We start from the raw sequence: 144,179 nt of genomic DNA on the forward strand, positions 1-144,179 counted from the left end.
GTGAATTAACATCTGGCTGGACTGTTGCAGTCCGTAATACATATTGGACTAATTGCCTATGTATTTTAATTAATGTGTTTAGCTGTGCTAACAGCTCTTCCTTAGACATTCTTGCAATGTCAGGATGTGGTGTGTAGCTGGCTAGAACCGGCCACGTGGCTCCTGGTCTACCTAGTGGACCGAGCCTAGTTATGTGATCATTGTGTTTTAGGGCGCCATTAAACCAGAGCAGGTGCTCTTGAAATTTAAGTGGGATTTCAATCTCCTCGAAAGGAGCGTACTCTCCCGGAGGTTCCTCTATTTTGTAATAGTGAAACTCTTGTGTTATAGCGTTTACCGCTGGAAAGTTTATCCATGAATAGAATACCTCTGTCTGCCGATACTCGTGAGCCTCTATCACGAAAATTACTGTACCACCCTGAGGTGTCAGTCCGTGTTCTATAAGTTTTAAAGTTATAGATCTTCTTAACTGGACCGGGATGATAATAGCATCCGGGTCTGCCTGTAGGAGACTCGTGTCTTCCTCTATTAGTATGGAAGCCAGCCTAGCTGCTTCTTCATTGTCTGACATTTTATAAATGCAGTTTTTGCAGAGTAGGTCTCCAAGGAGACAAAGATTAGGTGCACAATATTTTGGAACACTGTATCCTTCAACGTTGAATAAACCAGAGCTTTACATAGGAATCTCTTCCTACTAAGGTTGGGCGGATTTTAACCTTTCAACCACTCCAGACGTCTATTGGAGTATTTACGGGAGAAAGGGGTGTGAAATATGCACGACTGAGTTACTCTACAAGTCTTGTGTTAGTTTATCACCTTACCAAACGTTAGGGCGCCATGTAGTGTAGTTCCTAGTTTCCCACTAGGCCCTGCGCATTGGAATAACATAAACAGTAGTATCGACGTGGAACTGCTTATATTCCAGGTCTCCACTGACTATGCTAAACTTAATTAGGTTGTGTTACCAACTAGCTCAGAGGTCACTGGAAACTTTCCTCTCTGCATAGGAAGTGATCAGCTTCCTTGGCACAGACAAGAAGGGATTCAGTTTTCCAACAACCGTGCAACATGACAACTTTGCTCCTCAGATCAAGAGTCGATCTCTAGGGTCGTGTGAAACAATAGACATAGATTTCACTCAGTCAGTCTAGTGCAGTTTACTTTCACGAAATGTAGAGAATAGAGAGACGGGCGTGTATCAATAAAGGTTAACATTTATTGAACAGTCTTTCTTCTCGTACAAGAGAAATGTATTGCCACAATTGCAATAACTGTTATTATAAAAAGTACGTACAGTAAGATAAGGATTGCGAAATAGAACTGTAAAAGCATTGATATGGTTTCTTAGCCATACAATGGTTTAAAAGTAATAAAACATATATACAGTCATATATACATTAGGCTAACATACTCAACTGGTGCTTCTAACTAAGCCTACCCCAGTGTGCCTGACCTAAGCCTAACACGTGAGAAGGGGGAGTAAGTAAGTAGCTTAAGTTAAGTTGGTTTTGCCAAGGTTTGTTTCAAGAATTCTCGTCTAAGGGTTTAGTCAACACCATACCTCTGAATAGAATGATGGAGGATTGGTATCTCCTTCAGGGGTCTCTCTCGATATCCCAGTCACCTGCGAGGGTAAACTGGAAGCGCCGGGACTGGATTTCTCTGCACGAGAAAGGCAGCGGCTTCTCTCAGCGCGTCGAGGAAGGAGGGGTGACAGCGTCCGCGGGCAGCTGGGCTGGATGTCTTCGCAGAGGACGGCTGCACGGCTCCTCAAGCGTACTGCACCATAGTTCGCGCTGTAGCGGCGATAATGGTAATCAGTAGCTTCACCACCACAGGATAGCAGGCTGCAGCGACAGAGTGCTAGTTTTTACCAACACGGGGTCATGCAGGCAGCTGGCATCAGCAACAGGTTCGCTCGCTCATTGCTTAAGGCAACGTTGGTAATATTTATACCTGACAGGTGCCGGGTTTGACGCAAGTTTGCTGGACATAAGACGTCAATTAAAGATGTCACTAGGAAGTGGCAGTTATCAGTTGCTCATTAGAGTTCCATTACTAATCAAAACATAGCAAGCGGGGATTTCCAGGTTTGCTAAGTTTTTATCTTGTTGAAGAACTCGGAGTGTTATCTAGGAATATCAGATAGTGACTACTACTCTGTCATTGCACTAATTGGTCGCAAAGGAAGTAGCAGAGAGTCATGCTGGAATGTGGCTCTGTTCGTGTGAGGCCAGAGATGACTTTTCAGAAAATCGCACTTGAACGGTTATGCCAATATAGGGAACAAAGGGCTTTATAGCCGAATAGGGGCATAAGGTCACAGTATCGATCAGGAACCTAGATAAGCACGCAACATGTTCTGTAAACTGTTGCATGTGTTGATAAGTAGCTATATGAGTAACTATATGGGTTATTGATTGGTTGCCCAAGTATTTGTATGGGATACTGAGTGTGTGTGTGGGTGGCTGGGAGGTGTGTGACTCTGTGCATAGATGTGTGAGCAGTTGATTCACTAGATGTATGGTTTCAAAAGTGCATGTGGAAACAGCTGTATGGGCGGTTGACTGTGTGCATGAGTGTATTGGTGAGTGAACGGATATCTCAGTGCTACATGTCAAAGTAAGTACATATGTAAAACACAGTACATGTGAGAGTTGACATATATAAATAACTGTGCATAAGAGCCAGTGAATGTGTGAGTGGCTGTATGGATCATTGTGAACTTGTATCAGGGATTGTATAATAGAGTAAATATGTGTTAGTATATGTTTGAATAAGTAAAGTTTGTATAACTGTATAGTTGAGGAAATGGAGGTGTGATTGATTCTTTGCATGACTGACTAGGTGTGTGAGTAACTCCATGGATGAGTGACAGTCTGTGAGTGTCTGTTTACACTGATTGTATCTAAGGTTATATTAGAGTCTGAAGAGGTTCATCGTATTATCACATGAATGATATCATCAGTGATGTTATCAGTCATGTCAAATGAGATGTTTTCAGTGATGTCATCAGTGATGTCATTTGAGATGTCATCAGTGATGTCATCAGTGATGTCACTAACCATGTCATGAATGATGTAATATGTGACATCATCAGCAGTGGATTGCGGGTGCGCGATATATAGTTAGCGCTTATAACTATATATGGAATTTCAATGGTTTTATGCGAGTAAAATAAGGTTTTGTAAATGCAAATCCCTAACTATATATGGCCTAAAACCAATGGTTTTTTCATTGAATATATATATATATATATGTAGCAACCCCCGCTACCTCTCGCCCGGAGCCCAGTCCTGGATACCGCAGCGCAGGAAGAAGAGAGGAGACCTCAGGTGCAGGTGAGCATTGTATTTTTATTTTCTCGAGGAGATGGCACACCTCAGCATGACGTTTCGGCCTTCACAGAGGCCTTGATCACATGACGCATGCTAGGGAGGAGGCAATTTTTAAAGTACTAGTGCTCAGTTACGTGCAATATCATTGGTGGGTCAAGGTCACATGTAGCATGGTCAGTATCATGGACATGGACAACAATTAAAGGCACAACGCATCGCGGGATAATCCCTGAAGTCAGCCTATGTTGCAAAGTGCAAATTATGGTTTTTAAAGTGCTAATGCTGTCTAACCATTGTGAACAATGCATAACAAGAATCACTGGAAAATCCAGTAGATTAGCAGTGCAAAACTGGGCAACAGTGCAATATATTAGCTAAAGTGCAAAATAGTGTCATGTAAACAGTTCGTCATTGATATGAACATACTCAATATACTTAATTTACAGAATCATGTTTAAAATCAGGTGTAAAAAAATATATATATATCATGAGTTATAAATATATAAATATGTATATAAAGACATGAATGTACAAGCATATTGTCAATAAATATATATACACCCAACAAACACTATTTACACAGGATGAGACCTCAAGTGGACAGTTGAGATATAACTGCATAAATGCCTATGACGCCTTACCACCGAGGTCGCAGCACCCTATTTGTGTTGCACGCACAAATTGCTCATATGTCCATGTAAGGCTGGAGGGTTGTGAGGAGAGGAGATGTTAACCCACCGCTAGGTTAGGAGAACATCGCAGCCTCTCCTCCCCTAACTCCGTGCCGACACAAGTGACCCTAGGTTGGTCCTCACCATACCAATGATATACCTAAGTGATTAGTGAAAAGAACATTACCATGTGCATATTTTTTGTGAAAGTTTTTCTATATATATAAAGTTTTTTTATTATTTTTTTCTCATCAGTTCTCTCATTTTTTATTTGTTCATGGTGTTAAGCTCTTGATACATCCTTGTGCAGCCTAAGCCTAGGCTGCACTGCACACTGAGACCATCCGCAGAACTAGACATGTGCTAATTAGTGAGGGAATAAGGTTTACTCATATACAGACAGGATTGTTCTCAAAACAACTGGGAGGGCAATGATCTATAGGGTTGGGAAGGCCCACAGGTTTACACTTATGTTGGTGTTTCAGAGACACGTGTAAAAATCTTCTGTGGAATTCAATCCCCCCGGGGCTCGACTATCCATTTCAGTGCCCAGCAGTGGAGATTTGGTCTGTGCTAATTACTGGAAGACTTATCAAGGTCCGTTGGTGTCTTAACATAAAATAAGGACTCTTCTCCATGCAGTGACTTGCACAACCATATTAAGACATACTTCTTTGTCTCATCATATATCCAACACATGGAAACTAGTAAGGTGGAACCCACACCCTGAACAGCTCGCCGGGATCATTTTCATTATTATTAATAGGATTCCTAGTATTGATACATTTCATATCCTTTGACCCTTATGAACTTCCCGACCGCCAGACCTCTTTTCTGACTAAGATAGCCTTGAAAAAGCCCCTGAGTGGGCGAAACACGTGTCGGCAGTGCAAAGCTGGAAAACTTTTAATGTGTCTAAAATAAAGATATTGAAGTATAACAACTGTCTTGGATCCATATTTTGAAATTTCTCAATTCCAGATGAATTCATGTCTGATATTGGTGCTCAAAAAAACTTTTTGAAATAATTAATGTTCTACAGCTAATTTTCCTGATATTTGACTTGTTAGAGGGTGCTTGTGTAACTTGGTATTTCCTTGTTTCTTGATCCATTTCCAGTATATACCTGGTCTCCAATTTTCTTAGAGCTCCATCTCTATCACCTCCTCTTTTAAGAGGGCCCACACAGTCTACAGCATAGTATCGCATCAGGGAACTATCATTATTGTGGTGCTCTTTAAAGTGGCGGGCCACCGGATATGCTGGATCACTTGTGTTGATGGCCCTTATGTGCTGGAGTATCCTTTTGTGCACCTGCAGCTTGGTACTACCAACGTACCGCAGGGCACACGGACACTCCAGCACATAAACCACATATTCACTCTTGCACGTCAGCTGTTTTTTGATCTTGCGCGCATTGGGGGTGAAAGGGATTACATACTCTGTTTTGTTCAGCCCATGCTGACATGCCTTACAGGAAGAACATTTCCTGAAGCCCTTACTCTTCTCTAACCAATTCTTTTGTGTAGGGACTTCTGGGCTAGATTTAACTAAGGCATTTTGCATAGAATATGCTCTCCTGTATGTGATAAAAGGGGTAGTTGGTATTTTGTCACCTATGACTGGATCACATTTCACCAAACTCCAGTGCTTAGAGATAATTTTACCAAGTGCCCCATGCTGTCTGTTGTAGGCCCAGATCAATCTTGCTTTTTGGTCCTGGGAGGTGGTAGGCGTATTAGTGACTTTGAGCTGCAAGGCTTGATTACGAGACAGGGCATTAGCTTTAGTTATGGCCCTGTCAACCACTGCAGCCTTGTACCCCCTTGCTAAAAATCGAGACCTACTGGCTTGCTGAGCTAGGTTGCATTGAGCTTCAGTACTACTCAGACGTCTGATGCGCAGCATCTCGCCATATGGGATGCTGCGTATAAGGTGAGCAGGGTGGTGGCTACTGGCACGGAGTATTGTATTTCCAGCCGTTGCCTTGCGGTACAGCCTGGTTTCGAGTTTGTCTCCTCCTGGTGTAACTGTCATATCTAGAAAGTGCACCTGATCTCTGCTAATGGTCGAGGTAAACTTCAAGTTGAAATCATTACAGTTTATCATGTCAACAAATTGCTCAGCTTCTAGGCGAGTGCCCTTCCAGACCAGGAACACGTCGTCTATATAACGATACCATCTTATTATAGACCGCCTGGCAATGTCGGAATGTTCGCCAAAGAGGACCTGTCTCTCCCAGTAGCCCATATGGAGACAGGCATAACTGGGAGAGAAACAGGCCCCCATGGCTACACCCCTGACTTGCTGATAATATCTGTTGTTGAACATGAAGAAATTATGGTGTAAACAGAATGAAATCATAGAAAGTAACATGCGGTTATGGTCAGCATGATGATTGGTCTTAAACCTAAGTAGAATTCAATGGCTCGCAGTCCGTCTTGATGGTTGATGCTTGTATATGAAGACGTGACGTCTAATGTAATAAGCCATGAATACGAATCCCATTTAATGTCCTCAATTTTCCTCACGAGATCATTAGAGTCTTGGACAAAAGATGGTAAACTCTGAACAAACTCCTGCAAAAAAGAATCCACATAAACAGTTGTCTTTTCTAGTAACCCCCCACATGCTGCTATTATTGGTCTTCCCGGGGGTTTATGTGGGTTCTTGTGGATCTTCGGAATTAGGTATAGGACTGGCATGAACGGATTGTTGTTCTTAAGATATTTGAGTTCATCCATGCTCAGCAAGCCAAAAGATCTCCACCCCAATAGTAGCGAGTAGAAGTCTTCTTGAGCTTTCTTGATCAATGAAATGTCGCTATGTCTGTAGCAGTCTGGATCATTTAATTGAGAGAGGGCCTCCTCCAGATATAGTTTTCGCGGCCATAAAACTATATTCCCTCCCTTATCAGACTGTCTAACAATGACATTTTCATTGGCCTGAATCTTTTGGATGAGTCGCATGTACTGGTCATTCTGTGTGAATTTCTTTCGTTTGGAATTGAGCACTTTGGAATGCAACAACTTGATGTCTTTGACTACAGCATCATGAAAGATGTCAAGGTTGTCGTAGAGCATTACAGGAGTATAAGTGGAGCGTGGTTTAAAAGACGTTAAACCCCCCACCCTGTTGGGCTCACATCTTGAAACTTCTTGGGATGATGACTGCTCCATTCTGAGGGATTCTAAAGCCTCCAAACCTGGCGCATCACGAGCCTGGAGCCCTTCATTCACTGTTTCAGTCCTCATCGGGGTACTGCGTGTTTTTCCACCTGCAAAGTGCTTCTGCAACTTAATCTTGCGGACGAATTTGTATAGATCAATTCTAGTGTCCGCGTAGTTGAAGTCGCATGGAGGACAGAATGTAAGTCCTTTTGACAAAATGTGATTTTCAGCCTCTGACAAGATCTATCAGTCAGATTGATGATGGAGGGGGCAATGTCTGTCGTTCCTGAATGTAAGCTTACTTCCTGTTCCATCTCTTTGTACTTTTTTTCTTCTTTTTCTGCTGATTTTTTCTTCCTCTTGATTTGGCCTTGCGGCGTTGGTAGCGCTTGGCATTGAGTCTTTTGTTCCTGAGTGCAACTGTGTTCTCGGGCGTAGGGTCTCCCGTCGATCCTTTCTTATGCAGTTGTGTTCCTCTGCTGGCGTGAGCTTGGTAAACCCCAATTGCCCGCCTGATTGCGTCAAGCTGGAATCCGAGTTGCTGTTTACACTTGAGCTGAGGTTAGACTCTGAGGAGTCGTCCTGCTGAGCTGCAAGACACACGATACTCCAAACGCTGGCAAACTCTGTAGAAGCTTCCCACAAGGCAAGGGAAACACTGGCCCTTTAAATCCGCTTGTCAGGGGCGGCGCCGGCAGGGAGAGCAGCCACAGGTGATGCACACAGGGACTCCTGGTCACTGGAGTCCCTGCTAGGCAGCTCGCAGCCCCGCCCGGGTCCAAGACTTGATGATGGTGATGAAACCAGGCTCCCCCTCTCCTCCCACACAGAGAGAGTCACGCGACGCAGCGGGACCCGCGCAGCGGGTCCGGCAAGGTGTTGAAGGGCAGCAGCAAGACACACGATACTCCAAACGCCGGCAAACTCTGTAGAAGCTTCCCCAATTCACTATTCACTATTTAAACCTAGGAACCTTGTTTACCTGAATTCCCCCTTGTAAATCTTAAGCTGTCTTTCTTTTCCTTTGACAGGCAATATTGAAATCCAAGAAGTAGATGATGCAGGAATCTTCACTAGAGATGGATATATATATATATTCACTGAAAAAACCATAGGTTATAGTCGATATATAGTTAGGAATTTGCATTTACAAAACCTTGAAAATTCAATGAAAAAACCATTGGTTTTAGGCCATATATAGTTAGGGATTTGCATTTACAAAACCTTATTTTACTCGCATAAAACCATTGAAATTCCATATATAGTTAGATGCGCTAACTATATATCGCGCACCCGCAATCCACTGCTGATGATGTCACATATTACATCATTCATGACATGGTCAGTGACATCACTGATGACATCACTGATGACAACTCAAATGTTAATGTTAATGTTAATGTTAATGTTAAATTGGGACTTGTATAGCGCAACGGCTACTCCAAAGGAGTGTCCCGGCGCTTTGAGCTCCAAACCAAAAGTGGGACAGGAAACATAACAATAACAGGGAAAAGGGCCACAGAGGGGAGAGTTATCCGGCAAACAGCCAAGTTTTCAAGTTTTTCCTGAAGACAAGCAGATTAGAAGTGCTCCGCAGGGACAACGGCAACGAGTTCCAAAGCTTAGGAGCAAGAAAGCTAAAGGACCGGCCGCCTAGCCGAGCCTTTTTAATACGTGGGACCCGAGCCAAGGCCAAGGTTTCTGACCTAAGGGAGCGTGCCGGTCGATAAAAATCAAGCCTCCTCTGAAGATACTTGGCCCCAGTGCCATATAAGGCCTTTACCTAATGACATCACTGATGACAACATCCAGTGACTGTATGTTTCTGTAAAGTTAAAATATGTCTTACATATTGAAGAATGAGTGGATGTATAAATGTCTGGATGAAGGATTTAGTAGGTGCATGACTGATTGTATGAGGGAGTGATTAAATGTGTCTCACTGAGTGCATGGGTTAGTGTATAAACTGTATTAATTTGTGCATCATTATATCTGTTGTTCTGTAAACTGCTGCATGTGTTGATCAGTAGCTATATGAATAACTATATGGGTTATTGATTGGTTGCTCAAGTATTTGTATGGGAGACTGAGTATGTGTGTGGGTGGCTGGGAGGTGTGTGACTCTGTGCATAGATGTGTAAGCAGTTGATTCACTAGGTGTATGAGTTCAAGAGTGCATGTGGAAACAGCTATATGGGCGGTTGACTGTGTGCATGAGTGTATTGGTGAGTGAATGGATATCTCAGTGCTACATGTCAAAGTAAGTACATATGTAAAACACAGTACATGTGAGAGTTAACATATATAAATAACTGTGCATAAGAGCCAGTGAATGTGTGAGTGGCTGTATGGATCATTGTGAACATGTATCAAGGATTGTATAAGAGAGTAAATATGTGTTAGAATATGTTTCAATAAGTAAGGTGTGTATAACTGTATAGTTGAGGAATTGGAGGTGTGTTTGATTCTTTGCATGGCTGTCTAGGTGTATGAGTAACTCCATGGATGAGTGACAGTCTGTGAGTGTCTGTTTTCACTGAGTGTATCTAAGGATATATCAGAGTCTGTAGAGGTTCATCGTATTAACACATGAATGATGTCATCAGTGATGTCATTTGAGATGTCATCAGTGATGTCATTTGAGTTATCATCAGTGATGTCATCAGTGATGTCACTGACCATGTCATGAATGATGTAATATGTGACATCATCAGCAGTGGATTGCGGGTGCGCGATATATAGTTAGCGCATCTAACTATATATGGAATTTCAATGGTTTTATGCGAGTAAAATAAGGTTTTGTAAATGCAAATCCCTAACTATATATGGCCTAAAACCAATGTTTTTTTCATTGAATTTTCAAGGTTTTGTAAATGCAAATTCCTAACTATATATCGACTATAACCTATGGTTTTTTCAGTGAATTTCAATGGTTTTTTAATAGCAAATATGAAAAGCTTTAAAATGTCAAGTACGTGATAGATAAAAACATTTTCGTATTTATGCACGCTGATGTGCTTTGAACGCTGCACCCCCCCCTCTTTACTCTCTCTTTGCAGATAGTGAACGGTAGTTAACGCAGGCCTTTGCCCCCGTTGTAATCCGTCGTGCCTGCTTGTCTCTCCATTTGATTGATTGTTATCCAAGCATTTACTGTTTTACAATTGGTTCTCTTTGGATCATTCTCTATTTACAAACAAGCACAAAGTCGCAATACTCTGTTTAGTCTTTGCAGATAGTGAAAAATCGTATAAAAAAATGAAAGTAATCGAGCAAAATCAGTAGACCACTAATGCGATCTCTTTTTGACCTCGCTAAAATAGAAATATTAGGAACAACCCTTCATGAGAAATACGAAAATAGTGAGATGAACTGAGCTCCACACCATGAGGGCTGCAAGACAGCTCGACTCCGTCACCCACCCCGCCCAAAATAACGACAAACCCTATGCAAATATTAAAAATATAGACAACACACCAGCAAAGAAACAGGGTAAAACATTTTATTAAATAACTATTTACATAACTATTTTATACTTTTTATTGCCCGATCCGGCTAGCTCAATCGATCGAGCATGAAACTCATGCACTCTGATAGCAAGCATTGCTACTGATGCTATGCAGACCAAAACTGGTTTTCAGTTTGTACATTTTTCTAGATTTTTCAATCCAAGGTTGGTTGACTTTGTAGAACGATGGCTTCAGATTTTCAACATACGGTGTTTTGGCGCGGACTGGGAGGGGGCGCTTCGCTCCTGCCCCCTCCCCAAGTAAGATTTTCATACGTGAAAGTACGTTAATGGTTTTGGTCCCTGAGTTGCTTCAATGTCACTGCCATTCTCAAATGGCATAAGTTCTGGATGTTGGGTGCCATAGTTAAGAGTTCTGAGCAGTGCTTGTAACACTGTCTGAAGCTTATTTCCACCTACTGCAGCTTCACTATTCTCAAAGTAAGTGAGTGATGTTTGTGGACCTGACTGCATTTGAAAACAATGTGATATGTTACCTTCCTAAACAACTTGACGGAGGCCCCCGAGGGGCGGTGTGATGGCCATGGACTCGGAGAAGACACTTGGCTCCGACCCCCTCCCCAAGTCTTATAGCACTGGTGTAGCCTGAGATCGCCCCCGACATAGGCGGCCGGCTCCCGGGGTCCGGCGGAACTTTTTGCCTTTTGATGACTCTTCTATTCTGGACCTTGTCCCACAATCCGTTTGACCTGAAGACACGCTGTAGTGGGGCGCCCCTTTACCGTTTCAGTTGCCATTCCGCCCGCTTTTGCTACACTGTGCCTCTTCCGCCATTCAGCTGTTTACCGCCCGCTCTTGCGACTGCAGCGTCTCGCTCACCATGTAGTTGAGTTGCTCCCGCTCTTGCGGTGCAGCGATAGGCGGCTGCCACAGGACTCTCAAAATGGCGGCCGGCTCTTCGGTTTTGGGCCTGGTCCACTAAAATGGCCCTGGGACACCTTTGAACTCGGACGCTTCCCTGATAGGGCTTGGGTCCCATTCTCGAAAGCGTTCCCTCAGCCGTGAAGATTCTACAAAAGTCTTGGGGGCCCCCGACTCCCACAGGCTTCTGGTGGGGAGCGGCTGCCATGTCTGCTCATGGAATGGCCACGACGGAGCTATGAGATGGTAGTGCTCTCATGCTGACGCCAGCTTTAGTCTGAAACATCCAGAAACACTGTAGACTACCAATTCGATCAGTTCCGGTAGCGCCCCAACATGACCCGGAAGAGAAGAACTTGCCCTCCCCTCTTTGACTGATGGTTCTTGTTGCCTGTCCCCTCTGTTGTCATTTAACAGAACTTTTTGGACTGCTGAAAGGGGTTGTGTTCCGAACGCTGGTTGGTGGAGACATTTTGACTATATTCTTGACCTACGTTGTCGCGTAATGCGTTATATGACACGCCGCGTTAGCGCACCCGGAAGTGATCCGAGGCGCGGCACGCAGCGCGTAACGTAAGCATAACAGGTCATGTGACTTGTTAATAAAACTTTTCATTGGTTCATTTTACTTTTGTTATTTTAATAATGAAAAGCTTGGTCATATGACCTAAAAATTACGCTTTTTATTGTTTTCGAACATTATTTTTTTTTAAACATATGTTATAATATTCCAGGCTAATGTACTTTCCCGGAAAATTTACAACTGTCCTGCAAGTAAAATATATTCCTTTTTCGAGAAAAAGGGCGTTTCTTCCTTCCATGACGGAGCCGTTGAGTAAAAGAGACTCGGCCTGCTGTCTTAGTCGCCGATACGCCTGATTATCAGATTCTTATCGATCACTTTATGTTGCAGAAATGAAAAACACAACTGCCCTTGACCATTTATCTTTACTGCGTTCCTACATAATATACCTTTTATCCGTCATGTAATTGGACTACTTTATTTCACTTGCCTTTTACTGATTCGAAAACAGTGACTAAAAGTAAAAACTTTACCAATGTAAATACTACTACCATGTTTTGTTTTAAAAACCTTTATTGTGAAAATGTCAGTATACAAATACGGGCCTATAACCACGTGGGCCGGCCACGGAGCAAACTGGAATCGTATATGATGAGGAGACATTTACATTATGGAGGAACGTAACGAACGAGCCATTAGGTTGCAAGAACTAAGGTGTCTAACAGTTGCGGAATCGGTGGACGTACATTTTGTAATTAAAATACGACAGGGCCACTTACAAAAAAGTTATCTAGATATACATTTGCGTGCAAGTACCATGGGTGACGTTAATTCGAACTTTCAATAGTACAGTAATCAATAACACATCAGAACTTAATATCAATAGGGATGTCGAAATATTCAATCAATTCTCGTCCCCGCCCGCCATGAGCATCAAAACTGCATTCATATCTCGTGATATCAAGATTGTTCAACTAGTACACAACAATGAGTTACGAGTCCCATTTATACCGGCGCCATTTTGGGCGAGGCCGGGCAGGTCCAAGATATAGTCAAAATGTCTCCACCAACCATCGGCCAGACCAGAACCCCTTTCGGCCCTTTATGCTACAAGATGGTGTCTTCCATTCAGAAAATATTATTGGCAGCATTTTGAAAGGAAACATAAACAGCCGTTCTCCTAGTGAGTTTCACATTGTTACATTTAGGAAGAATGTTGAAGAGTAGTATGTGAAAAATCTGAAGCCATCTTTCTACAAACTCTCAATCAGCCTTGGATGGAAAAAAATCCTGAAGAATGTACAAACTGAAAACCAATTTTTGTCTGTATAGCATCAACAGCAACGCTTGAGTCAGCTTTGTGTCAAGCCGCCATTTTCATTCACTCAATAGCGTCCCCCTGCACACATTCAGGGACCTGGTCGTGTTTTCAGATGAAACGGATTGTAGGACAAGAAGCAGAAAAGAAAAGGAAAAAAGTTCCGCCGGACCTCGGGAGCCGGCCGCCTATGTCATGTGCGACCTTTGGCCACACCAGGGCAATAGTGAAGCTGCAGCAGGTGCAAATAAGCTTCAGACAGTCTTACAAGCACTGCTCAGAACTCTCAACTATGGCACTCAACATCCAGGACTTGCCATTCGGATCTTGGCGCCTTGTGCTGGTTCCGACCTATTCACACATCGGTCCACTACTGACATCACCTCATAAGCCAACGGGGCACCCCACGCCGACTTTCGGCGCAGCATTGTAGGATGGCCACACCAGTGCGGCAACTTGCTGGACACCACCTTGGTGCCATCCGGATCTCGGCGCGTTCGAGTCACTGTACCGCAAGAGTGACCGCAACTCAGCTGGACACGCCGTCTTTCGGCGCAGCATTGTAGGATGGCCACACCAGTGCGGCAATTTGCTGGACACCACCTCGGTGCCATCCGGATCTCGGTGCGTTGTGCTGCCTTCGGCCTACTGTAGCCGCAAGTGCGGACGCAACTCAGTTGGACGGCGAGTGAAACGCTAAGGGGCGCCGCACTGCAGCCGAGGAGCCTCCATCTTGGGGGAGACGCACAGCCCCCACTGACTGACGCGACCTCACAGGCCAACGGGGCGCCCCACGCCGACTTTCGGCGCAGCATTGTAGGATGGCCACACCAGTGCGGCAATTTGCTGGACACCACCTCGTTGCCATCCGGATCTCAGCGCGTTGTGCTGCCTTCGGCCTATTCGCACATCGGTCCGCTACTGACGCCGCCTCACGTGCCAACGGATTTTCTACGCTTTTTGTAGCCCTATGCCGCATAACAGGTCATGTGACTTGTTTATAAAACTTTTCATTGGTTCATTTTACTTTTGGTTTCCTAAAGATGGAAGGCTTGGTCATATGACCTAAAAATAACACTTTTCATTGGTTTAGAACATTTTTTTTTCCCAAACGATGAAAGCCCCACCTTGTTTCTGGATGTTTCAATCAATCAATCAATGACACTTATAGAGCGCGCTACATACCCGTAGGGTCTCAAGGCGCTGGGGGGGGGGGGGGGGGTGCCGCTACTGCTCGAACAGCCAGGTCTTCAGCTTCTTCCTGAAGGAGAGGTGGTCTTGGGTCAGGCGCAGGTCGGTCGGGAGGGAGTTCCAGGTCTTGGCGGCCAGGTTTCAGACTAAAGCTGGCGTCAGCATGAGAGCATTACCGTCTCGTAGGTCCGTCGTGGTCATTCCGTGAGCAATCATGGCAGCCGCTCCCCACCGGAAGCCTGCGGGAGTCGAGGGCCCCCAAGACTTTTGTAGAATCTTCACGGCTGAGGGGACGCTTTTCGAGAATGGAGCCCAAGCCCTAGCAGGCAAGCGTCCGAGTTCCAAGGTGTCCCAGGGCCATTTTAGTGGACCAGGCCCAAAACCGAAGAGCCGTCCGCCATTTTAAGAGTCATGTGGCAGCCGCCTATCGCTGCACTGCAAGAGTGGGAGCAACTCAACAACATGGTGAGCGAGACGCTGTAGCAGCAAGAGAGGGCGCAACTCAGCTGGATGGCCGCCACCTGGGGAGGCCCGTTCACGCCGCCTCCCCCATGCCCCCCCCCCCCCCGGGCCACCCCACGCCAATTTTTGGAGCAGCATTGTAGGATACCAAAACCAGTGCGACAGTTTACTGGACATCACCTGGGTGCCATCAACATCTCAGCGCGTTCTGCTGCCTTGGGACTATTCGCACAACAGACTGCTACTGACGAGGCCTCCCCCCGCACCACCCGGGACGCCCCACGCCAATTTTCGGAGCAGCATTGTAGGATACCAAAACCAGTGCGGCACCCAGGCGACATCACCTGGGTGCCGTCCAGAACTCAGCACGTTGTGCTGCCTTGGGACTATTCGCACAAAAGACAGCTTCTGACAATTGTTGCTTTTTTTGGTGAAAAATGTTTAAATGTTTTTACAGTTTTTGTTCCGTTCATTATATTTAAAAGTTAATAAAGTTTTATAATCTTACTTTGTTGGAGTGTTATATATTTTTTTTAAAACGGGTGAATGGGGCCTTGAATCGGGTTATTGTCATGTGTGGGCTTTGCAAGTGTACTGCTACAGGATCGGACATTTCAAACTCAAATGCACGTTCTTTTTCTTACCTTTCCGAAGCATGGAGCGCAATAGCAGGCAGAGAAAGGGTGATGCAAGTGTTGAACACTGCCTAGCCTGGAAGTTGCTGGCATTCCCCCCCCCCCCCCCCCCCCCCCCCGCCCGCTCCTGAAAGAGGACACACACACACCGCCGCCCCGAGTACTTCACAGATCTTTAAAAGACCATGCGCTTGTTTATGAGGCTTAAATGGTTTATCACCCCTTCTAGAACCCCTGCATCGACCCTCTGACGTTTCCTGAAAGAATTACCACGTAACACAATACCAAGCCCTGTCAGCTGAAACCCCCGAGGAATCATGGGGCATATTATCAAGGGGGTTTATCGCTAGTTGTTGGTAATATGCCCCCGGGTTTTTGCTTGCAGAAATCGGAAGGCGGGAGACTAGCACTGAAATCAGTAGTCTCACGCCTGAATCGGGAGGGTTGGCATGTCTGGATTCTCTACAGCTGGGGCCATAAACTACATCCGCAGGGGTAGGTGATAGCCTGGGACCAACCTGGCATCTAAAATGGCTGCCGTGCACGACAAAATTGTGGCATTGGAAAAAAGGCAAGATGGCGCAGACAATGTTTATCAATAAGGATTCATTTATAACAACATATTTTATCGCAGTGACAAATTGGCGGTCAACACTTCCTGATTTCCATCGAATCGAACGTTAACAGTCGTCATGCAGCAAAAAAAATAAAAGGCTCACGCACAGCCGCTGGAAGAGATGTATCAACATATATGAGCCTCCTCAGCCACCCTCATGAAACATAGGGGATTAGGATACGTCTCCCGCACCCCCTTATACCTAGTAATTTAATTAAAACGAAGCACAAAATGGCGAATTCCCGTTTCGCTACCAGTTTGCGGCCCAGTTCGCGGCCCGTGAAGCGCTTCTACCGTGAAAAATCATTTTTTTTTTATTTTCCCCACGGGACCCTTTAATAACCCCAATAACATTCCTAGGGGGTCAAGAGGGGTATACCTTGCCCCCTTTCATTAAATTCCCCCTTCGTTTTTCACCTCTTCTTCTCTCTCGATACTACCGAGAGATAAGATGGCGGCCGCTCCGGACTGTTTAGAATGTTGACAGACACCGGAGAGCCAATCAGCTTTCTGCGCTCAAAGTTCCGTTTCGCGAAAAGTAAGCGAACCGGAGCGCAGCCTGGAGCGCTGTTACAGATATATATCTTGTTTTAAACGTTAAGGCACATCGGGCTAACAGTCCCTACAATTTTGCCAAGTTTCGTGCAAATCCATTCAGCCGTTTGAGCTTAAAGTGAGTCCAACCGCCCTATGGAAATTAACATGGGAAAAACGCGTTTTGGGACCCCCCTTTTTTCTCGGCCCCCCCTCGACAAAACCCCCCCAAATTTTTAAGGGCTGCTCAGAAACAAAATGTGCCATTTTCCTGAAAATTTCAGCCGATTCCGTCCACAAACACCAAAGTTATTAGACATAGAATTTTCAAAAATCCCATAGGGAATACATCCTAACTATATATACCTACTGGCGATAGCCAGTAGGTAATATATATATATATATATATATATATATATATATATATATATATATATATATATATATATATATATATATATATATATATATATTACCTACTGGCGGTCGCCAGTAGGTATATATAGTTAGGATTTTTTCTCTATGGGATTTTTGAAAATTCTATGTCTAATAACTTTGGCGTTTGTGGACGGAATTGGCTGAAATTTTCAGGAAAATGGAACATTTTGTTTCTGAGCAGCCCCTGACAATTTGGGGGGGGTTTCATCAAGGGGGGCCGAGAAAAAAGGGGGGTCCCAAAACGCGTTTTTCCCATGTTAATTTCCATAGGGCGGTTGGCCTCACTTTTAGCTCGAACGGCTGAATGGATTTGCACGAAACTTGGCAAAATTGTAGGGACTGTTAGCCCGATGTGCCTTTGCTAGGTCTCAATATATGTCCCTGCTAGGCAGCTCGCAGCCCCGCCCGGGTCCAAGACTTGATGATGGTGATGAAACCAGGCTCCCCCTCTCCTCCCACACAGAGAGAGTCACGCGACGCAGCGGGACCCGCGCAGCGGGTCCGGCAAGGTGTTGAAGGGCAGCAGCAAGACACACGATACTCCAAACGCCGGCAAACTCTGTAGAAGCTTCCCCAATTCACTATTCACTATTTAAACCTAGGAACCTTGTTTACCTGAATTCCCCCTTGTAAATCTTAAGCTGTCTTTCTTTTCCTTTGACAGGCAATATTGAAATCCAAGAAGTAGATGATGCAGGAATCTTCACTAGAGATCGTAAGCATTCTTATATATATATATACATATATACATATATATATATATATATATATATATATATATATATATATATATATATATATATATATATATATATATATATATATATATATATATATATATATATATATATATATATATATATATATATATATATATATATATATTACCTACTGGCGGTCGCCAGTAGGTATATGTAGTTAGGAATTTTTTCTCTATGGGATTTTTGAAAATTCTATGTCTAATAACTTTGGCGTTTGTGGACGGAATTGGCTGAAATTTTCAGGAAAATTGAACATTTTGTTTCTGAGCAGCCCCTGACAATTTGGGGGGGGGGGTTTCATCAAGGGGGGCCGAGAAAAAAGGGGGGTCCCAAAACGCGTTTTTCCCATGTTAATTTCCATAGGGCGGTTGGCCTCACTTTTAGCTCGAACGGCTGAATGGATTTGCACGAAACTTGGCAAAATTGTAGGGACTGTTAGCCCGATGTGCCTTTGCTAGGTCTCAATATATGTGCTACAGTGGATTTTGAGTAATTTAGGTTCAAAAAAGATATATATCTGGGCGGAGCCTAACCACACATCTGATCTGATTGGCTGTCAGCACTTCATCCATGAAGTGTTGGCAGCCATCTTGGGACCAATATACATGATAGCACCTCATTAAAAAGCATTGTAGTTAATAGAGGGTTTTAGGACTTTAGTTACATTATAAATCATTTGTTGATGGTACCATACTCGTTTTAGGAATTGTGGTGGGTTCTAAGGTGATTTTACCATGTGAAAAAACCTTCTGCTGTGATATCATAAATATTGTTTGAAAGAAAACTAATATCTCATGATTTTCCCACAGTGGTTTGGAAGGGGATCTATAAGCTAAACTGAAAGCATATTTTCTGTAAATTCACATTATCTTTCTCAGTCATGTGAAAATGAAGTCTGACATTCTCAGTAAAACATAAACATCCAACAAGGACAGAGACTGTCAGTTGATTCCTTTGTGTTCTACTGCAGCCTCCTAGAGTGTTCTAAAGAACAACTAGAGCGCTAACAGTCCTACTTATTACAAAGGTATGGCACACCTGAAGCCATCTTGATTGGAATAAAGTGGTAACTCTTAAAACATTTAATTTAAAAAGAAACAACATGAGGGGGTATATTTTGCCATAGAAAATATGATTAGTGCTGCAGAATGAAAAATGAGGGCACATTTAGAGTGACTTCTCAAATCCTTTTCTATTTCATTAAAACATTCTGACATGCAGTCTCCCAAAATGGCCACCAGAGACAAAAGAGCCCAAATGTAGCCCAAATATCACCCAGATGTAGCCCAAGTATAGCCCAATGACAGAATGTCCCAGAGTGTTCTAAAGAACAACTAGAGCGCTAACAGTCCTACTTATTACAAAGGTATGGCACACCTGAAGCCATCTTGATTGGAATAAAGTGGTAAGTCTGAAAACACTCATTTTAAAAAGGAACAAAATGAGGGGGTATATTTTGCCATATGAATTATGATTAGTGCTGCAGAAAGAAAAATTAGGGATCATTTTGAGTGACTTCTCAAATCCTCTTCTATTTCATTAAAAAAATTCTGACATGCAGACTGAAACATGCACTTTGAATACCAGCAGCAGACGTCCCTGGTGAGCAGTAGCTTTACTACAGTGATCTAATGTGCAACTAGAGTGCTAACATTCAGAATTTATGGCAAATGTGTGACACATCTGAATGCCTTCTTGATGGAACCAAAGTAAACAAGCATTGAAAATGCAATAGATCTAGCCCTCGTTTAAGCTAAAGCCATTCTGTTTGTAATGAGGTGGCTTTTTAGCTTTGCTTTTATTAGTGTTTTTTCAACTTTCATGTAAATAACATGCATCTGTATGCATATAAGTATATGTATGCATGCATTTATGTTTGTATTTATATAGATATACAGATGATATATGTTTATATATGTATGTATATATATATATTCACTGAAAAAACCATAGGCTATAGACCATATATAGTTAGGAATTAGCATTTACAAAACCTTGAAAATTCACTGAAAAAACCATAGGTTATAGACCATATATAGTTAGGAATTAGCATTTACAAAACCTTGAAAATTCACTGAAAAAACCATAGGTTATAGACCATATATAGTTAGGAATTCGCGTTTACAAAACCTTATTTTACTCACACAAAACCATTGAAATTCCATATATAGTTAGTTGCACTAACTATATATCGCGCACACGCAATCCACTGCTGATGATGTCACATATTACATCATTCATGACATGGTCAGTGACATCACTGATGACATCACTGATGACATCTCAAATGACATCACTGATGACATCTCAAATGACATCACTGATGACATCACTGATGACATCTCATTTGACATTATCACATCACTGATGATATCATTCATGTGATAATACGATGAACCTCTTCAGACTCTAATATAACCTGAGATACAATCAGTGTAAACAGACACTCACAGACTGTCACTCATCCATGGAGTTACTCACACACCTAGTCAGTCATGCAAAGAATCAATCACACCTCCATTTCCTCAACTATACAGTTATACAAACTTTACTTATTCAAACATATACTAACACATATTTACTCTCTTATACAATCCCTGATACAAGTTCACAATGATCCATACAGCCACTCACACATTCACTGGCTCTTATTCACAGTTATTTATATATGTCAACTGTCACATGTTCTGTGTTTTACATATGTACTTACTTTGACATGTAGCACTGAGATATCCATTCACTCACCAATACACTCATGCACACAGTCAACCGCCCATACAGCTGTTTCCACATGCACTTTTGAAACCATACATCTAGTGAATCAACTGCTCACACATCTATGCACAGAGTCATACACCGCCCAGCCACCCACACACACACTCAGTCTCCCATACAAATACTTGGGCAACCAATCAATAACCCATATAGTTACTCATATAGCTACTGATCAACACATGCAACAGTTTACAGAACAACAGACATAATGATGCACAAATTAAGACAGTTTAGTCACTAACCCATGCACTCAGTGAGACACATTTAATCACTCACTCATACAGTCAGTCATGCACCTACTAAATCCTTCATCCAGACACTTATACATTCACTCATTCTTCAATTTGTAAGACATATTTTAACTTTACAGAAACATACAGTCACTGGATGTTGTCATCAGTGATGTCATCAGTGATGTCATTTGAGATGTCATCAGTGATGTCACTGACCATGTCATGAATGATGTAATATGTGACATCATCAGCAGTGGATTACGGGTGCGCGATATATAGTTAGTGCAACTAACTATATATGGAATTTCAATGGTTTTGTGTGAGTAAAATAGGGTTTTGTAAATGCGAATTCCTAACTATATATGGTCTATAATCTATGGTTTTTTCAGTGAATATATATATAGATCTCATCAGTGATGTCATCGGTGATGTCATTTGAGATGTCATCAGTGATGTCATCAGTAATGTCAAATGAGATGTCATCAGTGATGTCATCAGTGATGTCATTTGAGATGTCATCAGTGATGTCATCAGTGATGTCACTGACCATGTCATGAATGATGTAATATATGACATCATCAGCAGTGGATTGCGGGTGCGCGATATATAGTTAGTGCAACTAACTATATATGGAATTTCAATGGTTTTGTGCGAGTAAAATAAGGTTTTGTAAATGCTAATCCCTAACTATATATGGTCTATAACCTATGGTTTTTTCAGTGAATTTCATTGGTTTTTTAAAAGCTAATATCTGTAGCTGTAAAATGTATTCTTCTTTAAATCCAAAAATATATTTTACATGTTTTTTATCCATTTAAAAAAAAAAAAATTTATGTTTCGCTCCCAGTCCGCGAACCGGTCAGCTTTCCGTTAGCTCAATTTGATGCCGCGACCCGGTCCGCTAACCGGTAAACGTTCCTTTAGCGCAACTGCCGCGTTAGAAATCAACATCGTGACGCGTTGCGGAAGCGCGACGTATCACGTTGTCGCGTAATGCGTCTTATTACGCGCCGCGTTAGCGCTCCCTGAAGTGCTCCGGGCCGCGAACCGGAAGCGAGCCGCGGCGCGGCGCGCTCCGCGTAACGTGAGCGGAACAGGTCATGTGACTTGTTTATAAAACTTTTCATTGGTTCATTTCACTTTTGGTTTCCTAATGATGTAACACTAGGTCATATGACCTAAAAATAACACTTTTCATTGGTTTAGAACTATTTCTTTTCCCAAATGATGAAAGCCCCCACCTTTTTTCTCACTCTGACTTTCAACTTTGAGAAAGGAAGACCTGAAAATTTTCTGTGATGGCTTCAATAGTAGCTTCAGCTTCTGCACCCCCACCACCACCGCCCCCATCTCCTAATAGGAAGAGAGGACCCCCTCCACAATTTATTGGAAACATAGAGGAGGAAGAGGAAGAAGAAGACGGAGAGGAAGAAGAGGGACCACAATTTGTCCAAGAGTCACCCCGGGTATTTCATCGGAAAGAAAGCTTTATATGGCAATTTTTTAGCATTCCTTCTGGAGAAAAAAAAGTCAATGCACGATATGCTAAGTGCCTTATCTGCAAACAAAAATTATCCCGAGGAACAAATAAAAAATACAGCTTTGGAAATCACAAAATGCACCGACATATGCAGAGGTGGCATCCAATGAACTACAGTCGTGGAGAGATGCGTGAACTGCAACAAAACCCCCCAACTTCGGTGCCTTCAACATCTTCTGATCTGTCTCTGTCAGTGGCAGAGGCGAACGAAACAGTGCCCAACATACAAAAAAATTTTGTGCATCTGAAACTGACATGCTTGTATTGTGGAACACTAATTTCATGCGCTAACATGAGTGTGAAATTGATTAATCTGGCTTTCGAGAAACACCAATGTTCCAAACGCAAGAAGTTTAAAAAATTTTTTTGCTCCTGTTGAGCCATTTTCAATGCCTCTCTCTGTTCTTTCCCTTTAAAAAAACAACAAAAAAAACAAAAAAGTGTTCAAAAAATACAAAAAAATGAAATAATGTTCAAAAAAGTAAAAAAGAAAAAAAAAAAGTTCTTTTCAGAACTACCTCCCCTTTTTACAAAAATTGCTAGAAAGTGTAACACTCTGCACGTTGTGCTGCCTTGGGACTATTCGCACAAAAGACAGCTTCTAACCATTGTTGCTTTTTGAGTTGAAAAATGTTTAAATGTTTTTAGTTTTTGTTCCGTTCATTATAGTTAAAAGTTAATAAAGTTTTATAATCTTACTTTGTTGGAGTGTTATCTATTTTTTTAAAAACGGGTGAATAGGGCCTTGAATCGGGTTATTGTCATGTGTGGGCTTTGGAAGTGTGCTGCTGCAGGATCGGACATTTCAAACTCAAATGCACGTTCTTTTTCTTACCTTTCCGAAGCATGGAGCGCAATAGCAGGCAGAGAAAGGGTGATGCACGTGTTGAACACTACCTGACCTGGCAAGTTGCTGGCAGTGCCCCCCCGCCCGCTCCTGAAAGAGGGCACACACACACCGCCGCCCCGAGTACTTCACAAATCTTTAAAAGACCATGCGCTTGTTCATGAGGCTTAAATGGTTTATCACCTCTTCTAGAACCCCTGCATCGACCCTCTGACGTTTCCTGGAAAAATTACCATGTAACACAATACCAAGCCCTGTCAGCTGAAACCCCCAAGGAATCGTGGGGCATATTATCAAGGGGGTTTATCTCCGCTTTTTTGGCTTTAAAAGCCATGAAAGCGGAGATAAAATTATCTCCCTATTACCAAGCTGTCGCTAACACCAGTTAGTGACAGCTAAAAGGAGATAGCGACCATCTTGGGCCCCGCTTTGCATGTCAGTGATACTTATCACTAATGACATGCAAAGTGGCGTGCCAAGATGTTAGCGACTGGAAACAGTCCCTAACATCGCTATCACCTATTACCAACTTTTGGAGATATTCGCGCTAAGCGCGAATATCTCCAAAATCTAACACCTGCCCTGAGCAGTTCTTAGCCATGTTATCCAATGGGAGGTGGATAACATGGCTAAGAGCATTTGCTCGATAATACATGAATATCGCTGACTTTTCTGCGATAATAGCAAGGTTTATCTGCGATAAAAATCGCCGATGTGCGGCGATAATTTTTGTCTCTAAACAAGTTAGAGACAAAAATTATCGCTAGTTGTTCGTAATATGCCCCCGGGTTTTTGCTTGCAGAAATCGGGAGGCGGGAGACTAGCACTGAAATCAGTAGTCACACGCCTGAATCGGGAGGGTTGGCATGTCTGAATTCTCTACAGCTGGGGCCATAAACTACATCCGCAGGGGTAGGTGATAGCCTGGGACCAGCCTGGCATCTAAAATGGCTGCTGTGCACGACAAAATTGTGGCATTGGAAAAAAGGCAAGATGGCGCAGCCGCTGGAAGAGATGTATCAACATATATCAGCCTCCTCAGCCACCCTCAGGAAACATAGGGGATTAGGATACGTCTCCCGCACCCCCTTATACCTAGTAATTTAATTAACGAAGCATAAAATGGCGAATTCCCGTTTCGCTACCAGTTTGCGGCCCAGTTCGCGGCCCGTGAAGCGCTTCTACCGTGAAAAATCATTTTTTTTTTATTTTCCCCACGGGACCCTTTAATAACCCCAACAACATTCCTAGGGGGTCAAGAGGGGGATACCTTGCCCCCTTTCATTAAATTCCCCCTTCGTTTTTCACCTCTTCTTCTCTCTCGATCCTACCGAGAGACAAGATGGCGGCCGCTCCGGACTGTCACGCAGCAAAAAAAAAAAAAGCTCACGCACAGCCGCTGGAAGAGATGTATCAACATATATCAGCCTCCTCAGCCACCCTCAGGAAACATAGGGGATTAGGATACGTCTCCCGCACCCCCTTATACCTAGTAATTTAATTAACGAAGCACAAAATGGCGAATTCCCGTTTCGCTACCAGTTTGCGGCCCAGTTCGCGGCCCGTGAAGCGCTTCTACCGTGAAAAATCATTTTTTTTTTCTTTTCCCCACGGGACCCTTTAATAACCCCAACAACATTCCTAGGGGGTCAAGAGGGGGATACCTTGCCCCCTTTCATTAAATTCCCCCTTCGTTTTTCACCTCTTCTTCTCTCTCGATCCTACCGAGAGACAAGATGGCGGCTGCTCCGGACTGTTTAGAATGTTGACAGACACCGGAGAGCCAATCAGCTTTCTGCGCGCAAAGTTCCGAAACGCGAAAAGTAAGCGGACCGGATCGCTGCCCGGAGCGCTGTTACAGATATATATCTTGATTTAAACGTTAATTTCTCAAAATCCACTGAAGCACATATATTGAGACCTAGCAAAGGCACATCGGGCTAACAGTCCCTACAATTTTGCCAAGTTTCGTGCAAATCCATTCAGCCGTTCGAGCTAAAAGTGAGTCCAACCGCCCTATGGAAAACTCAATGTAAAAAACGCGTTTTGGGACCCCCCTTTTTTCTCAGCCCCCCCTTGACGAAACCCCACCATATTTTCAGGGGCTGCTCAGAAACAAAATGTGCCATTTTCCTGAAAATTTCTGCCGATTCCGTCCACAAACGCCAAAGTTATTAGACATAGAATTTTCAAAAATCCCATAGGGAATGAATCCTAACTATATATACCTACTGGCGATAGCCAGTAGGTAATATATATATATATATATATATATATATATATATTAGAGATAGGATTTCAGTTCCAATTAATCTCTGGCTGAAATCATCCAGGCACTCACGAGAATTACTCCATAGGCTTCTTTATTTAAGCAATGTCATCAACGCGTTTCGGGAGTCAAGCTCCCTTGATCACGATGTTTTTTGCGTTGTCCAGAGCCCTCCCTTTAGTGCATGTAAACACAGTGAAAACAGTAGAAGGACTCCTGGCAGCTCTATCGATCTGAATTGAGGCAAGACTCACCACGCTTTCTGGCTGCTTGTTGCTGTTTGCTGGCCGGACCCTTTGGCTTGTTTCTTTGGTTTCCCCCTGCCGCCGCCGCTGCAGAACACCGCGAGCGGCCGCCAAGCGGGGGAAACTACAGCCCCCAGAAACCCCGTGGACCACGCCCACCGCAGCACGCGCCCAGTGGGGCACAAAAGACCGCGAGCACTGCGGCAGAGCGGGTTCCTGGCAGCTCTATCGATCTGAATTGAGGCAAGACTCACCACGCTTTCTGGCTGCTTGTTGCTGTTTGCTGGCCGGACCCTTTGGCTTGTTTCTTTGGTTAGCCCTGCCGCCGCCGCTGCAGAACACTGCAAGCGGCCGCCGAGCGGGGGAAACTACAGCCCCCAGAAGCCCTGTGGACCACGCCCACCGCAGCACGCGCCCAGTGGGGCACAAAAGACCGCGAGCACTCCCGCGTCGCGGGACGCGCGCGGGTAGCGCCGGGTGAAGCCTGGGTCAAGTGCGGGGCCGTTTTGAGGCCGTTCGGAGGCCGAAGGAGGCTGGGCTGGGCCACCCCCCTTTTGGCCCATTCACAAGAAAATTCCTGGATTATCAAACTTTTTCAAAGTAAGACCAATTGCTTGTCATTGTTATCCCCTATTGTTATATCTAAGGGTGTTACTGTGGACACAGAGTGCAACATCTACTGAAAATGTCAAAAGCCAAAACACCCCACACTGTAAATACACTTGACAACTTTCTCGTACAAGTTGTCGCTAAGATAAATAACGATAGGAGATCTTCCTTGGGCCTGAGCTCGACCCCTAAAACACCACCTATAGAAATTATGCCTCAGGTCACATCTGATCTTAACACTAGCAGCACGGTACTCCAGCAGCTAGCTCAGGAGAATAATTTACAAATACAGCTAGTGGAAGATGCTGAAGTAATACCAGATGACGAAATCATTTCACTAGATAATGAGCCCCCAGTACCGGTTCCAGCCCCTAGAGGTACTAAGGGGCGGGGGTAAATATCTGCCAAAGAGAGGCGGCCTCCGTTCAGGCAAAAAACGTCCTGACAACTCCCCAGGCAAAAAGAGTAGAGAAGATGAAAGGGACATAATGGATGGGAAGATAACGATGGATGATGATCAATTCAAAAGGCTGTTAGGTGCCTTTGAAAGCAAAATTAAGAACATAACAAAACCCCTCCTGATTAAAATTGATTACCTAACTGAAGAGGTAATTAGACTAGGGGGTCTCCTGGATAAAGTAATTCAGGAAAAGGAAAACCCACTCAGACAGGAGATCCTGAGAGTTGAGACTAAAGAAACCCAGACAACCCAGAGGCTAGAACCCCTGGTTAACATTCCCCTTATCTCTACGCTGGGTAATACTCTTGGAGGGGGAGATCCGGGAGAGCAGGGTGAAAGTGGGGCCCCAGATGGGATGGGGAGAAGGGATAGACCCGAAGAGTGTAATGTTGAAAAAGGCCCAGTAGAATTGATCGTCGAGGCCTCACCATTAGTATTGGTCCTTGCCAATGTCCCTCATTTGGAACCAGGGCACATAGAGAATACATCATCTCTGATAAATAAATCACTGCACTGGCTTTCGCGAAATATGGCTTTTTCTCCGGGGGGTATGGATCAACTGGCCCAAGAGGTGGTAAAAGCTAGAAGGGTAGAGTGGATCGGGGGAAGCAAGAAAAAATTTAGAGGGGACTGTGTGGTACTTCACTTCTCAGACCCAGAGGTGCTGCCTAATGTCCTAGCCAATGTATATCCCCCACAGCGTAGATCGACAGAGATAGTCCCTCTAACACTGGACTTTTTTTATGCAAGGAGAGGTGATAAACTTAATCCCACTGTGCTGAGAATAAAATGGAACACGGTGGTACGGAGAGGAAAACCTTTTGATGCTAAAAGTAGTTGGAGCATGCCCTTGGAGAATAGATTCTCAGCCCTATCGGGCCTCAATGACTGTGACTGACTGCTTGAGAGGGAGAGTGAATTGATGGATCGTGCAGCCACCATTCCATATGAAGAGGTTGTCATCGTAGAGAGGTGCGCACTTAAACCTACTCCCCTACTTGCTATTAAATCTGTAGAAGGGAGTAAATACTCTAGGGGGAAGATGGTGCATGACTCACCTAGGTATTTAGCCCCTGCCGCTATTGGTCCAATCGACCGTAGGGCATGTAGCCCTCCACTTAACCCACAAAATCCTCTATGTAGGCAACATTTGTTGTCACCAGAAATGAGGGTTGGTGTAGCTAAAGAGGCCCTCCAGCTCTTATCATGGAACTTAGCGGGAATCTCAAGCAAAATTGAGTCCCCAGAATGGGGGGAGTTTATCCAGCTCCATGATGTAATTATGCTACAGGAAACCTGGGTAGTGCTTCCTGTCCACCAGCAAGGGTTCCTAAATTTCTTTATTCCCGCAAAAAAGAACTCCAAGGGGCGCCCATCAGGGGGATTAATCATATGGGTACGTCAATCTCTGCAATGAACCGTAAGAGTGAGGCCTGTGAATAACTGTGATATACTATCAGTTGTGATTACCTGGGGGGATAGTTCGGAGATGGCCCTTTTTTAACATTTATGCCAGGGGAGTTCCTGGGGGTAAAGGCTCAGATGTGATAACAGTACTAGAGAACAACATGGAAGCCCTGTCACAGCATACTACAATCATGGTGGGGGGTGACGTGAATACCACTTTCGAACCCCTGGGTCCGGAAGATAGCGAACTTTCCCAAGAAGAGGATGTCAAATGGGGAATACCGCAGCTAGACTTACCCCCGATAAAAAAGTGGACTGAGGCAGCTGTTCAATTGAAGAGCTTGTGTTTAGCCTGGGGGTTGAGGGCTGCAAATAGACACACTCTCTCAGATCTACATGGTGCTGCTACTTTTGACAATCTCAGGGCAAGTAGTAGGATGGATTATATCCTTGTAGATGTCAGAGACTGGCATAGGGTTAGGGATATGAGGGTCACCCCTAGAGTGGAGAGTGACCATAACCCGTTGTGTTTGCTCTTCCAATTAAATCATGGGGTAACAGTGCCAGGCTTGGGCATGGGATTCCAGCCCTTGGATATAATTCCCACTAACAATCAACGTCATATGAAGTGGGCTCTATTGTTAGATTGACCTGAAAAATTGCAAGACCTAAAAGTGGTGGTGGCAAATGAAGTGAGAGGTTTACAGAATCGATGCAATGACATTGATTTTGCTAAACTAATTGAAGAGACACACCCCAAATTCTTCTAAAAAATACAGGGGTTCTTTTTAAAAGAAGTTAAGCAGAAAAAGGGTGCGTATCCTTTGAAAACGGCAGGATGGTATGATCAAACCTGCAGAAGGGCGAGACAGAATCTAAGCGTAGTATTAAAAAGTAAAACTAGAGAAGAAGTCCTGAAGGCTAGGGACGAGTATAGAAAAGCCCAGATTAGGGCGAAACGATCGTGGGACGAAAGCCAGTGGCAGGAATTAAAAAATGCTTGTGCAGCTAAACAACAAAAAGAATTTTGGGCAATTATAAAATGGGATAGGGGCGGAATAGCTGAATGCCCAAAAAATCATGTGGCGAAAGAATGTTGGGTCGACTTCTTTAAGCCACAATACTCCTGCCCAATGTCCCTTGAGTGCCAACCTCCACCGCCCATAGTACTATACAAAAAGGAAGTATTCACCAAAAATGATGTAAGTGTTGCAATGGACGGGGTGACTAGTGGGAGGGCACGGGGCATTGATGGCATACCGGCCGATGTATTTCTATCGGACCGGGATAATTGGTGCCTGTATTTTGCATGGCTCGGTAATTCTATAGCACAAGGAGCAGCAATACCTGCCTCTTGGAAAGGCGCAGAGATCATTCCGGTCTTTAAAAAAGGAGATAAGGCCATACCATCTAATTATAGACCCATCAGCCTTATCGATTCAGCGCAAAAACTGATGGGTAGAATGATCCAAAATAAAATACAAGACTGGATAGACGAAAATGGAGTTCTCTCGCCATACCAAGCTGGATTCCGCCCCCTAACTAGCTCAATTGACCAGGCTTTCCACTTTTTAACTCTATATTGGAAAAATGTTACCCTGGCAGATGGTCCATTGTATGCTGTCTTTGTAGACCTAAAACAGGCATTTGACTTGGTTCCCCGGCAAAAATTATGGAGCGTGCTAGGCGAACTTGGAATGTGCCCCGAATTATTGTCATTACTAGTGCGTATGCATGAGGGCAACTACGCCAAGATTAGATGGGGGATACAGGGCGAAGTCACTGATTCCTTCCCCGTAGAGCGTGGGGTGAGGCAGGGGTGCGTCCTGGCCCCCACCTTATTTTCTCTCTATATCAATGGAGTAGTCGACCATCTCAGGAAATCACCTACTGATGCCCCTATCTTAGATGGGGTGCGGGTCCCGGTACTTATGTTCCCGGATGACACTCTATTGATATCGCGAACGCCGAGTGGGCTACAAAAGGCAATTAATGCCTTTGGGGACTTTTGTAATGTTCGGGCTTGGAATTAAATACTGCAAAAACCAAGTTTATGAATATGAACCCTGCTAAGTTGTTTAAGGGGGCAATGTAGTTTAACGGGGCCATTCTGGAAACGGTGGATGCATTTACATACTTGGGTATTAATTTGCAGGGGAATATGCAATGGAAAGCACATATTGCTTCCGCGGTTGTAAAGTTTCATCAGCTGTCAGGGGCTATAGCTTTGAAGCATAAATCTTCATTGACAAAACCTATCCAACCTGTTATGGAGATTTACAGCATGAAAGTTCTTGGTGCATGTCTTTATGGAGCAGAACTTTGGGGGTTCGCTAACATCAGTGGGTTGACGGTTGCAGAGAACAAATTTCTACGTAAGCTGATTGGAGTCCCGCAGAGTACCCCATCCATCCCTCTCCTTTATGATCTAGGGAGGAAAAAAATCGAGGACCAGGCAAGGCTGCGCCCACTACTTTTTTGGAGGCGCATAAAGACCACTGGCCCATTACGCTGCCGCACTCATGGACATCGTCAACTCTGATCGGTTCCATAAAATTACGTGGCTAAAAGAAATCAGGAACTTACTTAATAAGCTGCATCTTGACCACCTAAGGACAATTACTGATCCTGCAGCTTTTCCCTCCAATGATCGGTTAAAGAAAATGTACTGGGACATGATACATGGCTTGGTTTTGTCATCTAATCAGCCTTCGGTGCTAACAACCCAGTACTTGGAACACAAATTAGTCCCAACCTGTGAACATTATTGGGACTTGATCTCAAAACCATTGGACAGAAAGCTGTACTTTCAGTTTAGGGTGGGCTGTTTACCGCTTAATGCATTTACATTAAAATGGTCCCCTGATAATGTTAACACCTGTGCCTACTGTAAGGACCTTGTCGAGGATATACCTCATTTCCTGTTCGCTTGCCCCCTTTATGCGGCTCCAAGGCAAAGATGGTTAAAACCCGCATGTAGAAATCTAGGGACTAGATTACATCAAGAAGCGCTTAGAATCTTAAGAACAAATTGCTCGCCTTGTCTCGCCATTGCACTAGCCAAATATTTGGGCGGGGCATGGATTATACGCACCCGCACTTTATCTTAATGAATTGTGTTCAACACCTGCAAAATGTTTTTAGATGATATTTTACTCACTTTTGCATCTGTTCTCTAATTTTTAAAATAGGTTGTATGTTTTAAAATTGCTTTCGGCAGCACTTTATGTTTAATGTGTATTTTAACTGTTGTCAATTAGATATAGTATTTATTATGTATAGAGTAGGGAGAAAATGCTTTTATGACAATGCTGTCGAATAAAGCTTTGAAACTTGAACTTGTAGAAGGACTCACAGCAAGACATATAGTTATTTGCGAATACAGCGGCCATTTTAACACATTCAAAATGCCTTCAGGAAAGATGTAAAGTAAATACAAAACATTTGTTTCCCTGCTTTTAAATAGATCTACATGTGAATAAACGTCAAGATCCCAAAGCGAGAATGAGCAAAACATAAGAGTGTCGCTCATAAGGGCAGTTTCGATGTTTAAAGTGCAAGCGCATTTTTCATGTTGAAAGCGTTAACGCAATATTAAGTGAGACCTTATTTGTAAACGGGAATCATTCATTATTTACATCTTAATATTTTTTAAGTATTTTGCCATAGTGTATTCAACTTAGCACAGTTATGTCTTATATAATCACACATACTTGTTGTATTTCATTAATCCTTTCTTTAATCTGGTTTTGCGGTCCTCAATGTCTTATCCTTGCTTCACTACGGAATTGAATACAAACTATATCCTGGAAATAATTATTTTCATATCGAATTTCCACTGTCTTTAAAGTCTTAATAGTCTTTGGGGACTTAAAAATAACTGAGGCAACCTTCTCTTCCCTTATTTAATTCATGCAGGGTAAATGCCGCTAGAACCCTTGACTGTAACTTCTCTCTTCTTATCAAAAACCTGAACTTGAACCTCCTTCTAAACAAAAGGCAAAAAATCGACACTTACCGCAGCCGCGGTAATGTCACTATGTTTGGAGTCCAGGGGAATACTCACAGACCCAAAATGACTCTCTTTTCCATTCTCTGCCTCAGCAAAAATGGAAACAGGAACGGTAGAAAATACGCGACCTGTTCCAGTCAAATCTTCAGTTGAAGTGCGCAGTTCCACTGAATTGGAACCGCGAACTCAGTTGAAGAGCGTCGCTCGGGTAAACAACTAGGACCGCAACTTAATAGGGAAAAATGGCGGCCATCTTGGAATTCCGCGTTAGCAATGACTTTAGTCTTTTCTTCAGCAAGGCTGACAATCTAGGTGCACAATGTCTTTTAGGGCCTAGACTATGCCCTTGAATGTTTTTAGCCATTGCAGAGAGAAATCTGTTTGTCCAGTCCTGACAATACCACTTTTGTGTTCTCTTTGCATAAGTACCTTGCGCACTAAGACATGGACACTCAGCTAACAAAAATGAGAGTAATGTATGAGCAAGAGATACAGGACATTATGGAGATCGAAATAGACTGACAAGCTGGCTAGTTATGTTCAAAGGGGCGACTGTTGAAAGCAAAACGACAATCATGAACATTACCTGCGCCATCTTGTCTGGTGGAAGTTCCTACATGCACATAAGCTGCAGTCATTCTGACCGTCCGCAGCCAGTTTGTATTCTGTTGATCACCTTTATTTCACCCTGCCCTTACTAGCATCCATCTGACCCTCTGGCCGAACCTGTGTGCTGGGGGCTATAATCTCTATTTGCCACGACAAACCTCAAGCACCACCTGCTGCCACAAACTCATTTTTCCTCTCATCTCTGTTTACAGGCAAACCCTTGGACACTCTCACACAAACAGGTTCCAAATACCAAACAGGCTCTTGCAAACATGGTTTATTGCACTGCAAACTGCAAGACTTCTTTTTGCCAGAAATGGGACCTGTTTTTATCAACAGAACAGACTCTTAGATCTAGCCGGTCTCACGTGTTTTAGACCCTGAAGCAAGGTCCAGCTGCAAGATAAGATTGTCTGTTTGGCCTGGGTGGGATGATGAAACAATGTTGGGCTTGTGTGACAACCTGCCCGAGGCGGGGACTCCAAGCTTGTGTAACCATGTTGATGAAACAATGTTGGGCTTGTGTGACAACCTGCCCCTGGCGGGGACTCCAAGCTTGTGTAACAAATGCATTGTGCCAAACCTGTATAAAAGGAAGAGCCAAAGGTGTTGCCGGCAGAACACCTCCCTCAGACATCCCAGTGTCTGCAGTTGACATGGTCTCCTCATGAGAAATAAACCTTTTTCTTGTCTTCCAGTTTCCAGTGCTTGCCTCCTTATTTTGGTAACGAACCCAAGGTGAATTAGAGGCGGAACCCTGCGCCGGGCAGCATTGGGGGTCTTAGAAGACTTGCTGCCTTTCACAAGCCTGTATCATTTCATGCATATGAAACTAGTCATTCCCACACTTAAAGGCCCCTAAGGGCCACACGGACTCTCTTATTTAATTTTAACTATTGGCACTTCCTGAGCCCGGTTGTGTACACTCTACAGAGATCGGTGTTACCCAGTGCAACAGCAGACGAGCACCTTCAGGCTCTCACCTCCCGTCCCCCTCCCAGATCAGGTGCCTGTACAACCTGCCTTTGAATGATTGTTGACATTTGATACTTTCTATGGCAACCACCCGTGCACATTTCACGATTCTTAGCTCACTCGCAAGGGCAGACTAGCCGTACAAGGCAATACATCCCCACACATGCGCATTACACAGCGACCTGGCCATTGGCGCAACTAAACCTGAAATGATAAATGCGACCCGGAAGTAGGTACCTCCCTTCACCGCCAGCCCTGCTACTATATCTTAGGCGTGCAGACCATACCATGCAATATGCAGGCAGGCGTGATGGCAGGTAGGTGCTGAGAGCCAGTACACCAACAGAAACTGTGAGTATTCCTATGTGGACAGGGCTCCGGTCATGCCGACAGGCTAAAACCAGTAAGTCGCTGCTATGTGGCGTGTATGATTCTGTCTCACTCCGTATCTTGTTTTCACATTTCTTTCATTTTTCACAGCCCATAAAGGTGCGGGTGACCTCACGCGCTGGCCTAAGGAGCAACTCTTTTCATACCTTTAGGTAAGGGCTCACTTCCTACCTTCCTACTAATTGCCACGCGACGCTATGTGAACCACGTTCGATCTTATGCGTAGCATCACGCTGTCAGTGTGACCAGTGCATTTCCTTGTCCCACAATATGGGCACCATTATGCTTTACGTCTTCACACAGAGGACCACATTGGATACACAAGCAGATAAAAAACATTGCTCCCACAAGTATACAGAAAATTGTCAACAGTTTCCAGCCCCAAGTTGCAATCATGGACCAGAACCATCCAGAAAGTGTCCAAGTTCCATTGTCCGGGTGTATTTCGGCAGCTATTTTATGCAGCTTTGAAATCGCATCATACACAGATGGAGAATTATCAGGCACGTAAACGCAACAGCTGCTTCCAATGATCCTACATGCCCCCCCACGATCAGCCAAAACAACATCCAGCACCATCCGGTTTTGGAGGGTAACAATTCTGGAAATCTGCAGTTCTTCGGTAATATTCCCCAGGGCAATAGCAGTGTCATTTGCAACAGCCTCAACAACACGTGTCAGGCGTCTGATCTTCCGACTGTTCAGTGCGGCCCCCACAAAGGAGAATAGTCCCAGATTGAAATCCACATATTGTTGCAACGCAGTGTCCGTTTGATCAATGTCCTCTAGTGCAACAGTTCGCTTAACTCTGTTCAAAACAAAGTCGTGGTACAGAGTATAGTCGTAGTGATACATCGGTGGGGCAATGAATACAGGAGGTAGCACAAACGATACATAACATGTGCCCAACCACCCCACTGGAAGCTGATGGTACCCCTTCGTTCCACAGATGAAGTAGGTGTTTCTGGATGCAACAAATGAAATGCCATTCGGGCTATCGAACGTGAGAGTAACGTTACATTCACTTTTCCCCACTGCAATCGTGCCCTTATTTCGGATACATAAATCAGCTTTTGTAGCAATGACATTTATAACATGAGCACTTGATACATTCACATTTCTCTGATTGCTGTATATTCGTGGAGCAGACACATTGTCGGGCTTATACTCTTCCCATTCAAAACGTGTACCCTCAGCCCGTGGAAACCCATCCTTGTCATGGGGACATTCTTTATTTAGGCGGAAAAGCACCCCCCCTTTGGTTGGCCATCTCAAGGTAAAGAGGAGGGTGTACCAGGCATTGCAAGACCCATTATGCGAAAACGGGAGTGGAATAAGTGGGGTGCCCCCTCTCTTCTGGTGCCCAGGCAACATTCCACACACCCAGCAATTAGAGGTATTGGTCATATTATGTGTGTGGTGAAGAATCTGAATGAAGCTGTTATTTAAATACGTTTGACGGTGGCGTTCTTCATGAAAAGGCAAGGTAAAGTGAAAATGTTCAGACGGTGTCGGGGTAGTCGGCAGCAAATGTTCACGTACAGGCACCACAAGTTCGACTACCCAGGCAATAACAGCTATCACCACAATCGTGAAAACAAAAAGAAAGGCACCCAGTATTTTCTTATCTCGCGATGCCATCGATGCCATAGTTCAAGAAAGTTTTGTGCAAAGTCTCAAAGAACACAAATCGTTCACAGTTTCTCACAAATAGTCTCTGATACACGTTCGTGTATACCTAAAAAAAAAAGAAAAATGCGGTGCTGAACTCCGAGGTAGCCGTTGTTTTCTTCTCCGGGCCAAGACGGGTGTCGCTACTCTGGCAGAACTGATCCCCCCCCCTTGGAATTCCCGGTTTCCGTTTCACAAACCTGGAGCGGTTACCAACCAGTTCAAAAAGGAAAAAAAATCTTCTTTATCGCGGTCGTAGATTGTAGCGCTCTCTTCCAGCAGCAGATTGGTCCGGGAAGGCTCCCTCTACTTCGGCCGACGTCACAGCTGGGCTCTTTTCTTTCTCCAAGATCTCTTTATAATCAGTAAGCACAGCAGGAGTCACCAGATCCGGAGAGACTCGGCGACAGTGAGTCGAATGCACCCACCGCTTCCTGTTGGTCACTCGTACTGCGGTGCGGGTTGCCAGAAGGACCTGCTCGGGGCCCTTCCACCTGGGCTCCAGACTGCTTGCTCTTTCAAACGAACGGATCATCACATGATCCCCGGGACGAAGATCGTGGCCCTCTCCAGTAGAGTTATCAGGGAGCGCTTCTCGAACCTGTTGATGAATGGAGAGCAAATCATTTGTTAATCGTGCCAAATAATCATTCATCATAACACAAGGCACATCATGTATTAATCGCGGCTTGGGCACTCCCCAGATATTCATGGGGCGGCCAAACACCACCTCATAAGGTGTAAGGCCAGTTCATGAATGGGGCACTGATCTAAGAGACAGTAGTGCTAGCGGCAACGCATCTGGCCACTTCAATGATGTAGAAGCCACAATTTTGGCCAGCTTAAGCTTCAACGTTGCATTGTACCGCTCGACCAAACCTGCTGACTGAGGGTGGAATACAGCGTGGAACTTTTGCTGAATCCCCAACCCCTTCAGTACATACTCCACAATCTTTCCGACAAAATGGGGCCCATTATCGCTCCACAAAAATTTGCAAACTCCAAAGCGAGGAAAGAATTCCTTAAGCAACACCTTAGCTGTTGTCAAAGCCGTATTGTCTTTCGTGGGGTAGGCCTCAACCCATTTGCTAAAGGCACACACCACCACTAAAACGTACTTCAGGTTATTGCAGCGCTCGAGTTGGATGTAATCCATTTGAAGGACTTCAAACGGTGCAGAAGGTGGAACGAACCCTCCTTTCGGAGTATAGGCCCCCTTTCCAGGATTGTGTTGCAAACATACCAGGCAGGTCCGCACTACTCTCTTTGCAGTGTTCGCAATCTCGGGATGTTCCCAAACTCGTGTTAAAAGCTGAGTGATTGCAAGAGCTCCGACATGCGCCAGTCCATGTGTCATCTGGACCATCGCCTGTAAGTAAGCCGCAGGCAATTTCCACTTCTCCATGTCTTTGCTTCTCCAACATCCCTCATCATCTAGCACCCCATCTACTGCCCAAGCCGCAAGCTCAGATTCTGTAGCTGAATTTTGTATATCCCGTATCTCTACTCTAGCATCACTCCATCGTTCAGCCTGCGATTGTACCACGTACATGGGGGAGCTAGTTCGGGACATAGCCGTTTGCCTTGCTATGCTGTCTGCAAAGGCATTTCCTTGGCCCACCTTATCCGTAATTTTCTTATGGGCACTGCACTTCACTATCGCTACTTTTTTAGGGCCAAGCAGCGCATTTAGGAGATCACGCACTAACTCTCCGTGCATAATGTGCTCCCCATGTGACGTCAAAAACCCGCGTTCCCTCCAAAGAAGCCCGAAGTCATGGGCCACTCCAAAGGCGTACCGGCTGTCTGTGTATATGTTCACACATAGGCCAGCACTCAATTCGCAGGCTCTTGTTAAGGCTATCAGCTCTGCTGCCTGAGCCGATTTTTGTGGTATTCTAGCTGTTTCTACCACCGTCTTAAGAGTCGTGATCGCATATGCTGCGGAAGTCGTGCCATCTGGCAGCCTCAAACACGATCCATCAACCCACAGTTCCCCATCCACATCTGGAAGTGGCACATCCTGTAAGTCAACGCGACCCTTTGTCTGTTCCTCAGTCAGGAAAACACAATCATGATGTTTTTCTTCCTGACCCTCCTCGGCCGGATAGGGCAATAAAGTCGCGGGGTTCAAAGTAGCGCATCTCTTCAATGTTATGTGTGGCGCTAAAAGTGTCAACTCATATCCTGTAAGTCGTGCACTCGTGAGGTATTGGGTCTTTGTTTGGTTTAACAGGGCATCTACTGCGTGAGGAACCAACACCAGCAATTTGTGTGATAACACTATGCCCTCACTCTGTCGTATGGCTACTGCTGTTGCCGCTACTGCTCGAAAACACCCAGGCAGCCCTCGTGCTACAGGATCCAAAATGGCAGAGAAGTATGCACATGGTCTCTGCTTATCCCCGTGTAACTGCACTAACACTGACAACGCGCACCCATCATTCTCGTGCACGTACAATGTGAAAAGTTTCGTGTAGTCTGGTGTTCCTAACACGGGTGCAGAACAAAGGGCCTGTCTCAACTGTTCAAAGGCTTTCTGACATTCGTCTGTCCACTCAAGAGGCATCGGTGTAGTTTTGGACAATAATGCTAGCACATATCATAGAGGTTTTATGATATGTGAGAAACCCATGATCCATTGTCTACAAAAAGATGTCAACCCTATAAAGGCACGCACATCTCTCTGCGTGCGGGGGACTGGTGTATCTAAAATCGCCTGAATTCGATCAGATGTTAATGCCCTCCCCTCCTTAGACAACAGATGACCGAGGTAGGTCACCTGGGGTCTACAGTATTGAAGCTTTTTCTTGGAGACCTTGTGATTGTTTTGTGCCAAAAAGGACAGCAACGCAAGCGTGCTCTGTTCACATTGTGTATAGGAGTCAGCAGCAAGCAAAAGGTCATCCACGTACTGGATGAGCGCAACGCCAGACTGCAATTCGAAGGAATCTAGTTGTCGTTTCAAAGCCTGGCTGTAGATGCTAGGGCTCTCAGTATAACCTTGGGGAACACGACAAAATCTATACGATTTATTATTGAGCGTAAAACCAAACAGATATCTGCTATCTGGGTGAACAGGGATAGAAAAGAACGCATTCTTTAGATCGATAACGCTAAAAATGGTGGCTGTCGGTGGAACCAAAGTAAGCAAAGTCGTGATATCAGACACCACTGGGTATTGGGGAATGACAATTTTATTTATTTCACGCAAATCAATAATAAATCGATAGATCTTGCCATCTGAATCTCTCTTAAGAATTGGTAGAATAGGGCTGTTACAGACATTATAAGGGACCTCCTCCACTACCCCTGCAGAAATCAAATCCTGAACAATATGTGTTAGTGCAATTTCACCTTCCTTCGAGATCTTATACTGTGGCACTCGTGGTAGAGGGGCCCCCTCCTTAACAGTGATATGTATTGGTGGAATACGCATCTCTCCCACATCCGTATCTGATGTCGCCCACAACGTGTGCGGCAGAGAGGCCAAAGCGGGAATATCTAAAATGACACAAAATCTGTCACGTGCAGGGCAGTCATCAGGATCAGGGTAGTTGTCATTCAGAATAACCCGCACTCCTTCTGGAGCGCAGCGTATTGTTGCTCGAAAATATTTGAGTAAATCAATGCCCAAGATATTATCTGGGGTATGGGGCGATAACAAAAATTGGCCAAAACTAAAGTACTTGTCAATGCATAGTGCAAGGGGCTTGGACAATGGGCTGGGGGAGGGTGTGCCATCAAACCCTACACACGTAATCATTTCGCCAGACAGGGGAGCCCTCGGAACCAAGTTTTTCGACAGAGCGCTACGAGTAGCTCCTGTGTCGACTAGAAACTGATCAGTAGAACCCAAAATACCCGCTGTTACATATGGACCTTGCTGATCTACTGGCACTTCGACTGATTCCTTACCCCATCCTACGCAATCCTATGCATGCACATAATCCTGATGTTCCACATTCTCTCCTTCCAAAATCTGATATTGATTCCGTCTATCAAACATATTTCGTTCGTCCTGACCACGGCCCCTCTCCTCAACCTGTCTACGATCACCTCCGCCACCTCTCGCTCCAGTATAACCTCCTCTTGACCTTCCACTGCCTCGACCACGCTGACTACGCTGTTCACGAAGTACCGGACAATCATCGGCCCAATGCCCAAACTCCTTACAATAAGCACACTGATCCTCCGCAATGTCCGTACGACCATACGACGCATTTCCTCCACCTCGTCTACCTCTATCATTCCCTCTACTCTGTGTTCCCCGAACCTGTGCCAACATCACCTTCGTTTTCAATTCCTTCGTCTTTTTCTCTACATTTTCTTTAGCCTCCACTTCCTGCCGCTCATAGTACTGAGCCATAGTTAATAAGGACGCAGGGGTCGCCGTGGCCCAGGAACTCTCACTCGACTTCAATCGCTTTGCAATCTCTGGTAGGAGATTAGCCACATACTTATCTACAAACAAATGCTGACCCGTATCGTCAGTTAAAGATTGACCACTGTAATCATGAAATGCCTCCTCAAAGCGTGTAAAGAAATCTGAGACTGTTTCATCTGGTTTCTGCTTGCACGACGTTAACATGGTCCAATCTATCTTTTTGGCAGGAACAAGCGTTTTCAATTTATGCAAAATAGCTGCCGGAAGATCTAGAATTAGCTGACAAGGCTTACATGCTGGTTCTCTATCTAAATCTGCAGCATTTATCTCTTTCCAGGTCCCCCCCAAAATCGTTTCGTCATTAGTTTTACGAATTTGCCTCCACATATCAGGTGGTAAAATTAACCCAAAAAACAAATCTATATCTACAAGAGTCATCACACAAGACGATATAGCCCCCTCTACCCCCTCATAGAATGCCGCTGGGTTCTTTCGGAGATCAGGTAAAGAGTTTTTAAGTGCCATGACATCTGCTCTATTCCATGGTGTATACACCCAATTATACACAAAATATCCCTTCGCATCCTTTGACAATTTATCATCATCCGTACCTTCCCCTTTTGGTGGAACATACAAAGGCGCAGCTTCACGCATAGGCATAACATGCAACGCAGAGCTCTTATCTGAACCACGAAGAGAACACTCCTTAACCGCCCCGTCGTTTCCCGGCTCGGACTCCTTTTTCCTCCGTTTCAGTTCCTGGCGCAAATACGTCGTCTCATCCCGCAGCGCGATCAAATGTTTGAACAGGTCATCCACATCTGTAAGATCAAAATCACCTTTAGCTAAATTCTCACGATATACCGACAAAGCTTTAGGTTCTAACGTTTCAGAAACTTCACGATATGCATTTACGACTTCATCCGCTAAAGTGGACAAGAAATACATTAATTCAAGATCCGACCACCCCTGTTTCTCCGCTATCAACTGTTCCTGAGTAACACAATGCTTATTCACTTTACGAGCCCAACTGCGCAAATGAGCGGACCTCTCCGCAGTAAACCTGAGAGCCGATACCCCTTTCTGGCTCACTTGAATCTGCCCATCATCCTCGGAGTCCGCAGCCGGAGCCGTCGGTGAAACGTACGGAGGCGGTGACCGATCTAACAAAGAAAAATCATCAATTTCATTATTAAGGACAGGATAAAGCGGTCGGCGAATAGGAAACTGCCCAGTCGTTTGCAATTTACGTTCCCGTTCCTCCCTCTCTTTCTTCTCCTGCGCCTCCTTCTCCTCAAGCTGTAAAGCCTTATCCCGAGCAGCCTTACGCTGCTCTTTGTCCGCCAAGGCAACCTCACGCTTCATTCGTTCACGCGCCGCTTTCTCCCACATTCGTACACAATCAAACATATTTTGTCTAGACCTACGTTGAAACATACATTGCTCGACAAATTGGATTTTACTCAAATCGTATGACCCGTGTAGGGGCCATTGCAATTCGGGATCGGCCTTAGTGTACTTATGCCATAATTTACTGTACATAATAGGTGGAAGGCCGTGCTTGATATACATGTCCCTATTTGGTGTTCCCTCTGGGGGAGCCGGCTGTGATTCCGCTAACCTAATTGATGCATCATCTCCTAAGCAACACATTCCCCGGAGCTTGCTGAAAACAGGCATGTTCAAAAAGTATCACAAAAGCGTGACACCAGACCAAATGGCACTTACAGTTCTTCACACGATTGTGCCGCTCAAAGGAAAAAAACAAGGTTAGAGAAACATCTCTACATGCCTGCCTATGTGAAGTGCACTACACATATAAGTTCAAAGATCACAAATTCAAAATGTTAGCTAACTCAGATCAAAGTTCACAAAATTGGGCGAGCGTCCGAAGACTGCCTCACCGATCACAAATCTCAGGACTTCAGTAAGCGTCCGAAGACTACCTTACCGAACACAAATCTCAGGACTTCAGTAAGCGTCCGAAGACTACCTTACCGAACACAAAGCTTACCAATTCTCAAAAGTCCAGATTCCAACTGCCAAGGTCTTGTAAGCCAAATCAGCCAAACGGCACTTTCTCAGTGAAGCGGACACTCGAAAACTCAGTCGGAGACCGGCGCCACCTGGAAGGTCAGATCGGAAGGAAAGGAAAAAACACCTTGGCAGCCAAGACTCGGGTCACTCGTGGCAGTGCGCGTCCATGGCGAGTTTCCAAGCCTTCGTCACGACCTCTCCTTCGGGCATCCGAGTCGCCGATGAGTCCCTTCGTGGTCGCCAATTGAAGTATTTCGGGGTTCCCAAGGCCTACACGCTCCAGAGATTACCCACATACACAAAAGAACTGTTGGCACGGAAGCTGTAAAAGGCAAAGAACAAGTTTATTAAGACCCCATGGGGTGGTGGTACACTCAAACAGCACCCTTCGGTATTGCAAGAGGTATCACACCGAACACCGGTGTGACCCCGTTTATATACAATTTTGGGGCAATAAAAGATAGGCGGCACAAGTTAAGACACAGTTTTAGAGACATACATGGTCATGTTTTGGAATACTGCCAGCTCATTGGAGGGTTTCAAACCCGCTGGTCAGTTAGCGGCACATTCCTGAAGGTATACGGGTCAGTGAGAACTGCGCATGTGTGGCTTGACCAGTACTAAAAATATCCTGTTGCTGGGCAGATGTGAGTGGTCAGTGGAATGGACAAAGGACTAAAGGGCACGTCGGCCACGAGGCCGCTCATGATCTAAGATGGCCGCCACAGTATTCAAAATGGCGTTTATCGTATACAGCCAAGTTAAGGAGGACAACGTGTAGGTTCAGCTAATCGCTAACACGGACGGGCCAATTACGACACTGGGGTGCAATATTGTTGGGGGGCAGGCATATGCCGCATATGCAATTGCCAGCTGCCTGGTATGACCTACAGCCGGCCTTGCTTGCCCACCACGATAGCCACTGCTTTTGGAGTAAGTCTCATGGTTTGGTGTGTAGTCGTTCTTGATGTTTCTATATACAATGTGCACTGACTGATGCGGTTTGTGGAGGCTCACAATGACTCCTCCTATGTGTTTCATGTTTGTCTTTTGTTTTTTTGTCTCCCTCTTTCAATCCTAGGTTCCTGCAGGAGCGGTTTAGCTATTTAGTTTTAGCCTGACTGTAGTTATTCACAGATTTGGCCCGCCCTGATTTAGTTTGGTTTCTAGACCAATTCACTCACTCCACAGACACTTCAGCATTGGTTAGCAGTGGTGAAGTGCCCAGAGTCCTAAAGAAAGAAAAAGAAGGCAGAAGAAGAGGGGGAGGGAGACAAAGGTTTGGGGTGACCCTTCAGAAAGAGCCATGTTCCCCCTAAAATAAAAAATGTATATATATATATATATATAGCCAATGTATATATAAGTGGAGCTGAGTGAGTAAACCTGTACTTACCTTCACAAGATTATGCTAGTCAGTATTCTGGTTTCAATATTTTTTAATGTTGGTATTTAAAACTTGGCATTTTGGTACCATTAAGGTCAAATCCATGTCCTCTCAAAACTGATGCTAAAGGACAATGCGGCTTCCATTTCTTCGTCACGTGGGACATTGTTGCGTGTTTATCTAGGTTCCTGATCGATACTGCGACCTTATGCGCCTATTCGGCTATAAATCCCTTTATTCCCTATATTGGCATAACCGTTCAAGTGCGATTTTCAGAAAAGTCATCTCTGGCCTCACACGAACAGAGCCACATTCCAGCATAGTTCCCTCTGCCACTTCCTTTGCGACCAATTAGTGCAATGACAGAGCAGAAGTCACTATCTGATATTCCTAGATTAACACTCCGAGTTCTTCAACAAGATAAAAACTCAGCAAACCTGGAAATCCCCGCTTGCTGTGTTTTGATTAGTAATGGAACTCTATTGAGCAACTGATAACTATCACTTCCTAGTGACATCTTTTATTGACGTCTTATGCCCAGCAAACTTGCGTCAAACCCGGCACCTGTCAGGTATAAATATTACCAACGTTGCCTTAAGCAAGGAGCTACTGTTGCTGTTGCCAGCTGCCTGCAAGACCCCGTGTTGGTGAAGCTAGCACTCTGTCGCTGCAGCCTGCTGTCCCCTTGGTGGTGAAGCTGCTGATACCATTATCGCTGCTATAGCGGGAACGATGGTGCAGTACGCTTAAGGAGCTGAACAGACCGTCCCTCTGCGAAGACATCCAGCAGATTCCAGCTGCCCGCGGACGCTGTCCCCCGCCTCCTCCTCCCGACGCGCTGAAGAAGAGCCGCTGCCTTTCTCCTGCAGAGAAATCCAGCTCCGGCGTTTCCGGTCTACCCTTGCGGGTGACTGGGATATCGAGAGTGACCCCTGAAGGAGATACCAAACCTCCATCATTCTATTCAGAGGTATGGTGTTGACTAAACCCTTAGACGAGAATTCTTGAAGCAAACCTTGGCAAAACCAACTTAACTTAAAGCTACTTACTTACTCCCCTTCCACGTGTTAGGCTTAGGTCAGGCACACTGGGGTAGGCTTAGTTAGAAGCACCAGTTGAGTATTTTAGCCTAATGTATATATGACTGTATATATGTTTTATTACTTTTAAACCATTGTATGGCTAAGAAACCATATCAATGCTTTTACAGTTCTATTTCTCAATCCTTATCTTACTGTACGTGCTTTTTATAATAACAAGTCTTGCAATTGTGGCAATACATTTCTCTTGTACGAGAAGAAAGACTGTTCAATAAATGTTAACCCTTTATTGACAAACGCCCGTCTCTCTATTCTCTACATCTCGTGAAAGTAAACCGCACTAAACTGACTGAGTGAAATACATGTCTATTGTTTCACACAACCCTAGAGATTGACTCTTGATCTGAGGAGCAAAGTTGTCATGTTGCACGGTTGTTGGAAAACTGAATCCCTTCTTGTCTGTGCCAGGGAAGCTGATCACTTCCCATGCAGAGAAGAAAGTTTCCAGTGACCTCTGAGCTAGTTGGTAACACACCCAATTAAGTTTAGCATAGTCAGTGGAGGCCTGGAATATCCGCAGTTCCACGTCGATACTACTGTTTATGTTATTCCAATGCGCAGGGCCTAGTGGGAAACTAGGAACTACACTACAACATCGCTCAGTGTTTTGCATGAAGTGCTGAGGGATAAAGACACATTCCTAGACCTCCATTTAGAGATGGACTGAATCTTGTAGCAATGCCTTTTTGGATGTGTTTACTTCTTGAAGGCAGTCATAAGTAAAAAGCAGTTGATTAAGAGAGCGATCCATGCTACGGTTTATAACCGCGCTGGCTTTGCCCCGCATTTGGATTCCGCATCCTCTGAAAACAAGCATTTGCAATGCAATAGGGCTCTCAGTTGTGAGAGACTGAGCTATTGGCATTATAAATGACACTGCCTTCCATGTATGCCTTGGGTTTTAAGACATAAATACAAGGCTTTGTCATTCACACCAGCAGCTTACAAAATGCAACCAACCTCACCATTAATACCAACAAAAAGGGCCCTTCAGATATATGGGGTCTGTTAGACGGACCGGGAGGGTCGGCCGAGGTTACGGGGAGAGGTCTCCAGGGAGAGCCGTCTCCAACGACTGTACAGACAAGTAACTTCCCCCCCACAGACGGACACCACACAAGTTTGAAGGTTAACGAGACTTTATATGCAATTCTTAGGTTACGATGATGGATACAAGGAGGTCTGGACTCAGGGGTCCCCTCGGTTCTAGTCTCTGGTTTAGGAAAGGGGTAGCGGGACAGTCTTTGTTACCAATGAGTGAAAAATAGCTCTCAATCCTCGAGCTCGGCGTTCTAGATGATCGGGCCGCGGCGGAGCCAGGCAGGTCCCGAGATGGACGAAGGGAAACGACGGTCCGCGGCGGAGCCTGCAGGTCCCGGTGAAGATGGCGGTTACAACGGTCCGCGGCCACGCCAGCAGGTCCCGACGACGATGAAGGTGATGAAGATTACGAAGGCTGTGGCAGCGCCAACAGGCAGGACGATGGTGCACAAGACAGAGCTACGGCAGCGCCAGTAGTCCGTCCAGGATGAGTTCCTCTTTACGTCTCTCGACTCCAAGATACAACTGCCTTCCTGCTCTGGAGCTGCCCCAGTTATAGGGCTGGTGTGCTTTGATGTCCGGACCCTCGCACTTGGAGGTCGGGAGGTCCGGGATGAGGGAGTCCAGACACACAGCAGGGAGGTGGAGCCAGTGCCCGGGGAGGCGATGGGTGAGCGGCACTGGGCGGGGGAGAGCCATCGACACCTCTTTCTCCCATTGACTTGCCAAGTAGCCCGCTCACCTCCTGGGTGGAGGGTGGTGCCGGGATGTCTGAGGCCTGGCCAGGCCCAGGGTTGAGGTCGGCCGGAGGCCAGGCGGCCACGTGGTGGAGTGTCCAAGATGGCGCCCCGGGATGGGCGCGTAGACTGGCAGTGGATCGGGCCCACGAGGTTGACATACTCGAGGGCAGGGGTCCCGGAAGGGACGGAGGCCGTGCAAGAGTGGTGTGTGGTTCCTGCGGGACCGGGCTGAAGCCGGGTCGGGCCGGGGGAGAGCGGCCTTCCATGTGGCCTGTCCAACATGCGTCCCCCCCAGCTGAAGGCGGGGAGAGTTACCCATCCTCTTGGGGACTCTCCTCGTCGAGGCGGAAGAACCGGGACAGGCCATCCGCGTTGGCGTGATCTGGCCCAGGCCGGTGTTCGACTGTGAAGTCCATCCCTTGTAGGGAGATGGACCAGCGTAGTAACTTTGGGTTTTCCCCCCGCATCTGCATCAGCCACTGCAGGGGTCGGTGATCGGTCTGTACCCGAAAGTGTGTGCCAAACAGGTAGGGCCGGAGCTTCTTGAGGGCCCATACCACAGCGAAGGCCTCCCGCTCTATGGTGCTCCAGCGCTGTTCTCGCGGTAGGAGTCGTCTGCTAATGAAGGCCACCGGTTGATCTAGGCCTTCGGTGTTCACTTGGGACAGGACTGCCCCAATGCCATGGTCAGAGGCATCCGTCTGGACTATGAACTCCCGGCTGTAGTCGGGGGCCTGGAGCACCGGGGCGGAGCACATGGCGGCTTTCAATTGTTCAAAGGCAGCTTGACACTCTGGGGTCCAGTTGACTTTCTTGGGCTGGTTTTTCGACGTGAGTTCTGTGAGGGGTCCCACTATAGTACCATAGTCTTTCACGAACCTTCGGTAGTAGCCTGTGAGGCCCAAGAAGGCTCGTACCTCGGTCTGTGTGACGGGGGACTGCCATGACTGGATGGCGGCAATTTTTAGCTGCAGAGGGGCCACCAGCCCGCTCCCCACCTGGTGCCCGAGGTAGGTTACAGATCCTTGTCCAATTTGACACTTGCTGGCCTTGATCGTGAGGCCAGCCCGCTGTAGGGCTTGCAGCACTGCTCGGAGGTGGTGGAGGTGCTCGGACCAATGGTGGCTGTACACAGCGATGTCGTCTAGGTAGGCGGCGCTGAATCCTTCGAGCCCCGCCAGGACCTGATTGACGAGCCGTTGGAATGTCGCTGGGGCGTTCTTCATGCCGAAGGGCATGACGGTGAAATGGTAATGGCCATCGGGTGTGGAAAAGGCCGAACGTTCTTGCGCCCGGGGTGTGAGGCCGATCTGCCAGTAGCCCGCCGTCAGGTCGAAGATACTGAGGTAGCGGGCAGCTCCCATGCGGTCGATCAGTTCATCTGCCCGGGGGATGGGATGTGCGTCTGTTCGGGTGACCGCGTTCAAGCCCCGGTAGTCGACACAGAACCGAAGTTCCGGGGTGGTGCCGGGGGTGGCCGCTTTGGGGACCAGTACGACAGGGCTGGCCCAGGGGCTGTCCGAAGCTTCGATGACCCCAAGTGTGAGCATCTTGGCTACTTCTTCCTGGATGCAGGCCCGTACCCGATCTGGCACGCGGTAGGCCCGGTGGCGGATAGGGGGGCTGTCCCCCGTATCTACATCGTGCACACACCAGGAAGTGACACCTGGGGTGAGGGAGAACAGGCTGGCGAACTGTGAGAGGAGAGCTTGACATTCCTGACGTTGCTCTCCGGTGAGGGTCTCCGAGAGTCGGACCCCATCCACGGAGCCGTCTTGCTCCCGAGTCCGTAGGAGGTCAGGGAGGGGCTCGGAGTCTTCTTCCACCCCAGTGTCTGTGGCCATCAGGAGGCTGAGTTCTGTACGCACAAAGTGGGGCTTCAGTCTGTTAGCGTGGAGGACCCGGAGTGGGTTCCGGGAGGATTCCATGTCGATGAGATAGGTGGCAGGGCCCTTGCGCTCGATTACCTTGAAGGGCCCCGTCCATTTGTCTTGTAGCGCACATGGCTCGGTGGGGGACATCACCCATACCTGCTGCCCAGGTTCAAATTCAATGGATGAGGCATTCCGGTCATACCACTTTTTCATGTCCTCTTGACTGGCCTCTAGGTTGGCTTTTGCTAGTTCCCGGAACCGCCGGGTCTGGTTGCGGAGGGTTAAGAGATACCGGAAGACATCTGGAGGGTTCTTTGACGGAGGCAGCTCCCAGCCTTCTTTGACGAGACTGAGCGGCCCTCGCACTGGGTGTCCATACAGCAGTTCAAATGGGCTGAAGCCCAGGGATTTCTGGGGGACCTCTCGATACGCGAAGAGGAGGCACGGCAGCAGCACATCCCACTGGCGACGGAGGGGCTCTTCCAACCCCCCGATCATCCCCTTTAGCGTGCGGTTGAACCGCTCAACGAGTCCGTTCCCTTGAGGGTGATAGGGGGTCGTGAATCGGTAGGTGACCCCGCACTGTTGCCAGAGGGACTTCATGTATTTGGAAATAAAGTTCGTGCCTCTGTCGCTGACGACTTCTCGGGGGAAGCCCACACGGGAGAAGATCCCCATCAGGGCCCGGCCGACTACCGGGGCGGTCACAGTCCGCAGGGGGACAGCCTCAGGGTAGCGGGTGGCGTGGTCCACCAGCACCAAGATGAATCGATGGCCTTGTTTTGTGCGTGGGTCCAGGGGCCCCACAATGTCTATTCCGACTCTCTCAAACGGGGTAGTGACCACGGGAAAAGGTTGTAGGGGGGCCTTTAGTTTGCGGCCGCTCTTTCCACTGGCTTGGCACGTGGGGCAAGATCGGCAATGCTGGTGCACATCGTTCCTCATTTTGGGCCAGAAGAAGTGGGTCACTAGGCGACTGTAGGTTTTATCTTGTCCCAGGTGTCCTGCCAGGGGGACATCGTGGGCCAGGTTTAACAGGAAGTCTCTAAAACGGAGGGGCACCACTAGTACTCGGTTGCTCCCCAGCTCGGCGATTCTTTGCTCGCTGTACAGCAGATCATTGTCCCAGTAGACCCAATGAGTTCCGGAGGTATCCCCTGCGCTTTGGGCGAGCGCTTGCTGGCGGAGTCCCTCGAGGGAGGGACAGGTCTTCTGTTCTTGGCGAAATTGTTCTTGCGTGGGCCCTCCCTCTTGAGGCCACTGGTCGAGGCTAGCGAGGTCGGTAGGTTGAGCTGGTTCGGAGGGAATGTCACGGTCGGTGTTTTCGGCTGGGGCGACCGGAGGCGGTGGCGCCGGCCATTCGGGTTCTTCTGGGCGGTGATTGGCACGGGCGGCCATGGAACGGGTGGTGACGCACGCCCAGTCTGGGACGCCCAACATCCCCAGGTGTTCTCTTCGCTCCATGGCGGCCCACGGAGAGCTTTCAAGGTCATTGCCCAGGAGGCAGTCTACGGGGGCATCGTCTCGGACCGTTACTTTCAACATGCCGGAGACCCCCCCCATTCGAAGGGGACGCAGGCCATCCGGCACAGGCTTTCCGAGTTATCGGCTGATCGTACAGGGCAGAGAATGTTCGGTAGATATTGTTCTGGGGCCACCAGGTGACAGCGGACGGCTGTTACACTGGCCCCGGTGTCACGAAGGGCTTCGGCCTGGCGTCCATTGATGCTCACCCATTGGCTGTACTTCTGGGTGTTAGCGGGTAGGGGGACCCGCGGGACCATGTCTTTCCCCCCTAAGCAGGCTAGAGCCATGGCGGCTGGCTCCCACTCTTGATGCTCTTGGTCGTATTCTTCCTGCTCCTCGGAGATCTGTTCTTCCCCTAGGGCTGCAGCGGCCACTTGGCGGGGTCTTGGGCTCTGGTACTGCGGGCAGTTTGGGTCGTTCGCATAGTGGCCGACTCGTTGACATCGGTGACACGTGACATTGGCTCTGTACCCCGGTCGCGCTGGGGTGCTGCCCCGGTTGGCCGGGGGGGTGGTGCTGGTAGCGGGGGCGACCGGAGCGTTGTCTCTTCCTCGCCCTTGGCCCCCTCCTCCTCCTCTGGGTCGGTGCTGACCATTGTTGTTCCGGTTCTGTTCGTAGGACCCATTCCGGCCTACTCTGGTGATCTCCCACCGGTCAGCTTCGGCTGCGAGCTGCCGGGGATCCGTTAACTTGCTGTCGAGGAGGTGCTGGCGGAGTTCAATGAAGCAATTGTTCGACAGATGCTCCCATACCATCAGATTAAATAGTTGCTCGTAGGTCGTGACGTTGCTTCCTCTGATCCAGCCCTCGAAGGCTCGGCTAAAGTATGTTACATAGTCCACCCAAGTTGTACCCGGGATGCGGGTGCAGTCTCGGAACCTCTGACGGTACATCTCGGGTGTGAGGCCATAGCGGGTGAGGAGTGCCGCTTTCATATGGTCGTAGGAGGTCATCTGGTGGTCCGGGAGCTGTAGCAGGGTGTCGCGGCCCTCATTGAGGAATCTTCCCCATAGACCGGCTCCCCAGTCGCTTCTATCGATCCGGTGTGCGGTCATAGCGATTTCATAGGCCTTAAACCATTGCTGGATGTCGTCTTCTCTGAAATATTCTCGGACAACATCCTTGGGGATGTGTACCTTTTTCTCAGTGGTCCCTGAGGTGGGGGGTCGCTCGGGCACCCCTGCTTCTTTATTCTGCTTGCGTAGGTTGATCTCGGCTAGGTTCCGTTCGTGTTCGTACGCTAGTTTCTTTTCCTCGAGCTCCCTTTGTCTCTGTTTCTCCTCTCTTTCTTCTCGGAGACGCAGGTGCTCTAAGTTGATTTTTTGTTCGGCCAACTTAAGTTCAACGTCCATTTTGAGTCGGGCCATTTCCAGCTCGTGTAGTCGGGTTCTTTCTCTTTCCTGGATCTCGTCTTGCGAGAGACCCGTTCTTTGTCCTTCAGGGGCCGTGGTCGTTTTTTCTGCGGTGCTTTGATCAGGGGTTCCGGCAGCCCCGGTCTCTGCCCAAGCTTCTAGGGCATGCTTAAAATCGTCCTTGGTACTCAGTCCGGTGGTAGCGATACCCAGTTCGATGCAGAATTGTTTTAGTTCACGATGGTTGTACTCCTCCAATTTCTCCATTTGGAATTTCTCGGTTGATCCGCTTTCTTTCGTGGTCATTGTGACTTCGTCGTGGGGTGAGCTACTCTCTGTACGTTTATGCGGTGATTCGGATCGCGCCGCTGGCCACCAATGTTAGACGGACCGGGAGGGTCGGCCGAGGTTACGGGGAGAGGTCTCCAGGGAGAGCCGTCTCCAACGACTGTACAGACAAGTAACTTCCCCCCCACAGACGGACACCACACAAGTTTGAAGGTTAACGAGACTTTATATGCAATTCTTAGGTTACGATGATGGATACAAGGAGGTCTGGACTCAGGGGTCCCCTCGGTTCTAGTCTCTGGTTTAGGAAAGGGGTAGCGGGACAGTCTTTGTTACCAATGAGTGAAAAATAGCTCTCAATCCTCGAGCTCGGCGTTCTAGATGATCGGGCCGCGGCGGAGCCAGGCAGGTCCCGAGATGGACGAAGGGAAACGACGGTCCGCGGCGGAGCCTGCAGGTCCCGGTGAAGATGGCGGTTACAACGGTCCGCGGCCACGCCAGCAGGTCCCGACGACGATGAAGGTGATGAAGATTACGAAGGCTGTGGCAGCGCCAACAGGCAGGACGATGGTGCACAAGACAGAGCTACGGCAGCGCCAGTAGTCCGTCCAGGATGAGTTCCTCTTTACGTCTCTCGACTCCAAGATACAACTGCCTTCCTGCTCTGGAGCTGCCCCAGTTATAGGGCTGGTGTGCTTTGATGTCCGGACCCTCGCACTTGGAGGTCGGGAGGTCCGGGATGAGGGAGTCCAGACACACAGCAGGGAGGTGGAGCCAGTGCCCGGGGAGGCGATGGGTGAGCGGCACTGGGCGGGGGAGAGCCATCGACACCTCTTTCTCCCATTGACTTGCCAAGTAGCCCGCTCACCTCCTGGGTGGAGGGTGGTGCCGGGATGTCTGAGGCCTGGCCAGGCCCAGGGTTGAGGTCGGCCGGAGGCCAGGCGGCCACGTGGTGGAGTGTCCAAGATGGCGCCCCGGGATGGGCGCGTAGACTGGCAGTGGATCGGGCCCACGAGGTTGACATACTCGAGGGCAGGGGTCCCGGAGGGGACGGAGGCCGTGCAAGAGTGGTGTGTGGTTCCTGCGGGACCGGGCTGAAGCCGGGTCGGGCCGGGGGAGAGCGGCCTTCCATGTGGCCTGTCCAACAGGGTCAAAGAGCAAAGACCCCGCAGATGAAAGCGCCTTGAAGGGACAGCGGCTGCACCTCACAGCAGACATGGGACCCCCCTGGGGGCATTTCATCTCAATGGAAATTGAGTTGTTAATAAAACGCACAAACAGCAGCTGCTCTTGACACAGTTGTGCGGGGCTTTTATTGGCGGAGCTGGCAGGGGCGGTGGCTGGTCTTATCAAGAGAAACACAGAACAGTTGTTTAAAAGCTGCCTTGTGTTTCTTTTTGCTGCCAGCACTTTTAAGAAGAATTGGAGATTCTCTTTCGGGCAGGTGCAGTGAGTGACTGCGCCCACCTGCAGCGGAATATCTGGGGGTCCACTTTCATCCCTCCAAAGGTCTTCCTTTAGGAGGCGCACTGAAAGTGCTCCACCTTTTTGAGGCGCACATGTTAGCCTTTGCGCGCACATCAGTATTGGGGCGGGGCGCAGAGGCAAAGAGATGATCTCATTTGCATGCGGCCACCTCCCCATGCAAATGAGGGAATGCCCTATAATGATAGCGCAGGCGCTACAAGTGCACCAGCGCTATCTGTATCACAGAAGGAGGCACACACGCATTTGCGTCCTTTCTGTAACGCCAATGTACCCTACGGGAGCACAAAGTGGTGCAAATGCCCATTGCGCCCCCAGGGCACTTCGGTGAAACAGCCCCTGATGGTAAACGCATGCCATCCAGCTTGCGACATAACACATTGATTGTGCGCCAACAATCGATCCTGACCTAGTGCCATCGAGTGTGTGTCTGTGGCTGTGATGTGGAGCTGGGCCAGTCCAGCAGGAGCCGAGCTCATCTGGACAGGGCTCCACGTGCATCAAAGGTCCGGCACATCACACATCCGAGCACAGAGAAGAAAGAGGCGCTCCATGCACCCATGGATGAGGATCCACAGTGGATGCAGAGCAACAAAAGCAGCAACAAGATCTGCCAACATCTGTGGTAGCCAGGGGCATAGAGTCCGCTGCTGCAGCAGGAGTAGGGGCATCAGGGGCATAGAGTCCGCTGCTGCAGCAGGAGCAGGGGCATCAGGGGCATAGAGTCAGTTGCTGCAGCAGGGGCATCAGGGGCAAAGAGTCCGCTGCTGCAGCAGGAGCAGGGGCATCAGGGGCATAGAGTCAGTTGCTGCAGCAGGAGCAGGGGCATCAGGGGCATAGAGTCAGTTGCTGCAGCAGGGGAATCAGGGGCATAGAGTCCGCTGCTGCAGCAGGAGCAGGGGCATCAGGGGCATAGAGTCCGTTGCTGCAGCAGGAGCAGGGGCATCAGGGGCATAGAGTCCGCTGCTGCAGCAGGAGCAGGGGCATCAGGGGCATAGAGTCCGCTGCTGCAGCAGGGGCATCAGGGGCATAGAGTCCGCTGCTGCAGCAGGAGCAGGGGCATCAGGGGCCTAGAGTCCGCTGCTGCAGCAGGAGCAGGGGCATCAGGGGCATAGAGTCCGCTGCTGCAGCAGGAGCAGGGGAATCAGGGGCATAGAGTCCGCTGCTGCAGCAGGGGCATCAGGGGCATAGAGTCCGCTGCTGCAGCAGGAGCAGGGGCATCAGGGGCATAGAGTCCGCTGCTGCAGCAGGGGCATCAGGGGCATAGAGTCCGCTGCTGCAGGAGCAGGGGCATCAGGGGCATAGAGTCAGTTGCTGCAGCAGGAGCAGGGGCATCAGGGGCATAGAGTCCGCTGCTGCAGCAGGGGCATCAGGGGCATAGAGTCAGTTGCTGCAGCAGGAGCAGGGGCATCAGGGGCATAGAGTCCGCTGCTGCAGCAGGAGCAGGGGAATCAGGGGCATAGAGTCCGCTGCTGCAGCAGGGGCATCAGGGGCATAGAGTCAGTTGCTGCAGCAGGAGCAGGGGCATCAGGGGCATAGAGTCCGCTGCTGCAGCAGGAGCAGGGGCATCAGGGGCATAGAGTCCGCTGCTGCAGCAGGAGCAGGGGAATCAGGGGCATAGAGTCCGCTGCTGCAGCAGGGGCATCAGGGGCATAGAGTCAGTTGCTGCAGCAGGAGCAGGGGCATCAGGGGCATAGAGTCCGCTGCTGCAGCAGGAGCAGGGGCATCAGGGGCAGAGAGTCCGCTGCTGCAGCAGGGGCATCGGGGGCATAGAGTCAGTTGCTGCAGCAGGAGCAGGGGCATCAGGGGCATAGAGTCCGCTGCTGCAGCAGGAGCAGGGGAATCAGGGGCATAGAGTCCGCTGCTGCAGCAGGGGCATCAGGGGCATAGAGTCAGTTGCTGCAGCAGGAGCAGGGGCATCAGGGGCATAGAGTCCGCTGCTGCAGCAGGAGCAGGGGCATCAGGGGCAGAGAGTCCGCTGCTGCAGCAGGGGCATCAGGGGCATAGAGTCAGTTGCTGCAGCAGGAGCAGGGGCATCAGGGGCACAGAGTCCGCTGCTGCAGCAGGGGCATCAGGGCATAGAGTCGTTGCTGCAGCAGGAGCAGGGGCATCAGGGGCATAGAGTCAGTTGCTGCAGCAGGAGCAGGGGCATCTGGGGCATAGAGTCAGTTGCTGCAGCAGGAGCAGGGGCATCAGGGGCATAGAGCCCTCTGCTGCAGCAGGGGCATCAGGGGCATAGAGTCCACTGCTGCAGCAGGAGTAGGGGCATCAGGGGCATAGAGTCCTCTGCTGCAGCAGGAGCAGGGGCATCAGGGGCATAGAGTCCTCTGCTGCAGCAGGAGCAGGGGCATCAGGGGCATAGAGTCAGTTGCTGCAGCAGGAGCAGGGGCATCAGGGGCATAGAGTCAGTTGCTGCAGCAGGAGCAGGGGCATCAGGGGCATAGAGTCCGCTGCTGCAGCAGGAGCAGGGCATCAGGGGCATAGAGTCCGCTGCTGCAGCAGGGGCAGGGGCATCAGGGGCATAGAGTCAGTTGCTGCAGCAGGAGCAGGGGCATCAGGGGCATGGAGTCCGCTGCTGCAGCAGGGGCATCAGGGCCATAGAGTCCGCTGCTGCAGCAGGGGCATCAGGGGCATAGAGTCAGTTGCTGCAGCAGGAGCAGGGGCATCAGGGGCATAGAGTCAGTTGCTGCAGCAGGAGCAGGGGCATCAGGGGCATGGAGTCAGTTGCTGCAGCAGGAGCAGGGGCATCAGGGGCATAGAGTCAGTTGCTGCAGCAGGAGCAGGGGCATCAGGGGCATAGAGTCCGCTGCTGCAGCAGGGGCATCAGGAGCATAGAGTCCGCTGCTGCAGCAGGGGCAACAGGGGCATAGAGTCAGTTGCTGCAGCAGGAGCAGGGGCATCAGGGGCATAGAGTCCGTGTTAGACGGACCGGGAGGGTCGGCCGAGGATAAGGGGAGAGGTCTCCGGGGAGAACCGTCTCCAGCGATCGTACAGATAAGTAACTTCCCCCCCACAGACGTACACCACACAAGGATAAGGTTCAACAATACTTTATAGGCAATTCTTCAAGTACGGTAAATGATACAAGGAGGTCTGGACTCAGGGGTCCCCTCTGATCTGGTCTCTGGATTGGGAAAAGGGTAGCGGGACAGTCTTGTTACCAATGGAATAGATGAAATAGCTCTCAATCCTCGAGCTCGGCGTTCTAGATGATCAGGCCGCGGCGGAGCCAGCAGGTCCCGAGATGGTTGAAGGTAGCAACGGTCCGCGGCGGAGCCAGCAGGTCCCGATGAAGATGGTAGTTACAAACGGTCCGCGGCCACGCCAGCAGGTCCCGACGACGATGAAGGTTTCAGAAGGTTGCGGCAGCGCCAGCAGGCAGGACGATAGTTCGCAAGGCAGAGCTACGGCAGCGCCAGTAGTCCGTCAAGGATGAGTTCTTCTCTGCGTCTCTCGACTCCAGGATACAACTGCCTTCCTGCTCTGGAGCTGCCCCAGTTATAGGTCTGGCGCCCTTTGATGTCCGGACCCTCGCACTTGGAGGTCGGGAGGTCCGGGATGAGGGAGTCCAGACACCCAGCAGGGGGGTGGAGCCAGCGCCCGGGGAGGCTGGGGGCGATCGGCACCTGGCGGGGGAGAGCCATTGACGCCTCTTTCTCCCATTGACCTGCCAAGTAGTCCGCTCACCTCCTGGGTGGATGGTGGTGCCGGGATGTCGGGGCCTGGCCAGGCCCAGGGTTAGGGTCGATCGGAGGCCACGCGGCCTCGTGGTGCAGTGTCCAAGATGGCGCCCGGTCGGGCGCGAGTGCCGGTAGGGGATCGGGCCCATGAGGTCGAGAAGTTCGGATGCAGGGGTCCCAGAGGGGACGGAAAACGGGGAGTGGTGGCGTGTAACACTTGAGGAGCCGGGCTCGGGCCTGGTCGTGCAGGGGGGGAGCGGGCCTTCCATGTGGCCTGTCCAACATGCGTCCCCCCCAGCTGAAGGCGGGGAGAGTCACCCATCCTCTTGGGGACTCTCCTCGTCGAGGCGGAAAAAGCGTGACAGGCCATCCGCGTTGGCGTGGTCTTGCCCAGGTCGATGTTCCACAGTGAAGTCCATCCCCTGTAGGGAGATGGACCAACGTAGTAGTTTCGGGTTTTCCCCCCGCATCTGCATCAGCCACTGCAGGGGTCGATGATCGGTCTGTACCCGAAAGTGGGTGCCGAAGAGATATGGCCGGAGCTTTTTGAGGGCCCACACCACGGCAAAGGCCTCCCTCTCGATGGTGCTCCAGCGTTGTTCTCGGGCCAGGAGTCGCCTGCTGATGAAAGCCACTGGCTGGTCAAGGCCTTCGGGGTTTAATTGAGACAGGACCGCCCCAATGCCATGGTCGGAGGCATCCGTCTGGACGATGAATTCCCGGCTGTAGTCGGGGGCCTGGAGCACAGGGGCGGAGCACATGGCGGCCTACAGTTGCTCGAAGGCTGCTTGACAATCTGGGGTCCAGTTGACCTTCTTTGGTTGGTTTTTGGATGTGAGTTCCGTGAGGGGCCCCACTATGCTACCATAGTCTTTCACAAACCGTCGGTAATAGCCTGTGAGTCCCAAAAAGGCGCGTACCTCGGTCTGGGTGGTGGGGGGCTGCCAAGACTGGATGGCGGCGATTTTGAGCTGCAGAGGGGCCACCAGACCGCTTCCCACCTGGTGTCCGAGGTAGGTCACGGACCCCTGACCAATTTGGCATTTGCTGGCCTTGATCGTGAGGCCAGCTCGCTGAAGGGCCTGTAGTACCTCTCGGAGGTGCTGGAGGTGGTCGGACCAGTGGTGGCTGTATACAGCGATGTCGTCTAGGTAGGCGGCACTGAATCCCTCAAGTCCTGCCAGGACCTGATTAACTAGCCGCTGAAACGTTGCTGGGGCATTCTTCATGCCGAAGGGCATGACCTTGAAATGATAATGGCCATCAGGAGTGGAAAACGGAGATCGTTCTTGGGCCCGGGATGTGAGGCCGATCTGCCAGTAGCCCGCCGTCAGGTCGAAGATGCTGAGGTAGCGGGCAGCTCCCATGCGGTCGATTAGTTCATCTGCCCGGGGGATGGGATGCGCGTCTGTTCTGGTGACCGCATTCAAGCCCCGGTAGTCGACGCAGAACCGGAGTTCTGGTGTGGTGCCGTGGGCAGCCGCTTTGGGGACCAGTACTACCGGGCTGGCCCAGGGGCTGTCTGAGGGCTCAATGACCCCGAGCGTGAGCATTTTGGCTACCTCCTCTTGGATGCAGGCCCGTACCCGATCTGGTACGCGGTAGGCCCGGTGGCGGATAGGGGGACTGTCCCCTGTGTCCACATCGTGTACACACCAGGAGGTGACCCCTGGGGTGAGGGAGAACAGGCTGGCGAACTGCAGCAGAAGGTCTCGACATTCTTGGCGTTGTTCCAGGGTGAGGGCCTCCGAGAGTCGGACCCCGTCCACGGAGCCGTCTTTCTCCCGAGTCCGTAGGAGGTCAGGGAGGGGTTCGGAGTCTTCCTCGGCTCCATTGTCTGTGGCCATCAGGAGGCTGAGTTCTGAACGCACGAAATGGGGTTTCAGTCTATTAGCGTGGAGAACCCGGAGGGGGTTCCGTGAGGATTCCATATCGATGAGATAGGTGACAGGGCCCTTGCGCTCGATTACCTTGAAGGGCCCCGTCCATTTATCTTGTAGGGCGCATGGTTCGGTGGGGGACATTACCCATACTTGTTGGCCGGGTTCAAACTCGATGGAGGAGGCATTTTGGTCGTACCACCTTTTCGTGTCCTCTTGACTGGCCTCCAAGTTTGCTTTGGCCATTTCTCTGAATCGACGGGTCTGGTTGCGGAGGGTTAGGAGGTATTTGAAGACATCTGGAGGGTTCTTTAGAGGGGGCAGTTCCCAGCCTTCCTTGACTAGGCTGAGCGGCCCTCGCACCGGGTGTCCATACAAGAGTTCAAACGGGCTGAAGCCGAGGGATTTCTGGGGGACTTCTCGGTAGGCAAAGAGAAGGCACGGTAGTAGCACATCCCACTGGCGACGGAGGGGCTCTTCCAACTCCCCAATCATCCCTTTGAGCGGGCGGTTGAACCGCTCAACGAGTCCGTTTCCTTGAGGGTGATAGGGGGTCGTGAACCGGTAGGTGACCCCACACTGTTGCCAGAGGGACTTCATGTATTTTGAAATAAAGTTTGTGCCCCGGTCACTGACGACTTCCCGGGGGAAGCCCACACGGGAGAAGATCCCCATCAGGGCCCGGCCGACTACCGGGGCTGTTACAGTTCGCAGAGGAACAGCCTCAGGGTAGCGGGTGGCGTGGTCCACCAGTACCAGGATGAACCGATGTCCTTGTGTGGTACGGGGGTCGAGGGGCCCCACAATGTCTATCCCCACCCTCTCGAACGGGGTGGTGACCACTGGAAATGGTTGCAGGGGGGCTTTCAGTTTGCGGCCGCTCTTCCCACTAGCTTGGCACGTGGGGCAAGATCGGCAGTGCTGGAGTACGTCGTTCCTCATTTTAGGCCAGAAGAAGTGGGTCACCAGGCGGCTGTAGGTTTTATCCTGACCCAGGTGGCCGGCCAGGGGGACATCGTGGGCCAGGTTTAGCAAGAAGTCTCTAAAACGGAGGGGCACTACTAGCACTCGACTGGCCCCCAATTCCGCGATTCTTTGTTCGCTGTATAGTAGATCATTGTCCCAATAGACCCAATGTATTCCGGAAGTATCCCCTGCGCTCTGAGCGAGGGCTTGTTGGCGGAGTCCCTCGAGGGAGGGACAAGTCTTCTGTTCCTGGCGAAACTGTTCCTGGGTGGGCCCCCCTCTTGATGCCACTGATCCAGGCCGGAGAGGTCCGGAGGTTGAGCGAGTCCCTCGGGAGCTTGTTCTGAGGGGTCGGCACGGTCGGTGTCGTCTACTGGAGCGACCGGGGGAGGAGGTGCCGGCCATTCAGGTTCTTCGGGTCGGGGATTGGCACGGGCGGCCATGGACCGGGTGGTGACGCACGCCCAGTCCGGGATGCCTAACATCCCCAGGTGTTCTCTTCGTTCTACGGCGGCCCACGGAGAGCTTTCAAGGTCATTCCCCAGGAGGCAGTCTACGGGAGCGTCATCTCGGACTGTCACTTTCAACATGCCGGAGACTCCTCCCCATTCGAAGGGGACGCAGGCCATCCGACACAGACTCTCCGAATTATCGGCTGAACGGACAGGGCAGAGAATGTTTGGGAGGATCTGTTCTGGGGTCACCAGGTGACAGCGGACGGCTGTTACACTGGCCCCGGTGTCACGTAGGGCTTCGGCTCGGCGTCCATTGATGCTCACCCATTGACTGTACTTCCGGGTGTTAGCGGGTAGGGGGACCCGCGGGACCATGTCCTTCCCCCCTAAGCATGCTAGAGCCATGGCGGCTGGCTCCCATTCTTGGTGTTCCTGCTCATATTCTTCTTGTTCCTCGGAGATCTGTTCTTCCCCCAGGGCAGCAGCAGCCACCTGGCGGGGTCTCGGGCTAAGGTTCTGTGGGCAATTTGGGTCGTTTGCGTAGTGGCCGACTCGCTGGCATCGGTGACACGTGACATTGGCTCTATATCCCGGTCGTGCCGGGGTGCTGCCCCGGTTGGCCGGGGGGGTGGTGCTGGTAGCGGGGGCGGCCGGAGTGTTGTCTCTTCCTCGTCCTTGGCCCCCTCCTCCTCCTCGGGGACAGTGCTGACCGTGGTGGTTCCGGTTCTGTTCATAGGACCCATTTCAGCCCACTCTGGTGATTTCCCACCGGTCAGCCTCGGCTGCGAGCTGCCGGGGGTCAGTCAATTTGCTGTCGAGGAGGTGCTGCCGGAGCTCGATGAAGCAATTGTTTGATAGATGCTCCCACACCATGAGATTAAAGAGTTGTTCGTAAGTTGTGACATTGCTTCCTTTGATCCAACCCTCGAAGGCTCGGCTGAAATAGTTCACGTATTCCACCCAAGTTGTACCCGGGATGCGGGTGCAGTCTCGGAACCTCTGGCGGTACATCTCGGGTGTGAGCCCATAGCGGGTGAGGAGGGCAGCTTTCATGTGGTCATAGGAGGTCATCTGATGGTCCGGGCGCTGTAGCAGGGCATCGCGGCCCTCATTGAGGAATCTCCCCCATAGACCGGCACCCCAGTCGTTTCGATCGATCCGGTGGGAGGTCATAGCGATTTCGTAGGCCTTGAACCATTGCTGGATGTCGTCCTCTCTGAAGTATTCTCGGACGACATCCTTTGGGATGTGTACCTTCTTATCTGTTGCCCCTGGGGTGCGGGGTTGCTCGGGCACCCCTAGTTCTTTGTTCTGCTTGCGTAAGTCTATTTCAGCTAATTTGCGCTCATGTTCATATGCCAGTCTTTTCTCCTCGAGCTCTCTTTGTCTCTGTTTTTCCTCTCTTTCTTCTCGGATTCGCAGATGTTCTAAGTTCAGTTTCTGTTCGGCCAACTTGAGTTCACCATCCATTTTGAGCCGGGCCATTTCTAGTTCATGTAGTCGTGTTCTTTCTCGTTCCTGGATCTCGTCTTGCGAGAGACCCGTTCTTCGCTCCTCGGGAGCCGTGGTGTCTTTTTCTACTGCTGTGATATTTTGGTCCGGGGGTCTGACGGTCCCGGTTTCTTCCCAGGACTCTAGGGCCTGCTTGAAATCGTCTTTGGTACTTAGACCGGTGGTAGCGATACCTAGTTCGATGCAGAATTGTTTTAATTCACGATGGCTGTATTCTTCCAATTTCTCCATCTGAAATTTCTCGGTGGATCCGCTTTCTTTAGTTGTCATCGTGATTTCGTCGTGGGATGAGCTACTCTCTGTACGATTATGCGGTGATTCGGATCGCGCCGCTGGCCACCAATCTTAGACGGACCGGGAGGGTCGGCCGAGGATAAGGGGAGAGGTCTCCGGGGAGAACCGTCTCCAGCGATCGTACAGATAAGTAACTTCCCCCCCACAGACGTACACCACACAAGGATAAGGTTCAACGATACTTTATAGGCAATTCTTCAAGTACGGTAAATGATACAAGGAGGTCTGGACTCAGGGGTCCCCTCTGATCTGGTCTCTGGATTGGGAAAAGGGTAGCGGGACAGTCTTGTTACCAATGGAATAGATGAAATAGCTCTCAATCCTCGAGCTCGGCGTTCTAGATGATCGGGCCGCGGCGGAGCCAGCAGGTCCCGAGATGGTTGAAGGTAGCGACGGTCCGCGGCGGAGCCAGCAGGTCCAGATGAAGATGGTAGTTACAAACGGTCCGCGGCCACGCCAGCAGGTCCCGACGACGATGAAGGTTTCAGAAGGTTGCGGCAGCGCCAGCAGGCAGGACGATAGTTCGCAAGGCAGAGCTACGGCAGCGCCAGTAGTCCGTCAAGGATGAGTTCTTCTCTGCGTCTCTCGACTCCAGGATACAACTGCCTTCCTGCTCTGGAGCTGCCCCAGTTATAGGTCTGGCGCCCTTTGATGTCCGGACCCTCGCACTTGGAGGTCGGGAGGTCCGGGATGAGGGAGTCCAGACACCCAGCAGGGGGGTGGAGCCAGCGCCCGGGGAGGCTGGGGGCGATCGGCACCTGGCGGGGGAGAGCCATCGACGCCTCTTTCTCCCATTGACCTGCCAAGTAGTCCGCTCACCTCCTGGGTGGATGGTGGTGCCGGGATGTCGGGGCCTGGCCAGGCCCAGGGTTAGGGTCGATCGGAGGCCACGCGGCCTCGTGGTGCAGTGTCCAAGATGGCGCCCGGTCGGGCGCGAGGGCCGGTAGGGGATCGGGCCCATGAGGTCGAGAAGTTCGGATGCAGGGGTCCCAGAGGGGACGGAAAACGGGGAGTGGTGGCGTGTAACACTTGAGGAGCCGGGCTCGGGCCTGGTTGTGCAGGGGGGGAGCGGGCCTTCCATGTGGCCTGTCCAACAGTCCGCTGCTGCAGCAGGAGCAGGGGCATCAGGGGCATAGAGTCCGCTGCTGCAGCAGGAGCAGGGGCATCAGGGGCATAGAGTCCGTTGCTGCAGCAGGAGCAGGGGCATCAGGGGCATAGAGTCCGTTGCTGCAGCAGGAGCAGGGGCATCGGGGGCATAGAGTCAGTTGCTGCAGCAGGAGCAGGGGCATCAGGGGCATAGAGTCCGTTGCTGCAGCAGGAGCAGGGGCATCGGGGGCATAGAGTCAGTTGCTGCAGCAGGAGCAGGGGCATCAGGGGCATAGAGTCCGCTGCTGCAGCAGGAGCAGGGGCATCAGGGGCATAGAGTCTGTTGCTGCAGCAGGAGCAGGGGCATCGGGGGCATAGAGTCAGTTGCTGCAGCAGGAGCAGGGGCATCAGGGGCATAGAGTCCGCTGCTGCAGCAGGAGCAGGGGCATCAGGGGCATAGAGTCCGCTGCTGCAGCAGGGGCATCAGGGGGATATAGAGTCCGCTGCTGCAGCAGGGGCATCAGGGGCATAGAGTCAGTTGCTGCAGCAGGAGCAGGGGCATCAGGGGCATAGAGTCAGTTGCTGCAGCAGGAGCAGGGGCATCAGGGGCATAGAGTCCGCTGCTGCAGCAGGAGCAGGGGCATCAGGGGCATAGAGTCCGTTGCTGCAGCAGGAGCAGGGGCATCAGGGGCATAGAGTCAGTTGCTGCAGCAGGAGCAGGGGCATCAGGGGCATAGAGTCAGTTGCTGCAGCAGGAGCAGGGGCATCAGGGGCATAGAGTCCGCTGCTGCAGCAGGAGCAGGGCATCAGGGGCATAGAGTCAGTTGCTGCAGCAGGAGCAGGGCATCAGGGGTATAGAGTCAGTTGCTGCAGCAGGAGCAGGGGCATCAGGGGCATAGAGTCCGCTGCTGCAGCAGGAGCAGGTTCTGAGCTGGGATGGGGCAGTGAGATAAATAACGGTGATGGATCAAGCCCTGATCTTTGGACTGGGTAAGAGTGGTCTGCTTAATTCAGACACTCTGTTCATCACCACCCCCTTTTTGTAAATCGCAGCAGGAGCAGGGGCATCAGGGGCATAGAGTCCGCTGCTGCAGCAGGGGCATCAGGGGCATAGAGTCCGCTGCTGCAGCAGGGGCATCAGGGGCATAGAGTCCGCTGCTGCAGCAGGAGCAGGGGCATCAGGGGCAGAGAGTCCGCTGCTGCAGCAGGAGCAGGGGCATCAGGGGCATAGAGTCCGCTCCTGCAGCAGGAGCAGGGGCATCAGGGGCATAGAGTCAGTTGCTGCAGCAGGAGCAGGGGCATCAGGGGCATAGAGTCCGCTGCTGCAGCAGGAGCAGGGGCATCAGGGGCATAGAGTCCGTTGCTGCAGCAGGAGCAGGGGCATCGGGGCCATAGAGTCAGTTGCTGCAGCAGGAGCAGGGGCATCAGGGGCATAGAGTCCGTTGCTGCAGCAGGAGCAGGGGCATCGGGGGCATAGAGTCAGTTGCTGCAGCAGGAGCAGGGGCATCAGGGGCATAGAGTCCGCTGCTGCAGCAGGAGCAGGGGCATCAGGGGCATAGAGTCCGCTGCTGCAGCAGGAGCAGGGGCATCAGGGGCATAGAGTCCGTTGCTGCAGCAGGAGCAGGGGCATCAGGGGCATAGAGTCCGTTGCTGCAGCAGGAGCAGGGGCATCGGGGGCATAGAGTCAGTTGCTGCAGCAGGAGCAGGGGCATCAGGGGCATAGAGTCCGTTGCTGCAGCAGGGGCAGGGGCATCAGGGGCATAGAGTCCGCTGCTGCAGCAGGAGCAGGGGCATCAGGGGCATAGAGTCCGTTGCTGCAGCAGGAGCAGGGGCATCAGGGGCATAGAGTCCGTTGCTGCAGCAGGAGCAGGGGCATCGGGGGCATAGAGTCCGTTGCTGCAGCAGGAGCAGGGGCATCGGGGGCATAGAGTCAGTTGCTGCAGCAGGAGCAGGGGCATCAGGGGCATAGAGTCCGCTGCTGCAGCAGGAGCAGGGGCATCAGGGGCATAGAGTCCGTTGCTGCAGCAGGAGCAGGGGCATCGGGGGCATAGAGTCAGTTGCTGCAGCAGGAGCAGGGGCATCAGGGGCATAGAGTCCGCTGCTGCAGCAAGAGCAGGGGCATCAGGGGCATAGAGTCCGTTGCTGCAGCAGGAGCAGGGGCATCAGGGGCATAGAGTCCGTTGCTGCAGCAGGAGCAGGGGCATCGGGGGCAGAGAGTCCGTTGCTGCAGCAGGAGCAGGGGCATCAGGGGCAGAGAGTCCGTTGCTGCAGCAGGAGCAGGGGCATCAGGGGCATAGAGTCCGCTGCTGCAGCAGGAGCAGGGGCATCAGGGGCATAGAGTCCGCTGCTGCAGCAGGGGCATCAGGGGCATAGAGTCAGTTGCTGCAGCAGGGGCATCAGGGGCATAGAGTCTGCTGCTGCAGCAGGAGCAGGGGCATCAGGGGCATAGAGTCCGCTGCTGCAGCAGGAGCAGGGGCATCAGGGGCATAGAGTCCGCTGCTGCAGCAGGGGCATCAGGGGCATAGAGTCAGTTGCTGCAGCAGGGGCATCAGGGGCATAGAGTCCGCTGCTGCAGCAGGAGCAGGGGCATCAGGGGCATAGAGTCAGTTGCTGCAGCAGGGGCATCAGGGGCATAGAGTCCGCTGCTGCAGTAGGAGCAGGGGCATTAGGGGCATGGAGTCCGCTGCTGCAGCAGGAGCAGGGGCATCAGGGGCATAGAGTCCGCTGCTGCAGCAGGGGCATCAGGGGCATAGAGTCCGCTGCTGCAGAAGGAGCAGGGGCATCGGGGGCATAGAGTCCGCTGCTGCAGCAGGGGCATCAGGGGCATAGAGTCTGCTGCTGCAGCAGGAGCAGGGGCATCAGGGGCATAGAGTCCGCTGCTGCAGCAGGAGCAGGGGCATCAGGGGCTTAGAGTCGTTGCTGCAGCAGGAGCAGGGGCATCAGGGGCATAGAGTCCGTTGCTGCAGCAGGAGCAGAGGCATCAGGGGCATAGAGTCCGCTGCTGCAGCAGGATCAGGGGCATCAGGGGCATAGAGTCCGTTGCTGCAGCAGGAGCAGGGGCATCAGGGGCTTAGAGTCGTTGCTGCAGCAGGAGCAGGGGCATCAGGGGCATAGAGTCCGTTGCTGCAGCAGGAGCAGAGGCATCAGGGGCATAGAGTCCGCTGCTGCAGCAGGAGCAGGGGCATCAGGGGCATAGAGTCTGCTGCTGCAGCAGGGGCATCAGGGGCATAGAGTCCGCTGCTGCAGCAGGAGCAGGGGCATCAGGGGCATAGAGTCCGTTGCTGCAGCAGGAGCAGGGGCATCAGGGGCATAGAGTCCGTTGCTGCAGCAGGAGCAGGGGCATCGGGGGCATAGAGTCAGTTGCTGCAGCAGGAGCAGGGGCATCAGGGGCATGAAGTCCGTTGCTGCAGCAGGAGCAGGGGCATCGGGGGCATAGAGTCAGTTGCTGCAGCAGGAGCAGGGGCATCAGGGGCATAGAGTCCGCTGCTGCAGCAGGAGCAGGGGCATCAGGGGCATAGAGTCCGTTGCTACAGCAGGAGCAGGGGCATCGGGGGCATAGAGTCAGTTGCTGCAGCAGGAGCAGGAGCATCAGGGGCATAGAGTCCGCTGCTGCAGCAGGAGCAGGGGCATCAGGGGCATAGAGTCCGTTGCTGCAGCAGGAGCAGGGGCATCAGGGGCATAGAGTCCGTTGCTGCAGCAGGAGCAGGGGCATCGGGGGCAGAGAGTCCGTTGCTGCAGCAGGAGCAGGGGCATCGGGGGCAGAGAGTCCGTTGCTGCAGCAGGAGCAGGGGCATCAGGGGCATAGAGTCCGCTGCTGCAGCAGGAGCAGGGGCATCAGGGGCATAGAGTCCGCTGCTGCAGCAGGGGCATCAGGGGCATAGAGTCAGTTGCTGCAGCAGGGGCATCAGGGGCATAGAGTCTGCTGCTGCAGCAGGAGCAGGGGCATCAGGGGCATAGAGTCCGCTGCTGCAGCAGGAGCAGGGGCATCAGGGGCATAGAGTCCGCTGCTGCAGCAGGGGCATCAGGGGCATAGAGTCAGTTGCTGCAGCAGGGGCATCAGGGGCATAGAGTCCGCTGCTGCAGCAGGAGCAGGGGCATCAGGGGCATAGAGTCAATTGCTGCAGCAGGGGCATCAGGGGCATAGAGTCCGCTGCTGCAGCAGGAGCAGGGGCATCAGGGGCATAGAGTCAGTTGCTGCAGCAGGGGCATCAGGGGCATAGAGTCCGCTGCTGCAGTAGGAGCAGGGGCATCAGGGGCATGGAGTCCGCTGCTGCAGCAGGAGCAGGGGCATCAGGGGCATAGAGTCCGCTGCTGCAGCAGGGGCATCAGGGGCATAGAGTCCGCTGCTGCAGAAGGAGCAGGGGCATCGGGGGCATAGAGTCCGCTGCTGCAGCAGGGGCATCAGGGGCATAGAGTCTGCTGCTGCAGCAGGAGCAGGGGCATCAGGGGCATAGAGTCCGCTGCTGCAGCAGGAGCAGGGGCATCAGGGGCTTAGAGTCGTTGCTGCAGCAGGAGCAGGGGCATCAGGGGCATAGAGTCCGTTGCTGCAGCAGGAGCAGAGGCATCAGGGGCATAGAGTCCGCTGCTGCAGCAGGATCAGGGGCATCAGGGGCATAGAGTCCGTTGCTGCAGCAGGAGCAGGGGCATCAGGGGCTTAGAGTCGTTGCTGCAGCAGGAGCAGGGGCATCAGGGGCATAGAGTCCGTTGCTGCAGCAGGAGCAGAGGCATCAGGGGCATAGAGTCCGCTGCTGCAGCAGGAGCAGGGGCATCAGGGGCATAGAGTCTGCTGCTGCAGCAGGGGCATCAGGGGCATAGAGTCCGCTGCTGCAGCAGGAGCAGGGGCATCAGGGGCATAGAGTCCGCTGCTGCAGCAGGAGCAGGGGCATCAGGGGCAGAGAGTCCGCTGCTGCAGCAGGAGCAGGGGCATCAGGGGCATAGAGTCCGCTCCTGCAGCAGGAGCAGGGGCATCAGGGGCATAGAGTCAGTTGCTGCAGCAGGAGCAGGGGCATCAGGGGCATAGAGTCCGCTCCTGCAGCAGGAGCAGGGGCATCAGGGGCATAGAGTCCGCTGCTGCAGCAGCAGCAGGGGCATCAGGGGCATAGAGTCCGTTGCTGCAGCAGGAGCAGGGGCATCAGGGGCATAGAGTCCGTTGCTGCAGCAGGAGCAGGGGCATCGGGGGCATAGACTCCGCTGCTGCAGCAGGAGCAGGGGCATCAGGGGCATAGAGTCCGCTGCTGCAGCAGGAGCAGGGGCATCAGGGGCATAGAGTCTGCTGCTGCAGCAGGGGCATCAGGGGCATAGAGTCCGCTGCTGCAGCAGGGGCATCAGGGGCATAGAGTCAGCTGCTGCAGCAGGAGCAGGGGCATAGAGTCCGCTGCTGCAGCAGGGGCATCAGGGGCATAGAGTCAGCTGCTGCAGCAGGAGCAGGGGCATGGAGTCCGCTGCTGCAGCAGGGGCAGGGGCATCAGGGGCATAGAGTCCGCTGCTGCAGCAGGAGCAGGGGCATCAGGGGCATAGAGTCCGCTGCTGCAGCAGGAGCAGGGGCATCAGGGGCATAGAGTCCGCTGCTGCAGCAGGGGCATCAGGGGCATAGAGTCCGCTGCTGCAGCAGGAGCAGGGGCATCAGGGGCATAGAGTCAATTGCTGCAGCAGGAGCAGGGGCATCAGGGCCATAGAGTCCGCTGCTGCAGCAGGAGCAGGGGCATCAGGGGCATAGAGTCCGTTGCTGCAGCAGGAGCAGGGGCATCAGGGGCATAGAGTCCGTTGCTGCAGCAGGAGCAGGGGCATCGGGGGCATAGAGTCCGTTGCTGCAGCAGGAGCAGGGGCATCAGGGGCATAGAGTCCGTTGCTGCAGCAGGAGCAGGGGCATCGGGGGCATAGAGTCAGTTGCTGCAGCAGGAGCAGGGGCATCAGGGGCATAGAGTCCGTTGCTGCAGCAGGAGCAGGGGCATCGGGGGCATAGAGTCAGTTGCTGCAGCAGGAGCAGGGGCATCAGGGGCATAGAGTCCGTTGCTGCAGCAGGAGCAGGGGCATCGGGGGCATAGAGTCAGTTGCTGCAGCAGGAGCAGGGGCATCAGGGGCATAGAGTCCGTTGCTGCAGCAGGAGCAGGGGCATCGGGGGCATAGAGTCAGTTGCTGCAGCAGGAGCAGGGGCATCAGGGGCATAGAGTCCGCTGCTGCAGCAGGAGCAGGGGCATCAGGGGCTTAGAGTCGTTGCTGCAGCAGGAGCAGGGGCATCAGGGGCATAGAGTCAGTTGCTGCAACAGGAGCAGGGGCATCGGGGCATAGAGTCAGTTGCTGCAACAGGAGCAGGGGCATCAGGGGCTTAGAGTCGTTGCTGCAGCAGGAGCAGGGGCATCAGGGGCATAGAGTCCGCTGCTGCAGCAGGGGCATCAGGGGCATGGAGTCCGCTGCTGCAGCAGGAGCAGGGGCATCAGGGGCATGGAGTCCGCTGCTGCAGCAGGAGCAGGGGCATAAGGGGCATGGAGTCCGCTGCTGCAGCAGGGGCAGGGGCATCAGGGGCATAGAGTCCGCTGCTGCAGCAGGGGCAGGGGCATCAGGGGCATGGAGTCCGCTGCTGCAGCAGGAGCAGGGGCATCAGGGGCATGGAGTCCGCTGCTGCAGCAGGGGCATCAGGGGCATAGAGTCCGCTGCTGCAGCAGGAGCAGGGGCATCAGGGGCTTAGAGTCGTTGCTGCAGCAGGAGCAGGGGCATCAGGGGCATAGAGTCAGTTGCTGCAACAGGAGCAGGGGCATCGGGGGCATAGAGTCAGTTGCTGCAACAGGAGCAGGGGCATCAGGGGCTTAGAGTCGTTGCTGCAGCAGGAGCAGGGGCATCAGGGGCATAGAGTCCGCTGCTGCAGCAGGAGCAGGGGCATCAGGGGCATAGAGTCCGTTGCTGCAGCAGGAGCAGGGGCATCAGGGGCATAGAGTCCGTTGCTGCAGCAGGAGCAGGGGCATCGGGGGCATAGAGTCAGTTGCTGCAGCAGGAGCAGGGGCATCAGGGGCTTAGAGTCCGTTGCTGCAGCAGGAGCAGGGGCATCAGGGGCATAGAGTCCGCTGCTGCAGCAGGAGCAGGGGCATCAGGAGCATGGAGTCCGCTGCTGCAGCAGGAGCAGGGGCATCGGGGGCAGAGAGTCCGTTGCTGCAGCAGGAGCAGGGGCATCGGGGGCAGAGAGTCCGTTGCTGCAGCAGGAGCAGGGGCATCAGGGGCATAGAGTCCGCTGCTGCAGCAGGAGCAGGGGCATCAGGGGCATAGAGTCCGCTGCTGCAGCAGGGGCATCAGGGGCATAGAGTCAGTTGCTGCAGCAGGGGCATCAGGGGCATAGAGTCTGCTGCTGCAGCAGGAGCAGGGGCATCAGGGGCATAGAGTCCGCTGCTGCAGCAGGAGCAGGGGCATCAGGGGCATAGAGTCCGCTGCTGCAGCAGGGGCATCAGGGGCATAGAGTCAGTTGCTGCAGCAGGGGCATCAGGGGCATAGAGTCCGCTGCTGCAGCAGGAGCAGGGGCATCAGGGGCATAGAGTCAGTTGCTGCAGCAGGGGCATCAGGGGCATAGAGTCCGCTGCTGCAGTAGGAGCAGGGGCATCAGGGGCATGGAGTCCGCTGCTGCAGCAGGAGCAGGGGCATCAGGGGCATAGAGTCCGCTGCTGCAGCAGGGGCATCAGGGGCATAGAGTCCGCTGCTGCAGAAGGAGCAGGGGCATCGGGGGCATAGAGTCCGCTGCTGCAGCAGGGGCATCAGGGGCATAGAGTCTGCTGCTGCAGCAGGAGCAGGGGCATCAGGGGCATAGAGTCCGCTGCTGCAGCAGGAGCAGGGGCATCAGGGGCTTAGAGTCGTTGCTGCAGCAGGAGCAGGGGCATCAGGGGCATAGAGTCCGTTGCTGCAGCAGGAGCAGAGGCATCAGAGGCATAGAGTCCGCTGCTGCAGCAGGATCAGGGGCATCAGGGGCATAGAGTCCGTTGCTGCAGCAGGAGCAGGGGCATCAGGGGCTTAGAGTCGTTGCTGCAGCAGGAGCAGGGGCATCAGGGGCATAGAGTCCGCTGCTGCAGCAGGAGCAGGGGCATCAGGGGCATGGAGTCCGTTGCTGCAGCAGGAGCAGAGGCATCAGGGGCATAGAGTCCGCTGCTGCAGCAGGAGCAGGGGCATCAGGGGCTTAGAGTCCGTTGCTGCAGCAGGAGCAGAGGCATCAGGGGCATAGAGTCCGCTGCTGCAGCAGGAGCAGGGGCATCAGGGGCATAGAGTCTGCTGCTGCAGCAGGGGCATCAGGGGCATAGAGTCCGCTGCTGCAGCAGGAGCAGGGGCATCAGGGGCATAGAGTCCGTTGCTGCAGCAGGAGCAGGGGCATCAGGGGCATAGAGTCCGCTGCTGCAGCAGGGGCATCAGGGGCATAGAGTCCGCTGCTGCAGAAGGAGCAGGGGCATCGGGGGCATAGAGTCCGCTGCTGCAGCAGGGGCATCAGGGGCATAGAGTCTGCTGCTGCAGCAGGAGCAGGGGCATCAGGGGCATAGAGTCCGCTGCTGCAGCAGGAGCAGGGGCATCAGGGGCTTAGAGTCGTTGCTGCAGCAGGAGCAGGGGCATCAGGGGCATAGAGTCCGTTGCTGCAGCAGGAGCAGAGGCATCAGGGGCATAGAGTCCGCTGCTGCAGCAGGATCAGGGGCATCAGGGGCATAGAGTCCGTTGCTGCAGCAGGAGCAGGGGCATCAGGGGCTTAGAGTCGTTGCTGCAGCAGGAGCAGGGGCATCAGGGGCATAGAGTCCGTTGCTGCAGCAGGAGCAGAGGCATCAGGGGCATAGAGTCCGCTGCTGCAGCAGGAGCAGGGGCATCAGGGGCATAGAGTCTGCTGCTGCAGCAGGGGCATCAGGGGCATAGAGTCCGCTGCTGCAGCAGGAGCAGGGGCATCAGGGGCATAGAGTCCGCTGCTGCAGCAGGAGCAGGGGCATCAGGGGCAGAGAGTCCGCTGCTGCAGCAGGAGCAGGGGCATCAGGGGCATAGAGTCCGCTCCTGCAGCAGGAGCAGGGGCATCAGGGGCATAGAGTCAGTTGCTGCAGCAGGAGCAGGGGCATCAGGGGCATAGAGTCCGCTCCTGCAGCAGGAGCAGGGGCATCAGGGGCATAGAGTCCGCTGCTGCAGCAGCAGCAGGGGCATCAGGGGCATAGAGTCCGTTGCTGCAGCAGGAGCAGGGGCATCAGGGGCATAGAGTCCGTTGCTGCAGCAGGAGCAGGGGCATCGGGGGCATAGACTTCGCTGCTGCAGCAGGAGCAGGGGCATCAGGGGCATAGAGTCCGCTGCTGCAGCAGGAGCAGGGGCATCAGGGGCATAGAGTCTGCTGCTGCAGCAGGGGCATCAGGGGCATAGAGTCCGCTGCTGCAGCAGGGGCATCAGGGGCATAGAGTCAGCTGCTGCAGCAGGAGCAGGGGCATAGAGTCCGCTGCTGCAGCAGGGGCATCAGGGGCATAGAGTCAGCTGCTGCAGCAGGAGCAGGGGCATGGAGTCCGCTGCTGCAGCAGGGGCAGGGGCATCAGGGGCATAGAGTCCGCTGCTGCAGCAGGAGCAGGGGCATCAGGGGCATAGAGTCCGCTGCTGCAGCAGGAGCAGGGGCATCAGGGGCATAGAGTCCGCTGCTGCAGCAGGGGCATCAGGGGCATAGAGTCCGCTGCTGCAGCAGGAGCAGGGGCATCAGGGGCATAGAGTCAATTGCTGCAGCAGGAGCAGGGGCATCAGGGCCATAGAGTCCGCTGCTGCAGCAGGAGCAGGGGCATCAGGGGCATAGAGTCCGTTGCTGCAGCAGGAGCAGGGGCATCAGGGGCATAGAGTCCGTTGCTGCAGCAGGAGCAGGGGCATCGGGGGCATAGAGTCCGTTGCTGCAGCAGGAGCAGGGGCATCAGGGGCATAGAGTCCGTTGCTGCAGCAGGAGCAGGGGCATCGGGGGCATAGAGTCAGTTGCTGCAGCAGGAGCAGGGGCATCAGGGGCATAGAGTCCGCTGCTGCAGCAGGAGCAGGGGCATCAGGGGCTTAGAGTCGTTGCTGCAGCAGGAGCAGGGGCATCAGGGGCATAGAGTCAGTTGCTGCAACAGGAGCAGGGGCATCGGGGCATAGAGTCAGTTGCTGCAACAGGAGCAGGGGCATCAGGGGCTTAGAGTCGTTGCTGCAGCAGGAGCAGGGGCATCAGGGGCATAGAGTCCGCTGCTGCAGCAGGGGCATCAGGGGCATGGAGTCCGCTGCTGCAGCAGGAGCAGGGGCATCAGGGGCATGGAGTCCGCTGCTGCAGCAGGAGCAGGGGCATAAGGGGCATGGAGTCCGCTGCTGCAGCAGGGGCAGGGGCATCAGGGGCATAGAGTCCGCTGCTGCAGCAGGGGCAGGGGCATCAGGGGCATGGAGTCCGCTGCTGCAGCAGGAGCAGGGGCATCAGGGGCATGGAGTCCGCTGCTGCAGCAGGGGCATCAGGGGCATAGAGTCCGCTGCTGCAGCAGGAGCAGGGGCATCAGGGGCTTAGAGTCGTTGCTGCAGCAGGAGCAGGGGCATCAGGGGCATAGAGTCAGTTGCTGCAACAGGAGCAGGGGCATCGGGGGCATAGAGTCAGTTGCTGCAACAGGAGCAGGGGCATCAGGGGCTTAGAGTCGTTGCTGCAGCAGGAGCAGGGGCATCAGGGGCATAGAGTCCGCTGCTGCAGCAGGAGCAGGGGCATCAGGGGCATAGAGTCCGTTGCTGCAGCAGGAGCAGGGGCATCAGGGGCATAGAGTCCGTTGCTGCAGCAGGAGCAGGGGCATCGGGGGCATAGAGTCAGTTGCTGCAGCAGGAGCAGGGGCATCAGGGGCTTAGAGTCCGTTGCTGCAGCAGGAGCAGGGGCATCAGGGGCATAGAGTCCGCTGCTGCAGCAGGAGCAGGGGCATCAGGAGCATGGAGTCCGCTGCTGCAGCAGGAGCAGGGGCATCGGGGGCAGAGAGTCCGTTGCTGCAGCAGGAGCAGGGGCATCGGGGGCAGAGAGTCCGTTGCTGCAGCAGGAGCAGGGGCATCAGGGGCATAGAGTCCGCTGCTGCAGCAGGAGCAGGGGCATCAGGGGCATAGAGTCCGCTGCTGCAGCAGGGGCATCAGGGGCATAGAGTCAGTTGCTGCAGCAGGGGCATCAGGGGCATAGAGTCTGCTGCTGCAGCAGGAGCAGGGGCATCAGGGGCATAGAGTCCGCTGCTGCAGCAGGAGCAGGGGCATCAGGGGCATAGAGTCCGCTGCTGCAGCAGGGGCATCAGGGGCATAGAGTCAGTTGCTGCAGCAGGGGCATCAGGGGCATAGAGTCCGCTGCTGCAGCAGGAGCAGGGGCATCAGGGGCATAGAGTCAGTTGCTGCAGCAGGGGCATCAGGGGCATAGAGTCTGCTGCTGCAGCAGGAGCAGGGGCATCAGGGGCATAGAGTCCGCTGCTGCAGCAGGAGCAGGGGCATCAGGGGCTTAGAGTCGTTGCTGCAGCAGGAGCAGGGGCATCAGGGGCATAGAGTCCGTTGCTGCAGCAGGAGCAGAGGCATCAGAGGCATAGAGTCCGCTGCTGCAGCAGGATCAGGGGCATCAGGGGCATAGAGTCCGTTGCTGCAGCAGGAGCAGGGGCATCAGGGGCTTAGAGTCGTTGCTGCAGCAGGAGCAGGGGCATCAGGGGCATAGAGTCCGCTGCTGCAGCAGGAGCAGGGGCATCAGGGGCATGGAGTCCGTTGCTGCAGCAGGAGCAGAGGCATCAGGGGCATAGAGTCCGCTGCTGCAGCAGGAGCAGGGGCATCAGGGGCTTAGAGTCCGTTGCTGCAGCAGGAGCAGAGGCATCAGGGGCATAGAGTCCGCTGCTGCAGCAGGAGCAGGGGCATCAGGGGCATAGAGTCTGCTGCTGCAGCAGGGGCATCAGGGGCATAGAGTCCGCTGCTGCAGCAGGAGCAGGGGCATCAGGGGCATAGAGTCCGTTGCTGCAGCAGGAGCAGGGGCATCAGGGGCATAGAGTCCGTTGCTGCAGCAGGAGCAGGGGCATCGGGGGCATAGAGTCAGTTGCTGCAGCAGGAGCAGGGGCATCAGGGGCATGAAGTCCGTTGCAGGAGCAGGGGCATCGGGGGCATAGAGTCAGTTGCTGCAGCAGGAGCAGGGGCATCAGGGGCATAGAGTCCGCTGCTGCAGCAGGAGCAGGGGCATCAGGGGCATAGAGTCCGTTGCTGCAGCAGGAGCAGGGGCATCGGGGGCATAGAGTCAGTTGCTGCAGCAGGAGCAGGGGCATCAGGGGCATAGAGTCCGCTGCTGCAGCAGGAGCAGGGGCATCAGGGGCATAGAGTCCGTTGCTGCAGCAGGAGCAGGGGCATCAGGGGCATAGAGTCCGTTGCTGCAGCAGGAGCAGGGGCATCGGGGGCAGAGAGTCTGTTGCTGCAGCAGGAGCAGGGGCATCGGGGGCAGAGAGTCCGTTGCTGCAGCAGGAGCAGGGGCATCAGGGGCATAGAGTCCGCTGCTGCAGCAGGAGCAGGGGCATCAGGGGCATAGAGTCCGCTGCTGCAGCAGGGGCATCAGGGGCATAGAGTCAGTTGCTGCAGCAGGGGCATCAGGGGCATAGAGTCTGCTGCTGCAGCAGGAGCAGGGGCATCAGGGGCATAGAGTCCGCTGCTGCAGCAGGAGCAGGGGCATCAGGGGCATAGAGTCCGCTGCTGCAGCAGGGGCATCAGGGGCATAGAGTCAGTTGCTGCAGCAGGGGCATCAGGGGCATAGAGTCCGCTGCTGCAGCAGGAGCAGGGGCATCAGGGGCATAGAGTCGGTTGCTGCAGCAGGGGCATCAGGGGCATAGAGTCCGCTGCTGCAGTAGGAGCAGGGGCATCAGGGGCATGGAGTCCGCTGCTGCAGCAGGAGCAGGGGCATCAGGGGCATAGAGTCCGCTGCTGCAGCAGGGGCATCAGGGGCATAGAGTCCGCTGCTGCAGAAGGAGCAGGGGCATCGGGGGCATAGAGTCCGCTGCTGCAGCAGGGGCATCAGGGGCATAGAGTCTGCTGCTGCAGCAGGAGCAGGGGCATCAGGGGCATAGAGTCCGCTCCTGCAGCAGGAGCAGGGGCATCAGGGGCATAGAGTCAGTTGCTGCAGCAGGAGCAGGGGCATCAGGGGCATAGAGTCCGCTCCTGCAGCAGGAGCAGGGGCATCAGGGGCATAGACTCCGCTGCTGCAGCAGGAGTAGGGGCATCAGGGGCATAGAGTCCTCTGCTGCAGCAGGAGCAGGGGCATCAGGGGCATAGAGTCCTCTGCTGCAGCAGGAGCAGGGGCATCAGGGGCTTAGAGTCGTTGCTGCAGCAGGAGCAGGGGCATCAGGGGCATAGAGTCCGCTGCTGCAGCAGGGGCATCAGGGGCATAGAGTCCGCTGCTGCAGCAGGAGCAGGGGCATCAGGGGCATAGAGTCAGTTGCTGCAGCAGGAGCAGGGGCATCAGGGGCAGAGAGTCCGCTGCTGCAGCAGGAGCAGGGGCATCAGGGGCATAGAGTCCGCTCCTGCAGCAGGAGCAGGGGCATCAGGGGCATAGAGTCAGTTGCTGCAGCAGGAGCAGGGGCATCAGGGGCATAGAGTCCGCTCCTGCAGCAGGAGCAGGGGCATCAGGGGCATAGACTCCGCTGCTGCAGCAGGAGTAGGGGCATCAGGGGCATAGAGTCCTCTGCTGCAGCAGGAGCAGGGGCATCAGGGGCATAGAGTCCTCTGCTGCAGCAGGAGCAGGGGCATCAGGGGCTTAGAGTCGTTGCTGCAGCAGGAGCAGGGGCATCAGGGGCATAGAGTCCGCTGCTGCAGCAGGATCAGGGGCATCAGGGGCATAGAGTCCGTTGCTGCAGCAGGAGCAGGGGCATCAGGGGCTTAGAGTCGTTGCTGCAGCAGGAGCAGGGGCATCAGGGGCATAGAGTCCGTTGCTGCAGCAGGAGCAGAGGCATCAGGGGCATAGAGTCCGCTGCTGCAGCAGGAGCAGGGGCATCAGGGGCATAGAGTCTGCTGCTGCAGCAGGGGCATCAGGGGCATAGAGTCCGCTGCTGCAGCAGGAGCAGGGGCATCAGGGGCATAGAGTCCGCTGCTGCAGCAGGAGCAGGGGCATCAGGGGCATAGAGTCCGCTCCTGCAGCAGGAGCAGGGGCATCAGGGGCATAGAGTCAGTTGCTGCAGCAGGAGCAGGGGCATCAGGGCCATAGAGTCCGCTGCTGCAGCAGGAGCAGGGGCATCAGGGGCATAGAGTCCGCTGCTGCAGCAGCAGCAGGGGCATCAGGGGCATAGAGTCCGTTGCTGCAGCAGGAGCAGGGGCATCAGGGGCATAGAGTCCGTTGCTGCAGCAGGAGCAGGGGCATCGGGGGCATAGACTCCGCTGCTGCAGCAGGAGCAGGGGCATCAGGGGCATAGAGTCCGCTGCTGCAGCAGGAGCAGGGGCATCAGGGGCATAGAGTCTGCTGCTGCAGCAGGGGCATCAGGGGCATAGAGTCCGCTGCTGCAGCAGGGGCATCAGGGGCATAGAGTCAGCTGCTGCAGCAGGAGCAGGGGCATAGAGTCCGCTGCTGCAGCAGGGGCATCAGGGGCATAGAGTCAGCTGCTGCAGCAGGAGCAGGGGCATGGAGTCCGCTGCTGCAGCAGGGGCAGGGGCATCAGGGGCATAGAGTCCGCTGCTGCAGCAGGAGCAGGGGCATCAGGGGCATAGAGTCCGCTGCTGCAGCAGGAGCAGGGGCATCAGGGGCATAGAGTCCGCTGCTGCAGCAGGGGCATCAGGGGCATAGAGTCCGCTGCTGCAGCAGGAGCAGGGGCATCAGGGGCATAGAGTCAATTGCTGCAGCAGGAGCAGGGGCATCAGGGCCATAGAGTCCGCTGCTGCAGCAGGAGCAGGGGCATCAGGGGCATAGAGTCCGTTGCTGCAGCAGGAGCAGGGGCATCAGGGGCATAGAGTCCGTTGCTGCAGCAGGAGCAGGGGCATCGGGGGCATAGAGTCCGTTGCTGCAGCAGGAGCAGGGGCATCAGGGGCATAGAGTCCGTTGCTGCAGCAGGAGCAGGGGCATCGGGGGCATAGAGTCAGTTGCTGCAGCAGGAGCAGGGGCATCAGGGGCATAGAGGCCATTGCTGCAGCAGGAGCAGGGGCATCGGGGGCATAGAGTCAGTTGCTGCAGCAGGAGCAGGGGCATCAGGGGCATAGAGTCCGTTGCTGCAGCAGGAGCAGGGGCATCGGGGGCATAGAGTCAGTTGCTGCAGCAGGAGCAGGGGCATCAGGGGCATAGAGTCCGTTGCTGCAGCAGGAGCAGGGGCATCAGGGGCTTAGAGTCGTTGCTGCAGCAGGAGCAGGGGCATCAGGGGCATAGAGTCAGTTGCTGCAACAGGAGCAGGGGCATCGGGGGCATAGAGTCAGTTGCTGCAACAGGAGCAGGGGCATCTGGGGCTTAGAGTCGTTGCTGCAGCAGGAGCAGGGGCATCAGGGGCATAGAGTCCGCTGCTGCAGCAGGGGCATCAGGGGCATGGAGTCCGCTGCTGCAGCAGGAGCAGGGGCATCAGGGGCATGGAGTCCGCTGCTGCAGCAGGAGCAGGGGCATCAGGGGCATGGAGTCCGCTGCTGCAGCAGGGGCATCAGGGGCATAGAGTCCGCTGCTGCAGCAGGAGCAGGGGCATCAGGGGCTTAGAGTCGTTGCTGCAGCAGGAGCAGGGGCATCAGGGGCATAGAGTCAGTTGCTGCAGCAGGGGCAGGGGCATCAGGGGCATGGAGTCCGCTGCTGCAGCAGGAGCAGGGGCATCAGGGGCATGGAGTCCGCTGCTGCAGCAGGGGCATCAGGGGCATAGAGTCCGCTGCTGCAGCAGGAGCAGGGGCATCAGGGGCTTAGAGTCGTTGCTGCAGCAGGAGCAGGGGCATCAGGGGCATAGAGTCAGTTGCTGCAACAGGAGCAGGGGCATCGGGGGCATAGAGTCAGTTGCTGCAACAGGAGCAGGGGCATCAGGGGCTTAGAGTCGTTGCTGCAGCAGGAGCAGGGGCATCAGGGGCATAGAGTCCGCTGCTGCAGCAGGAGCAGGGGCATCAGGGGCATAGAGTCCGTTGCTGCAGCAGGAGCAGGGGCATCAGGGGCATAGAGTCCGTTGCTGCAGCAGGAGCAGGGGCATCGGGGGCATAGAGTCAGTTGCTGCAGCAGGAGCAGGGGCATCAGGGGCTTAGAGTCCGTTGCTGCAGCAGGGGCATCAGGGGCATAGAGTCCGCTGCTGCAGCAGGAGCAGGGGCATCAGGGGCATGGAGTCCGCTGCTGCAGCAGGAGCAGGGGCATCAGGGGCATGGAGTCCGCTGCTGCAGCAGGGGCAGGGGCATCAGGGGCATAGAGTCCGCTGTTGCAGCAGGGGCAGGGGCATCAGGGGCATGGAGTCCGCTGCTGCAGCAGGAGCAGGGGCATCAGGGGCATAGAGTCAGTTGCTGCAACAGGAGCAGGGGCATCGGGGGCATAGAGTCAGTTGCTGCAGCAGGAGCAGGGGCATCAGGGGCATAGAGTCCGTTGCTGCAGCAGGAGCAGGGGCATCGGGGGCATAGAGTCCGCTGCTGCAACAGGAGCAGGGGCATCGGGGGCATAGAGTCAGTTGCTGCAACAGGAGCAGGGGCATCAGGGGCTTAGAGTCGTTGCTGCAGCAGGAGCAGGGGCATCAGGGGCATAGAGTCCGCTGCTGCAGTAGGAGCAGGGGCATCAGGGGCATGGAGTCCGCTGCTGCAGCAGGAGCAGGGGCATCAGGGGCATAGAGTCCGCTGCTGCAGCAGGGGCATCAGGGGCATAGAGTCCGCTGCTGCAGAAGGAGCAGGGGCATCGGGGGCATAGAGTCCGCTGCTGCAGCAGGGGCATCAGGGGCATAGAGTCTGCTGCTGCAGCAGGAGCAGGGGCATCAGGGGCATAGAGTCCGCTCCTGCAGCAGGAGCAGGGGCATCAGGGGCATAGAGTCAGTTGCTGCAGCAGGAGCAGGGGCATCAGGGGCATAGAGTCCGCTCCTGCAGCAGGAGCAGGGGCATCAGGGGCATAGACTCCGCTGCTGCAGCAGGAGTAGGGGCATCAGGGGCATAGAGTCCTCTGCTGCAGCAGGAGCAGGGGCATCAGGGGCATAGAGTCCTCTGCTGCAGCAGGAGCAGGGGCATCAGGGGCTTAGAGTCGTTGCTGCAGCAGGAGCAGGGGCATCAGGGGCATAGAGTCCGCTGCTGCAGCAGGGGCATCAGGGGCATAGAGTCCGCTGCTGCAGCAGGAGCAGGGGCATCAGGGGCATAGAGTCAGTTGCTGCAGCAGGAGCAGGGGCATCAGGGGCAGAGAGTCCGCTGCTGCAGCAGGAGCAGGGGCATCAGGGGCATAGAGTCCGCTCCTGCAGCAGGAGCAGGGGCATCAGGGGCATAGAGTCAGTTGCTGCAGCAGGAGCAGGGGCATCAGGGGCATAGAGTCCGCTCCTGCAGCAGGAGCAGGGGCATCAGGGGCATAGACTCCGCTGCTGCAGCAGGAGTAGGGGCATCAGGGGCATAGAGTCCTCTGCTGCAGCAGGAGCAGGGGCATCAGGGGCATAGAGTCCTCTGCTGCAGCAGGAGCAGGGGCATCAGGGGCTTAGAGTCGTTGCTGCAGCAGGAGCAGGGGCATCAGGGGCATAGAGTCCGCTGCTGCAGCAGGATCAGGGGCATCAGGGGCATAGAGTCCGTTGCTGCAGCAGGAGCAGGGGCATCAGGGGCTTAGAGTCGTTGCTGCAGCAGGAGCAGGGGCATCAGGGGCATAGAGTCCGTTGCTGCAGCAGGAGCAGAGGCATCAGGGGCATAGAGTCCGCTGCTGCAGCAGGAGCAGGGGCATCAGGGGCATAGAGTCTGCTGCTGCAGCAGGGGCATCAGGGGCATAGAGTCCGCTGCTGCAGCAGGAGCAGGGGCATCAGGGGCATAGAGTCCGCTGCTGCAGCAGGAGCAGGGGCATCAGGGGCATAGAGTCCGCTCCTGCAGCAGGAGCAGGGGCATCAGGGGCATATAGTCAGTTGCTGCAGCAGGAGCAGGGGCATCAGGGCCATAGAGTCCGCTGCTGCAGCAGGAGCAGGGGCATCAGGGGCATAGAGTCCGCTGCTGCAGCAGCAGCAGGGGCATCAGGGGCATAGAGTCCGTTGCTGCAGCAGGAGCAGGGGCATCAGGGGCATAGAGTCCGTTGCTGCAGCAGGAGCAGGGGCATCGGGGGCATAGACTCCGCTGCTGCAGCAGGAGCAGGGGCATCAGGGGCATAGAGTCCGCTGCTGCAGCAGGAGCAGGGGCATCAGGGGCATAGAGTCTGCTGCTGCAGCAGGGGCATCAGGGGCATAGAGTCCGCTGCTGCAGCAGGGGCATCAGGGGCATAGAGTCAGCTGCTGCAGCAGGAGCAGGGGCATAGAGTCCGCTGCTGCAGCAGGGGCATCAGGGGCATAGAGTCAGCTGCTGCAGCAGGAGCAGGGGCATGGAGTCCGCTGCTGCAGCAGGGGCAGGGGCATCAGGGGCATAGAGTCCGCTGCTGTAGCAGGAGCAGGGGCATCAGGGGCATAGAGTCCGCTGCTGCAGCAGGAGCAGGGGCATCAGGGGCATAGAGTCCGCTGCTGCAGCAGGGGCATCAGGGGCATAGAGTCCGCTGCTGCAGCAGGAGCAGGGGCATCAGGGGCATAGAGTCAATTGCTGCAGCAGGAGCAGGGGCATCAGGGCCATAGAGTCCGCTGCTGCAGCAGGAGCAGGGGCATCAGGGGCATAGAGTCCGTTGCTGCAGCAGGAGCAGGGGCATCAGGGGCATAGAGTCCGTTGCTGCAGCAGGAGCAGGGGCATCGGGGGCATAGAGTCCGTTGCTGCAGCAGGAGCAGGGGCATCAGGGGCATAGAGTCCGTTGCTGCAGCAGGAGCAGGGGCATCGGGGGCATAGAGTCAGTTGCTGCAGCAGGAGCAGGGGCATCAGGGGCATAGAGTCCATTGCTGCAGCAGGAGCAGGGGCATCGGGGGCATAGAGTCAGTTGCTGCAGCAGGAGCAGGGGCATCAGGGGCATAGAGTCCGTTGCTGCAGCAGGAGCAGGGGCATCGGGGGCATAGAGTCAGTTGCTGCAGCAAGAGCAGGGGCATCAGGGGCATAGAGTCCGTTGCTGCAGCAGGAGCAGGGGCATCGGGGGCATAGAGTCAGTTGCTGCAGCAGGAGCAGGGGCATCAGGGGCATAGAGTCCGCTGCTGCAGCAGGAGCAGGGGCATCAGGGGCTTAGAGTCGTTGCTGCAGCAGGAGCAGGGGCATCAGGGGCATAGAGTCAGTTGCTGCAACAGGAGCAGGGGCATCGGGGGCATAGAGTCAGTTGCTGCAACAGGAGCAGGGGCATCTGGGGCTTAGAGTCGTTGCTGCAGCAGGAGCAGGGGCATCAGGGGCATAGAGTCCGCTGCTGCAGCAGGGGCATCAGGGGCATGGAGTCCGCTGCTGCAGCAGGAGCAGGGGCATCAGGGGCATGGAGTCCGCTGCTGCAGCAGGAGCAGGGGCATCAGGGGCATGGAGTCCGCTGCTGCAGCAGGGGCAGGGGCATCAGGGGCATATAGTCCGCTGCTGCAGCAGGGGCAGGGGCATCAGGGGCATGGAGTCCGCTGCTGCAGCAGGAGCAGGGGCATCAGGGGCATGGAGTCCGCTGCTGCAGCAGGGGCATCAGGGGCATAGAGTCCGCTGCTGCAGCAGGAGCAGGGGCATCAGGGGCTTAGAGTCGTTGCTGCAGCAGGAGCAGGGGCATCAGGGGCATAGAGTCAGTTGCTGCAACAGGAGCAGGGGCATCGGGGGCATAGAGTCAGTTGCTGCAACAGGAGCAGGGGCATCAGGGGCTTAGAGTCGTTGCTGCAGCAGGAGCAGGGGCATCAGGGGCATAGAGTCCGCTGCTGCAGCAGGAGCAGGGGCATCAGGGGCATAGAGTCCGTTGCTGCAGCAGGAGCAGGGGCATCAGGGGCATAGAGTCCGTTGCTGCAGCAGGAGCAGGGGCATCGGGGGCATAGAGTCAGTTGCTGCAGCAGGAGCAGGGGCATCAGGGGCTTAGAGTCCGTTGCTGCAGCAGGGGCATCAGGGGCATAGAGTCCGCTGCTGCAGCAGGAGCAGGGGCATCAGGGGCATGGAGTCCGCTGCTGCAGCAGGAGCAGGGGCATCAGGGGCATGGAGTCCGCTGCTGCAGCAGGGGCAGGGGCATCAGGGGCATAGAGTCCGCTGTTGCAGCAGGGGCAGGGGCATCAGGGGCATGGAGTCCGCTGCTGCAGCAGGAGCAGGGGCATCAGGGGCATAGAGTCAGTTGCTGCAACAGGAGCAGGGGCATCAGGGGCATAGAGTCCGTTGCTGCAGCAGGAGCAGGGGCATCGGGGGCATAGAGTCCGCTGCTGCAACAGGAGCAGGGGCATCGGGGGCATAGAGTCAGTTGCTGCAACAGGAGCAGGGGCATCAGGGGCTTAGAGTCGTTGCTGCAGCAGGAGCAGGGGCATCAGGGGCATAGAGTCAGTTGCTGCAACAGGAGCAGGGGCATCAGGGGCATAGAGTCCGCTGCTGCAGCAGGAGCATGGGCATCAGGGGCATGGAGTCCGCTGCTGCAGCAGGAGCAGGGGCATCTGCCCCGAGGCCTGAGCCCTGGATGTTGCTGCATTTCACAGTTAAGAGTGGTCAGGGGCCCATTCCCTTCATTGCACTTGGCCCCGTGACACACTGGCTGTAACACTGGTAGTTGCAAAGTTAGTAATGAAAGCTCTCAAGATGCTTCTGCAAGCAGTACACTGCCTACAATCGAGACCACTGGATGAACCACTGGCCTGTGTCTGCTCAAGACCCATCAAGAGCTCTGAAACTCTCTCAACTGTTGGATCTCAACACACCAAGGCCACTTCAGTGCCCACCCTGCCTCGGGTGATGATTGATAAACCAAAAACAGGTTCCAATATTGCCACGTTATTCTAAACTGGATCTCGGGTGATCACTCGAATGACTGAATGAAGCAGTAATTCTCAATGAACCAGATTTCAGAATAAATCATTTCTATTTTATTTTTTGATTTAAATGCATGTGTCTATTTCGTATGCGATTTTTTGTATTTTATAATCAAGAAACATTTCTTTAGTTCAACTCTATTAAACTGAACACAAATTCTAAACAAATGACATTAGGCAAAAACGGTAATTAGACAGACAAATATCCACTCACACTCGTCAGTCATACCACACAAGACAATCAAAAATCTCTTGGCAAAACCCCCTCCCTTCGCTTCAGCGACATTAAGCACAACTGCCAGAAATCAGAACGAGACAGAGAAACTTTTGAGACTCAAAAAGAAACAAATTCGCACAGACCTACACGGTCATTATCTCCTCCAGCATCTGCGAGCTGGCACAATACCAGGAGGACTACAGATTAAAAATATCCCCGTGATATTCACCGACGACCCCGTTTACAAGAAAGGATACAGTTTTATAGAGACAAAGTGTAGCCGAGACCTCATGGTCTTAACGGTTGAGACGGCACAAAGGATCTCGCTGCAACAATTAGAGGAAATTAAAACTCTGGAAAGCGAAATACAAACTAACCAACTCATCCCGGATGCTAAATCATTACTGGAGAAAGTCGAAAAGGACATTCTAGAATTTAAAGACTATACAATTAACCAAAAAGAAAATCAGTTTCAAAAGGACAAGAAAAACTTCAACTTCGAAAAAACATATCCCTACCTCCAAACTGACTTTTACTCCAGAGTTGAGTCAAGGAGATTCTTGGGAGAATACCAAGGACGATCGAATAACAAGTTCATCTCCTTCTCAGACACCTCCTCAGCTTCAAGCAATAGTGATAGCGACGGTTATAACCAAAGAAGAGGAGGAAATAAAAGAGGATCTTTCCAACAGCAACCAGGACCCTCTGCAGTTCCTTTTTTAGGAAGAGGCCAACCGGAAAACCGAGTGTTAGACGGACCGGGAGGGTCGGCCGAGATTCCGGGGAGAGGTCTCCAGGGAGAGCCGTCTCCAACGACTGTACAGATAGGTAACTTCCCCCCCACAGACGGACACCACACAAGTTTGAAGGTTAACGAGACTTTATATGCAATTCTTAGGTTACGATGATGGATACAAGGAGGTCTGGACTCAGGGGTCCCCTCGGTTCTAGTCTCTGGTTTAGGAAAGGGGTAGCGGGACAGTCTTTGTTGCCAATGAGTGGAAAATAGCTCTCAATCCTCGAGCTCGGCGTTCTAGATGATCGGGCCGCGGCGGAGCCAGGCAGGTCCCGAGATGGACGAAGGAAAACGACGGTCCGCGGCGGAGCCTGCAGGTCCCGGTGAAGATGGCGGTTACAACGGTCCGCGGCCACGCCAGCAGGTCCCGACGACGATGAAGGTGATGAAGATTACGAAGGCTGTGGCAGCGCCAACAGGCAGGACGATGGTGCACAAGACAGAGCTACGGCAGCGCCAGTCGTCTGTCCAGGATGAGTTCCTCTTTACGTCTCTCGACTCCAAGATACAACTGCCTTCCTGCTCTGGAGCTGCCCCAGTTATAGGGCTGGCGTACTTTGATGTCCGGATCGCACTTGGAGGTCGGGAGGTCCGGGATGAGGGAGTCCAGACACCCAGCAGGGGGGTGGAGCCAGCGCCCGGGGAGGCGATGGGCGAGCGGCACTTGGCGGGGGAGAGCCATCGGCACCTCTTTCTCCCATTGACTTGCCAAGTAGCCCGCTCACCTCCTGGGTGGAGGGTGGTGCCGGAATGTCTGAGGCCGGGCCAGGCCCAGGGTTGAGGTCGATCGGGGGCCAGGCGGCCTCGTGGTGAAGTGTCCAAGATGGCGGCCCAGGCTGGGCGCGTGGGCCGGCAGTGGATCGGACCCACGAGGTTAACGTGCTCGCGGGCAGGGGCCCTGAGAGGGCGGAAGACGTGCAATGGTGATGTGTGGTACTTGCGTGACGGTACTCAGGCCTGGTTGGGCCGGGGGAGAGTGGCCCTTCATGTGGCCTGTCCAACATGCGTCCCCCCCAGCTGAAGGCGGGGAGAGTTACCCATCCTCTTGGGGACTCTCCTCGTCGAGGCGGAAAAACCGGGACAGGCCATCCGCGTTGGCGTGATCTGGCCCAGGCCGGTGTTCGACTGTGAAGTCCATACCTTGCAAGGAGATGGACCAGCGTAGCAACTTTGGGTTTTCCCCCCGCATGTGCATCAGCCATTGCAGGGGTCGGTGGTCGGTCTGCACCCGAAAGTGGGTGCCAAAAAGGTAGGGCCGGAGCTTCTTGAGGGCCCATACCACAGCGAAGGCTTCCCTCTCTATGGTGCTCCAGCGTTGTTCCCGTGGTAGGAGCCTCCGGCTGATGAAGGCCACCGGTTGATCAAGGCCTTCTGTGTTTACTTGAGACAGGACCGCCCCAATGCCTTGGTCGGAGGCGTCCGTCTGAACGACGAATTCCCGGCTGTAGTCTGGGGCCTGGAGCACAGGGGCGGAACACATGGCGGCTTTCAATTGTTCGAAGGCAGTTTGACACTCTGGGGTCCAGTTGACTTTCTTGGGCTGATTCTTAGACGTTAGTTCTGTGAGGGGCCCCACTATGGTACCATAGTCCTTCACAAACCGTCGGTAATAGCCCGTGAGACCCAGGAAGGCTCGTACCTCGGTTTGGGTGATGGGGGGCTGCCAGTCCTGGATGGCGGCAATTTTCAGCTGTAGAGGAGCCACTAGGCCGCTTCCCACCTGGTGTCCGAGGTAGGTTACAGACCCTTGCCCAATTTGACACTTGCTGGCCTTGATCGTGAGGCCAGCTCGCTGAAGGGCTTGCAGCACTGCCCGGAGGTGGTGGAGGTGCTCGGTCCAATGGTGGCTGTAGACAGCGATGTCGTCTAGGTAGGCGGCGCTGAACCCTTCGAGCCCCGCCAGGACCTGGTTGACGAGCCGTTGGAATGTCGCTGGGGCATTCTTCATGCCGAAGGGCATGACCGTAAAATGGTAAGGTGGAGAAGGCAGAACGTTCTTGTGCTCGGGGTGTGAGGCCGATCTGCCAATAGCCTGCTGTCAGGTCGAAGATGCTGAGGTAGCGGGCAGCTCCCATTCGGTCGACCAGTTCATCTGCCCGGGGGATGGGATGTGCGTCTGTTCTGGTGACTGCATTCAGGCCCCGGTAGTCGACGCAGAACCGGAGTTCTGGTGTGGTGCCGGGGGCAGCTGCTTTGGGGACCAGTACGACCGGGCTGGCCCATGGACTGTCTGAGGGTTCGATGACCCCGAGCGTGAGCATCTTGGTCACTTCTGCCTGGATGCAGGCCCGTACCCGATCTGGTACGCGGTAGGCCCGGTGGCGGATAGGGGGGCTGTCCCCGGTGTCCACATCGTGCACACACCAGGAAGTGACACCTGGGGTGAGGGAGAACAGACTGGCGAACTGTGATAGGAGGGCTTGGCACTCTTGGCGTTGTTCTCGGGTGAGGGTCTCCGAGAGTCGGACCCCATCCACGGAGCCGTCCTGCTCCTGAGTCCGCAGGAGGTCAGGGAGAGGCTCGGAGTCTTCTTCAACCCCATTGTCTGTGGCCATCAGGAGGCTGAGCTCTGTTCGTACAAAGTGGGGTTTCAGTCTGTTGGCGTGGAGGACCCGGAGTGGGTTCCGGGAGGATTCCATGTCGATGAGATAGGTGGCAGGACCCTTGCGCTCGATTACTTTGAAGGGCCCCGTCCATTTGTCTTGGAGAGCGCATGGCTCCGTGGGGGACATTACCCATACCTGTTGGCCAGGTTCGAATTCAATGGATGAGGCATTCTGGTCATACCATTTTTTCATGTCCTCTTGACTGGCCTCTAGGTTGGCTTTCGCTAGTTCTCTGAACCGCCGGGACTGGTTGCGGAGGGTGAGCAGGTACCGGAAGACATCTGGAGGGTTCTTTGATGGAGGCAGCTCCCAGCCTTCTTTGACGAGACTGAGTGGCCCTCGCACTGGGTGTCCATACAGCAGTTCAAACGGGCTGAAGCCCAGGGATTTCTGGGGGACCTCTCGATACGCGAAGAGGAGGCACGGCAGCAGCACATCCCACTGGCGACGGAGGGGCTCTTCCAACCCCCCGATCATCCCCTTTAGCGTGCGGTTGAACCGCTCAACGAGTCCGTTCCCTTGAGGGTGATAGGGGGTCGTGAATCGGTAGGTGACCCCGCACTGTTGCCAGAGGGACTTCATGTATTTGGAAATAAAGTTCGTGCCTCTGTCGCTGACGACTTCTCGGGGGAAGCCCACACGGGAGAAGATCCCCATCAGGGCCCGGCCGACTACCGGGGCGGTCACAGTCCGCAGGGGGACAGCCTCAGGGTAGCGGGTGGCGTGGTCCACCAGCACCAAGATGAATCGATGGCCTTGTTTTGTGCGTGGGTCCAGGGGCCCCACAATGTCTATTCCGACTCTCTCAAACGGGGTAGTGACCACAGGAAAAGGTTGTAGGGGAGCTTTTAGTTTGCGGCCGCTCTTTCCACTGGCTTGGCACGTGGGGCAAGATCGGCAATGCTGGTGCACATCGTTCCTCATTTTGGGCCAGAAGAAGTGGGTCACTAGGCGACTGTAGGTTTTATCTTGTCCCAGGTGTCCTGCCAGGGGGACATCGTGGGCCAGGTTTAACAGGAAGTCTCTAAAACGGAGGGGCACCACTAGTACTCGGTTGCTCCCCAGCTCGGCGATTCTTTGCTCGCTGTACAGCAGATCATTGTCCCAGTAGACCCAATGAGTTCCGGAGGTATCCCCTGCGCTTTGGGCGAGCGCTTGTTGGCGGAGTCCCTCGAGGGAGGGACAGGTCTTCTGTTCCTGGCGAAATTGTTCTTGCGTGGGCCCCCCCTCTTGAGGCCACTGGTCGAGGTTAGCGAGGTCGGTAGGTTGAGCTGGTTCGGAGGGGATGTCACGGTCGGTGTTTTCGGCTGGGGCGACCGGAGGCGGTGGCGCCGGCCATTCGGGTTCTTCTGGGCGGTGATTGGCACGGGCGGCCATGGAACGGGTGGTGACGCACGCCCAGTCCGGGACGCCCAACATCCCCAGGTGTTCTCTTCGCTCCACGGCGGCCCACGGGGAGCTTTCAAGGTCATTGCCCAGGAGGCAGTCTACGGGGGCATCGTCTCGGACCGTTACTTTCAACATACCGGAGACCCCCCCCCATTCGAAGGGGACGCAGGCCATCCGGCACAGGCTTTCCGAGTTATCGGCTGATCGTACAGGGCAGAGAATGTTCGGTAGATATTGTTCTGGGGCCACCAGGTGACAGCGGACGGCTGTTACACTGGCCCCGGTGTCACGAAGGGCTTCGGCCTGGCGTCCATTGATGCTCACCCATTGGCTGTACTTCTGGGTGTTAGCGGGTAGGGGGACCCGCGGGACCATGTCTCTCCCCCCTAAGCAGGCTAGCGCCATGGCGGCTGGCTCCCACTCTTGATGCTCTTGTTCGTATTCTTCCTGCTCCTCGGAGATCTGTTCTTCCCCTAGGGCTGCAGCGGCCACTTGGCGGGGTCTTGGGCTCTGGTACTGCGGGCAGTTTGGGTCGTTCGCATAGTGGCCGACTCGTTGACATCGGTGACACGTGACATTGGCTCTGTACCCCGGTCGCGCTGGGGTGCTGCCCCGGTTGGCTGGGGGGGTGGTGCTGGTAGCGGGGGCGACCGGGGCGTTGTCTCTTCCTCGCCCTTGGCCCCCTCCTCCTCCTCTGGGTCGGTGCTGACCATTGTTGTTCCGGTTCTGTTCGTAGGACCCATTCCGGCCTACTCTGGTGATCTCCCACCGGTCAGCTTCGGCTGCGAGCTGCCGGGGATCCGTTAACTTGCTGTCGAGGAGGTGCTGGCGGAGTTCAATGAAGCAATTGTTCGACAGATGCTCCCATACCATCAGATTAAATAGTTGCTCGTAGGTCGTGACGTTGCTTCCTCTGATCCAGCCCTCGAAGGCTCGGCTAAAGTATGTTACATAGTCCACCCAAGTTGTACCCGGGATGCGGGTGCAGTCTCGGAACCTCTGACGGTACATCTCGGGTGTGAGGCCATAGCGGGTGAGGAGTGCCGCTTTCATATGGTCGTAGGAGGTCATCTGGTGGTCCGGGAGCTGTAGCAGGGTGTCGCGGCCCTCATTGAGGAATCTTCCCCATAGACCGGCTCCCCAGTCGCTTCTATCGATCCGGTGTGCAGTCATAGCGATTTCATAGGCCTTAAACCATTGCTGGATGTCGTCTTCTCTGAAATATTCTCGGACAACATCCTTGGGGATGTGTACCTTTTTCTCAGTGGCCCCTGAGGTGGGGTGTCGCTCTGGCACCCCTGCTTCTTTATTCTGCTTGCGTAGGTTGATCTCGGCTAGGTTCCCTTCGTGTTCGTACGCTAGTTTCTTTTCCTCGAGCTCCCTTTGTCTCTGTTTCTCCTCTCTTTCTTCTCGGAGACGCAGGTGCTCTAGGTTGATTTTTTGTTCGGCCAACTTAAGTTCAACGTCCATTTTGAGTCGGGCCATTTCCAGCTCGTGTAGTCGGGTTCTTTCCCTTTCCTGGATCTCGTCTTGCGAGAGACCCGTTCTTTGTCCTTCAGGGGCCGTGGTCGTTTTTTCTGCGGTGCTTTGATCAGGGGTTCCGGCAGCCCCGGTCTCTGCCCAAGATTCTAGGGCATGCTTAAAATCGTCCTTGGTACTCAGTCCGGTGGTAGCGATACCCAGTTCGATGCAGAATTGTTTTAGTTCACGATGGTTGTACTCCTCCAATTTCTCCATTTGGAATTTCTCGGTTGATCCGCTTTCTTTCGTGGTCATTGTGACTTCGTCGTGGGGTGAGCTACTCTCTGTACGTTTATGCGGTGATTCGGATCGCGCCGCTGGCCACCAATGTTAGACGGACCGGGAGGGTCGGCCGAGATTCCGGGGAGAGGTCTCCAGGGAGAGCCGTCTCCAACGACTGTACAGATAGGTAACTTCCCCCCCACAGACGGACACCACACAAGTTTGAAGGTTAACGAGACTTTATATGCAATTCTTAGGTTACGATGATGGATACAAGGAGGTCTGGACTCAGGGGTCCCCTCGGTTCTAGTCTCTGGTTTAGGAAAGGGGTAGCGGGACAGTCTTTGTTACCAATGAGTGGAAAATAGCTCTCAATCCTCGAGCTCGGCGTTCTAGATGATCGGGCCGCGGCGGAGCCAGGCAGGTCCCGAGATGAACGAAGGAAAACGACGGTCCGCGGCGGAGCCTGCAGGTCCCGGTGAAGATGGCGGTTACAACGGTCCGCGGCCACGCCAGCAGGTCCCGACGACGATGAAGGTGATGAAGATTACGAAGGCTGTGGCAGCGCCATCAGGCAGGACGATGGTGCACAAGACAGAGCTACGGCAGCGCCAGTCGTCTGTCCAGGATGAGTTCCTCTTTACGTCTCTCGACTCCAAGATACAACTGCCTTCCTGCTCTGGAGCTGCCCCAGTTATAGGGCTGGCGTACTTTGATGTCCGGACCCTCGCACTTGGAGGTCGGGAGGTCCGGGATGAGGGAGTCCAGACACCCAGCAGGGGGGTGGAGCCAGCGCCCGGGGAGGCGATGGGCGAGCGGCACTTGGCGGGGGAGAGCCATCGGCACCTCTTTCTCCCATTGACTTGCCAAGTAGCCCGCTCACCTCCTGGGTGGAGGGTGGTGCCGGAATGTCTGAGGCCGGGCCAGGCCCAGGGTTGAGGTCGATCGGGGGCCAGGCGGCCTCGTGGTGAAGTGTCCAAGATGGCGGCCCAGGCTGGGCGCGTGGGCCGGCAGTGGATCGGACCCACGAGGTTAACGTGCTCGCGGGCAGGGGCCCTGAGAGGGCGGAAGACGTGCAATGGTGATGTGTGGTACTTGCGTGACGGTACTCAGGCCTGGTTGGGCCGGGGGAGAGTGGCCCTTCATGTGGCCTGTCCAACACCGAGCACGCCCACGGTACAACCAACCATGGGAAATGTCAACACGGAGGAGGAACTACAAGAATTGGTAGTTTCCCCAATCTTCAACCTGTCTAATAAAATCCTCACATCACCAGAGAAAAGTATACTTGAAAAAGGTCTTTCTTTCGTCCCCAGGAGACGTACCAACTTCGTCAAACTAAAAATGGAGGCCCTAGAATTTTGCCGAAAAATTAAACTCAAATCCTTCTTCGCCCTAACACCAGTAAATCCAGCGCTAGAAGTAACCGGATTGAAAAGAAAATCTAAATTTTGCCCACCAGCAAATAAAATTGCAAAAGAAACTATCACTTTCGAAAAAACAATCATATCAGCAATAAGCAAAATGGAAGAAGGTAAAAATTGGATTACTGAAAAATGTGCCTTGGATAACCTGAAAAAAGACACCTCAATCGTAATCAAACAGGCTGATAAGGGCGGAGCCATTGTTGTTTGGGACACTGAAAACTACAAAAAAGAAGTAATGAGTCAACTACAGAATGTCAAATATTACAGGAAAATCAATCATAATCCCACTGCAGAATTACAACAGCAACTGCATCCAATTCTGGAAAAAGGCCTATCAGAAGGCATAATTGGCAAAAAAGAATTTGAATATTTGAAATGTAACACCCCCAGAACACCTTTATTTTATGTTTTACCCAAGATCCACAAAGATGAACAAAATCCCCCCGGGAGACCCATCGTCTCGGGGTGCGAGTCACTATTCGAACCAATTTCTAAGTTTGTTGATTTTTTCTTGAAACCGTTTATGACAGAAGTTAAATCTTTTCTTCGAGACACGACTGATTTTATGAATAAACTTCCTACTATCCCATTCGATCAAAATTCAGACTTTTTAGTGACCATGGATGTTTGCTCGCTATATACCCAGATCCCCCAGAGTGACGGACTAGATGCAATTCAGTTCTTTCTGGACCAACGACCAAGACCCACCAGAGTACCAACGGAATTCATTGTACAACTGGCCACATTGGCACTAAAGAAAAATTTCTTTAATTTCAACGGAGAATTCTATTTCCAAATAAGTGGGGTAGCCATGGGTTGCCCCTTTGCACCGGAGTTAGCCATACTTTTTATGGCATTATTTGAAGAGAAATTTGTGTACCAGTCTAATCCATTCAAAGACAAGATCACAAGTTGGAGTCGATACATCGACGATGTTTTTATGACATGGAAAGGAACGGAAGATGATTTGAATGAATTCCACCAATGGCTAAATGCGAGAACGGAGGAAATTAAATTCACAATTAACTACTCCAAAATTAAAATGGCATTTCTTGACGTTGAAGTTCATCCGACAGATGACGGTCTGGTCACAACATTGTACAAGAAACTGACGGACAGAAACAAGGCACTGCATTTCGACAGTAGCCACCCACGAAATTTGAGAGAGAACCTTCCCTTTTCACAATACCTGCGGATCAAGCGAAATTGCTACTACAAGGACGCATATATGCTACATGCTGCTAACCTGACCGAAAAACTATCTCAAAGAGGCTACCCAAAAAAACTTCTTCAAAGAACAATGAAAAGAGTTTGGTGGATCCCCCGAGACACTTTACTAACAAACAAGGTTAAACCACCACAAAACAGGATGGTTTGTGTCTCTACATTCTGCCCGAATTCAAATGACCTCAAAAAAACAATCCTTCAAAATTGGCATCTAGTGGAAAACATCGATGAGTCACTAAAGGAAAAACCATTATTTGCCTTCAAAAAGGATCAAAGTGTAGCTAATCATCTGGTCCGAGCAGCACTCAAACCAAACATAACTACAATCACCACTATGCTTGGATTACCACCGGTCCAAGGACATCATAGATGTGGCTCTTGCATCTGCTGTGCCAGTACTGAGGAAGGAAATCTTTTCCAGCACAAACAAATATCGTGGAAACATGACAAATTTACTAACTGTAAATCCAAGTTCGTCATATATGGTATCAAATGCCCCTGTGACAAAATTTACATCGGTAAAACCAGTCAAGAAGTGCGTTGTCGCATTACCCAGCACAAATCACGCATAAAAAAGAATGTGCTAACTGCCCCATTAGTGAACCATTGGATCAACCACAAACACACCGTTGAGGAATTAAGATGGACAGTAATTGCAAAAATTGAAAAGGACCCCAGAGGTGGTGACATGGAGGAGAAATTGTCACACACTGAAGCAATGCTGATAGTGAAATTCAACTCCGCCATAAATGGTCTCAATGAACTCTCTGAACTTTATCGCCTTTGACTTGACTGAGACCCAGACTGCTGTTTCCCCACTAGACCGTGAGTTACGGCTACTACACTTTAGACGTCTGAACGCGGCCCGTCCCCATGGCAACGGGCCAAACTACAATCCCCAGAATCCTCGGGCAACCAGGAAGTGAGTTTTAACTCAACCGAACGCGAGAGCCGGTTTACCGACTGGAAGGCGCCGGTCACTGGACACAATCGCACAGAGACCGAAGAGCGCAGACCCCCTGTAGCAGATAGCGGACACGACGCTCCCAGGTAAGACGCTGACCTAAGCTAGGATATCCCCGTTAACTAGGCGACTACTTCAATTGGTTTGGTTTTCTGACTCTAGCTCCATTCCACTTTCAGGCTTCTGGAGCACGTTACAGATTCACTCAAGCCCGACATAGATAAACGTGAACTCCCTGCGCTACCTACAAAACAGTAAGTTGTCGATGTCTGAAATGAGAAATAAGGACTCCAATCGTTTCCCGCAATCTTACTAAAACCATTTCCTTGCCCCCCCCAGCAACCCACAACTACCCAAGCTGCTCAACAATTGCACTAACAGCCGCATTAGGCGCAACAAGATGTAAGTAGACACGTATGAATGTTCTGGTCATGATTGAATTTCTGCCCCTTGGACGCTCTCACTTGAGAGACCTAACCCCACCTCATTTTTTTGCTTACAGTGACATCCACAAAAGTAAAGTCGCCCATTGAGAGGTATGATTAGTTCATTTGTTCCCCACACTGCAGCGTTGTGAGGAGTTTGGTTTTGTCCCCCCCGTGTTGATTCAATCTCGTTCTCCATTTACAGGCACTTGGTCCTGATGAGATTTCCCCGAAACCAGGGGTGATCGAAACGCGTAGACCTCTTCTACTCAGCATTAGGAATCCTTGATCATTTCAGAAAATAATTAGTTTGTTGATCTGCTGTTTTCCAATGCTTTATTTTTCCACTGTGATACTATATTGTTTGTAAATAACTGTAAATATATCTTGATTGTCTTGTGTGGTATGACTGACGAGTGTGAGTGGATATTTGTCTGTCTAATTACCGTTTTTGCCTAATGTCATTTGTTTAGAATTTGTGTTCAGTTTAATAGAGTTGAACTAATGAAATGTTTCTTGATTATAAAATACAAAAAATCGCATACGAAATAGACACATGCATTTAAATCAAAAAATAAAATAGAAATGATTTATTCTGAAATCTGGTTCATTGAGAATTACTGCTTCATTCAGTCATTCGAGTGATCACCCGAGATCCAGTTTAGAATAACGTGGCAATATTGGAACCTGTTTTTGGTTTATCATTATTCTGGTGAGGCTTGTCCTTATTGCCAGAGAGCCCAGACCCTGTTTTTGGTGTTAATACTCGGGTGATGATTGGCCAGGAGCAGCCACACCAACGCCTTCTCCCTCCCCAGTCTATGTTGTAAATATGTGTGATCACTGGCGCTCTCGAAGTGGGAATGCTAAATGTACAAGAAATTGTGTAAGAGACACATAATAACCCCAGCCTGCACCAGGACATTACAGTCAAATGTATGGCATACTAACAATTGAACTGATAAAACACCTTACACCAACCCTACACATATCTGAGATCCAAACACAGGCAAGTCTTGGTGGCAGTGAGGTCTCTTATGCCCCTTAATATCGATTACAGAATACCATGGACCAATATCAAGAACTAGAATATTGATAATATAAGTATAAATAAATAACCATAGGTTTACTTTACTGAACCCCACACATATGTACCTTGATGATTCATATGTCGTCAAGGTAAATAGAAGATATGGGGACATGAGTAGAAGTTCTAAACGTATCTATATGCAGGTGGGGGTTCGGGAAGGGGGGGTCCATGGGACCCTCCTTCCTCTCTTGAGAGGGGGCGCAGTGACGGTGCGCCACCTTTTTGTGGCCCATTTTCAGTGCACCTCCGAGGGCATGTTTGCCGCTTCGCCCACGTCGGTAATCCAGTGTGGGCGCAGATGTGTGTGGCACATGCAGAGAACATGTGGCTCCAAGAAGTTTACTAAACTTGAGGGGTCAGCATGTGTGGACATGTGTGCAAAGAGTCAGCACCCCACATGGTTAGCCAACGCGATGTCAATGGGTGAGTGCGCGCACTCAACAGGGGTGGCGGGCAGGGCCGGACTGGTGCTTTCGGGCACCGGGCAATCCCGCGGTTGGCTGGAGGGGGTGGGGGGCCGGTTTTGGATCAGGGGGGCCGGTTTTGTGAGTGGGGGCCGATTTTCGGTCCGACCCGACAGGTACAGCGTGTCAGTGTCAGACAGTCTGACACTGACACTCTGTACCGGTCGGGTCGGACCGAAAATCGGCCCCCACTCACAAAACCGGCCCCCCTGATCTAAAACCGGCCCCCCACCCAGACAGTACTCACTCAGTCTTAGAGTGCCACGCCGCCCATACACTGCAGCAGGCAGCAACAAGCCTGATTGTCGACCTTTGCACTGACGTGCGGTGCAAGCTAAAAAAAAAAAAAGCGGAAGCGCAACATTGGAGGAGGAGAGGGAGAAGTGCCTGACTGTGCGCAGCGCACAGTTATGCTCTGCCTCCTCCGGCGCGTCTGCGTGCCGCCTAGGGTGGTGTCTTTCACACATGTGCATTGAATGGGGGCAATTAAAACTGCGCAGTCAGTGTGCCCTACTACAGCAGGTTGCAGGCCCTGATCACGAGAGCCAGCCAGAGCCACGAGAGGAGCGCCGAGCGGCCACCATCATTTAATTTATTGTACTGTGGTGGGGTGGCTAGGCTAGGCCCGGGGCCGCTTGCACGCTGCCCGCCCACATGTCCTGTGTCTGCCACCAACAGCACGGCCCGACCCGTGGTCCGTGACGGCGTGACCGTGAGTGAGTAAGTGTATCTTGACTGTCTTTAATGCAAACACTGAAGTTGGCACAATTTATCCAGAAGATTGCCAGGTCTTTGGAGGCCTTATTGGTGAACTGATAGCACAGGGAGCTGTCAGGCCTGAGTTCCCATCCCCCGCTTTAATGCGGTTTCGGTGTGAATTACAAAGAAAACATAATTTCGGGTGGATGTGTTCAGGCATCTTGTCCTAAGGAGTGTGCTGTGGCAGGCCTCAGAGGAGGGTATTTTGTAAGAACTAGTGTGTTCTCAGCAAGGGCCGGGCCTAGCAGCAGGCCGATTGATCTCACAGGCACCGCGCTCTGCATGCATGTGGACGAGAGAAACCAAGCGCGGCAACAAGAGAAAGGCCTCTCCCCCTGACCACCTGCTCCTCAGCTCCCTCATTAAGATGTTCCCCTGTTAGCTGTCTATTTTTACTGTCTTTTAAGTCGGAGTCATCACCTAGAGCCTGCCAGTGCCCGGCCGTAGCTGCCAAGGTTTCACATTGCTGTGTGTGTGACATTTTCATAAGTTCAGTGTAATTATGAGTGACTATGTTCCCCTGTTAGCTGTCTATTTTTACTGCCTTTTAAGTCGGAGTCATCACCTAGAGCCTGCCAGTGCCCGGCCGTAGCTGCCAAGGTTTCACATTGCTGTGTGTGTGACATTTTCATAAGTTCAGTGTAATTATGAGTGACTATATTCCCCTGTTAGCTGTCTATTTTTACTGTCTTTTAAGTCGGAGTCATCACCTAGAGCCTGCCAGTGCCCGGCCGTAGCTGCCAAGGTTTCAGATTGCTATTTGTGTGACATTTTCATAAGTTCAGTGTAATTATGAGTGACTATTTTCCCCTGTTAGCTGTCTATTTTTACTGTCTTTTAAGTCGGAGTCATCACCTAGAGCCTGCCAGTGCCCGGCCGTAGCTGCCAAGGTTTCACATTGCTGTGTGTGTGACATTTTCATAAGTTCAGTGTAATTATGAGTGACTATATTCCCCTGTTAGCTGTCTATTTTTACTGTCTTTTAAGTCGGAGTCATCACCTAGAGCCTGCCAGTGCCCGGCCGTAGCTGCCAAGGTTTCAGATTGCTATTTGTGTGACATTTTCATAAGTTCAGTGTAATTATGAGTGACTATTTTCCCCTGTTAGCTGTCTATTTTTACTGTCTATTTTTACTGTCTTTTAAGTCGGAGTCATCACCTAGAGCCTGCCAGTGCCCGGCCGTAGCTGCCAAGGTTTCACATTGCTGTGTGTGTGACATTTTCATAAGTTCAGTGTAATTATGAGTGACTATATTCCCCTGTTAGCTGTCTATTTTTACTGTCTTTTAAGTCGGAGTCATCACCTAGAGCCTGCCAGTGCCCGGCCGTAGCTGCCAAGGTTTCAGATTGCTATTTGTGTGACATTTTCATAAGTTCAGTGTAATTATGAGTGACTATTTTCCCCTGTTAGCTGTCTATTTTTACTGTCTTTTAAGTCGGAGTCATCACCTAGAGCCTGCCAGTGCCCGGCCGTAGCTGCCAAGGTTTCACATTGCTGTGTGTGTGACATTTTCATAAGTTCAGTGTAATTATGAGTGACTATATTCCCCTGTTAGCTGTCTATTTTTACTGTCTTTTAAGTCGGAGTCATCACCTAGAGCCTGCCAGTGCCCGGCCGTAGCTGCCAAGGTTTCACATTGCTGTGTGTGTGACATTTTCATAAGTTCAGTGTAATTATGAGTGACTATGTTCCCCTGTTAGCTGTCTATTTTTACTGCCTTTTTAGTCGGAGTCATCACCTAGAGCCTGCCAGTGCCCGGCCGTAGCTGCCAAGGTTTCACATTGCTGTGTGTGTGACATTTTCATAAGTTCAGTGTAATTATGAGTGACTATGTTCCCCTGTTAGCTGTCTATTTTTACTGTCTTTTAAGTCGGAGTCATCACCTAGAGCCTGCCAGTGCCCGGCCGTAGCTGCCAAGGTTTCAGATTGCTATGTGTGTGACATTTTCATAAGTTCAGTGTAATTATGAGTGACTATATTCCCCTGTTAGCTGTCTATTTTTACTGCCTTTTAAGTCGGAGTCATCACCTAGAGCCTGCCAGTGCCCGGCCGTAGCTGCCAAGGTTTCACATTGCTGTGTGTGTGACATTTTCATAAGTTCAGTGTAATTATGAGTGACTATGTTCCCCTGTTAGCTGTCTATTTTTACTGCCTTTTTAGTCGGAGTCGTCAGCTAGAGCCTGAGCCTGACAGTGCCCGGCCGTAGCTGCCAAGGTTTCAGATTGCTATGTGTGTGACATTTTCATAAGTTCAGTGTAAATATGAGTGACTGACAGTCACTCATAATTACACTGAACTTATGTTGACTGACGTTTTTCTCGCAAGATGACAGCAACATATATCAGAAATTAAGCAACTTCATATTCTATTCAGATTTTTGTACAGTCCACAGCCTGAGCTCGTGCGTTTGTAGGCACTTTCGATGTGATAATGAAGAAAAAGGTGCTTGGTGAAATAAAATATTGCCTAGCGCCACAAAATGTGTTCAGCCGGGATTAATGCTATGTATCACATTGTACAACTAAGCCACAGTATTGGTATCCCTTTTGCTTTGGCCGGCAGAGCAGAGCTCTGCTCCCTCTGGTCCTGAGGGGTCCAGAGGACCTCGAGCTGAGCCAGAGACAGGCATCTGCCTCGACTCGAGCCTGGCTGGAGCTTCAGTGGCTTGCCCAACTCTACATCATGTAGCGCTCACCAGAATGGGAACTTTAATTATATGTCATTAATACGCAACAACAACTCTCTCTTGAAGACATTGAAGAGCTGAACCGGGGAGTTGACCCAGTTCACCATCTATTCCATCCATAAATTATTTTGTACACGGATCCCAGTAGCTGCCGCTCCCAATTCACAACCCTACCTTACTGGAGTGGTTGAGCTCAGACACGAGGCACATGAGAGAATAATCATGAGAGCTCTTTACACATGCTGTTTTATACACAGTGCTCTTTAAAGCCTGGCTGAGGTTTGCTGCTTTGACACATATTGTAAAGGTTTCTGGTCATTTCTCCTCAGGAGTACATCACCAGGGTTATTGTTGCTAGGACATGAGACAAGATCCTGGTTATATTCTTTCACTAGGATAAGGACATGGGACTGTAGGACTCCCACCAATGAAGGTTCGGACTCGACCCCTTGGATTATAGGCCTCAATTAATGGAGGTATACAACTCTAACCATGAGACAACTTAATTTATAAGATTCAACTAGTCTATAGATGCTAGAACTCCCCACCAAGGATGTGGCCTAACGGCTAGAGCAGTCGACTTCGAAGCTGGGAAACTGGGTTCGAGTCTCAGCAGGGACGCTCAACATCCTGTGATTCTGGGCAAACCACTTAATCTCCCTTTGCCTAACAAAATGAATGTGTCCATCTGTAACACAACTGGTGCTCATGTAACTTGGCTTATACATTCGGGTCGAGTTTGCGCTGTATAAAATAAAAAAAATTAAAATTAAAAAGAAGGAAGATTAGACTCAATCCAGGAGAGAATTAAACTCCTCGGAGTAAGTATAGACCTCAAACTACAGGCAAATGAGATTCAAGTCAAGCAAGGAATGACTCACACCAGTGGAGGTGGGTCTATCATAGAAAACCGTGGCAGAAGGATCTGAATTGAAAAAAGCAAGCGCTCAACTGATGGAAGGATATGACTCAATTAGAGATCCAATTTTATTTTATGTTATGTTACCTAACGGTTGTACTTGCTAGACAGGAGAAAGCCACTGAAAGCTCAAACCAGGCTTGAGGTAAATGCCGGCTCTGGCTCAGCTCGGGTTCATCTTAGAATCTTGAGCCCAAAAAGAACGAAGGTTATGTGTCCTAGTGGCTACAGCTAACAACCATGTAACATGGGGGAGGAACAAGGTTTAAATCCTGGCCTCAGCTCCGCATTCTGTAAATCTGACAAATCTACCTGCAACATTTAAAAAAACAGCATGCAAGGTGGTCTTTGTCTGTTGTTGAGCTTTCACAAGTGCGCACTATCTAAAACCGCAGAAAATAAAATGTGGATTGTGACTGTCACCCACACGCTAATCTCCTCTTCCAAGAATTAAGGACAAACCATTAATCTTTGATGTCAGTGTGGTAAATATTTGATTTACCGTCCTAATTTCTATGCAGGTAAGTACTTAAACAGAAATAACTCAATCGGAAAGAAAGACGCAGAGTCCGTGGTGTTAGAGTTCTTAGGGGTTTTATTCCTTAAAAAGGAATGGTCAGACCGGATATCATGTTCCTGCCACCACTGGGGTGCAGGAAGGGATAGAGCCATATTTTATTGACAATACATAGCTTATATACTTAAGTTACATTATGGAAACCAATACAGTAGGCGTAACAGCTGAGAGAAACAAGATAAAACACACACGTGGTAGTGATACGTAATTAGAAGGCGTGAACTAGGCGTGAACATAGAGGTGTGTGCTAGAAACGTCACATGTAAGTGTCATATGTGGGTGGCAACAAAAGCAGAATCTTGCAATGTCAGCAGAAATCTGAGGCCTGGATGCGCGCGCAGCTGTATGACGTGTGATTGACGTGAAACTGGAGGGTGCAGGGGACTTGACATTTACACTGACGGAAAGAGACAGAAGTCTGTCATGTCAGATCAACTCGTGCCTCTATCATATCTGATATCTGATGTTTAGGAACTAGATTATCTAGACGGAAAAGGTCTCTGGGGCAGAAGCTATTCTATACTGACTGTGAGTGCGTGTATAAGCGTCTAAGTGTCTGCATGAGAAGCGTGGGGGCATGGGCCTTCCATGGTAACAGAGGCTATGAATTACTTGCACGGAGACAGTGAGGCCGGGCCCTTGCTCTGCAGCTGGGGGGATGTTTACTTAAACTAGTAGGCAGGAATGCATTTTCAAGGAGCGGAACAGATAATTCGAAGGTTGAATACAGTCTTGGCAGGCAGCAGGCAGAGTTCAGAGATGCAGGTGGGGGCTGCAGCTTCGGAGCGTTTCAGGATGTTGAGGCCTGGACTTGCATCTGGGCCTTGCAGAGCCTTAGAAACGAGTGCAATTTGACCATACATGCACCATATAGAGACGTTGGGTAGGCATACTTAGGAACTGAATTATCGATCCATTCATGGCGGATCAGAAAGAGGACATGTTAACGGTGGACGCATATGTATTTGCGTCTTCAGATTCAATTGTAGAGGGAAATTACATGCACTTGAAGCACATACATGTAGCCGTTGGGGTACGTAGTAGGGGACACAATTGAGCATAAAAATTCATATTACCTCATTCCCTCCTTGTCCCCTACGGACCCTTCATGATATATCAATCTTCATTAATCCATTTATTTATTTATTTATTTATGTAGTTTGTAGAGCGCACAGCTACCCCCGAGGGGGTGTCCCGGCGCTAGAACCTGAACCTCCAAGGGAGAAGAGAGGAGCATGGAGGGAACACAGCAGAGTAGAATCAGAGTCCAGAGAAGAGCCAAGTTTTAAGTTTGGCCCGGAAGATGGATTCGGAGGGACAGAATCTAAGATCGATTGGCAGAGCGTTCCACAGTTTTGCCGCGATGACACTGAACCCTCTGCCACCCATTCTAGAGAGTCTAAAATGGGGAGAGATCAGAAGGCGGAGGTCATTGGATCTCAAGGATCTGATGGAACGGGATATTGAGACACGTTTTTTCAGGTAGTTGGGTCCGAGGTCGTTGATGGCTCGGTAGGTAAGGGTAAGGATCTTGAACTGGATACGGCTGGCCACTGGTAGCCAGTGAAGTTCCTTACGATAGGCGGAGACTGATTGACGGTAGGGAATATTGCCAATCAATCTGGCCGCCGCATTCTGGACAATCTGAAGCCGGTCTATCAGATATTGGGGGGCACCAGCATAAAGGCTGTTAGCGTAGTCCAGGTGAGACGTGATGAGGGCATGGGTAACTGTACGGCGGGAATCCAGAGGGAGATAGGGGAGTATCTTTTTGATCATGCGCAACTTCAGGAAGCAGGCAGAGGTCACTTTATTGACCTGAGTTTTGCATGAGAGGGAGTCGTCAAACTGAAAACCCAGGTTACGAGCGGAGTGAACGGGAGAGGGAGCAGGATCAAGTGCCGTGGGCCACCACCAAGAGGAAGGGATGGGATTTTTCTGGTTGAAAAACAGCACCTCTGTCTTGTCTGCATTGAGTCTAAGGTGGTTATCAGTCATCCAGACACTGATGTTGTTGAGGCACTGGCGGAAGTTGGAGAACGCGGAGTCCGAGTGGTCTCTGAAGGAGAACACCAGCTGAGTATCGTCAGCATAGGAGACCACCCTGACTCCGTAGGACTCCACAACGTCGGCCAGTGGGGCAAGATAGATGTTAAAAAACAGGGGGCTGAGGGCGGAGCCCTGTGGCACACCGCATGACAGGGGTTTTTCCTCCGATTTAAAAGGCCGCAACAATACCCTCTGACTTCTTCCTGAGAGGAAGGACTCGATCCAGCTAAAGGCAGTGCCGCCAATGCCTATCTGTTTGAGTCGGTCAAGGAGGATGAGGTGTGTTGGACAGGCCACATGAAGGGCCACTCTCCCCCGGCCCAACCAGGCCTGAGTACCGTCACGCAAGTACCACACATCACCATTGCACGTCTTCCGCCCTCTCAGGGCCCCTGCCCGCGAGCACGTTAACCTCGTGGGTCCGATCCACTGCCGGCCCACGCGCCCAGCCTGGGCCGCCATCTTGGACACTTCACCACGAGGCCGCCTGGCCCCCGATCGACCTCAACCCTGGGCCTGGCCCGGCCTCAGACATTCCGGCACCACCCTCCACCCAGGAGGTGAGCGGGCTACTTGGCAAGTCAATGGGAGAAAGAGGTGCCGATGGCTCTCCCCCGCCAAGTGCCGCTCGCCCATCGCCTCCCCGGGCGCTGGCTCCACCCCCCTGCTGGGTGTCTGGACTCCCTCATCCCGGACCTCCCGACCTCCAAGTGCGAGGGTCCGGACATCAAAGTACGCCAGCCCTATAACTGGGGCAGCTCCAGAGCAGGAAGGCAGTTGTATCTTGGAGTCGAGAGACGTAAAGAGGAACTCATCCTGGACAGACGACTGGCGCTGCCGTAGCTCTGTCTTGTGCACCATCGTCCTGCCTGTTGGCGCTGCCACAGCCTTCGTAATCTTCATCACCTTCATCGTCGTCGGGACCTGCTGGCGTGGCCGCGGACCGTTGTAACCGCCATCTTCACCGGGACCTGCAGGCTCCGCCGCGGACCGTCGTTTTCCTTCGTCCATCTCGGGACCTGCCTGGCTCCGCCGCGGCCCGATCATCTAGAACGCCGAGCTCGAGGATTGAGAGCTATTTTCCACTCATTGGTAACAAAGACTGTCCCGCTACCCCTTTCCTAAACCAGAGACTAGAACCGAGGGGACCCCTGAGTCCAGACCTCCTTGTATCCATCATCGTAACCTAAGAATTGCATATAAAGTCTCGTTAACCTTCAAACTTGTGTGGTGTCCGTCTGTGGGGGGGAAGTTACCTATCTGTACAGTCGTTGGAGACGGCTCTCCCTGGAGACCTCTCCCCGTAATCTCGGCCGACCCTCCCGGTCCGTCTAACATTGGTGGCCAGCGGCGCGATCCGAATCACCGCATAAACGAACAGAGAGTAGCTCACCCCACGACGAAGTCACAATGACCACGAAAGAAAGCGGATCAACCGAGAAATTCCAAATGGAGAAATTGGAGGAGTACAACCATCGTGAACTAAAACAATTCTGCATCGAACTGGGTATCGCTACCACCGGACTGAGTACCAAGGACGATTTTAAGCATGCCCTAGAATCTTGGGCAGAGACCGGGGCTGCCGGAACCCCTGATCAAAGCACCGCAGAAAAAACGACCACGGCCCCTGAAGGACAAAGAACGGGTCTCTCGCAAGACGAGATCCAGGAAAGAGAAAGAACCCGACTACACGAGCTGGAAATGGCCCGACTCAAAATGGACGTTGAACTTAAGTTGGCCGAACAAAAAATCAACCTAGAGCACCTGCGTCTCCGAGAAGAAAGAGAGGAGAAACAGAGACAAAGGGAGCTCGAGGAAAAGAAACTAGCGTACGAACACGAACGGAACCTAGCCGAGATCAATCTACGCAAGCAGAATAAAGAAGCAGGGGTACCAGAGCGACCCCCCACCTCAGGGGCCACTGAGAAAAAGGTACACATCCCCAAGGATGTTGTCCGAGAATATTTCAGAGAAGACGACATCCAGCAATGGTTTAAGGCCTATGAAATCGCTATGACTGCACACCGGATCGATAGAAGCGACTGGGGAGCCGGTCTATGGGGAAGATTCCTCAATGAGGGCCGCGACACCCTGCTACAGCTCCCGGACCACCAGATGACCTCCTACGACCATATGAAAGCGGCACTCCTCACCCGCTATGGCCTCACACCCGAGATGTACCGTCAGAGGTTCCGAGACTGCACCCGCATCCCGGGTACAACTTGGGTGGACTATGTAACATACTTTAGCGGAGCCTTCGAGGGCTGGATCAGAGGAAGCAACGTCACGACCTACGAGCAACTATTTAATCTGATGGTATGGGAGCATCTGTCGAACAATTGCTTCATTGAACTCCGCCAGCACCTCCTCGACAGCAAGTTAACGGATCCCCGGCAGCTCGCAGCCGAAGCTGACCGGTGGGAGATCACCAGAGTAGGCCGGAATGGGTCCTACGAACAGAACCGGAACAACAATGGGCAGCACCGACCCAGAGGAGGAGGAGGGGGCCAAGGGCGAGGAAGAGACAACGCCCCGGTCGCCCCCGCTACCAGCACCACCCCCCCGGCCAACCGGGGCAGCACCCCAGCGCGACCGGGGTACAGAGCCAATGTCACGTGTCACCGATGTCAACGAGTCGGCCACTATGCGAACGACCCAAACTGCCCGCAGTACCAGAGCCCAAGACCCCGCCAAGTGGCCGCTGCAGCCCTAGGGGAAGAACAGATCTCCGAGGAGCAGGAAGAATACGAACAAGAGCATCAAGAGTGGGAGCCAGCCGCCATGGCGCTAGCCTGCTTAGGGGGGAGAGACATGGTCCCGCGGGTCCCCCTACCCGCTAACACCCAGAAGTACAGCCAATGGGTGAGCATCAATGGACGCCAGGCCGAAGCCCTTCGTGACACCGGGGCCAGTGTAACAGCCGTCCGCTGTCACCTGGTGGCCCCAGAACAATATCTACCGAACATTCTCTGCCCTGTACGATCAGCCGATAACTCGGAAAGCCTGTGCCGGATGGCCTGCGTCCCCTTCGAATGGGGGGGGGTCTCCGGTATGTTGAAAGTAACGGTCCGAGACGATGCCCCCGTAGACTGCCTCCTGGGCAATGACCTTGAAAGCTCCCCGTGGGCCGCCGTGGAGCGAAGAGAACACCTGGGGATGTTGGGCGTCCCGGACTGGGCGTGCGTCACCACCCGTTCCATGGCCGCCCGTGCCAATCACCGCCCAGAAGAACCCGAATGGCCGGCGCCACCGCCTCCGGTCGCCCCAGCCGAAAACACCGAACGTGACATCCCCTCCGAACCAGCTCAACCTACCGACCTCGCTAACCTCGACCAGTGGCCTCAAGAGGGGGGGCCCACGCAAGAACAATTTCGCCAGGAACAGAAGACCTGTCCCTCCCTCGAGGGACTCCGCCAACAAGCGCTCGCCCAAAGCGCAGGGGATACCTCCGGAACTCATTGGGTCTACTGGGACAATGATCTGCTGTACAGCGAGCAAAGAATCGCCGAGCTGGGGAGCAACCGAGTACTAGTGGTGCCCCTCCGTTTTAGAGACTTCCTGTTAAACCTGGCCCACGATGTCCCCCTGGCAGGACACCTGGGACAAGATAAAACCTACAGTCGCCTAGTGACCCACTTCTTCTGGCCCAAAATGAGGAACGATGTGCACCAGCATTGCCGATCTTGCCCCACGTGCCAAGCCAGTGGAAAGAGCGGCCGCAAACTTAAAGCTCCCCTACAACCTTTTCCTGTGGTCACTACCCCGTTTGAGAGAGTCGGAATAGACATTGTGGGGCCCCTGGACCCACGCACAAAACAAGGCCATCGATTCATCTTGGTGCTGGTGGACCACGCCACCCGCTACCCTGAGGCTGTCCCCCTGCGGACTGTGACCGCCCCGGTAGTCGGCCGGGCCCTGATGGGGATCTTCTCCCGTGTGGGCTTCCCCCGAGAAGTCGTCAGCGACAGAGGCACGAACTTTATTTCCAAATACATGAAGTCCCTCTGGCAACAGTGCGGGGTCACCTACCGATTCACGACCCCCTATCACCCTCAAGGGAACGGACTCGTTGAGCGGTTCAACCGCACGCTAAAGGGGATGATCGGGGGGTTGGAAGAGCCCCTCCGTCGCCAGTGGGATGTGCTGCTGCCGTGCCTCCTCTTCGCGTATCGAGAGGTCCCCCAGAAATCCCTGGGCTTCAGCCCGTTTGAACTGCTGTATGGACACCCAGTGCGAGGGCCACTCAGTCTCGTCAAAGAAGGCTGGGAGCTGCCTCCATCAAAGAACCCTCCAGATGTCTTCCGGTACCTGCTCACCCTCCGCAACCAGTCCCGGCGGTTCAGAGAACTAGCGAAAGCCAACCTAGAGGCCAGTCAAGAGGACATGAAAAAATGGTATGACCAGAATGCCTCATCCATTGAATTCGAACCTGGCCAACAGGTATGGGTAATGTCCCCCACGGAGCCATGCGCTCTCCAAGACAAATGGACGGGGCCCTTCAAAGTAATCGAGCGCAAGGGTCCTGCCACCTATCTCATCGACATGGAATCCTCCCGGAACCCACTCCGGGTCCTCCACGCCAACAGACTGAAACCCCACTTTGTACGAACAGAGCTCAGCCTCCTGATGGCCACAGACAATGGGGTTGAAGAAGACTCCGAGCCTCTCCCTGACCTCCTGCGGACTCAGGAGCAGGACGGCTCCGTGGATGGGGTCCGACTCTCGGAGACCCTCACCCGAGAACAACGCCAAGAGTGCCAAGCCCTCCTATCACAGTTCGCCAGTCTGTTCTCCCTCACCCCAGGTGTCACTTCCTGGTGTGTGCACGATGTGGACACCGGGGACAGCCCCCCTATCCGCCACCGGGCCTACCGCGTACCAGATCGGGTACGGGCCTGCATCCAGGCAGAAGTGACCAAGATGCTCACGCTCGGGGTCATCGAACCCTCAGACAGTCCATGGGCCAGCCCGGTCGTACTGGTCCCCAAAGCAGCTGCCCCCGGCACCACACCAGAACTCCGGTTCTGCGTCGACTACCGGGGCCTGAATGCAGTCACCAGAACAGACGCACATCCCATCCCCCGGGCAGATGAACTGGTCGACCGAATGGGAGCTGCCCGCTACCTCAGCATCTTCGACCTGACAGCAGGCTATTGGCAGATCGGCCTCACACCCCGAGCACAAGAACGTTCTGCCTTCTCCACCCCCGATGGCCATTACCATTTTACGGTCATGCCCTTCGGCATGAAGAATGCCCCAGCGACATTCCAACGGCTCGTCAACCAGGTCCTGGCGGGGCTCGAAGGGTTCAGCGCCGCCTACCTAGACGACATCGCTGTCTACAGCCACCATTGGACCGAGCACCTCCACCACCTCCGGGCAGTGCTGCAAGCCCTTCAGCGAGCTGGCCTCACGATCAAGGCCAGCAAGTGTCAAATTGGGCAAGGGTCTGTAACCTACCTCGGACACCAGGTGGGAAGCGGCCTAGTGGCTCCTCTACAGCTGAAAATTGCCGCCATCCAGGACTGGCAGCCCCCCATCACCCAAACCGAGGTACGAGCCTTCCTGGGCCTCACGGGCTATTACCGACGGTTTGTGAAGGACTATGGTACCATAGTGGGGCCCCTCACAGAACTAACGTCTAAGAATCAGCCCAAGAAAGTCAACTGGACCCCAGAGTGTCAAACTGCCTTCGAACAATTGAAAGCCGCCATGTGTTCCGCCCCTGTGCTCCAGGCCCCAGACTACAGCCGGGAATTCGTCGTTCAGACGGACGCCTCCGACCAAGGCATTGGGGCGGTCCTGTCTCAAGTAAACACAGAAGGCCTTGATCAACCGGTGGCCTTCATCAGCCGGAGGCTCCTACCACGGGAACAACGCTGGAGCACCATAGAGAGGGAAGCCTTCGCTGTGGTATGGGCCCTCAAGAAGCTCCGGCCCTACCTTTTTGGCACCCACTTTCGGGTGCAGACCGACCACCGACCCCTGCAATGGCTGATGCACATGCGGGGGGAAAACCCAAAGTTGCTACGCTGGTCCATCTCCTTGCAAGGTATGGACTTCACAGTCGAACACCGGCCTGGGCCAGATCACGCCAACGCGGATGGCCTGTCCCGGTTTTTCCGCCTCGACGAGGAGAGTCCCCAAGAGGATGGGTAACTCTCCCCGCCTTCAGCTGGGGGGGACGCATGTTGGACAGGCCACATGAAGGGCCACTCTCCCCCGGCCCAACCAGGCCTGAGTACCGTCACGCAAGTACCACACATCACCATTGCACGTCTTCCGCCCTCTCAGGGCCCCTGCCCGCGAGCACGTTAACCTCGTGGGTCCGATCCACTGCCGGCCCACGCGCCCAGCCTGGGCCGCCATCTTGGACACTTCACCACGAGGCCGCCTGGCCCCCGATCGACCTCAACCCTGGGCCTGGCCCGGCCTCAGACATTCCGGCACCACCCTCCACCCAGGAGGTGAGCGGGCTACTTGGCAAGTCAATGGGAGAAAGAGGTGCCGATGGCTCTCCCCCGCCAAGTGCCGCTCGCCCATCGCCTCCCCGGGCGCTGGCTCCACCCCCCTGCTGGGTGTCTGGACTCCCTCATCCCGGACCTCCCGACCTCCAAGTGCGAGGGTCCGGACATCAAAGTACGCCAGCCCTATAACTGGGGCAGCTCCAGAGCAGGAAGGCAGTTGTATCTTGGAGTCGAGAGACGTAAAGAGGAACTCATCCTGGACAGACGACTGGCGCTGCCGTAGCTCTGTCTTGTGCACCATCGTCCTGCCTGTTGGCGCTGCCACAGCCTTCGTAATCTTCATCACCTTCATCGTCGTCGGGACCTGCTGGCGTGGCCGCGGACCGTTGTAACCGCCATCTTCACCGGGACCTGCAGGCTCCGCCGCGGACCGTCGTTTTCCTTCGTCCATCTCGGGACCTGCCTGGCTCCGCCGCGGCCCGATCATCTAGAACGCCGAGCTCGAGGATTGAGAGCTATTTTCCACTCATTGGTAACAAAGACTGTCCCGCTACCCCTTTCCTAAACCAGAGACTAGAACCGAGGGGACCCCTGAGTCCAGACCTCCTTGTATCCATCATCGTAACCTAAGAATTGCATATAAAGTCTCGTTAACCTTCAAACTTGTGTGGTGTCCGTCTGTGGGGGGGAAGTTACCTATCTGTACAGTCGTTGGAGACGGCTCTCCCTGGAGACCTCTCCCCGTAATCTCGGCCGACCCTCCCGGTCCGTCTAACAAGGTGGGAGACCGTATCAAATGCAGCGGACAGGTCGAGGAGCACTAGCATGGCCTCCTCGCCCCTGTCCACGCATTCCCGAATTGTTTCCGATACTTCCAGCAATGCCGTCTCCATGCTGAATCCCGCCCGAAATCCGGATTGTGAGTCGTGGAGTAGAGAGTTGCTTTCCAAATACTCCGTGAGTTGCAACTGCACGGCTTTTTCCAAGACCTTTGCGGGTTTGGGGAGAAGGGAAATGGGGCGGTAGTTGGCGAAAACAGTGGGATCAGCATCTGCCTTTTTTAGGATGGGGATCACCAAGGCCTCCTTCCAAGTGGTAGGGAAAAAGCCATGGTGCAGGGAGGCGTTCCAGATGGAGAGGAGGGAGCAGGCTAGCGAGGGTGCCAGCTCTCCCATGAGTTTGGCAGGGACGGGGTCAGAGGGAGCGCCAGATTTGCAATGGGTAAGTAACCTAATAGCATCGTCCCGGTTGAGTTTATTGAAGGAGAGGAAGGACGGGGAAGCTGGGGGACTAGTGGGGGGAGGCCGGGAGACTGGCCCTTTAGGGAAGGAGATACAGAGTTTGTTAATTTTTTCAAGGAAGTAATCGGAGAGTCCCTCGCACAGGGCCTGACTTATAACATCATTTGCTCTTCCTTTTTCTGACGGGAATTTGAACTTGAACTTGAATGGGGAATACATGATGTGGCGCACAAGCCGCATATCGCCGGCCCACATTGTAGACATAGGCAACAACTGAATACTATGAGAAGGGCTATTCCTAGGAAGGATAGGACTTTCCATCCCCATGCAGAGATTACATTCCAGAACCAACCGGACCATGTTCAGGAGCCTGGATTCTGATGTATCAGATGAGCTATTTCGTGAAGCCTAGTGATGGCTTTGTAAACCGATGGTACGTTGTCTGGAATGAAACCTCCACAGCTCGAGTGGATGACGGTACAAGCCCCGCCCCTATCGGCCAGGATGACGTCAAGGACAAGACGATTTTGAAGAACTACGAGTCTCATAGAAGACTGTTCCTCTGTTAGGTTACCTAGGGCAGAGGTAGTTTCATTCACTACAGCTTCAAGAGTTCTGGTCAATCTACGTATCAGTTTACTATTCGAGACAGTACCTAAGTAGGGAAAGAAACCTTTATTGAAATCTGTATATTGCTCCCATGCCGTTTCAGTATAATCAACAATCGGGAGTTCTCTCTTGTGTCTAGTATGTACTAGGTGGGAGTTCCTATGATAGTCAGGAGGAGCTAGGAAAACAGGTGGTAGAAGGAATGCAATGTAACAAGTGCCATCCCAATCTAGAGGTAAGCGTATGTATGCGGTATGGCCACAAACAAAGTAGGAGTGACGTGTAGCTCGAAATGAGGACCTACCCTCATCAGTGAATTCGACCACAGTAGTACATTTACTATGACCTAAGTGTACTGAACCCTTCTTTCTGACACAAAAATGACCAGTGACTGGTAATACTGACATAGCGGGGAGAACGGGTGCAGCTTCGGATTCGATAGTAAGAATCATAAGGTTAACTGTATAATTACCTAATCCATATACTTCGTTTTCTAGATCAGTTCCTGTTCTAACGGGTTGTCCATTTTTGTCAGGGTAACAGGCATCGAGCAGGACTAGGTTCAGGTTTCCCCAAATCCAACCCCCCTCGAAAACAGCAATATCAGGATCTAAAGAATTGAACAATCTAATCCATGCACCACAGGAGCCATTGTGAGTGAACGGGTACGGAAAGAGAGGCGGAACTCCCTTGTATTTCTGATAGGGAGGGAGTCGGCCACATATCCAACAGTTTGTAGCATTGTTAGTCTGATGGGAATGATGTAACATACTAATGAATGTGTTGTTGCGCAGCGCAAGTCTGTAAGACAGTTCGTGAGGCGGTAATTCACTAAAGGAATGTTCAGCAGAAACATTGTAAGCAGATTGTTCACGCTTGAAGATAGGGTAATATATTGGCAATAGTATGCCAGCAACAATAATCAAAAGACTTAGAAAAAACATAATCAATAATGTCACTATACAGTGACTGCGGAGTGATTTGCAGTATGCACGTTTCTTGAATTGTCTCTCTCTCTCTCTATCTCGATCTAGGGGATACATGTCAGAAACTATTTAACCGATTCACCTAGGGGAGGACTTAAACAATTAAACTGCCTGACTTGCTAGATCGAAGTTTCATTCGATACTCCTCTTGGGGAGTTTTCTCTCGTTCGGGAACTTTAAAGTCACTAGGTTCGATGCAGTCTTTGGAGGGGGTGGACGAGTCTGTTTCTGGCAACAGTTCATTACATTTTTTAATATGACTCGTGTGGATCCACCCCTTTCGGCCTTCCACCTTGATAGCGGTCCTCGTGGTAAGAAGGACGGTCTTCGGCTCTTTCCAGCGGGGCTCCAGCGGGCTTTTCCTGTCGAAGTTCCTAATTAATACTGTATCCCCGGGGCGGACATCGTGTGGCTTTACATCAGTGTTGTCAGGGAAGGCTGCGGCAACCTGTGAACGACATGATTGGAGTGCAGACATCAAGGAGGCAAGGTAATCTGTCAGCATATTACAATCAACATCTGTTATTTTCTTAGGCATGGGCGTCCCCCACATATTCGGTGGTCTGCCAAAGACCACTTCATACGGGGATAGTCCTGATCTCGAATGGGCGACCATTCTCATATAGAACAATGCAACTGGCAGGGCGACTATCCAGTCGACCCCTTTCTCTTTACAAACTTTGGCAAGGCGTGTTTTCAGTGTCTGGTTATGCCTTTCTACAAGGCCAGCGGCTTCGGGATGTCGGACACAATGGAATCTCCACTGATATCCTAGCAGAAGGGAAACCTGTTTCATGAGCTCGGATGAGAATGGCTGTCCGTTATCTGAGTACACGACACGAGGCAAGCCGTACCGTGGGAAGAATTCTCGAACCGGCTGCCTGGCAGTGGTCGGGGCAGTGTAATCTGAGACTGGATATGCTTCGGTCCAACGGGAAAGTGCACAAACAACTACGAGGACATATTTGAATCCTCGACAACGGTCCATCTGGATATAATCCATCTGGAGGATTTCAAAAGGGTGATCGGGAGGATGAAATCCACCTTGCTCTACAGGGACGCTTTTACTTGGATTGAACTGACAACAGATCATGCAAGTACGCACTTTCTGTTTTGCTGCTGCTCGTAAGTGTTTGTTGTACCAGAGATTCTGTAAACTGTCTAACATCGCTTTTTCTCCTAGATGTGCTGGACTATGTGCTGTATTTATCATGACTTGAACCATTGAGTCAGGGAGAAACCATGTAGATTTCCCCTTCGTGACCCATCCTTGGTCTGTCTGAATCCCTCCTAGTTCAGTCCATTTCTTGATTTCATCTGGAGTGGCATGTGTCTGGATATCGATTACATCTAGGGTGGGATCCCTAACTGACATACACTGTGTCGGTACTATTGGCTCTGTCACATCAGTTGTCTGGGTGTGAGTCAATGCTGTATGTTTTGCTGTCTGGTCTGCCAGGTCGTTACCCTGGGAAACAGAATCCGTAACTTTTGTATGTGCTTTACACTTCATGATGGATATGCCCGAGGGCAGATGTATTGCTTCTAACAGTGCTTGAATGAGGGGACCGTGTTGGATCTTGGCACCATGAGAGGTCAAGAAACCTCGTTCTTGCCATAACATTCCGAAGTCGTGTACAACTCCGAACGCGTAACGGGAATCAGTGTATATGTTAACATTTCTGTTCTTGGCTAGTATACAGGCTCGGGTCAGAGCGATGAGCTCCGCCGCTTGAGCAGACAGTGTGTCAATACGATGTGTTTCTTTGACTTCAGTTTCAGTGGTCACTGCATACGCGGCCACTAATTCTCCTGTACTTGTTCTCATGCATGAACCATCCACGTAAAGTGTCAGGTCTGGATTTGTCAGTGGGACATCTGTTAAGTCTCGTCAAGGCTTTGTTACTGCATTTATGATCTCTATACAATCATGCGGGGCTGGATCTGTCATACTCGAAGGTAACAATGTTGCGGGGTTTAGGATGCTACAGCGTCTGATTTCTATGTGTGGCTGGAATAGTGTCAATTCATAACCTGTCAGTCGTGCTATAGTCAAGTGCTGAGTCTGGGTTCTGTTTAAAAGAACCTCTACAGAATGTGGAACTTGAACTGTTAATGGATGTCCTAAAACAATTGAGTCGCTCTGTCTGATTGCTAAGGCTGTCGCTGCAACTGACTTCAAGCACTCAGGGAGTGCCTGGGCTACTGAATCCAATGTACTTGAAAAATAAGCGCAAGGCTTATGTGAACCTGCTTGGTCTTGAGTGAGGACAGACAACGCTGTACCATCACGTTCTGTAACAAAAAGTGTAAACGGTTTGCTGTAACATGGTGTCGCTAGAACTGGTGCTTGACATAAAGCTTTCTTTAATTCTTTAAAAGCCTATGTATGTTCCTGAGTCCAAGGAAGGGCAGTCGAAGTCGCTGCCTCCTGTGTTGTTAACTGAATGAGTGGTTTGGCTAGAAATGCATACTGGGGGATCCATTGTCTGCAGTACGAGGTGAGGCCTATAAAAGCCCGCACTTCCTTTTGTGTCTGGGGTTGTGGCATATTTATAATTAACTGAATGCGATCGGGAGTGAGCTGTCTCCCCACTTTGGACAGCAAGTGACCCAAGTACACAACTTGCTGAACACAGAATTGTAGCTTCGAAGGAGACACCTTGTGTCCCTTGTCGGCCAGAAAATGCAAAACTGTCAATGATGCTTGCTCACAATCGGGTTCACTTCGTGCGGTGATCAGCAGATCATCGACGTACTGTAGTAAGGCAGTGTTAACTGGCATTACGATACAATCAAGTTGTCTTTTCAGTGCTTGGCTATAGATGCTGGGGCTTTCTGTGAATCCTTGAGGTGCGCGTGAAAATTTGAAACTTCGTCCATTTAAACTGAATCCGAAGAGATATTGGCTCTCTGGGTCAATAGGTACACTGAAGAAGGCGTTCTTGAGATCAATTACAGTAAAGAACGTTGCTTCTGAATCAATAGCAGTCAATAGGGATGAGATGTCGGGAACCACAAGGTACTGTGGAACAATGCATCTACTCAGCTCTCGCAAATCAATCACCAGCCGATATACTGGCGGTGCATTGGGATCAGTACGTTTAAGAATCGGAATGATGGGGGAATTACAGATATTGGAGTCGGTCTCTACGACCACTCCTTGGGCAATGAGCTCTTCAATGATTTCCAGCAAAGCCACTACAGCATCGGGTGGTAACTTGTATTGTCTGATTCTGGGTAGAACAACACCTGGTTTGAGTATAACACGGTATGGTGTAATGTGCATATAACCTACATCAGTTGGGCCTTGTGCCCACAAGTGATCCGGTACATTTTTCAATCTGACATCAAACTCTCGTAACACATAATGACCCTTAAAATCTCTCAAGAAAAGTCTAACTCCTTCCGGAGAACAACATATCACTGCTCCTAGAGCCTTCAGTGTCTTTATTCCTAACAAGTTTTCTGGACATGATTTCGTGAGTAACAGGTCTGTAACACGTGATAATGGACCCACAGCCAGGGGGACGGGTTTCGATACCTCATTTACAATAGGTTGTCCTGAAAAACCAAGGGAAACATTCTGTGAGCCTGAGAGGGGTGCCCCTGGGACTTCATCATGGCTTATTGTTGTGCGACTTGCCCCTGTGTCAATTAAAAACTTTCTGTCTTTTCCCAATACTTGACTGTGTACATAAGGACCCTCTTGATCTACAGGAATCTCAATAAGAGGCAAGCCACCCTCCCTCTCTAGGCTGTTTCATGTGTATCGCGGATAATCGGGGTAATCAGATTGGGCATACTGGTACATCTGTTGTGAAACTTGCTGAGTCGCGGCAATGGGCTGTGGCTGTGACTGTGACTGTGGTACCGCTACGGTCTGTGCTGCATGTGGTGAAGCATGCATAGGCTGTATATTCGGTGAAGTCTGTTGCTGGACCTGATCTTGTCTAGGCGGACGCGGTCTTTCTTTAGTTTTACCTGTTGATATATTATGTTTCAGGACTGGACATTCATGTACGTAGTGACCTGGCCGCTTGCAATAGCTGCATGTCCCTTCAACGGGAGCTGCCGAATTCTGGGTCTGGGTCGTACCATTTCTCTGGCCGTCGGCTGGAACCGACTGGGCCACTAACATTTTCATTTTCGTGTCTTTCATGCGTCTCTGTTCACGATCCTGCTCTTCTCCAATTCTGTTCTGGTGATACTGTAACATTTGCAACATCTGGGATGGCGTATTTGCTTGCCATGTACTCTCAACTCCGTATACGCGGTTCTTAACTAATAGCAGGGAATTCTCGACTAATTTCGTTACAAAAAGATGTGGGTAAGACTCGCTACCTGGTTTCAGGCCACTATTAATAATGAAACATTTCTCGAATCTTGAATAGAAGTCACTGGTATCTTCATCGTGTTTCTGTTTACAGGCTGAGATTGCGTCCCAGTCTTCCTTTTTAGTTGTCAATAATCTTGGCAAGACCTGTACTATTAAACCTGGTAATGCTTTAGCTTTCTCCCCAAGGCCTAGCCCTGGAGTACGAACTTTTTCCTCGTCTTCTATTTCAGTCCATATAATCTTTTTATCTCCCACCTCCCATTCTCTTTCCTTGAGTTTCTCGTAGATGCCGGTGGGCAACAGAACCTTTAACAATTTCATAATATCTGTATAGGTGTAATCTCCCATGAGTAACATGTCTTTAAGTTCTCGGTGAAAACCTGCGGGGTCTTTATCATGACTGGGTACTAGTTTCTTCATCTCTAATAGTTCTAACTTGGTCAGGGGTGTGTATTCATACACACGTTTCAGGGTATTATCGGTGCCCATAACTGGATGTACTTCTCGTAATGGATTCTGTCTGTCAAAATGCTCCATGTGGAACATTTTTCTTTCTGGGGGCGGAGCGGGAACGTGTTGTGGGCCTAAGAAAGTGCTATATCTGTGCCGTTGTTCTAGAATTATTTGAATTAACTTTGTACTTAGGCCTCTCCATCTATCCATAAGTAGTGCTTCTAATGTATCAGGTAAAGAACCTGGGTCTGAATGTTGATTTCTGTATAACGTGAGGAGGTGCTGAATCATGTATACACCTGCTAATTTCTGCTCGTCTGGGGAAAGGTTCAGAAATGTCTGTGCTACTGTGTCATCATTGTATATATTAGGATTGTCAGCCCACATTACTGCTGACCGGGCTAGTTCTAGTTCATCCATAGAATTGAGTACGTGGTACCCCATTCGTTCTTGAAGAATTTTATCGGCAACCTGAAACAGATGTTCAGGAGAATTCGGTTTTGATATGCCAGAGAGAAAAACTCTCTTGCTTTCCGGGCGAATGCCTTTCCTAAGGTAAGTACCCTTACCTACATACGCTATCGTGTCTGTAGTCTTTTCTGGTTCTTCAGGTCCTTCCTCCTCCTCGGAGGAGCCATTTTCTTTTTCGTGTACTTCGATTACTGCTTTTCTTATTTTCTTGTACATGCTAGATATGCAATTCACTTTATCATGCTTTCCTTCGGCTATATTTTGACCCCACTTGTTTAGTGCTTCCATTTCTCCCGGGTCTGTCCCAGGCCTGTCTCGGTCTCTTATAAAGCAATTTATGAAAAAACGTAATATGTATGCTTGAGTGTCAACTTTCTGGTGTGCCAGGGCCTCCTTAATACTTTCAGGGTTTTCCCAAGTCTGGACAAAATGATATATTGCATCTAAGTGATCAGGCATATCTGGAAATAACACTAGATAATCTGTAGCTTGTCGCAAACGTAGTGATGCTATCAACATTCTATCGTCCTTACCGGGTACTGGATCGCATCTGCAAACTGGAAGGGGTTCTTTGAGTATGTCGAGACGGGGTGAGTGGAGCATAGGTTGCTTCAGCATTTCTCTAAAATTTAATCGGTGTGCTGTTGGCGGGGTCTGGAGACCCCCCGTCGCACCTCCTGAGGCTGAGGCTTGAGCATTATCTCTCTGTGGAGTCTGTATCTGTACCTGAACTTGTCTTTTAATAGGGTCAGGCAAACGCGGATCTGGTATCTTAACCTTAGGTGTGGGAAGTGGCGGAGGTGGAGGAACAGCCTGTCGGCCTGGGGAACTTTGTTGCGGTAATGGCGGGGTGCGATCTTAGGGCGGGTTGCCACCTCCGTCACCGTCAACAGGCGGCACGCGGGCAGGTGGATTGGTGTAAGCGGGAGCTACATCATCTAGATAGGAAGCGAGGAATATATCTTTAGTAGTCCTGTGTTTTACTTTAGTTGGAACCAATGGTGGTGGCAGATTTTTCGGTATTTCTGAAGTGGCTTCGGGCGAACCCTCGGCCACTAAGTACATGCCATTTACAAGATTGTTTCGTGCACGGTCTACTTGTTCTGCCTTTACTCGGATCCCTTCAATAACTAATTCATTTTCTCGGACTTTATCCGGCGCCTCTCTAAGTCTGTCTTCTCTACGGAGTTCTTTTTCGGCACGTTTATGTGATTCCTTACGCCACAGTTCTATGGCATCTTTCTGGGATTGTCTGGCTTTCTTTCTCCATAGAGCTTCTTCTACCTTAAGGATGCACTCGGCATCCCATGTTCCTGTAACGGGCCACCTGTGTCTTTCTTCTAGGTGCTTAGTATAATCGGCCCACAAATCTAGATACAGTATGGCGTCTATGCCATGTTTATGGTACATGAAATTTCCAGGCGTGTCCCTAGGGGGGATAGGAATTTCTTCCTCTTGTATCCCTTTCCTAGTTCCTATCTGCTTTAACTTATTGAAAAACGGCATCTTGTTTACTTAGTACTCGATACTCAATCCTTGCTACTTAACTCTGAACACAGCTAGTTACACAAGAACACAATAATGCACATTAAAGACAATCACTCATACCATGACATTAATCACATGAAAACATTTGAGAACATATACGACTACCCCCTATACTGGATGTACTGCTAAACAGCACAGATACACTGCTAAGAACAGTGCAAGAACTTGAATAACGGATATACTGCTAAACAGTACAGATACACTGTCTAAAACAGTGCAGACCGAATTTGTGTACCCAAACCCGTCTTTACCGGATACATAATAATGCACCCGTCTAGATACGTCCCAGCAATGGTACTCACCGGGAAGCACGGAAACAGAAGGCCTCGGAAAACTCGACTGGACTGGACCGGACTCGACTCGACTCGACACGTGGATACTTCGGAAACTGGTGGGCCTCTTGACACCTCGGACCTTGCTTCTTTCGGCTAGGCTCTGGTCGGGATCCTCCGCACTCCTCACCGCCTCGTCTGGGTGCTGATCGCAGTCTTCGTCACCTCCGTGGGTCAGAGGGAGATACAGGAAATCCTGCCAATACGCGTAGTTCCGTCTAACTGATGGCAGGGGACAGAGCTTGCAACGCACCAACTGGCGCGTGGGGTGGGGGAGGGGTCCCTGTTCGGGCGCCAAAATAATGTGGTAAATATTTGATTTACCGTCCTAATTTCTATGCAGGTAAGTACTTAAACAGAAATAACTCAATCGGAAAGAAAGAGGTAGAGTCCGTGGTGTTAGAGTTCTTAGGGGTTTTATTCCTTAAAAAGGAATGGTACCAGACCGGATATCATGTTCCTGCCACCACTGGGGTGCAGGAAGGGATAGAGCCATATTTTATTGACAATACATAGCTTATATACTTAAATCATATTATGGAAACCAATACAGTAGGCGTAACAGCTGAGAGAAACAAGATAAAACACACACGTGGTAGTGATACGTAATTAGAAGGCGTGAACTAGGCGTGAACATAGAGGTGTGTGCTAGAAACGTCACATGTAAGTGTCATATGTGGGTGGCAACAAAAGCAGAATCTTGCAATGTCAGCAGAAATCTGAGGCCTGGATGCGCGCGCAGCTGCATTACGTGTGATTGACGTGAAACTGGAGGGTGCAGGGGACTTGACATTTACACTAACGGAAAGAGACAGAAGTCTGGCATGTCAGATCAACTCGTGCCTCTATCATATCTGATATCTGATGTTTAGGAACTAGATTATCTAGACGGAAAAGGTCTCTGGGGCAGAAGCTATTCTATACTGACTGTGAGTGCGTGTATAAGCGTCTAAGTGTCTGCATGAGAAGCGTGGGGGCATGGGCCTTCCATGGTAACAGAGGCTATGAATTACTTGCACGGAGACAGTGAGGCCGGGCCCTTGCTCTGCAGCTGGGGGGATGTTTACTTAAACTAGTAGGCAGGAATGCATTTTCGAGGAGCGGAACAGATAATTCGAAGGTTGAATACAGTCTTGGCAGGCAGCAGGCAGAGTTCAGAGATGCAGGTGGGGGCTGCAGCTTCGGAGCGTTTCAGGATGTTGAGGCCTGGACTTGCATCTGGGCCTTGCAGAGCCTTAGAAACGAGTGCAATTTGACCATACATGCACCATATAGAGACGTTGGGTAGGCATACTTAGGAACTGAATTATCGATCCATTCATGGCGGATCAGAAAGAGGACATGTTAACGGTGGACGCATATGTATTTGCGTCTTCAGATTCAATTGTAGAGGGAAATTACATGCACTTGAAGCACATACATGTAGCCGTTGGGGTACGTAGTAGGGGACACAATTGAGCATAAAAATTCATATTACCTCATTAGAAAGAGATACCCATCAAGTGGCTGAACTGCACAGTGTGAAACTCGAAAATCTGCTATCAACCCCGGCTTCCGTGGTTGACCAAACAGTGTAATCCTGAGCAAGTATTTTGCCTCAGAGCCTCCTTTTTCATCATTATCACATATCAGAGCAGCTTCAAATAAGTGTGTTTGGGTTGTGTGCAGTACAAAAAAACCTCTTTTGTGATTGATTTAATGTTACTCTCTGTATGATAAGAATTGAGGCCACATATAGGGTGGAAATGACAACTCACTTGCTTCTTAGTTCACTAATAGCATTTTAAGCATGGCGTGGGCAGGAATATTTGTAAATTTCTGTTTAAAACCTTTCGCTTGCAATAACTACTTCTCGATGCAGAGATACAATCTGATGGACTAAGGTGAAACACTCAATATTAAAGAAACACTTTTTTAAAATTTTGAAGACAACTTATATTCTAATATGTTGTTTCGTGCATGATTTTCAGGGCTCAGCTCGCACATGAGCTTTTACAGCCAGAGCCCACCCTTGGCTTGGCTCTGTCTCCTGTCTTCTAGTACTTGTAGACATATCACAGTAGAGTGTGGATAATTTGATCTTCCACCTAACCTGTGTTAGTAGAGTCTGCTAATCCACCTGCTTGGGTTCTTGGTAGATCTTGTTAATATGGGGTGTGTCTGTTCTTTCCTATGTGTTATTGGAATGCTTATAAAAGTGGGTTTGTTGAGTTGTATGGGTTTGATGGCATTGTTGAGAGAGTTTTCATGTTAGTTCTAAAGTTATAATCAGGCTGCTGGTTTGGTGACCTCTATCTCTCTCTCTCTCTCTCTCTCTCCTTCTCTCTCTCTCTATCTCTCTCAGCTCTTTATCTCTCTCTCTCTCTCTTTCTCTCTCTCTCTCTCTCTCTCTCTCTCTCTCTCTTAGCTCTTTATCTCTCTCTCTCTCTCTCAGATCTTTATCTCTCTCTCTCTCTCTCTCTCTCAGATCTTTATCTCTCTCTCTCCTCTCTCTCAGCTCTTTATCTCTCTCTCTCTCTCTCTCTCTCTCTCTCTCTCTCTCTCTCTCTCTTAGCTCTTTATCTCTCTCTCTTAGTTCTTTATTTCTCTCTCTTAGTTCTTTATCTCTCTCTCTCTCTTAGCTCTTTATCTCTCTCTCTCTCTCTCTCAGCTCTCTCTCTCTCTCTTAGTTCTTTATCTCTCTCTCTTCTCACTTAGCACTTTATCTCTCTCTTCTCTCTTAGCTCTTTATCTCTCTATCTCTCTTCTCGCTTAGCTTTTCATATGGTGACCCACTTGTGGGACACCCCCGCGCCGCACGGCCACCAGCTGCTGCGTGTGCCCCTTTGCCTGCCCTCTGCCTCGCTGCCGGCTGCCGGCTGACTCCGCTGTCGGTTGTTTTGGCCTTTTTTTGACCGTAATTTGTGCCTGTTTTTATTTTCTCTTTTTCTGTGCCCGTGTTAGCGTCTCATTGTGTATTGTATTTTTATTGCTATTCTGTTGCCGTGTCAGCGCTCTCCTTCCTGTTTGCCCGCCTACCTCGCCGCCCTCCGTCTTCCCTCCCCGCTCCCCGCTTTCCGCCACCACCGCAGACCCCGCCCCTTTTTTCCTTCTGTTCCCTCCCCGCTCCCGCCTCCCAGCTGCTCCGCCCACCCGCGCACTTGGCCTTATATGGCGACCGTGCGACGCAGGTGAGTGTGACCCACTTGTGGGACACCCCCGCGCCGCACGGCCACCAGCTGCTGCGTGTGCCCCTTTGCCTGCCCTCTGCCTCGCTGCCGGCTGCCGGCTGACTCCGCTGTCGGTTGTTTTGGCCTTTTTTTGACCGTAATTTGTGCCTGTTTTTATTTTCTCTTTTTCTGTGCCCGTGTTAGCGTCTCATTGTGTATTGTATTTTTATTGCTATTCTGTTGCCGTGTCAGCGCTCTCCTTCCTGTTTGCCCGCCTACCTCGCCGCCCTCCGTCTTCCCTCCCCGCTCCCCGCTTCCCGCCACCACCGCAGACCCCGCCCCTTTTTTCCTTCTGTTCCCTCCCCGCTCCCGCCTCCCAGCTGCTCCGCCCACCAGCGCACTTCGCCTTATATGGCGACCGTGCGAACGCGCAGCGGTCACGGGCAGCGGGCGCGCCGATTGTGCGCCGAAGGCGCGCCAAAGGTAAGCCCGTCTACGCCCGTCCGCGACCGGATCGCGCCCAGCGCCAGGACCCCTGGTCCCCGAAGACCCCGAGCGACCCGCCTGACGTACTCCGCCGCCACCCTCATCGCACTCAACACCGGCCGACTCCCAGAATGCCATCAAGCCACACCACGACGCACCCACGGACCCTTCAGCTGCCACGCCTGCAAGTTCACCTGCATCTGGACCTGCCTCGCACCAGCACCCGCCAATTCGAACACCAGCAGCACCCACCTCAAGTGCATCCTGCTCAACACCCGCTCCATCCACAGACACACCATCGAACTCTGGAACCTCCTAGACGCCACAGCCCCTGACGTTGCCTTCCTCACGGAGACCTGGATGAACGCCTCTTCAGCTCCCGACATCGCCATCGCTATCCCAGAGGGCTACAAGATCGTCCGGAGGGACCGCAACGCCAACCAGATGGGAGGAGGCATCGCCATCATCCACAGGAACACCATCCGTCTCACGACCAGCACCGACAACACCCTGACCAGCGCCGAACACCTGCATTTCCAGATCCACACCAACCCGAACACCACCCTCAGAGGCACCCTGATCTACCGACTCCCTGGACCATGCACACAATTCAGCGAGGACATCGCCGACTTCGTCAGCCCGCATGCCCTCCCCTCCGCTGACTACATCCTCCTGGGGGACCTCAACTTCCATCTGGAGAACAACAACGACCGCAACACCAGCACCCTGCTCGACAACCTCGCCAATCTTGGACTCAAGCAGCTGGTGTCCACCCCCACCCACCTCGCCGGACACACACTCGACGCAGTCTTCTCTTCCAGCACAGACATCGACTTCAGCCACGCCACAGAGCTTCAATGGACGGACCACAGCTGCGTCCACTTCACCTTCAAGAGAACGACGACCCACCACCACCAGCAACAGGCCGCCTGCAGAAGCTGGAACAAGATCACAGCAGACCAGCTCGCCACCTCCCTGAGCCAGCACCCTCCTGCCAGCTCAGCGAACCCCAGCCAGGCCGCCGACAACCTCACGAAGTGGATCAGCATCTGCGCGGACGAGCTCGCACCGCTGAGGACCCCGCCCAGCAGACCCGGCAGCAAGAAAGCCCCGTGGTTCACCGACGAACTCAAGAGCTCCAAGAAGAACTGCCGAGCCCTCGAGAAAGCCTGGAGAAGGGAACCTACACCGGACAACAGGACCTCCTTCAAGCTCGCCACCCGGAAGCACCACCAGCTGATCCGCGCCTCCAAGAAAACAGCATTGAAGGACCAGTTGGACAACAACGCACACAACTGCAAGGAACTCTTCAACATCGTTAAAGAGCTTTCCAACCCCAGCGCAGGAAACAACGACATCACCCCATCGCAAGACCTCTGCAACTCCCTCGCTTCATACTTCCACAACAAGATCGCGGACATACACAACAGCTTCAACAACCAACCAACGCACACCATGACCAAACAACCACCCCCCACCACCACCCTCCACGCCTGGACCCCGATCAGCACCGATGACACCATCCGCACGATGAACTCCATCCACTCCGGATCACCGACCGACCCCTGCCCTCACCACGTCTTCAACAAGGCCGACGCTGTCATCGCACCCCACCTGCGAGACATCATCAACACATCCTTCGACACCGCCACCTTCCCTGAGAGCTGGAAACACGCTGAACTCAGCGCTCTACTCAAGAAACCAACAGCGGACCCCACCAAACTCAAGAACTACCGCCCGAACTCGCTCCTCCCGTTTCCAGCCAAAGTCATCGAGAAGACCGTCAACAAGCAGATGGCCGCCTTCCTCGAGACGAACAGGTCCCTCGACCCCTCACAGTCCGGCTTCCGAGCCAATCACAGCACCGAGACCGCCCTCATCGCCGCCACCGATGACATCCGAGCCCTGATGGACAATGGAGAAACAGCAGGCCTCATCCTCCTAGACCTCTCCGCGGCATTCGACACGGTCTGCCACCGCACCCTAGTACAGCGCCTCAGCAACATCGGAATCCAGGACAAGGCGCTGGAATGGATCATCTCCTTCCTCGACGGAAGAACACAGAGAGTCCACCTACCACCGTACAAATCAGAGGCCTCCGAAGTCATCTGCGGCGTCCCTCAAGGATCATCTCTGAGCCCCACCCTCTTCAACGTCTACATGAGCCCCCTCGCGGCCATCGTACGCAAACACAACCTCAGCATAATCTCCTACGCCGACGACACCCAGCTGATTCTCTCCCTGACCAACGACCCCGCCTCCGCCAGAGCCAACCTGCACGAAGGGATGAAAGAGGTAGCCGAGTGGATGACGACCAGCCGCCTGAAACTGAACTCGGACAAGAAGGAGGTCCTCATCCTGGGCTCCTCACCCTCCACCTGGGTCGACTCCTGGTGGCCTCCTGCCCTGGGCACCGCACCCAAACCGACAGACCATGCACGCAACCTGGGCTTCATCCTGGACTCCTCCCTCTCCATGACCAGGCAAGTCAACAACGTCTCCTCGGCGTGCTTCAACATCCTACGCATGCTACGGAAGATCTTCTGGTGGATCCCCACCGAGACCAGGAAGACCGTCACCCAGGCCCTCGTCACCAGCCAACTGGACTACGGCAACGCCCTCTACGCCGGTACCACCGCCAAACTCCAGAAGAGACTCCAGCGGATCCAGAACGCCTCAGCCAGACTCATCCTCGACATCCCACGAACCAGCCACATCACCAGACATCTGAGAGACCTTCACTGGCTCCCCGTCAACAAAAGAATCACCTTCCGCCTCCTCACCCACGCACACAAAGCCCTACACGACCAAGGCCCGAGCTACCTCAACAGCCGGATCAACTTCTACGCTCCCAAACGCCACCTCCGATCAGCCAACCACGCCCTCGCCGCCGTCCCCCGCATCCGAAGAGCGACTACAGGAGGAAGGTCCTTCTCCTACCTGGCCGCCAAGACCTGGAACTCCCTCCCTCCCGACCTGCGCCTGACCCAAGACCACCTCTCCTTCAGGAAGAAGCTGAAGACCTGGCTGTTCGAGCAGTAGCGGCACCCCCCCCCCCCCAGCGCCTTGAGACCCTACGGGTATGTAGCGCGCTCTATAAGTGACACTGATTGATTGATTGATCTCTCTCTCTTCTCTCTCTCTCTCTCTTAGCTCTTTATCTCTCTCTCTTAGCACTTTTTCTCTCTCTCTTCTCTCTTAGCACTTTTTCTCTCTCTCGCTTAGCACTTTATCTCTCTCTCTTCTCTCTTAGCTCTTTATCTCTCTCTCTTCTCTCTTAGCACTTTATCTCTCTCTTAGCTCTTTATCTCTCTCTTGGCTCTTTATCTCTCTATCTCTCTTCTCTCTTAGCTCTTTATCTCTCTCTTAGCTCTTTATCTCTCTATCTCTCTTCTCTCTTAGCTCTTTATCTCTCTCTCTCTCTTAGCTCTTTATCTCTCTCTCTCTCTCTCTCTCTCTCTCTCTCTCTCTTAGCTCTTTATCTCTGTATCTCTCTATCTCTATCTCTCTCTCTTAGATCTTTATCTCTCTCTCTCTTAGCTCTTTATCTCTCTCTCTCTCTCTCTTAGCTCTTTATCTCTTTATCTCTCTCTCTCTCTCTCTTAGCTCTTTATCTCTCTCTCTCTCTCTTAGCTCTTTATCTCTCTCTCTTCTCTCTTAGCTCTTTATCTCTCTCTCTCTCTCTCTCTCTCTTAGCTCTTTATCTCTCTCTCTCTCTCTCTTAGCTCTTTATCTCTCTCTCTCTCACTCTTAGCTCTTTATCTCTCTTCTCTCTTAGCTCTTTATCTCTCTCTCTTCTCTCTTAGCTCTCTCTCTCTCTCTCTCTCTCTCTCTTTGTTTTGGCTTTTCTGTCTCCCAATTTTTCTTGGGGGGTAGAAGTTCAACCCCCCAAACTCACCCTAGTGGTTGCTCACGGCGCTTGTTCGCTACACACCATGTGGGGGTTGGTCTTACTTTTACTTTGTTCTCTCTGATTCACTACTTGTGTCTATTTTTGGTGCTCTCTGAAAGAATGCCTATGGATACATATGACTGGGTGGGTAACCTGATGTTCTTTCAGGTCATCATCTACTGTTTACTGTGCTTTGAAAGTTGACACAATTTGAATATGCAATGAAAAATGTGCTGTAAAATTCACCATTTTGGTCTGTCGTTTTTGAAAAATTTCTTGGGGGAGTGAACCCACCCAAACCCTCCTTGTGGCCATCGGCCATTTTCCCATGTTAAAAATGACGCACCGGCGGCGCAAGGCCTTCATAAATCTGCCCCGGTATTCGGAAGGGAAGACACGCAGTTTGCCTCGCATTGCTTACAAGTGACAGAAATGTATAATGCAACAGAGACCTTTACCTGTCTTTAAGTGCTCTCACGTGAACGCATCACATGGAACCCCTTGTTTTAAAGTGCACAACGGGTCATTTCCGAACTTAACTTCTTAAATATCTTATGGCATCTCTGTTGCCCGGTCCATTTGTACCCCAGAGCACATCGACCCTCTTGAAGCGTAATCTTTTTACGCTTCCAAACTCACACTTACGTACTTGTCACTTTATTACATTTTCCGTTCCAGTTACAGTAAGTGCTTTCCACCTTCTGTCCGAACAACCCCTTCCATTTTCCAATAAGTCCATCTTCAAAACGGGGCCTTTGGCAATTCCGAAGCCAAGATCCCTATATTGAAAAGCCGGGTCCATTGGCAGAAACACTTTGGCGGATGACAACACATGTGCTTGCATCCTCCTGCCCCAGGGCGCGTTCATACAGGATTCAAAATGAGGGCCCTGGCAGGGGTGGCATATAGCTCCAAGTTAGTGACTAGCTTGCAGGTGTATGTTACCCCTGCCAGGGCCCTGCTTTTAATTCTGGCCCCAGGATGTGTTAATAAAGGTACATTACGTACCTGGTAGCCAGTGTTAATTCGTTTTTTCACTACCACTATTCCTTTTTGCGCTGTGCTTCTAAACTAACCTAGTTTGCGATTCATCATTTTTGGATTTAGTGTATCCTAAACTACGAATAAAAACACCCCAGAGCTCCTCCGTCTCCGAGAGGAGGGAGCAGCCCGTGGCGGGTCTAGGCTTCCCGCCACAAGCAGAATCCCAATAAGGAAGCATGCAACCTATGGAGGGTGAGAGGTTTTGTCCTAATAAAGTGACACCTCAAGGAATATTATGGGCTTTCTTTGAACAGTTTCTCTTGTTTTTCTTTATAGTTCAGACCTCAGGGTTTCATATTGTGTTATTATTAGAAGACTGAGGAGCGAACCCATGCAGGTCTTAAAACGTCCTCCTCAGACCATCAGGATCTCGGGTGCTAGTTCAGTTGGTTGGGAGCCTGTTATGTCCCTCTGGCTTTGAACAGGAGGCCAGCAGACTAGCCCTTGGGGTCACTCTGGGAGTCCTATCTGGGAGTCCTAGATTCAGGTGCAGGTCCATTCCCTCTGAATCAGGCAGCAGGGCAAGAGTCCAGCAGAGTAGCAGTCCCTTCAGCAGCACGGCAGTCCCTGTTCCTGGCAGAGTCTCTACAATTCCAGAAGTGAACTAAAGACTTGGTGTCAGAGGTCAGATATGTATACTTTTGAAGTGGGAGAGCTTCTAGAGCTTTCCCTGTGAAGTTCTCCCCTGCCCTGGCTCCATTCTAACCACAGGGGGTATGCAGCCCATTGTGTGAAGACAGGGCACAACCTATTCAACTGTAAGTCGGGCTCACCCATCCTGCCAGTGATAACCCATCCAGGCACACTTAAACTTTCTATTGAGTGTGGCTGTCTAGGAGGAATACACAAAGCCCGATCAGTTTGATCAGCCTGATCAGTTTATAACTGCACATACAGACTGCAATGGAACACAAGGGTTACTTAAGTGGGTGGCACAGTCAGTGCTAGAGGCCCACTAGAAGCATTTAATTCACAGGCCTTGGGTTCATGTAATACCACTTCACTAGGGACTTAAAGGTAAATTGAATATGCCAATTGGGTATAAGCCAATTTTGTCATGTTTAAACGAGAGAGCACAAGTGCTTTAGCACAGATCAACAGAAGTAAAATGCACAGAGTTCTAAAGCCAACAAAAACTAATTCAGCCAAATGTTTGGGGATGCTGCTGCAGTATAAGACTTGCCTTTTAAGTGCATTGCATCCTGCCCTCCGGGTTGTCAAGGACCTACCTCATGGGTGACTTCTATGTATAAATAGGGAAGGTTTGGTCTTGGCCAAAGGTTTATTTTGCTAGGTCAAAGTGACAGTGTAAACTGCACACAGGCTCTGCAATGTGAGGCCTGAGACATGGTTAGAGGGGCTGCTTAATTGCGGGCACAATCAGTGCTCGCCCTATACGCCGGAACCACCGCCAAACTTCAGAAAAGACTACAACGCATACAGAACGCCTCCGCACAACTCATCCTCGACATCCCTCACCACAGCCTCATATCCGCCCACCTGAGAAACCTACACTGGCTCCCCGTCAACAAGAGGATCACATTCAGGCTCCTCACCCAAGCACACAAACCACTCCACGACATAGGCCCCAAATACCTCAACAACCGCCTCTCGTTCTACACTCCCACCCGAAAGCTCCGCTCCGCCAGCCTCACCCTCGCCACCGTCCCACGGATTCACAGAACCACCGCCGAAGGAAGATCGTTCTCCTACCTGTCAGCCAAAACATGGAACTCCCTCCCCGCACACCTACGAATGACCCAGGACCATCTCACCTTCAGGAAACACCTCAAGACCTGGCTTTTCGAGCAGTAGCAGCAGCCCCCTTTTCAGCGCCTTGAGACCCTCAGGGGTGAGTAGCGCGCTCTATAAATGTTTTTGATTGATTGATTGATTGACACAGGGAAGAAATTAGGAAAGAAAAAGGTAGAAGTGGTTGGAAGCAATAACGCTAACGAGAGTTGTCAAAGAAAACAAGAAAAAAGCGCTCGCGTGGCAGCAGGGGGGAGGGATTCAATTGCAGGAGCGAAAATTGTGACCAGATGGGCCGTGCGCTCCCACGAGTGGATCTCCTGACGGGCACGTGTTACCATTGAAGGCGCTGGAACGTGTACACGTGCTTGGCTGAAAAGCCTAAGCGCTCGGAAAAGGTTGTTTTCCTTTGCAGCGCATGCGCGCTGTGAAGGCTCGACCTAAAAAGGGGAAAGAAGGAGAAGAGGAAGACAGAAACACAATGAGAAAACAGCAATACAAATCCTGCAGAGTGAGATATACAGACAGAGACTGTCCGGTGGTGAAATAAAGATGCATGAGGAGGAAAAAAGACTACACATCCTTGTTATTCGGCACCACGATTTGCTGCATCTTCCGAGAAGGTTTGGGCTCTGGCACTAATTACATTACAAATCAAGCAGCATGTAACAAGGCCCCATACAGTGCAGGACATTGAAAGCCAACATTGAACAGTTGCATTCCACGCCACATCTCCCTAGAAACTATTTTACATTGCCAACCATGAAAGTGACTACATGAATAGGTGGATAGGACCAGCCACTGTGTGGCCACATTCTGTGTTAGTTAGGCATTCCTCAGACAGCAAGCGAGCAGCACAGGGACAATACTTGTGAAACCCCAAAGAACGCAGAGCTAAAGTCTTGGGCAGGGATGTAGCTAACACTTGGCCAGTAGTTGCGGTGGTGTCAGGACCCATCGGTGCGAAGGACCATCTGTACCTCAAAAAGGGCGGTATACGCTTACCTAGCTGGTGGCAGTGGGCCATGTCCAATGTTTGTTTTAAGGCACAAAGTGACTCAGCTCTGCCGCTGGGCACAGGCAAATGATGGCAGGTTATGGTGCAACAAATTGGGCACAGCTACAGTAACATTTTGAATTAATAAGGCCCTCTTTTTATTATATCCACAATTTGCAACCTCATACTTATCATTTCTAAAGATGTGGCATTGGTATTTGTCGAAGAAGGTTCACCATGCTTTAAAGTATCTTTTGTATTTCATGGACTGTATTGTTGAGGTCGCCTTTTAGGCAGTTCTGATGCGGCCCTTGGGCAAGAATTCAAATTATTGAGATCTGCTTAGCACTGAGCTGGTGGATCATATGGCACGACCTAAGTATTTTTATATAATTTAAACCTCAAAACAATACACAGAAATACAGAAACAAGTATAAGTCACACACACACACACACACACATATATATATATATATATATGTAGGTGTGATCAAGGCAGGTGCGCAGAAACGCGTTACAGTGGATATTTGAATAAAGCGAAAGATGGAATTGCTAACGCTACCCCTGTGTCGGTGTCCGATTCCTGAGGTGGTTTCGGAAGTGGTGTGTTATATATAGGCTCTGTTTAGATAACTGTCATCATGGCGCAGGGAGGGACTAATTTCGAGTGATCAATTCAAATTTATGAACAACCAGTTCCCAGTCCTCCCTGTCATATATCTAATTCCAAAAATTCACAAGAAAACAATGCCAGTACCCGGTAGGCCAATTCTATCTGCTATTAAAAAGGCTGGGTAATAAGTGAGTCACTATATATATTTTTTCCTTCAGGATTTTTTTTTTAATAAACTTTATTTTTCAAATTTTGCAAAATTCCATACAAATATACAGTGCAGGCATCTCGAGACGGACGTGGAATACATAAAGCATGAATCGTTGTGGTTCAGGCAGCATAAACAGTAGATTTACCCGTGTACTACATGTTCGTGGAAGTGCATCGTGCATGGCAGAACAGACAGTAATATCACCCATTCCCACCCCCATCACAGCTAATACATTTGCAGCTCAACCTCCCATAGCAGCCCGATGCTGCCCCAAGCGAAATAGGCTGACACATCCCCTTCATCACACTATAAAACATAAGCAGCATCTGTCAGTAGGATATTGTAATCGAAATAGGGCCCTCCCCCCCTTCTGGCTTCATCTATCAGCGCCTCCAACTGGAGAAGGTATGTTTGCAGTGGACCCCATACATCAGTCGGCTTAGAAGCCAAAGGTTGAGTTTCCGCATATATTCTGTGATGCTCTTGACAGTATACCATATCTTGTACCCATTCCTTGAATTTAGGGGCGCGTCCTCTCCCCCACCTGCACGCAAGCCGCCTTTTGGCGAGGAGTAGTGCTACATCTAAGAATTTCCTGCTGCCCCGCTGTATTTGTGCTGTGTATCCTAATAAGAACATAAGAGGGTCTATATCAACAGTAGTATCGACCATTAGCCCCAGTGCCTCATGGACCTGTTCCCAGTACTGCCTCACTTGTAGACACTCCCAGGCCAGGTGTAAGAAGCCGGCACCGGACTGCCCACAACGTTTGCAGCAATCCGAGTCAGCTAGATGAAACCTGTATTTACGGGCAGGGGTATAATAAAGTCTGTGTAAAAACTTGTAGTGAATGATTTTGGAACGACAGCTGGACGTTATATTCCCTGTAAGTCCACAACAATACTCCCATTGCTAATCAGTCACCTCCCTGTCATGGTCAGTATTCCAGTGTTCTCTAGCTGTGCCTACCACTTCCGGAGTATGACTACGAAGACTACCGTAAATTCCGGAGACCAAATGTGCACCATTAGTCATGTGTAGGACCACATTCAGAGGAGCAGTGCAAGGTGGTTCCTTCGGGTATTCTGGGAGCAGGGCCTTCATGCTTTCTCTCAGTCGAATATAATCAAAGACCTCCAGCGGACTAGGGGGGTATGCACAAAAGAACTGTTCCCGAGATCGAAATTTACCTCCAAGAAACAGGTCCCCCCATGTGACTATATTGAGCCAGTGACTCAATTTCTGAAAGCCAACTTCTTGCAGTAACGCCACTCGGGGAGGACATGTGAGAGGCATTCGGGACACAAAGAGTATTGGCTCCTGCAGGCGATGCGCTATTCTCTGCCAGGCATCGATCGTACATGTCACAGTAGTCGGCGGGGTATCCAATGCACTAGGGGGACCATAAACAATGCCACTCAAAGGTAGTGGATGAGCAATCCAATCCTCAACCGCTATTTGCGGCATATAGCTAATGGGTTTAACCCAATGATACAAATAGTGCGCCTGCGCACTTAGGTAGTAGGCCTCAAAGTCTGGTATATCAAAGACCCCATGTTATATGGCTGTGCCATACCAGTCCATTTGAGTCGCGCTTGTCGTCCCCCCATACTAGTCTAATCAATTCAGACTTCAAAGTCTTAAAAAAATGGAACCTGGGTGATAAGGGATATTAAGAATGTAATATACAAAACGGGGCAATATATCCATCTTAATAAGAGAGACTCTGCCTGCCATTGACAAAGGAAGACCAATCCATCGCGTAATTGAGTCCGTTAGTTTGGTAATGGCAGTACCATAGTTGAGTCGTAACGTCTCACCCTTATCCCTGAATATTTGGATACCTAAGTAACGCAAATCAGAAAGACACCATTCTAGGGGGCAATCCAATGAGAATTCAGACGCAGCAGCAGTTAACGGAAAAAACTGCGACTTCCCCCAATTGATTGTCACACCAGATAGTCTACCAAAGACTTCAAACTCCCTCAGTAGGGCATTCAGGGTATTTTGCGGGTCTTTTTTTTTTTTTTTTTTTTTTTTTAAACCTTTATTTACGAATGCACAATACACAGCGTCTGCCTACAACCCCGCAGGGCCGGCCGCTATGACATAAACAGGCTGAGTGAAAAGTAGATTCTGAGACAGTACGTTGCTGAAGCAATCTGTCAAGTCAACATTGTCGGTGAAAGCATAGTATCATATAAGTAGGATAAGAAAGGTTTAATTTTATGTTTTTGTCGAAAGAACACCAACACACAAACACATGGTATCATAGTGGCAAGGGTTGCTGGAGGTGGGGGGGGGAAAAGTGATGTGGGAAAAAGGATGCTGGCAAGGGGGGGTGACACGTGCGGGAAAACAGAACGTGTAGTGGAATTAGAGGAGGAACGTAAATCATGGAGAGGAGGGGAGAGGGACCTCATAATCAAGCGGAGGAGAACAGATATCTCCGCGATAAGTATTCCACTGAGCCCAAACTCTGGACCACTTCCCTGGACGCCCTCGAGCCTCATACACAGTCTTCTCTCGGAACATGGACCAGTCCATGTTCTCTTTCCAGGCACTTAACAATGGTAATCTAGGGGAGCCCCAGAGCTGCGCGATATCTCTCTTTGCGACCATGTTGCCCAGGGTAACCCAAAGTGTCTGGGCAGCATTACAATCAGACGGTTCCCACACATTCAACAGACAACGACGTGTTTCGGGGAGTAGTGGGATCCCCGTGACACGACTCATAACATCATGCACCCTGGACCAGTACGCTGCAATCATCGGGCATTCCCACAGAACATGAAGAAAGGTACCATCCATCCCACACCCACGCCTGCATCGTCCATCCGAAACCAAACCCATTCGCACCAGACGCACCCCAGTCAGATACACACGGTGGAGGATCTTCAACTGGACAAAGCGAAGCCGTGCCGGAATAGCCACCTCCTTGGGGGAGGACACAGCTGACTGCCAGTCCTCATCGTCTAATTCGAGTCCGTCCGCCGTCCAGGCAGCCCGGAGCTTCTCAAGCTGGTCAGCTCTGTTGTTAATAAGCTTTTTGTAGATTAAGGAGATGGTACCATCCGGGACATGGCCGTCTAGAACTCGATCTTCCAGGGGGGAGGACTGTGGAATATCGGTACCAGGTGGAAAGACGGAAGACAAGGCGTGTCTCACCTGCATGTACCGGAAGTGCTCTCTATCATTGAGCCGGTATTCCAATTTCAAGGACTCAAAGGACTTAACCACGCCCCGTGCCCACAGGTCCTCCACCGTGCTGATCCCAATCATGTCCCATTTCTCAAACCCTTTCGTCTTCCACAGGTTGCCCAACCGTTCCGAATCATACAGTGGCGTCTTACGTGTCAGCCTACCACCCCAGCCCGTGGCCACGGTAGCGTCCCTCCATGCCCGCACTGCACATTTCGTCGGGCCCGTAAGGAGTCGAAAGGGTGCCTTTGAATACAGAGCCCTATTAAAATTGCCACCAGGCAACAATAGTTTATCCAAGGCAAAGGCGGGAGCGGGCTCCGGAGCATAGGTAGCATGGTTGATGGCGCTCAGGTGTGAGGCCCAGTAGTACCGTCTAATATCCGGCAATGCGATACCCCCATCATAACAGGAGAGCGTGAGCTTGGATAAGGCAATGCGGGCACGGCCATCCCAAATAAGTTGTCGCTGTAAACTCTCGACTTCACGGAAATAGCGAGCTGGAACAGGGTCGAAGAAATTTTGCAGGGCGTAAAGAAATCGGGGGAGCGACATCATTTTAAAGAGTGCCGCCCGGCCCAATGGAGATAAAGGCAAATCGCGCCAACGCCGAACGTCTAGCTTCAGTCTACGGAGCGGAGCATACAAATTTCGCTCGTAGCGGACCGAGGAGGTCATGGATACATAGATCCCCAAGTACTTAAAGCCGTCGGCCGCTACCAGAATGGGAAACCTGCGGGGGAGAGGCGGCAGCGAACCAGCTATGACGTAGACACAGGACTTGGTCCAGTTGATGACAAGTCCCGAGTTCTTACCGAAGGACGTGAGAACGTCGAAGAGAACGTTGAGCGACTTCTGAGGGGAAGTGAGATAAAGGAGGATATCATCCGCGTACAAGGAGACACGATCCTTGAGGTCTGGGGACCATCGGATCCCTTTGATAGAGGGTTCCCACCGGAGCCATGCGGCAAGGGGTTCGAGCGCCAATGCGAATAGGAGCGGGGAGAGCGGACAGCCCTGACGTGTGCCACGGCCTAAGGGGAAGGGGTCCGAGCATCTACCATTCACCGCGACCTGAGCAAGCGGCCGTTCGTAAAGAAGCTTGACCCATGCGATGAAATTAGGGCCAAAGCCAAATTTAGCGAGGGCCGCCCATAGGTAGGGCCATTCGATAGTGTCAAATGCCATTGTGGCGTCCAGGGAAGCGACCACTGCCGGCTCGGCGAGGATTGGAGCTCTCGCGAGAACGCTGTGGAGTCTACGTAGATTGAGGGCAGTGTTCCTGTGGGGGATGAAACCGGATTGATCTGGGTGGATCAGGTCGCAAATCACCTTAAGCAACCGATTGGCCAGTACCTTAGCAAGGATTTTGGGTTCCGCGTTAAGGAGGGAAATGGGGCGGTACGAGGCGCAGCGGTCACGAGGTTTGCCGTCCTTATAAATGACGACTATGGTAGCGAGGCGCTGCTCAAGGGGGAGGCATCCGGCCTCAACCGCCTCGAGAAACATTTGACGCAGGTGGGCGGCCATCTTGTCGGGACAAAGTTTGTAAAGTTCAATGGGGAGTCCATTAGGGCCCATCGCCTTTCCCGAGCGAAGGGATCGGATTGCAAGGGCAATCTCATCGACAGTAAAAGGGGCCTCCAGGGCAAGGCAGTCCTCATCCGACACAGTGGGCAGGGCGATGTCACGCAGCAGTAGCCTGGAATCGGCCTCATCTCGATCGCTAACAGGGGTGTAAACCGTTCGGAAGTGGTCCACAAAGCAATCAACAATTTCACCCGGATCAGAGACACTCTCACCAGATTCACGAACAATGGCAGGAACAACACGACTCGCACGTTCAGTCTTATCCAGCCACGCAAGGAGCTTGCTAGCCTTGTCACCCACATCATACAGTCGGCCTAGTTGATTCGCCCGCATCAATTTAGCAGCATCCGTGACACAGGCTTTATAGTCTGCCTGCTTCAATTCCAAAGTGTGCAGCAGTGCAGGCGTGTCATTCCCACCCAGCTCACTTTCAAGCGCAGTAATTTCGGTTTCAAGAGCCACAACAGCCTCCCTCTTGACCCTACGCTCTGCGGCAATGAATGATAGGGCGGAACCCCTAATAACCGTCTTGAAGGCCTCCCAAAGAACAGTGGGGGAAGTGACCGAGCCCACATTCTCAGAAAAGTAGCAATCTATTGCCTTAACCAAATCTGAGCGGAGCAGGGGGTTTCGGAAATGCCAGGGAGGAATAGGGAGGACCCTGTTGCCAAGTAGACCGCCCACAGAAATCGTAATCAACAAGGGGGAGTGGTCCGAGATACCCCGGGGAAGATGTCGTATCTCTCGAACAGTGGACAGAGTGGCAGCCAACATAAGAAAATAATCGATACGGGAGAGGCTACCATGCGCACCAGAGTGAAAAGTGTATTGCTGGAGTGTGGGGTGTAGTGAGCGCCAGACATCTACCAAGCCAAAAGTATCAGCCATCTCACTGAGCCACATCTGGGACTGCAACAATACCCTAGGGGGAAGTCGATCACATTCACCGGACATTACAGAATTAAAGACCCCACCCAGGATCAACAATCCGTCCGGAAGCCCAAGGAGAGTCCTGCCCAGATCAGCATAAGTGGTAGCCTGCAGTCCCGGGGGGATATAGACAACAACAAACACGATCTGTTTACCCTCCCACCTCCCAGAAACAGCAGCATACCGCCCACGGTCATCAAGGACAACCTCGTCAATAGCAAGAGCAAGGGAAGACTTTACCATGATACCCACACCCCAAGAACCTGAAGTGAAACCAGCATGTGCAACCAGGCGATAACCCCGGCGGTCTAAGGCCTTGCAAGCATTCCCAATCAAGTGGGTCTCCTGAAGGAATACAACATCTGGGGTGTGGCGCCTCAAGAATTGCAATACAATGCCCCGCTTAATCCTATCACCCAAACCGTTTACGTTCCAAGAAAGAACCCGCATTTCACCCCCCCCCCATTGTGGCAATGACATTCCACCCCCACCCACCAGCAGAACCCACAGTTCAAAGTCATTACAAAATGTGAAATACCATGAAAACCAAGACAGAACAAACTAAACGAAACACAACCAAGTCCCCAGAAACCAACCCCAAAACCGAAACCCGTTACAACACCCCCCTCCCTGCACCCCTGCTGACTAAAAAGCCACCCCCAACTGCAGTGTGCCTGTCGCCCCATTGTATCTACACAAAGAACCCCCCGAGGAGGAAGGGAGAAATCACCCGTTCCCGCACCGCCACGGGCAGTAAACTAAAGCACAAAGTTAATTTACACAGTACGTTGCATAGTCTCAATCGGAACCTCAGGGGCCCCAATTACTCCTGGGCCGTTGCACCACCTTCCGCACCACCAGGGCCTCCGCTTCCAGAGTCATCTGCCGGCAACGAGTCCAACCAGTCGGCAGCACGTTCAGGCGGATCAAAGAAGTAGGCACGGTCTCGAAATTCGATCCGTAGCCGGGCCGGAAACAGCATGGCGTATTTCAGTCCCCGATCTCTCAAGCGACGCTTCACTCCAAGGAAACCTGATCTTTGTCGCTGCACTTGGGGAGTGAAATCGGGATATATGGAGACAGAGTTATTGTCATATTTCAAAGGACCGTGCTTACGGGCGGCCTGGAGGATAGCGTCTCTGTCCCGGTAGTGAAAAAGCCTCGCAATAATAGGCCTCGGTGGGTTTCCTGGCTTCACTTGTCCTCCTGGAAAACGAAAGGCGCGCTCCACGGCAAAGAACTTACTGAGTCCTGCCGGAGCTAGTTGAGTGACAATAAGTTCCTCGACCAACAGGTCGGTCGATACAGCACCATCACATTCCGGCACTCCGACCAGGCGTATGTTGTTCCGCCTGGCCCTGTTGTCATAGTCCTCCATCCGCTTGAGCAGCAGATCGTGCGAGGCACGCAGATTGCCAATCTCAGATTGCGCCTCCGCCATGTCCGTCACCAGACTCGACGCTTTAAGATCCAGAGCCTTCACCCGCTCGTTCGTTTTGGCTAAGTCGGCCCGAATAAGAGTTACATCCACCGCCACCGTGTCTATTTTAGACACTACGGCTTCGAATTGCTGACTCATATCGGCCTTAAGTCCAGTGATGGCAGCCAAAAGATCTTGGAGCGATACTTCCGACGAAGATGGCATGTCCGTTTGAAGTCCTTCAGCACCAACACTTGTGGCCCCGGGGGAGCCTCTCGGCTGGGTGTAGCGTTCGATCATATTAGACTGGATCGATCCCCCCCGGGTCGCAGCCTTCCGGCGTTTTTCGGCCTCCGCTTTCGTTGCCATCTCACGTTCAATGTTGGCCGGATAGCCAGGAGAAGCGGCGAGAAGGAGGAAAAGTCTCGAAACTCCGACGTGCCAGTGAAATGGGAGTATTGCGACCTCCGTGCCAGTCCTACGGAGGAAAGTGCGGGCTGTGAGGGCAACAGGCGAAGACAGAGTAGGAGGAGACCAGAACAAAGAGATGGAAACCGAAAGTGAAAGCAGTACACCTCCGGTGGGCCAGATGCCAGTCAGCCGTTGTTGTTCAATTACAGGTCGGCCACAGTGGGTAGCCGAGTCCCCGGTCGCGCCCGCGGGCAGGCCAAAAAGTTGCAGATGTCAGAAAAATGGTCCCCAGGGTCCGTTTTCGACCAAAAAAGGATCGTTAGCATCAGTGAAGATAGCGCTGCAAAAGCCCGTCAAAAAGACCAGGATAGGTGAAGGATAGATAAAGAAGGACGGCGCGGGTCTCGGGAGCTCTCTGCTCACGCGACCATCTTGGATGCCCGCGTAGCTCCTCCTCTCAAAATCTGATTTTGCGGGTCTTTGATGTAGAGTGTGACATTGTCCGCATATAATGAGATGGAAAGCTGTTGCTGAAAGCAGCAGAAGGAACTGTCTCTATGTAGCTGTCGTATACGACACACCAACGGCTCTATCGCGAGGGCTAGCAAAAGGGGAGACAGCGGGCATCCCTGCCGGGTGCCTCTAGTGATCTTGCAGGACTCCGAGAGACGACCATTCACCAGTACTTTGGCAGTGGGCTCAATGTACAATAATTGTACCCACTCCACGAAGAGTGAGGGGAACCCCATTTTCCGTAAGACCGTAAACAAGTAGCGCCATTCCACTGAATCCAACACCTTAGAAGCGTCTAAGAATATCGCACCTAGCGGTAGTTCCAGGGCTACCGTATGTATGAGTGAAAAGAGCGTTCGCAGGTTATGGGAAGTCGCCCTCGTCGGGACGAAGCCCGACTGGTCGGGGAGTATAATTCTGGTCATGAGAAGGGACAGTCTCATAGCTAGAACTTTTGCCAAAATCTTAGCGACACAATTAAGTAACGATAAAGGCCGGAAGGAGTCACATTGCGTAGGTGTTTTACCTGGTTTCATGAGAGACATAATCACCACCTCTCTCATAGACCGGGGGAGCATCCCCACCTCCAAGGAATCCTCAAACACTTCTTTCAACACTGGTGCCATGATATCTATATAGCATTTGTAGAACTCGGCTGGGATCCCGTCTAAGCCGGGTGCCTTCCCGTTGCTAAGAGACATTATGGCATCTCGGATCTCATCCAATTCAAATGGGGCACTGAGGAACACCCTATGTGTGTCACTCAGCCAGCATAAGGCCAATTCCCCCAAAAAACCTTCTAAATCAATTTTCCCCCGTGGATTGGGTAGTATATAAGTGCGTGTAATGTGTTTGTAGAGCAGCTAGAATGCTATTGTTATCCCCACAGACATCCCCCGCTGCATCCTCGAGTTCTAAGATGGTGTTAGTGCCCGAGTGCCCCGCGCGGCCATTGAGAGTGCCCTCCCTGGTCTTTCTCCCTCACCATATCTACGAGCCTTCCAATATTTGTCCCTAAAGTTCACTTCCAGCAGCGCCTCCTCTTCATACTCCAAAAGTTTGGTTCGAAACTGTCATGCTTGTGCCTACACGCATAAACTATCCAATGCCCAGTCGGCCAACACGTCCACTTACCACATTTAAATATAGTATTACACATAGCGCCGCAGATTGTTGTTCCAGATCTCGGCCATTACTCTTCCATTCGGGGTTGGCAATGGTTGGCAAAAGGAGGCTGAGAGACGGTGAACACATGTGCAAGAGTAACGCATGCGCATTGGCCTGCTAGTATTATTTAACCCCGCCCAAGACGCACAGGAAACGCTTCGCGTTTAGCCAGCTTGTTGATTCTCGTTCCGGGTCACGGTGACGGGCGTCCGAGGAGTTAGCGGTTATTCCTGTGTTTCCGAGTATCCTGCGTCTTCATTCTTGTTTGTCGTGTGAGTTTAGAAGCTGCTTAGCTTCAATTGGTACCGCTTTTTGTTTTTTCTTTATGGTTCCTTAGTTCGTTCCTATCTATGCGCAAGCCTCACTTCGCTTGCAGGGTAAGCTTATAGCATTATCATTTTCTTCTCTTTGTGGAGTTTTCACATAGTGCGAGGTGCCTTGTGCACTTAACAAGGTTTACGCCCCTGCTGCCCATGGGTATTGCTTCCGATTCAGTTACAGCAGGTTACAGAACCGTTTGGGGTGAGTTCTATAAAACGTAGCAAAGTAAATCCCCTGAAGTTGTTCTAGTATTTACTGGGTGTTTTCTTCAACAGTATTTGGCAACCTGGTTTTATACTCCGTTCTTTTGCACTATCGTTTCCTGGAATTTCCTGCATCTCCTCAGTATTCTGAGGTATCTAAGTTCCCTCAGATCAGCATTTTGAGAGTAGTGTGGGGAGGTTTTGTTTTCCATAACTCTTTGTTTCTTTTGCTACAGCACCAGACTAGAGAAGACAAAGAAGCGACTCTGTCTTTGGTGAAGATTGAGGAGAGCTGTGTTTATCCCCCTCTATCCTTGTTTTGTTCCCCTGTTTCCCCCTCGTCACTACTTGGGAGTTAGTGTTCTTTCCTGACTCCCGATGGTGATAGGGGTGAGGCAGAGAGCTTAGCATCGGACCTCCAGGACAGTCCCGAGACAACAGGTGCGTGCATGACAGAAACTGTTGGTGCAGTTATCCTGTGTCTTCTCTCAGCATCTGTCTCTCCAGTCCCTTCAGTCCCCCCTCTAGTTTCCGTATCGTACGCTGAATGTCTTGTAGTACCCCGAAGCTTTTGGAAATACACCACCCCCGAACCGTGACCTTGAAGGCCTCCCATACTGTCTCCACACTGTCCACAGTGTCTTAATTGCGGGGAAGAAATTCCTCTATGTCTTCCCTCAGTTCTTCATGAAAGACAGCATCGAACAGGGCAGTCGGCTGTAGTCGCCAGGGACTCCGGGGACCATCATAGCCCGGCATAGTCAGTTTAATCAACACCGGACAATGATCAGACAGAGTCCTTGCCAGGTGTCTGGCATCACTTATATTAGGGGCCAAGTCTCTCGATAAAAAACAATTCTCGCCCATGTCCCTGTATGAGAGGTGAAGTGAGTTAATGTTATGTTAATGTTAGGGGGGTGTTTTGTATAGCGCTCAGCTACTCCGTGGAGTGTCCCGGCGCTTTTTTTTTTTTTTACCTACAGCGGACAGGAGGCAGGAAGGTGCAGGGCGGGTCTACTGAACAAACAGCCAGGATTTCAGGTCTTTCCTGAAAGCCAGCAAGTTGGCATTCCTGCGAAGGGTGACCGGCAGGGTGTTCCACAGCTGAGGTGCAAGACGCTGAAAAGACCGGCCACCAATCCGAGCTCTTCTTATAACTGGGACCAAAGCAAGAGCCAGCGACTCTGACCTCAAAGAACTGGCAGGCTGATAGAGAGCCAGCCGCTTTTGAATGTATTTGGCCCCCGTCGCATATAGAGCCTTGTGGGCCAGAGTGAGAGCCTTAAAGACTATCCGTTTCCGAATGGGCAGCCAGTGGTGAGTCTGCAAAATGTCAGAAGCCCTGGCTCACCAATGAAGGCCATAGATGGCTCGCGCAGCCGCATTCTGAACCACTTGCAGACGTTGAAGAAGGTACTCAGGCAGACCGAAGTACAGGATGTTGGCATAATGAAGGCGCGACCCAATAAGGGCCTGTACGGTGATTTTCCTATGTGCTACCGAAAGCAAAGGGAGGAATTTGCGGACCATATTAAGCAGGCCAAAACACATTCCTACTAAACCAAGAACCTGGGGTTTCATCGACAAAACATTATCGATTTTTACTCCGAGGTTTTTGGCCATCGTGGAGGCAGCCGCTGGAGGAGACATATTCACAGGCCACCAGGCCTGCCAACTGGGGTCAGACCGGCAGCAGAATAAGAACACTTCAGATTTGTCCGGGTTACACTTGAGGCCGTTCTGCTGGAACCATTTAAAAACGGCCCCAAGCCAGCCTCTGATGCTCTCCCCGTCAAAATCAGATCCCTTCCCAAAGGTGAAGAGGAGCTGGGTGTCGTCAGCATACGACACGATCTGGGCACCAAATGACTCCGCCAGTGCCGCCAAAGGGGTCATGAAGATGTTAAAAAGAGTAGGGCTCAGAATGGAGCCCTGAGGGACTCCGACCTCCAGTGGCGGCACTACGGCAGAACAAGAAGGGGCCCAGACAGTTTGACACCTGCCCACTAGGAAGGATCTGAACCAGCTAAGCACCGTCCCCCGCAGACTGATCTCACTGAGTCTGATGAGGAGACCCTCGTGGGGGATGGTATCAAAGGCCGCTGACAGGTCGAGCATTACCAGCATGGCATTGCCTCCTACATCCAATACCTCCTTGATTGCTTCCGTAACATCCAGCAGCGCGGTTTTGGTGCTTAAGTTGGTACGGAAGCCGGATTGCGTGGAATGAAGCAGGTTATGATTTTCAAGGAAATTGGAGTGGGGCTCATCGGGGTGAGGTGTTGCCGCTTGCAGCTGCGACGGGAAGTCTCCGCAAGATCTGACACACTTTTTATTCATTTGCCCTTATTACACTTTACCACGGAAACTATATCTTAAACCGTGCCTCAAAAAACT

This window comes from Lissotriton vulgaris, chromosome 7 (genome assembly GCF_964263255.1).
Source record: "Lissotriton vulgaris chromosome 7, aLisVul1.2, whole genome shotgun sequence".
Classification (NCBI taxonomy): Eukaryota; Metazoa; Chordata; class Amphibia; order Caudata; family Salamandridae; genus Lissotriton; species Lissotriton vulgaris.